This window comes from Hippopotamus amphibius, chromosome 1 (assembly GCF_030028045.1).
Source record: "Hippopotamus amphibius kiboko isolate mHipAmp2 chromosome 1, mHipAmp2.hap2, whole genome shotgun sequence".
Classification (NCBI taxonomy): Eukaryota; Metazoa; Chordata; class Mammalia; order Artiodactyla; family Hippopotamidae; genus Hippopotamus; species Hippopotamus amphibius.
The window spans coordinates 213448133-213592311 of record NC_080186.1 but is presented as its reverse complement, the minus strand read 5'-3'; the positions used below and the strand labels follow the sequence as shown (position 1 = coordinate 213592311).

At 42.8% G+C, this 144179-nt stretch overlaps 2 protein-coding genes across 4 annotated transcripts; one reads left to right on the top strand and one right to left on the bottom strand.

Moving 5' to 3' along the window:
- Nucleotides 1-42860: 42860 nt before the first annotated feature.
- On the bottom strand, nucleotides 42861-57112 carry MTX3 (metaxin 3). 3 transcript variants are annotated; one of them, XR_009054467.1, is made up of 10 exons: nucleotides 57018-57112; nucleotides 56442-56511; nucleotides 56022-56098; nucleotides 55004-55096; nucleotides 54307-54489; nucleotides 54086-54162; nucleotides 53409-53566; nucleotides 52930-53026; nucleotides 52052-52140; nucleotides 49219-49254 (listed from the first exon to the last, which is right to left on the bottom strand). XR_009054467.1 is itself a non-coding variant. In XM_057740391.1 (9 exons), exons 1-9 carry the CDS (start codon nucleotides 57096-57098, stop codon nucleotides 49144-49146), a joined length of 939 nt encoding a protein of 312 aa, XP_057596374.1. In that variant the 5' UTR covers nucleotides 57099-57112; the 3' UTR covers nucleotides 42861-49143. The 3 variants fall into 3 exon arrangements, 2 of the variants coding, with proteins under 2 accessions (XP_057596374.1, XP_057596375.1); XM_057740391.1 differs by lacking the exon at nucleotides 52930-53026 and having other exon boundaries at nucleotides 42861-49254; XM_057740392.1 differs by lacking the exons at nucleotides 52052-52140; nucleotides 52930-53026 and having other exon boundaries at nucleotides 42861-49254.
- Nucleotides 57113-97855: 40743 nt separating this feature from the next.
- Nucleotides 97856-141690, top strand: THBS4 (thrombospondin 4). Its single transcript, XM_057740384.1, has 22 exons — nucleotides 97856-98126; nucleotides 103763-103966; nucleotides 115678-115925; nucleotides 118132-118240; nucleotides 118636-118718; nucleotides 119066-119117; nucleotides 119338-119540; nucleotides 120943-121080; nucleotides 123317-123385; nucleotides 125439-125591; nucleotides 129103-129207; nucleotides 129838-129945; nucleotides 130248-130407; nucleotides 131716-131834; nucleotides 132715-132767; nucleotides 135293-135486; nucleotides 136424-136602; nucleotides 137271-137319; nucleotides 137420-137616; nucleotides 138209-138381; nucleotides 140794-140933; nucleotides 141472-141690. Exons 1-22 carry the CDS (start codon nucleotides 98039-98041, stop codon nucleotides 141531-141533), a joined length of 2886 nt encoding a protein of 961 aa, XP_057596367.1. The 5' UTR covers nucleotides 97856-98038; the 3' UTR covers nucleotides 141534-141690.
- Nucleotides 141691-144179: the final 2489 nt, after the last annotated feature.

The following is a 144179-nucleotide window of genomic DNA, read 5'->3' as shown; positions in this document are numbered from 1 at the left end:
CATGTGAGTCTGAAGCACACGAGAGGGCCTAAACTAAGGCTATAGCTGTGGGACCACATAAATGGCTTTCAGAATTGTGAGAAGCAGTGACATCACCAAAGAGTGACGGCAGGGAAGAGACAGGACCACGTCCTGGGACATATCAACTTTGAAAGTGCAAGCTGCCCATGTAGGAGCGGGGTGGCTACAGGTGCCCTGGGGTTAGCACCGAGCGCTCGTTCTCTCGGATGCTGACAGCTGACCACCTCCCCCCCACCCCACCCCCCATCCCAGGAATGACCATCAGAGGAAGGGGGCTACCACGCCCAAGCCTAGGCCCTTATCTCCGGGACAGGCTGGGTTCAACGACTGGTCAGTTCCAGCGTTCAAAGCCCATTCCTTTGCTTCAATTCAGAGCAAGCTTCCCAGCTGCAGAGCGCCTGGGAGTATCAGCTGAGGCCACTGTTGCCTGCTCAGCTTCCCCTCAGCCTGACCCCATTGCCTGAACGTCCTTGAGGTGCTGCTTCTAAGAGCACCCCTGTGTGCAGACCTCCATCTCAGTCAACGTCCCGGGGAATCCATCCTAAAACAATGGCTCTGGACACAGGGCTTCCTTCTGCAGCTCCCACATTTGTTCTGTGGTGATAATTGTAACTTCCCGGCAGGGTGGTTGTAGGAAGAAGAGACATTGTGTGAGAAGTGCCTAGAATGATGACCGTTATAGTGCTGAGGAAAGCTGTCCGTGGTCTCCCTGGACTCCCCAGGCTACATTCACATGCTTCTTTTGTGTGCTCTGACAGCACCCTCCCCTTCTCATATCATAATTATACATGGTACTCTTCTATATTATAATTGCGTATTTAATTTTCTCCCACCCCTCTTTCCTGTAAGGTCTGTGTCTGTCTTGTTCATGACTGCATCTCCAGGGACTAGCACACTGTAGGCACTAGATAAATATTTATTGAATTGAATTGACACCTGTCTGAACTTACGGACTAAGGCCTGGCACAGTTTGGCTCCGCTCTGGGAATTATAGACCCAAGTGACCTTTATGAGGAATTTGGTTTGGTTCTATGCAGCCCTGAGAAGGCTATCCACCTACCAATCCATTCATGCATCTATCCATTAACTCAAAAATTATTTATAGAGCACCTGAAGAAATGAGTGGAAGCCAGTTGTGGGAAAGGAAGGAATATCTCAGACCAAGAAAGATCCTAAAAAGGGGGAAAGAATTTGATGTGTAGGGGAAAGGGGAGAAAACCAGTGTGAAGGGAGAAAAGCGAGGTGGGTAGGGGGCGCGGGCAGTTCCTACAGAGCAGTGCCCTGTTTGAGAGAATCATTTATATAATTTTTTAATAAATTTAATTAATTGATTAATTAATTTATTTATTGGCTGCGTTGGGTCTTTGTTGCTGCACGTGGGCTTTCTCTAGCTGTGGTGAGTGGGGGCTACTCTTCATTGTGGTGCCCGGGCTTCTCATTGCAGTGGCTTCTCTTGTTGCGGAGCACGGGCTCTAGGTGCACGGGCTTTAGTACTTGTGGCTTTTGGGCTCTAGAGCGCAGGCTCAGTAGTTGTGGCGCACGGGCTTAGTTGCTCCGTGGCATGTGGGATCTTCCAGGACCAGGAAACAAACCTGTGTCCCCTGCCACTGCACCACCAGGGAAGCTCCAGAGAGAATCGTTTTTATAATTAATTGTTTTAATTTTTTTATTTTCAAATTTATTTATTTTAACTTTAATTGAAGTATGGTTGATTTACAATATTGTATTTAATTTCTGCTGTACAGCAAAAAGACTCAGTTATACACATACACACATTCTTTTTTATATTTTTTTCCATTATGGTTTATTCCAGGATATTGAATATAGGACTCTGTGCTATACATTAAATCCTTGTTGCTTATCTATTTTATATATAGGAGTTTGCATCTGTTAATCCCAAACTCCTAATTTATCCCTTCCTCTTCACTTTCCCTTTACGTAACCATAAGTTTGTTTTCTATGTCTGTGCGTCTTTTTCTGTTTTATATATTGATTCGTGTTATTTTTTAGATTCCACATGTAAGTGATATCATATGGTATTTGTCTTTCTCTGTCTGATTTCACTTGGTATAAAAATCTCTGGGTCCATTCATGTCACTGTAGATGGCGTTATTTTATTCTTTTTTATGGCTTAGTAATATTCCATTGTATACATGTACCACATCTTCTTTATCCATTTATCTGTCGATAGACATTTAGGTTGTTTCCATGTCTTGGCTATTGTGAATAGTGCTGCTATGAGCATAGGGGTGCATGAATCTTTTTGAATTGTAGTGTTGTCCAGAAATATGCCCAAGAGTGGGAGAGAGAATCATTCTTGGTACCAAGAGAATGGACTGTAGGGAAGCAAGTTCATTAGGAGGAACTGGGTAGAGGTTGTTGCAAGAAATGGAAACAGGGGAGAAAGAGAAAAGTAAATCTCTTCCGATACCCTCTGAAGGGAGCCGTGATGGGACTGCCTGAAGTGGGAGGCAAGGGGAAAGAAAGTGTCAAGCGTGGCTCTTAAATTTGGGCTTGATCCACCGAGTGAATGGTGATGCCAATTACAGAAACGAGGAGGACTGAGGGAAGAGAGTGGGATTTTAGGAGAGAACCAAGAGTCCCCTTTAACAGAGTCTGAGTTCAGAATCTCAGAAGGCTGTCTCAGGAGGCTGCCTCCGGATGGCCAGCTGTGGTCATCTCCCTCCCTGGGCCTGCCCCCAACAAGAGTGGAGCCCAGCCTCTATGGGGATTCCCCTAGGTTCCTGGGGCCCCTGAAGAGCCTGTGGAAGAAATGGCCAGCAAGGCTGGGGCTGAGTAATCATGCAGAGAACAAAGTATAAAGCAGCATGTGTCTGCAGCAAAGATCAACACTCAGTGTTCTTGGAAACAGAAGTGCACAGCCTTGAACGTGTGTGGCTATGACCAGAAGGAGAGGTGTTCCCCAATCGGGACACAGCCCGCTGCGAGCTCCTGGCGTGCTGCCCTCGGTTCCATGAAGAAGGGTCCCCTCGTCCCACAAGCCACTGGAATGGAAACCAGATCTGAAGGGAGCGTGGGCCTGCCAGCTGGGCGCCGTTCAGACATCTGGGGGCAATCAGGGGCCTCCTGGTGTGTTTGGTCCTGCTCATGGCTGGCTTCACGCTAAGGAAAGCAAATTTCTCCTTCGACCACTGACCTGTCAAGTCCGCCAAGTGTGCTTTGGGACTCGCTGGGCTTCTGAGAGTCTATGATGGATGAGGAGGGAGGCCTGGAGCCTTGTCCTCCAGCCCAGGCCCCAGTAGGATGTGACAGCACTGAGCCAGAAGGACACCTTTTTTTTTTTTTTTAGGCGAGTGTCAGGAGCAACCCAAGTCCTAATGCCCTTCGGCTGTGAGCACCACAGAAATCCTGTTGCCTTGCTGGGTCACAGAGCTCCTGTTCCTCAGCCCCGGGGCCCTCTCTTTTTTTGCCACTGTGATTTGGCCATTTCTCAGTGCAGCCCAGCCATGCACTGTCTGTCCATCAGGAATGAATGAAATCCTTACTTCCACTGTTGTGTGCCAGTGAGATTATTTTAAAACACTGCCCATCAACACCATTTCTCCTCTGTGATAGGACTGTTCTCATCAGCCATGAGAGAATGAATGGACAAACAGGCAGACCTTACATAAAAATACAACTCTGACCCACAACCTGCAGCAACCTGCCTGGGAAACCAACCCCCTTATCTACAACAGACAGCCCAGGAAACCAGCCTGCTGTAAGTCAGACTTATGGCGAGCCAGATTGCTATCTCTGGTGAGAGTAACTTCTCTCACAATCAGCCCCAAATGGTCACCAGGACTTGAATAATAACGTCCAGCCTCCCTATTTTCTTTTTATTTGGTTGCATCAGGTCTTATTTGTGGCATGGATGATCTTTGCTGAGGCACACGGGATCTTTCCTTCTCCAGTTTTGGCATGCAGTTTCCAGAGCATGTGGACTCTGTAGTTTGTGGCACGTGGGCTCTCTAGTTGAGGCATGCAGGCTCAGTAGTTGTGGTGCGGGGGGCGCGGTTAGTTGCCCCGCAGCATGTGGGATCTTAGTTCCCCGACCAGGGATTTAACCCGCATCCCCTGCATTGCAAGGCAGATTCTTTACCATTGGACCACTGGGGAGTCTCCCAACTTCCTTAATTTTTGTTGCTGCTTTCAACTTAAAACCAATCAGAAAAAATCAAATATGCCCCCTTAACCATCACATAGGATGGTGGCTTCTAGTTACCCTGCCTCTAGCTTCCCCAGCCCACCAGCCCCCAATCAGCGCATATCTGAAGTCTTCCCTTTTTTCCACTTTAAAGCTTTCCCAGTCCTCTGCCTGCCTTTGAGTCTCTGCCAAATGCAAAAACAGTGACTGACTCCCCTGCTATAGAGCAAGCTCTGAATAAATACCCTTTGCTTTTCCATTTGGTCAGTCTTTCCACAGCCATTTATTGACTTTTCCTTTATGAATTTCCAAAAATAATTTATAGGGCATTCAGGCAACCATGCTGAGCCCCAGTGTAATAGTTAGGGTATGAATTAACCTGCTATAACAAAGAGACCCCCCAAAACACTGCGGCCCAAATGTAAATTTCTCTCCCATATACCTGCTTTCAATAGGGGTGGTCAGGGATGGGCAGGCAACTCTGTTCCTTGAGGCCACATAGGGACCCAGATATCCTCTTTTTTTTGTTCTTGCTGCTCTGTTGTCCCCTGAGGTATACAGGGAACAAGCTAGCTCAGCTCTGCTCTGTCTGTGTCCCGACCACAGGAAGGAGGAAAATCTTCCCTTTCAAGGATATGACCTGAAAGTTGTATACAACAACTGGCCAGAGCTTAGCCATGTGGCCACACCTAGCTGTGAAGGAGGCTGGGAAATGGAAGTCTCTGTAGGCATCTAGCACCTGTAGAATGGGAGGAAGTGGGTATCAGAGGACAGCTGACAACCTCACCCACAATGTGCTGGGTATTAAGAGATACAGAATGGAGAGACATACCATGTTCTTGGATTGGAAGTTCAACATTGTGAAAATGACTGTACTACCCAAAGCAATTTACAGATTCAACGCAATCCCTATCAAATTACCAATGGCATTTTTCACAGAACTAGAACAAGAAATCTTACATATGGAAACGCAAAAAACCCTGAATATCCAAAGCAATCTTGAGAAGGAAAGATGCAGTTGGTGGAATTAGGCTTCCTGACTTCAAACTATACTACAAGGCCACAGTGATCAAGACAGTATGGTACTGGCACAGAAATAGAGAGGAAAATCAATGGAACAGAATAGAGAACTCAGAGGTCAACCCAAGCACATATGGTCACCTTATCTTTGACCAAGGAGGCAAGAATATACAATGGAAAAAAGACAGCCTCTTCAATAAGTGGTGCTGGGAAAATTGGACAGCTACATGTAAAAGAATGAAATTAGAACACTTCCTAACACCATACACAAAAATAAACTCAAAATGGATTCAAGACCTAAATGTAAGGCCAGACACTATAAAACTCCTAGAGGAAAACATAGGCAGAACACTCTATGACATACATCAAAGCAAGATATTTTTTGACCTACCTCCTAGAATAATGGAAATAAGAATAAACAAATGGGACCTAATGAAACTGAAAAGCTTTTGCACAGCGAAAGAAACCACAAACAAGACAAGAAGGCCACCATCAGAATGGGAAAAAATATTTGCCAATGAAGCGATGGACAAAGGATTAATCTCCAAAATAAAAACAAGCAGCTCATGCAGCTTCATACCAAAAAAGCAAATAACGCAATCCACAAATGGGCAGAAGACCTAAATAGACATTTCTCCACAGAAGACATACAGATGGCCAACAGACACATGAAAAGATGCTCAACATCACTAATCATTAGAGAAATGCAAGTCAAAGCCACAATGAGGTAGCACCTCACACCGATCAGAATGGCCATCATCAAAAAATCTAGAAACAACAAATGTTGGAGAGGGTGTGGAGAAAAGGGAACTCTCCTGCACTGTTGGTGGGAATGTAAGTTGGTACAGCCACTATGGAAAACAGCTTGGAGATTCCTTAAAAAACTAAAAACAGAACTACCATATGATCCAGTAATCCCACTCCTGGGCATATACCCAGAGAAAACCATAATCCAAAAAGAAACATATACCGTAATATTTATTGCAGCACTATTTACAATAGCCAGGACATGGAAGTAACCTAAATGCCCATCAACAGATGAATGGATAAAGAAGATGTGGCATATATATACAATGGAATATTACTCCGCCATAAAAAGGAATGAAATGGAGCTATAGGTAATGAGGTGGATAGACCTAGAGTCTGTCACACAGAGTGAAGTAAGCCAGAAAGAGAAAAACAAATACTGTATGCTAACTCATATACACAGAATCCAAAAAAAAAAAAAAAAAAAAGTGGTACTGATGAACCCAGTGACAGGGCAAGAATAAGGATGCAGATGCAGAGAATGGACTGGAGGACACGGGGTATGGGAGGTGGGGGGCGAAGGGGAAGCTGGGACAAAGTGAGAGAGTAGCATAGACACATATATACACTACCAACTGTAAAACAGATAGCTAGTGGGAAGTTGCTGTATAACAAAGGGAGATCAACTCGATGATGGGTGATGCCTTAGAGGGCGAGGACAGGGAGTGTGGGAGGGAGTTGCGGGAGGGAGGGAATATGGGGATATGTGTATAAATACAGCTGATTGACTTTGGTGTACCTCATAAGCTGGTAGGAGAGTGTAAAGCAATTACATTCCAATAAAGAGCTTAAAAAAAATACAGAATATATGCATCTTTTGTCCTCAAAGTTTAAGCGATAATGTATAGGGTGAAGACTAGATCTAGCCAGGCAGTTAAGACCTACCATACTCTGGCTGTTACCTCTTTTGCCAAAAAAAATCCCTGTTCCCCTTCCTTCCCACGTGCTCCTGCCAAATGGAGCTATGCCACACTCTGCCGTAAGAACCACTTCCAAATTCAAATAAATTCCTTTAAACATTTATTGCACCAAATTGTTTAAAGTCTTTCGAAATCACGCCCCTGGGTGCTGGTGAAGGTGTGGGAGAGGGTGGCCCAGCCCCTCACTGTTGCCAGAGTGTCTTCCCCACCATGGCACTTACTCCACTGTGTGGTCCTCCACTTTGTCTCCTCTGTGGCCCAAGTGTGAATTCAGCCAGAGAGCAAGTCTCTCTTCTCCATCATCATATTCCCAGCACCCAGCCAGGCTGAGGCACACAGAGTCTGTGTTGGACCAGCAGACTGGGTCACAGCCCTTATTTCTTCGGGCTCATCATTGGAGGAAGCCCTTCCCCATACAAGACTACACTTACCTGGCCCAGCTGTTCTCAGGGTTGCCCCCTGAGAATCCAGATGAGCACACCGGAGGAACAACAGAGAGAGTTTGAAGTTCATATCGTTACTGTGATGGTTAATTTTATGTGGCAACTTAACTGGGCTAAAAAAGGTCTAGATAGCTGATAAAGCATTATTTCTGGGTGTGTCTGTAAGGATGCTTCTGGAGAAGATTAGCATGTAAATTAGTAGACTGAGCAAAAAAGGTCACCTTTACCAGTGCACATGGGTGTTATCCAATTCACGGAGGGTCTGAATCAAACAAAAAGGCAGACGAAGGGCAAATTTTCTTTCTCTGGTTGAGCTGGGACATCCATCTTCTCTTGCCCTTGGACATTGGTGCTCCTGGTTCTCAGGCTTCAGACTCAGACTGAACTACACCACTGGCTTTCCTTGTTCTATAGCTTGCAGTCCATTCCTGGAATAAATCTCATCTGTATCTATGTATCTATAGCCATAGCTATCGATAGCTGATCTCCTATTGGTTTTGTTTCTCCTATTGGTTTTGTTTCTCTGACGCATCCAATCATAATCAGCTTGACCTCCATAAATATCACCATCTCAGAGAAGCTGCTGAGCTGCCCATTCGTGGGATGGTTCTCCCCCGGGCAAGAGGGTAGTCCTCAGGCCCCTGTGGTCCAGCCACTGGTGTGTGACTTTGATCTGCTAGTCTCTCCCCCCGGAATGGTATGTTCTGTAGCTTCTTTTGACCTGGTACAGTCAAGGCCTCTCCCCGCAGACCCTGGCCATGAATGAGCAGCCATTCTAGGGATTCAGCAGGCTCTGTGTTCCCTCCCCGACCACAGAGCCCCAGGCCAGCCCACCTCAGGCCTGTGGGTGTCCTGAGCAGTTTGAAATCTCTTCCAAACAGTGAAAGTTTCATTCAACAACTATTTAGAGAAGAGGCTGAATTATCAGCTTTATGTGGTGGAAGGATTAGTATGGAGGCTGCCTGGTGTCAGTGTTCTGCTCTGCCTCTGTTGGTTTAGGCAGTTCAGCTCTGACCCCAGCTTGCATCCTCTGCTCAGGCAAACAGAAGCCCTGCATAACTATGACCTGAACACGTCCCATAGCAGGCTCAATGCCGCCTCCCCTTTATCCTTAAGCAGCTTATCAAATGATCCTCTCCAGTTCTCTTCCTGAAAACAGCTCTAGTAAATACAATTTTTCCATCCTGTTCCATTCTCAGGAATGTGTTAGCGTTCCTTATAAATTACGGCCTTGACCCCCAACCCAGATCTCATCTCAGGCAGCTTAGCAGTCACGACTGCTGACCCTGCCTGGTGGTGCAGCCCCCTCCCACCAGCCCCAGCCCCAGCCGCAGGCCTCTGTCTCACCCATTCCCAGCCCTGAGGCCTGGACTTGCCCTTGTCTGTCTCACATCAGGCGCTACCTTGAGATACGGTTGGGAAGCTGCGTATCAACAAGTCACCTGCATTTCATGCCTCTCCTGGCCTCTAAAAAAGCAAATGAGGATTTTAAAATAAGAGAAACTAGGTCTGAGTAGGAGTAGGAAGGCTGCCAATGAAGATCTCTTAATTCAAGGTTGCTAGTAAAAAGACTTAACCTCTTTCTATTTTTAAACAACGTGAATCTTTAATGTTAATTCTGATCTTAAAAAAAAAAAGAAAGAAAAGGAAAAAGAGAAAGAAAGAAAAGAGATGCTTTCCTATTATGACTTCAATCCCAAGCCTTGTGTTAAGTCAAGCCCTCAAAGGTGCTGGGATGGGATTCTGATTCGCATCGGACTCCAAACTGCTCCCCGGCTGCCAAGCCTGGGTGCCCTCATCGCTTTCCACAGGCACCGCCGCTGCAGGCGTCCTCCTGCTCCACCTTCCCTTCCAGCAGCCTCCCCCCAGCTTCATCCACCTATTCTCAGTAATTTGGGGTGAAAGTTACTTAGCGGTTTCTTTCCATTTAAATGATTACATTGTGCACTTCTCAACACCTGCAAGTCTCTGAGAACGTCCCCATCTATTCCAATTATCTCACCGTTAGCATTTTCAGCTTCTCCCATCTGCTAATCAGAGCTGTGTGTTGAGGTAATCCCCTCAGAAGCTGAACTGTTTTGTGTGTGCAGTTGCCCTCCGGGGGTGATGGCGTCCCTCCCGGGGTGATGGTTCCCCTCCCGGGGTGATGGCCCCCCTCCCGGGGTGATGGCCCTCCTCCCGGGGTGATGGCCCCCCTCCCGGGGGTGATGGCCCCCCTCCCGGGGTGATGGCTCTCCTCCCGGGGTGATGGCTCTCCTCCCGGGGTGATGGCGCCCCTCCCGGGGTGATGGCTCTCCTCCCGGGGTGATGGCTCTCCTCCCGGGGGTGATGGCATCCCTCCCGGGGTGATGGCCCCCCTCCCGGGGTGATGGCCCCCCTCCCGGGGTGATGGCTCTCCTCCCGGGGTGATGGCTCTCCTCCCGGGGGTGATGGCATCCCTCCCGGGGTGATGGCCCCCCTCCCGGGGTGATGGCCCTCCTCCCGGGGTGATGGCTCTCCTCCCGGGGTGATGGCTCTCCTCCCGGGGTGATGGCCCCCCTCCCGGGGTGATGGCGCCCCTCCCGGGGTGATGGCCCTCCTCCCGGGGTGATGGCTCTCCTCCCGGGGTGATGGCCCCCCTCCCGGGGTGATGGCGCCCCTCCCGGGGTGATGGCCCTCCTCCCGGGGTGATGGCCCCCCTCCCGGGGTGATGGCCCTCCTCCCGGGGTGATGGCGCCCCTCCCGGGGTGATGGCATCCCTCCCGGGGTGATGGCCCCCCTCCCGGGGTGATGGCCCTCCTCCCGGGGTGATGGCCCCCCTCCCGGGGTGATGGCCCTCCTCCCGGGGAGATGGCCCTCCTCCCGGGGTGATGGCCCTCCTCCCGGGGTGATGGCCCCCCTCCCGGGGTGATGGCCCCCCTCCCGGGGAGATGGCCCTCCTCCCGGGGTGATGGCCCCCCTCCCGGGGTGATGGCCCCCCTCCCGGGGAGATGGCCCTCCTCCCGGGGTGATGGCCCTCCTCCCGGGGTGATGGCCCTCCTCCCGGGGTGATGGCCCTCCTCCCGGGGAGATGGCCCTCCTCCCGGGGTGATGGCCCTCCTCCCGGGGAGATGGCCCTCCTCCCGGGGTGATGGCCCTCCTCCCGGGGTGATGGCCCTCCTCCCGGGGTGATGGCGCCCCTCCCGGGGTGATGGCGCCCCTCCCGGGGTGATGGCCCCCCTCCCGGGGTGATGGTGCCCCTCCCCGGACACAACAACAGCATGAAGACCGTGAATAGAAGGTGCCTGCTTTGCAACCACAGGAAATAATTTTGGCTTATCCTACTCTCCAAGCAGGTTATGCATTCTTTAAGATCTGAATTTTAAAAGCAAAGATGGAGATGGTAGAGGATTTTTTTAAATGACTTAATGTATTTAGTGTAAGTACTACTCTGTGAATCACTGTGCAGGTAGGAGCAGGAAGAAGGGGGGAGATGGATAGGAGAAAACTGGGAAGTAGGTGGGAGAAAAAGAGGACGGTGTGGGCCGTTTTACTCTGTTTCAGGCAAGCACCTGGGATGGAGCCTCTCCAACCACCCTGATTCTTCAGCACAGTGAGTGGAGTTTACAGCATTTCCTTCTTACCCAGGGCCCTCAGCACCTCACCCACCACCACACAGAGTTCAGAATTCCTTTGGGGTGGGGAGTCCTCTGTCTTCTGGGTCTTCCAGAAACCCATGAAATAATATGCCCTTCAATACTAGTCCTGCAGTCATGGACACACAGCAAAGAGGTAAAATGAGAAAAACAAGAATAATTATAAACATGTATGTAATTATATATACAATCATGGTCATATATATTATTTTATATATATATGTATGAAATGGGGTAACTCATTTTGGGGGAAAGGCCATTCTTTTATACTGAGATTATGCTTTTATCATTTATTTGGGGTCAAAAAGTCCTGTTCTACAAAAGATATGACAGAAGATGGTAGATTTGGGGTTTTACTTTTGGTTAATCTGCCATTTGGCAAAATTAAAAGTTGACTAATCTCTGTAGGCCTCCCCACAGCCTTCAAGCTCAGTCCCTTGAGGTCAAGGTCAGGGCCAGACTAGTGTGGGATAAAGTCTAGAGCATCTTCCTCTCTTTGTTTTTCTCACTTGAGAAACCTTGAGGTTTGAGCCTCTTCTTTGAGGTCCTCTCTAACTCCTCCAGGGCTCCTCCCAAGCTGGAGACAGCATTGCAAAGTCAGGGAGATCCTTTCTGGGCAAGGGAAGTTTCCATGCTCTAGACCTCCCCCTTCAGGACTGATATGATATCTAGTCTGGGTTAGGAATCCCTCCCCTGGAGACCTGACAGTGTGCATATTGGGAGAGCTGCTCTTCTGACCCCTTGCTCTGTACCCCTCACGTCCCCCTTTTTCTCCATAGCTGTCCCTCCTAGGAAGCTGTCCTGTTCACCCTGTACACAATCACACCTGGCAGGATTGGCCTGGCCTCCAGCGGGTCACTGTGGGGTGGCGAACAGGACCGTTCTCAGGGATCATGCCTTCAAGAGATCCCTTTATCAACCCAAAATTCATACAGCAATTCCCACCACATGATTGTAAACTCACTCATCAGAAGGCCTGTGAGCTTCATCTTTCTTTTGTGAGAGGGTCGCCATTCGGCATTCTTTGAAACGGGAGTTGATGAAAAGATTAATTGTGCTCTAGCGACGTGGGTAGACCTGAACCACAAAGCCACAGCCGAACGCTTCTGCCACACACACAGTATCAGAGAAAAGAGGGGATTTAGCAATTCTTTCTTAAGCAATGACGATGAGGACAGGTATATAGGCGGATTGCTTTGGGGGTCACGTAAAATATTCTAAAACTGAACCAGATAATTGCCCAAGGAAGGTACCACAGTGGCCTATGCAGATACACCTTTTGTGGGATGAATTAGTCATCAATGGCCCCAATAACACGGCACAAAAAACCAACCATGAAACCTCGGTGAGCATATAATAGGAATCATTTGTTTAGCTCAGAGTCTGTAGATAGGTGATTTAGGCTGGGCTCAGACGGACTCCTGTGGTCTCAGCTGAGCTTACCCACGTATCTGGGGCTGAGCTGGATGTTGGCTGGTCCAGAATGGCTTTGACTGAGGTCACTCAGCTCTGCTGTCCTTAATCCTCCTCCCCTAGGCTAGTTTAGTCATGTTCTTATAGTGACTGCAGAGAAGCAAGAGGATGGAAAGGCACAAACGCTTTTTCAAGCCTCAGTTGACCTTGCATTTCATTTGCCAAAATTCCATTAGCTAACGCGAACCATATGAGCCGAACCACAAAACCCGGCCCAGAATCAGTGTGTGTGTGTTTGGGGGGCAGGGAGGGGGGAGAGGGGGACAGTTCTGCAAAGTTACCTGGTGAAGGATCTGGGCACAGGGAGGGGTGAAGGATTGGGACTATTAAAGCAGTCAGTCTGCCGCACGATACTTTTTAGGTTTCTTCTAAGAGGAAATCTGAATTTGGAGAAAGCAGAGAAGGGAAGGCAGATGTGTCTTAAAACCAGCACCTCTTCTTCCTTTCCTTTCCCGACCACACACCTGCACCTCCCCACCCCCTACAGGCACACCTGTGAACCTTGCAGAAGGTGATGGGTGTGCTTGCAGATAATTATTAATAAATAACAACAAACTCCTCTTTGGAATTCCTCAAGCTATGGAGAGGGGATGCAGCCTAGTGTTGCTGTTTGTATGAAACGAAAGTATCCTTTCCATACCCACACACCTAAGTTTGTGAAGTGTTTACAGCCAAATAAATCTGATTCACGCAGCACATCTGCTACCAGTCACCCGTAGCTGTGTTATTGTAGCAAAACAGTTTTCCTCTCCCGCGTCCCCGCCCCCACCCTCAGTAGAAGCCTTGAGGCTTGGTGACAGCATTTGTAAATGGAGATGTTGCTGCAGTGGTGGAGGGGACAGGGTCTAATGGGGACCGTGTGACTTACCTGTGGGTGATCTCTGGTTCTGTCACTTGCTGGCTCAGGGTCTTGGGACTCCTTGGTTTTAAGTAAGTAAAGCCAAGCTCAAGCAGTATTAAGATATTTTTATTTTCCGTGTATTTTTTTCCCCCTCTATCTCCTGGACTCCATGTGTGCTTGATTGTCTAATAATAAGATTTATTTTTCTGGAGGGGAGCATTAAAGATAACTAAGACCTTACAAAGACAAGTGTCTACTACCATAAATAATTCCAAACCGCAGCCAAAGGTCTACATCTTTCCAACAAGTTGATTTTTTATAATTCCCTAGTAAGAAAAGAACTGGTGCCAGTCATTGGATTTGGTGTCAGAACACCCAAGGGATGTGCACGGGGGCAGTGATGGGCTCAGACAGTCTCCTCAGGTGTTCCCTGCACACACGTGCCAAGATTAGCAAGGCGGAGCGGGCACAAGGAAGTTGAGAAAAGAAAGACAAAATATGCAATGCAAGTCCACAAATACCTTTGAGCCAACAGAAGGTAAAACATAGAGAAAGGATGTATAAATTTGGCTCTATTAAAAACACAACAAAGTTTTTTTTAAAAAAGGCAAAGTCTGAGGGAAAATTTTTGCAATGCATATAGATGACAAGGGATTATTGTCTAGAACACATAAACGGCCCACACAAATTCCTTCTCCCCAAGAGATTTTCCTCCCCCCAAAAAAGAAAAATAAAAAAATAGGAACAAGCAATTTATATGAAAAAGTACAAGTAAACTTAAGAAAATATGCTTAATCTCACTGATAATTAGGGAAATTTTTGAACAATCATATATTATACCCATCAGATTGGCAATAATTAAAGTATCTGATACTAATCAGATTTGGCAAGGGTGTGGGGAAGCAGGTATACTCACACAATCCCAGGGGAAACATAATTAGGACAACACTCTGGAGAGCAATCTAATAGTAACTATTAAAATTTAAAGTAGAAATTCATATACCATGTGACTCAGCAATTTCACTTCTCAGTAACTCTCCTCAAGAAACACTCAGCCTTATGCATGAGGAGGCATTCCCAGGGCGTTCAATGCTCGTAATAATGAAAAGCTGGAAACAATCTAAATATCTAACAATGAGGAATTACTAAATATACTTTAGAATACTATGTAGCACTTTAAGAGCTATTGAATAATATGTCTTCAAGACACATTATTGAGCAAAAAATGAAAATTGCAGTGCCGGAAAATATGGTACTATATATGGAAATAGAAAACAAAAACGCGATTATATCGTATCTATGAGTGCATTTAATAAGTAAGTACATTACAGAAAAACCTGGAAGGAAACACACCAATTGATAATAGTAATTTAACCCTGGGGATGGAGGGAGAAAACCAGGGGTAATTTTACTTTTACAAGGAGAATTAATTCACATTTGCACAAGTACTTCAAAATCAATCATACAAGTATTATATAATGACATCAATTGTAAAAACTGTGAAGGGATCAATACAAGAATATGAGAACGTTTCAGCCCAAGGGCATTGCTGAGCTTCATGAGAGGGAAGGGTATCACTGGGGACTTGTCAGGTGTGCTCTGTGGAGGCACAAGTCTTAAGATGGGGGGATGGGTGGGGTCGCTGAGAATAAGTGCATAGATGAGCAATCCCAGCAGGGCAAGAAGGAACAGGATGGGGACTGGGCTGTTCTCCTGTGGAGGGCACACAGGAGCCCTGCTTCACTGAATCTTTCTTACAGTGGCTGTATCATTTTTCTGATTATAAAACAATCCATGCTGATTGCCCTCAAGTCCAATTAACACAGAAAAATATAAAAAATACGTATCACCCACTGCTCCACCTCCCAGAGATGACCATCATAAATGTTTGGGTGTACACACTTCCTTTGACTACCCCTTAGTACCCGAGCACAGACCGTGCCCATCAGCTGACGCCCTGCACAGCCCTAGGAACTCACCCAGGCTCACCCAGGTTGGGGTGCAGGCAAAGCGCGTCTTCATCCACATCCCTGATTAGGCCCCACTGATGAGGAGCTAACCGAAAATTCACAGGGCTGGTGATGAAAGTGAAATGGGTTCAAGTATCCACGGGAGATGGGTAAATGTTATTTCTTTTTAAAGTAGAAGAAATACCTATTCCTCAAATCCATATTTTACCCCCTGTTAAAATGTCCAGCTCGTATTGCCAGTCAGCAAAAGACCACCAGAAAAGTCCCCTGTCTGCATTATTTCCCAGGAGGAGAAGAGCCCATGGCTCCTTATTCTCAAAGTCATCCCCAAGGTCCTGGACCAGTAGAACAAGGACAGCTGAGTTTGAAATGCTTGGATGGGAAGGTGCTTTTCTTCGTTCTCATTGATAACTCCTACGGCTTTTTTTGGCCAGATGCTTGTCAACAAGAGATAAATGTGTGCAGTAGCTTAGGAGGAGGATGGGGGGGTCGCTGGGATGTTCAGGATTGTGGCAGGCACCGGAACTGCCCAACTAGCCTACACTTAGGGCAGGCTCCTCCCCTCCTCCTCGGAAGGACAGAGGACCACCCAGATGGTTGCAGATCCAAGTCAGTGTGCTCAGATAGAGCCACATTTCTGAGGATTGGGGAAGTGGATAAGGAGTTGGCTGTAATTAACACCAGCTGGTCATTATGGATTTTTTTAGGTTCTAAATCAACACAAGTGGACAACAGTGTTTTTTGCAAGCAGCCCCACATTCATGCCACTTTCCATTAAGCACAACCTCAATGACTGAGGCCTGATGACATGTGAAGGATTGTGCCAGATTCTGGGATGCCAAGATCAATAAGATGCCGTCCTTGACCTCAAGGAGATTACAATGTAGTGGGCCAGACAGATGTGAAACAGACTGAATCTAATACAGATGGAATGACGTGAGTGAACGATAACTACACACACACATCAGCAGAAAAAAGAAAGAAAAAAGGCTTCCAGTGAGCCTACCACTTTGCAAAACGCTCTCCCAGGCAGAATCCCTGGAGGAGTACCACTCGCAGCACGGGGCTCTTGCTCTCAGCCACCTGAGCTCTTACACGTGCGAGGTGTGGTCACTGCTGCCACAGCATTAACCTAGCCTTCTGCCTTCCTTCCACGTGTCTCCTCTGAATCAAGTTTCAGGCCCCACCTATTTTATTCTCTCTTCATCCTGACTGATCGTAGGCACCCAAAGACCATTCTTCGGCGTTGGGTCAAGTTGTAGTATCTGGAGACCAAGGTAGGTTGCTTGTTGGATAAGGATGATCAGTTGAGGGCAGAGAAGATCTGCCTCTTCCCTGATGAAAAGAATTTGCAAATGGAACCTTTCAGCTTCACACTTAGCTCCTCTGGCAAGTAGCGGGTAGCCCAGGGTAGACACACTGGAACTCTTCAGTCCTTGCCCCCCTCCTTCCTAGCCGCTCTCGGAGTCATCACCCCCTATGTGCCCTCGTCCCCACACTTCCCAGCTCATGCCTTCACTTGAGGTTGTCCTTAGGTTTGAGTTGTGCTGGACCATTTATAGCCTTCAGAGGCTCCCTCAGAAACAGAGTTTGTGGGACTCAGGCTATGATGCTGCCCTGCCTCCTGACCTTGGAACGGTAGCCCTGGATCAAGGGACAGGTAATGAAAAAAATGACCCTCTCCATGTCCCTAGCCACGCCTGGCACCAGAACCTGCGTTTCAGTCCTGGGCTTGAGGTTTCTTTGGAAACCTACAAAGGCTTTTCCCTTCCCTCAGAATAATTCCTGATTTCATGGCTGTCCTCACAAGAACTCAGCTTCCATTTGCCAATATGTCATAGGTTCCAAGTTTAGTTATTTTTTTAAACGTCTTCTTCCTCCAGAATTTAAAAACATTTTCTGGGGGTTCCTCCCCAGAGTCCTCTGAAAATATTAGCTCCTTGGCCACTTTACCCCATTAAGCCTAGTCTGCGCTGCCTGATGCATGACTCCAAGGAAACATTTTGGAATTACCTCTAAGCCCCTGATTTCAGAAGGATACAGCAAGCAGTTTCACAATGTCCCCAGGGAAGCTGCAGCCCTTGATCAAAGAAAGATGCCCTCAGGAAGGGAAGAGTTCCCAGAACCGCCCAAGCTGTGGCCGGTCCTCCTGAGGCCCCTCCACCCACCCGTACTTACCCTTCACACCCCCTCCACCCCCAGAGAGAGGAAAGGGTCTACGGCCCCACAACTCTCGGGTTCCATCCATGACCCCTGCCCCACCACCTGCTACGGGTTATTGAATTTTAGAACTCCAAGGAAATCCTGAACTTGAAAGGCACTTTTGGCCAGTTAGTATCCATTTTACTTTCTTGGGGTTAGGACAACCATATTTTCTTTAGGGAACTACCTTTCCCCTTCAGCGTGCAATTTAGAAGAAATATCAGTCAATATGCGCTTATTTACCTTCGCCAAGGGGGGTGGGCTTGTGATCCGGGAAGGCCAGTTCGACGTGAATCTTAATAGATGTCTGAGCTTGAGCATTTGAGATGCATCTACTACCCACTACCAGCGCCTGACAGACCAGGGATTCAATCCTGCCAGCAGGACCTGGAAGCTGTCCTGGTTCGTGTCCTTTTCCAAAGCTGATTCTCCAGTCTGCCCTTCAATTCTGGGAGCTAGTATATATCCTTATAACAGATTTCTTTTATGCTTAAGTTTGCTAATGTCAATTTTTGTTGCCTGCAACCAAATCATCTTGACGAAGGATTTATCTGATCCAGCCTGTTCCCCCCAACCACCCTGCCCCCCGCCTTTCACTTCAGGAGGAAACTGAGGGCCAGAGTGGGTCTTGTCAGGAGGAAACAGAGCGAGACAGAGAGCTCAGGTCCCCTCAGGCCCCCCCTGGGCTCTTCCCGCTCCACCCGGCTGTCTGTGCATCTTTGGTGATCGAGGCTGGAGCTCTGCCCCCTGAGACTGGGTGATGGTGACCCCCACGGCTTTGGAAGCTTGTCTCCTCTCCATCTCAAGTGCCCAGAGCTAAGAGTGTCCTTCCGTGTCTCTGATACAGTCCATCATCTTTCTGACGCTCTTTGGGCCTGAGTAACTGAGCACCTCCTAAGCAAATGGCTCTGTACCAGACTCTGAGGGGAGATGGGAGGGCTACGGTGCAGAGGAAATGCAATCCCAGCACCCAGCAACATCGGACCAACTCTTGGCCCTCCACCTCTGCCCAAGAGTGTGTGTTGTGAAAGTCCAGCTGCCATGCTGTTCAGGGGGCAATAGCTTCAGGGTGATTGTGACACCCCCACTTGCCTCGCCTCCACGGGGTCCTCACTTGGTCCCTGCCTCTCCATCCCCACAGCCACTCTCTGAACACAGGCTCGCATCATTTCTTTTTTTCTTTTTTTTTTTTAATTTAATTTTATTTTTTTATTTTTTTTTATTTTTTATTTATTTATTTTTTTTTATTTTTTTGGGGGTACACCAGGTTCAATCATCTGTTTTTATACACATATCCCCATATTCCCTCCCTTCCTTGACTCCCCCCCCCTCGAGTCCCCCCCACCCTCCCTGCCCCAGTCCTCTAAGGCATCTTCCATCCTCGAGTTGGACTCCCTTTGTTACACAACAACTTCCCACTGACTCGCATCATTTCTTGCCTGGACATGTTTCAACAGCCTTCTACCAGGCGTCCCTGCCTCCTGATCTTACTCCTTCCTCCCATTTGGGGAGATAATTATGAGGACAGTTCTTGTCACACTGCCCTTTCTAACCTTCCAAACTTTCCAGCCTTCAGTAGCTCCCCATGCCTTGGAAGGAAGTCCGAGCTAGAAAGGCAGCCAGAGCCTTCCCAGCCCCTTACATCTGGACTTAATTTCTACCCGATGACGTCATGCACACAGTTGGGCCATAGCTGTGCTTCACCCTCCCCTTGGCACGTTGTGACCTTTCTGCTGGGCTGTGCTGCGCTCAGTCCCCTGAGGATTCCCTGTGTTGAATCCCTTCCCCATTTCTCTGCCTTTAGAGGTGCTTTTGTGTCCCAGGAACTGAGTTCCCACTTCTTGCTTGAAGACTTCTCCTATCCCTTCCTCCTCCCCCCAGACCGGTGGTCCGTGCCCTGCTGCTCCCACAGCCATGTTCTTAGGCTGGTATTGCACTGCTTCCATTCTGCTCTGCAGGAGCATCAGCCTTGGTGTAAACGCTCCCTCATTGGTTGTAAGTGCCTTCAGGGCAGGAATTGTCTCATTATAGCGCTGGACACCCCCACCCACAGTGCCTTGCACAATAAGAAGGTGCTGAATTCCTCCACTCAACAAAGAGTTGTGGAATATAGACTAGTAAGCAAACCAGCCAAGATTGGGTGCCAGTTCTTTTTTTTTTTTTTTTTAAATAGCTTTAAGTTTTTTTTTTTAAGATTTATTTTATTTATTTTATTTTGGGCTGCGTTGGGTCTTTGTTGTTGTGCACGGGTTTTTTCTAGTTGTGGCAACTCTTCATTGCAGTGCGTGGGTTTCTCATTGTGGTGGCTTCTTTTGTTGTGGAGTGCCGGCTCTAGGCACACGGGCTTCAGTAGTTGTGGTGCATGGGCTCAATAGGTGTGGCATGCGGGCTTAGTTGCTCCCTGGCATGTGGGATCTTCCTGGCCCAGGGATCAAACCCATGTCCCCTGCATTTGCAGGCAGATTCTTAACCACCTTGCCACCAGGGAAGCCCTGGGTGCCAGTCCTGACCATTCTCTTCTCCCTCAAAACAGATTTTTCTCATTTTCTACCAAGAAGCTCAGTCCTCCATCCACCTCTATCTATCAACTTCCTTCCACCCTGTAGATTTATACATGTCCTCTCCCAGCTTAATCAAATCGTAACATTTTGTTGTGCTGGTTTCCTATGCTATAAAGAGAAAAATCATTATATACACATTATAGCCACTAGGATGTCTTCTTGACCCCTTCTCTTCTGTCCCCCAACCCCATCCCGGGGGGTAACTACTTTCCTGAATTTTGTATTTATACCTATTTTATATGAATTCATCCTATATATGTTCAGTCCATTGAACTGGAGCCTCGAAGAGGTTGATGATTCAGCAAATAAATAAAATGTGGGTGTTTATAACTGTGCTGTAGCAAGAAATTCCCATGTGACAGTACACTGACTCCCAGACTAAAAGGGCACAACAGGCAGTGAGCCCATGGTTAAGGGGTCTCTCGCCCAGGGGTTTCTTCACTGCATGAGGGCTGCTGAGACCCAGAGCTTTGGGCCTGGGGAAGAGTCCCCTCTCCCCTCCACACAGCCTTGGTGGTAAAACAACACGGGGTGGGGTCATCTCAGCCTAGCTCTCCACCCGCCAGCCTAGATCAGCCTTTGTAGACTGATCGAGCTCAAGGTGTATCCTTCACCCACAAGAGCAGGGTACGTTTGCGTGTTTTCAAATTTTATGTAAATAGTGTTGCTATTGTTGTGTGTATCATTCTGCAAATTGCCTTTGTTGTTGTTGTTGTTCAACTTGATGTTTTGAAGGTTTATAACCAGTTTAAAATCTCAAAAAAGTATTCCACTGGATGCATATAGCAAAATTGGTATCTTTTTTTTTTTCCCTGGTGAAGAATTACCGAGTTTAAGAATTCTGACCAGCAGGCCACAGCAAACATACTTGTCCATGACTCTCTGTTAAAGTGTGTGTTTCTCACTTTGCTCACTTCAGGCTTTATGACAATTTGATGAATGCGTGAACTGGTATCTCCCTGTGGTTACAATTTTTACTGTTTTATTACTAGAAGGAGGTGAACCATGGAAGCAGGGCTTGGCAAACTTTTTCTGTAAAGGGCCAGAGAATAAATATTTTAGACCAGTCATCCTCTGTCACGTACTTGACCCTGCCCTAGAAGTACAGCAACCAGCCACAGACTGCTTTCATTCATAAGTTAACGGGCATCTTTTTTTTTTTAATTTATTTTATTGAAATATAGCTGATTTACAATGTTGTGTTAATTTTTACTGTTCAGCAAAGTGATTCAGTTATACATATATAGATACATTCTTTTTCATCATGGTTTATCACAGAATATTGAATATACTTCCCTATGCTATACAGTAGGACCTTGTTTATTCTATATATAATAGTTTGTATCTGCTAATCCTAAACTCCCAATCTATCCCTCCCCCACATCCCCTACCCCTTGGTAACCACAAGTCTGTTTTCTACGTCTGTGAGTCTGTTTCGTAGATAAGTTCATTTGTGTCGTATTTTAGATTCCATATATAAGCGATAGAATATGGTATTTGTCTTTCTCTGTCTGGCTCACTTCACTTAGTATGGAAATCTTGAGGCCCATCTATGGTGCTGCAAATGGCATGATTTTGTTCTTTTTATGGCTGAGTACTATTCCATTGTATATACACCACATCTTCTTTATCCATTCATCTGTCAGTGGACATTTAGGTTGTTTCCATGTCTTGGCTATTGTGAACAGTGCTGCTATGAACATAGGGGTGCATGTATCTTTTTGAATTATAGTGTTTGGATATATGCCCAGGAGTGGGATTGCTGGGTCATATGGCAACTCTATTTTCAGTTTTTTGAGGAACCTCCATACTGTTCTCCTTAGTGGCTGCAGCAATTTACATTCCCACGAACAGTGTAAGAGGGTTCTTAATGGATATCTTTTGACTCAACGTTATTTAAAAAATGGGCAGGCGGTCAGCAGGCTATAGTTTTCTGATCCTTGTTTAAGAGACTCTCTGAAAAACACAAACCAGTCAAAACATAGGCAAGATCTGGGCAGGCAATAGGTAGAAGATAATGTGCTATTAGCCAATAAATATACAAACAGATCCATCTCTCAAGTCACCAGAGAGTTTGTGGTCAAATTCCCTCCTTGACACAGCTCAGGAGGCCTTCAGGTACTACTCCTAAGAGGGCAGGAGGCAGCCGTGCAAATGAGACCAGTGATGAGAGCATCTTGGGGGCAGCTCTCCCCGCCCAGAATGAGGGGCAATCCCTGTCTGTTCTTTATTTACATTGAGACTATCCAGGACCCTCCTTGGAGCCCTCAGATACATGTAAAAAGTGTATTTCCCACCATTCAGCAAGTAAGGGAGGCCAGGCCAAATCTGATGAAATTACTGATAAGATACAGAGAAAATTTCTGGACCATCCTTCCTCAAGGTTAAATTCTTTCTTCGTGAAAGGACAATTGGACGATGGGATCACAGAGCAGAGGCAAAGAGATTTCCAGAGGCCTTTCTGCTTGGTCAGCTATAATAAGCTTCCTCTGAACATTGCTGATCACAAACATTTTAAATGACTCAAGCTTAAAGAGAGTTTACTATTAGAAAAGCATCCCACTACCCTGAAGTGTGATCAGCAGGGAAACTAATAGCTGCAGAGTTTGCAAAACATTCCATCGTCCCTGCATTCAGTTGGCAACCTGGGAAAACACTGAGAGCAGATGGTTCGCAATTAGGGTTTAACAAGCAGACCTGGGAGGAATGGAACTTCTGCCTGCGACCAGCGAAAGGAAGACTGTGCACGCCCCCTGGGCAGCTGGGAGACCCTGATCATGTTGGCGTAAAGTCAGGGAAGGACCCCAAGGAACAGAAGGATAAAATGCAGGCCTCTCTCCCAGTTAAGACAGTGCTAGTCCTGCTCTGACCCATCCAAGGATGCTTTGAAGGCATCCTTATCTCGGATGCCTAACAGCTCTTAGCTGGGTGACGTGGCAGATGCTGTGGGCCACACCCAACTCGGGCACACGGGATTTAAACATAGGTCACCTCTAACCCCCCAAGGAACCTCAAACCATATTCCATTTCAGAAGTCACTGCTGTGGGATGCTCCCTTCACCTTCACCCCATCCCCTTGCTGCAAACCAAGTGAGAGAGCAAACCACCTACAAACCATAAATCTGCTGACACCACAGCAGAGGCCTTGGGGAGGTTTGTGATGGGCCCAGGACTCCAGTTTTCTGTGTCAGGCCATAATTAGCTACTTTAGTCAACATGTCCTCAATACAGAACATCTTCTATATGACATGAACTCAGTTCTTTGAGAAAGGGCGATGGAAGGATACGTTTTAGCCCTGACAATTATTTCTCATCACCCGTCTTTCTCGGGAACTGTTTTCTTAAAGCCTGTATGACCCAAGACAACCTCAGCTCCCATCAGAACATAGGAATAAAGGGTGGCAAAGTAGTAATACTAACTGGGGTTACACAGGCTCTTGTCCATTCCTGACCTGCTCCACATGGATGTCCCACCAACAGAGCTGCCTTTCCCCAGAGGCTCACTCATACCCCCAAACAAGACCTCTCCCACTGCTGGTACCAGTGCTGTGTCTGCTGAAAATCAATCCCACTTCCGCTGTGGGGGCACCCCGTCACACACATCCTCCTGGGACCACTGGGCATCAGGCTGAATCTGCCAGGGGGTACACACTCCTGCACATCCAATCCAGACCCTGCCTGGGACCCACCGGTGCTTGTTCCTCTCAGGAGCTGATGATTAGCCCGTCCCCTTACCGTGTGTCTCACTGTGCTACTTGCACTAAAGTATCTCCACTGGTATCCCCACGTCTCACTGAGCTTTTAATAAAATAAACTTTTTGGAAAAGTTTATTGAAGTGTAGTTGATTTACAATGTTGTGTTCATTTCTACTGTATAGCAAAGTCATTCAGTTATACATATGTATATATTCTTTTTCATATTCTTTTCCATTACGGATTATTACGGGATATTGAATATAGTTCCCTGTGCTATACAGTACGACTTTGTTGTTTATCCATCCTATATACTATAGTTTGTGTCTGGTAATCCAAAACTCCCAATCTTTCCCTCCGCCACCCTCCTTTGGCAACCACGAGTCTGTTCTGTATGTCTTTGGGTCTGTTTCTGTTTCATATGTATGTTCACTTGCATTGTATTTTAGATTCCACATATAAGTGATATCATATGTATTTGTCTTCTCTTTCTGACTTCGCTGAGTATGAAAATCTAGGTCCACCCTTGTTGTGGCAAATAGAATCATTTCATTCTTTTTTATGGTTGAGTATTATTCCACTGTATGTATGTACCACATCTTCTTTATCCATTTATCTGTTAATAGACATTAAGGTTTTTTCCATGTCTTGGCTATTTTAAATAGTGCTGCTGTGAACATAAGGGTTCATGTATCTTTTTGAATTATAGTTTTGCTCAGGAGTGGAACTGCTGGGTCACATGGCAACTCTATTTTTAGTTTTTTGAGGAACCTCCATACTGTTCTTCATAGTGGCCGCAACAATTTACATTCCCATCAATAGTGTAAGAGGGTTTCCTTTCCTGCACACTCTCTCCAGCATTTATTATTTATAGACTTTTTGATGATAGCCATTCTGACTGGTGTGAGGTGGTGATTTGCATTTCTCTAATAATTAGCGATGATGAGCAGCTTTTCATGTGCCCATTGGCCATCTGTATGTCTTCTTTGGAGAAACGTCTATTCGGGTCTTCTGCCCATTTTTTATTGTGTTGTTTGTTATTTTGTTATTGAGTTGTATGAGCTGTTTGTATATTTTGGAAATTTAGCCCTTGTCAGTCACATCATTTGCAAATATAAAATCAACTCTTATAGCTTCTCTGTGGAGCCATTTTCTTGGTAAAGTCTCAAATACGGCTGACACCATAGGGTCAAGACATCACGCAGCAATAAGGACACAACTGAAAATTTCTGTAAAGGGTAGTGATAAGATCGGATCTGAGTTTAGAAAAGTAGTTCTACTCCTAGGATGGACAGTACATGGTGGAGACAAGAGACTACAGCCAGGAGGCCTGATAAGGAAATTAAGATGATAGACGAGGCCAGTGGTTTTCAATTCACATACACTGAATGAATGAATGAATGACAGAGGCAGGGGGTGAGGCTGTGGGGAGCCAGCCCTCACCCTACTCCAAGCAAAGCAGCTCTCTATTGTGTAGAAAGTGGGCTTTCCATCGAGACTTTGTTTGAGGAAAGTAATCTGTGATTTTAAAAAGGAAGTCTGAAAACCAGGCTTTGGGCAGGAGGTGATGAGAGCCTGAATTAAGGCAGCATCCATAAGAGAAGAGAGAAGAGAAGCCAAGGGCAGTTTAGGAGTGAATTCCAAGAGCACAGAAAGGAGAACAACAGGATGTGAATATGGTTTTTGTTTTTATTTTGTTTTGCTTTTCTTTCAAGGACAGAATAACACCAACAAAACAGTGCTTCACAAGGTCTACCAAATCTGTCTCAAAAACATTTGGGAATAAGTTTTTAATTAATCTTTTAATGCAAATTGATATTTTAACATTAATTTAAAGATCCCATTCCTAGGTACATTAAATGTGTCCCTGTAAATGTGCGGTGTGATGTGCTTTGTCATCTCCTCACACACTCCTTATTAGGTAGTAGCTCCTGAAGGATTAGCCTCTACCTGAAATATCATACATTTCTTAGTAGTCTCAATTAATGACGTTTAAGAGAGGTACCCTTGGCCCACCCAGAATTTGTCTTCTAAGCCATTAGATAAAGTTAATCTCAATCAGATGCTCCTTTGGGACATTTAACTTGTGAGAGAGCCATGCGGTCCCACGCCCCAGTGGTAAAGGATGAGGGACTCCCCCCTCCCCAGCTCCATCAGCTCACTTCACCTTGGCTCACCCCTCCCAGAGCCCTGAGGGACGGACACTGCAGCAAAAACCTTCCCCAACTCACCTGAGAAATGGGGAGGTGCTGAGCAGTGGTTCTCAGAATTGGAGTTCTCCAAATTTTGGAATGCAGTTCTGGGGACCATCAATGTAGGATTGCCCATGTTATTTTTCCAAGAAAGAATATTAAGAAAACAAGTTCCACTGACTACAGTCATTTCCAAAAAGACACCTCAACACCCCAAACTGAGAAGAGTCATCTCAAGAATAAAGGGTGTTAGGAAGCTGCTAGAGGAAAACATAGGCAGAACACTCTATGACATACATCAAAGCAAGATCCTTTTGGACCCACCTCCTAGAATAATGGAAATAAGATCAAGAGTAAACAAATGGGACCTCATGAAACGTAAAAGCTTTTGCACAGCAAAAGAAACCATAAACAAGACAAGACGACAACCCTCAGAATGGGAGAAAATACTTGCCAACGAATCAATGGACAAAGGATTAATCTCGAAAATATACAAGCAGCTCATGCAGCTTAATACCAAAAAAGCAAATAACCCAATCCACAAATGGGCAGAAGACCTAAATAGACATTTCTCCAAAGAAGACATACAGATGGCCAACAAACACATGAAAAGATGCTCAACATCACTAATCATTAGAGAAATACAAGTCAAAGCCACAATGAGGTATCACCTCACACTGGTCAGAATGGCCGTTGTCAAAAGATCTAGAAACAATAAATGTTGGAGAGGGTGTGGAGGAAAGGGAACTCTCCTGCACTATTGGTGGGAATGTAAGTTGGTACAGCCACTATGGAAAACAGTTTGGAGATTCCTTAAAAAACTACAAACAATTACCATATGATCCAGTAATCCCACTACTGGGCATATACCCAGAGAAAACCATAATCAAAAAGAAACATGTACCATAATGTTCATTGCAGCACTATTTACAATAGCCAGGAGATGGAAGCAACCTAAATGCCCATCAACAGATGAGTGGATAAAGATGTGGCACATATATACAATGGAATATTACGCCGCCATAAAAAGGAATGAAATGGAGCTATAGGTAATGAGGTGGATAGACCTAGAGTCTGTCATACAGAGTGAAGTAAGCCAGAAAGAGAAAAACAAATATTGTATGCCAACTCATATATACAGAATCTGAAAAAAAAAAAAAATGGTAGAGATGAACCCAGTGACAGGGCAAGAATAAGGATGCAGATGCAGAGAATGGACTGGAGGACATGGGTTGGGGGGGTGGTGGGGGGCAAAGGGGAAGCTGGGACGAAGTGAGAGAGTAGCATAGACATATATACACTACCAACTGTAAAATAGATAGCTAGTGGGAAGTTGCTGTGTAACAAAGGGAGATCAACTTGATGATGGGTGATGCCTTAGAGGGCCAGGACAGGGTGGGTGGGAGGGAGTTGTGGGAGGAGGGGATATGGGGATATGTGTATAAATACAGCTGATTCACTTTGGTGTACCTCATAAGCTGGTACAAGAATGTAAAGCGATTATATTCCAATAAAGAGCTTAAATAAATAAATAAATAAATAAATAAAGGGTGGTTATTTAAACTGAATACACTTTGTGAAAAACTTTCTGCACTGGAACTTCAATATTGTGTTTTACCTTAGACGACTGAGACCTTTGCTGGTGACTAGCACCTCCCAAGGGTCGGGTTTGAGGGCCAGCGGTGTAAGAGCATGTTCCCAGAGTCTGGGGGAAGAGTTCCTGCCTCTTCCTTTGTCCCCAAGACCCTAGAATCCCAAGCAACTGCAAGGGAAGCCACTCCCACTGGACGAAAATGGGAGCTGTGTTGCTGCCTTCCAAGCTGGGGCCTGGAATTTGTTTTGCTGTTCACGAAACAGACATAAATGGTGGCGTGTTATAGCTGGAATATTAGGAATAGTCAGGTACTACAAGTAAAGTTATATGTTAAATAAGCTTCTTTAGAATGACCTGGGAAGTTAACCACTTATACCATTGTTTCTATCTGGAGGTATGTAGTGGTGTCCAAACAAATGACTTGGAAATGAACTAGGAGCACAGTCTAATCAGAAGATGGAGGCAGCCATGTTCTTGTTGCCTTCCTGGTCCCTTTGGATTCAACATGCAGTGTTATTCTTGTTCCTGATCCCCAGTTGCAAGTAGGAATTGCTGTTTAAGTGGCACCTTTTCATTAATGAGCTTGGAGTACTTTCTGAACATGTGTGCTCTTGCCACCTCTAGGACAGCTGTCTGGATGGTGGAAAGGGCCCCAGCTGGGAGCTAGAAGCCCTGGGTTCTAGTTCTGAAGCTGCCTCACATTAGCTGCAAGCCTCAGGGCACGAGTGAGTGACTGGGCTACATAACTTTGAAGTCCTTCCATTGCCAGCTTTCTCTGATTTATGATATTATGGCAAGTAGGTCCCAGAGGGTGACAGCATCTTTCCATAGCTCCCTTTTCTGGTCAAAATGCAGCGAGAGTAGTCCAAATGCTTTATTAGGATGTCTTTGTTTTTATGACTTTTCCACCAAAGGCATTGCTTTCTTTAGTTGGCTTAGGTTTTGGGGACATAGACTTGGGTATTACGACAACAAATGCTCTTGACAACAGGCAACGGAGGCTGTGGGAGCCAGAAGGTTTGGAAGTTCTCTAACTTATAGCTGCTGCTGGGATTTTGATTTAATGAACCTGCTTCCCCTTAATAAATTACTGAGGCTTCTCTTTCCCCTGAATCTCTTCTTGTGTCTTTGTACCAAACCAGGCCAAAGAATGTGCTCTAGAAATTGGTCACTGCCCTGTTTTGAAGGTGAAAGATTGCTGGGTGTCACCCTGGAAAAGGGACCTCTCCTATTAGATGTTTCTATAGTTCCAAGCCCACTGTGAGCTGTGCCTTTGACTTGGCAAAGAAAGTCATCGCTTGGAAAGCTATTTCTAGCCCAGCACAGCTGTTCACAACTTAGGTTCAGCAAATGCCATCATTTTTGCAGACTCAGGCCCCATGCCCCCAGAGAATTATGGCAACCCAAGTGTATGACTTTAGTGAGTAAACAGAGTGAGTCTAGGGTCCCACAGACATCACCCACTGGGCATTTGGTTATTCTGGTCTCTTAGGCGGCCTAATGCAGGCTCTTAAATGCCAAAACCCAGAGAGAGTCTAAAACCCTGCAGGTTCCTGCTGCGGTTTTTTACTAGTGAGATCAAGGGGTCAGATGATGACAGTGATGTAATAACAACAACAGTAGCAACTCTCATTTATTTGGTCCTAATTATACAGCAGGTAACACACGAGGTGCACTTTATTTTACGCCCATTCACAGATGAGGGAAAAGAGATCCTGCAATTTGCCAAAGAACTTGAGAGCTAAGAAATGACAGGCCCGGAATTTAAACCCAGGTCCCCCCAGGGGAAAAGTTCACCTTATTCCACCATGGTACATGGATTCAAATACCGATGCAGAGACATGGAGGTGGACGTCTGTAACTCCTGGCTCCGTCCAGCTTACAGATCCTTGTTAAGGTTAACAGCTTGTCCTTAATTCTGCTAAACCAGCAGCCACCTCCCCAGCCTGTGCCCACCGGCATCATGACAGAACTTCCTCCGTGGCTCTGAGAGTGTCTTGTGTCTCTGGGAGTATGCAAGTCACGGCACAGGACCTTGTGGACCCAGAACTCTTGCACTTGTCTTGTTCCTCTTTGCCGGCCTCCTCATCAGCCGCATGGTGTGCCGTCTCTAACTTTCCACAACCTGCTAAAGCTCCCGTTGGTGCAAAACCACCTGGGACCTTTCAGAGACCTTAGGCCATCCTCCCTCCTTCTCCAGCTGCTTCCAGGGCCGTTGCTGTCTCTGTTCACCCCCGGGGCCTCTCTCTGGTTGGAGGCGAAAAGACTCTGCTTTCTGCATCCTGCTCTTTTGTGTTTCACTTGGCATGTGTATGGCAGGGGTAGGAAGAGGCAGACAAGGAGCAGCCTTACCTGGACCCACTCTGGCGTTACAGCTATTTCTGTTTCTCCATACAGTCCTCCCATTCAGGGCATGGACGCATCCAGGACTGGATCAGAATGGTTTACAGAGCAGGTGCTATGCTCAGTGGACTGGGCTAGACTTCCTTCCTCTGCTGAAGGAAAGTGTTTCTCCCAGGCTTGTCCTTCCCTGCCAGTTGTTGTGCATATCTGTGTGTGAACCCACAGGTTCCTGGGCCCATGGACACCGGGAAATGTGGCTAGAGGGGTGCAGTGGTATCTTGTGACAAACACTGGGTATTCAAGTGTCAGGAGAGGAAGTCAGGAGAGGTGTGCGTTTAGGCGGGATAAGATGCTGAGATACCTGTCTTCCATGATTGTATCCCTGTTTTTCCTCTTTCCCTTCCTTCCCATTCAAGCAGATAACAGCTGACTCTGTACTCCTGACTCACAGGAGGTTGGTGGCAGGGCACGAGGCAGGCTTTGCTTCCAAGCTTTGGGAACAAAAGCCTAAGCCCTCAGCAGGAGACGATTCAGCTGAAAAAGAAAAGGGGTGGGGGAAGAGATTGTACTGAAGAAACAGGGAAAGAAAGAAGCAATTTCCCCAGACCAGAAAGATACTCCGTTCAACCAGGAGGAAGTGAAGATGGAGGTGATGGAGAGAAGGATTTGTAAGCCCTGCTTCCTAGGAGAGTGCTGTCAGCTGGGTACAGAGGCAGGGATGCTTGGGGGCAGAGTGAAAGGCAGGGAGGGAGTCACACACAGCCAGCAGCACAGACAGGGGCTGGGCCTGAGGGGCCCATGCAGGCCGGTCAAGGGCAAGGCTGTCTCAGAGATAAACTGTGTAGACGAGGACCAGGTGGATCCCACCCTAGAGGCCTTGGCGCCACATAAGCTCCAAAAACACTGACATAAATAGTTGTAGGGAGGGGACCGCAGGAAGGACTGAGGTTGTGCCTTTTCTGTTTCTTTTTTTCCCTTTTTGTTTTTCTGATAGCCAGGAGAAATAAGAGCTTAGTATTAGAAATTGTCGTTATAGAAAATGAAGAAAGTTATTCTTAAACTTTGAGTTGGCAAACTGGGATTGGAGCCCTCTCACCCGTGTTTGCACCTCTTGTATTAACCCAGGAGAGAAAAGGCTGTGCTCATGGTCTGGCCTGGCATTTGGCAAGACACAGACCTTTTGTGCTGGACTGGAGGATAGGTAGCCTTGACCATGACTGTCTTCATATTATGCTTTCTTTTCCATTTCACTAAGCATCCAGTGAAACAGTTTTAAATGGAAAGCACTCAGTAAACAGCACTGAGCTTTTCCAGGACCTGAAACTTCAGAGGGATGTCACAAAATCATCTTCAGAGAAGTTGAGTGCCTGTGAGGCCAAGAAAACAAGAGTCCTTAAAGAAAAGTTCTTATAAAACGCTGGAGAGTGCTGTATTTCCTGCCTTATAACTGTGATAAATGGTATGGCTTTATTTTTAAACAACACCTAATCTTTAAAATGACTCTGCTGAGAAGCCTAGTGTTTTTTCCGCAGAATACGTCCACTGTGTATATTAAATTGACTAAACATTCAGAAGAAGGAACACAAATCAGACCCAGGAGAGTCTATTGCTCAGTGTAAGGAGGAGGGAGGGAGATGTCACCGATACTGAAAACACACTACAATTCTGATTAAAATACCAGATCCAATCCCATGCAAGCCTCTTAGGAACACTCGCACTGTTGAAAATAAAATGGAAAAAAGCGATTACCGACTGGCATCAGCCTCTAATTGTTTAATGAACATTACATGGCCTGGATCCTATTACTAATGTTTCTCTCCTTCAACAAATGCCCACTGAGGAAGGAAAGTTCTTTTTTGGTGGCAGACTGGCCTTCAGAAGTTGGCCGCTCTGAGAGATGACAAACAGGCAACATCTTTTCCTTCTTGCTCCCAAGTCGAGTGCTGGCAGTTTTTGACGGGTCATAAACACACATGAAATGCTAAACTTAGTGGGTTGTTAGATGCTTTGCTTAAAGTTGAAAAACATTTTTAAAATAAATTTTCCTTATGTCTCCTTTTTTCCACATTCTCAACTCTGACATTCAAGTGTACTTCATGAACCATCATGTAATATTAACATTTGAACACCAAACTCAGCAAACCCTCATGAATCCAGACTCCATACTTAGAGAATTTGCAGGGAGTTAGGGTGAGGGGACTGTCGGGAAGCTTCTTAGCATTCTTAGGGACAGATGACTACTGCCATCGATTGCTAAGAATGGTGTTTGCATAATTAAAGGTTCATGTATGTTAGGTATCACCAAGCAATTAGTTACCGAGAAACTGTCCTTGTTTTGGTCTTTTTGTTAGAACACTGACATTTGTTAGATCCTTCTGGAGAGGATCTCATCCACTGGTTTCCCCAACATCACTCTTCCTTGGGTTTCCGACTGGCTTTCAGGACACGTCTTCTCAAACTCGTGCAGGCTTTTCTTCCTCATTCACCTTCTTTAATGCTGGAGTTACGGCAGATTCCACCCATGGACCTCTTTTCTTCTTCTCCACAAACTCACTGGGTAAAGTCAACCCCAAAGGCTTTACTTAATTCTTTGGAGATAATGCTCCCATTTATGTCTCCAGCCCTGATCTTTTCCTGAGGTCCCTCACATGTCTCCTGTCTCGGAGGATGACCTCACAGTCCACTGTGCGCCAAAGCTGCAAGCCTGGACGTCGTCCTTAATTCCTCTCTCCATTACCCATCACCATCCTAAACACACTTTAACCATCCACTCTGTCTCTTCCCACTGTCACCATGTCATGTCTGGATTTCGATAACAATCTCCTAACTGGCACATCTCCTTCCAAAACGTTCCCTCTGACTGAGACCACAGGAATCTTTCTAGAGTACAAATCTGAATGTGTCACTCCTCTGCTAAAATCCCGTGTTCAGGACTCTCACAGCCCTCAGGATAAAGTCCAGACTTTGTACAGGCTGACAAGGGCCTTCATGATAGAGACCACACTCCCCTCTCAGTAAAATCTCGCCTATCATTGCACATCAGACTGAATGCACTGTGTTGGCCTTTTCTGTTCCCTCTGCTTAGAACACCCTTTCCCCTCATGCCTACTCTCTCCTGGGTCTATTAAGCTTTCTTTTGGCTAAGACATCACTTCTGCTGGGACGCTTTCTCTGCCTTCACAAGACTGTTTAAGGCACCTCTCCTAGGCGCTCCTGTGTACTCCTTGGTAATTCCCATGTCACGGCACGTAACATGCTGAATTGCAATAGCAGGTTTTCTCCTCTGAACTGTAAATGCCTTCAAGGAGAGATGTATCTTGTTCATTACATCCCCAATGATCCCTTCATTCTAGATGCTCAATAATTATTTGAAGGCTGAATGAATGCAGCTGCCTTAAAGATCTGTTTCTCAGTTTCCTGACTCTAAAGACTGAGCAGGGAGAATCTAATTAGCTCAGCTTGGATCAGTTTCTATCCTTGGTCCAATGAGCTGAGTTAGGGATGTGAGGGTAGGAATAGAATAACTTAGAAAAGAATGTTGGGGTGAAAGCAATGGGTGGCATGCTTACTAGAATTACACAAAGTCCTTCATTGAAACAATAAAACGTTTTATTTTCAAAATCATACATTGTACATGTTTCAGTAATTTATACAGCCTCTTCCCATTAGTCCATTATAAAGAAGGGAAAGTGTACTTTCATTATAACACATACAATAAAAATTAGTCACTTCTTACTCAGTATTAGTCACTTCTTACTCAGTATTAGTCACCCATTCGTCCATTCATTCACAAATACTACTAAGTGCCTACTATGGGCTAAGGTTTGTGCTAGGCACTGGGCAGATAGTGGGGGAAAAAATCCTTGTTCTCATGGAGCTTTAAAAAATAAAGACACACATGGCTAATTGTCAATTATGAAATTTACCATGAAAGAAATGAATAGGGTGATATGAGAAAGAATAATTGGGAAGATGTGATTCATTTATGGGAGTCAAGGAAGGCTTCTCGGGGAAAAAAAAATTACATTCAAGCTAAGACCTGGTTTCTTTGGGAAGAATGACGGGGGACGCTGAGCTGAGGGTGGTGGGAAGGACAAGAGTAGAACTGGAGACCTCCAGGGAAATATCATGACAGTCTCGGCAAAAGGCGAGGGTGATGGCAACTGTGGTGGAAAGAAGTAGGCGGATTCAGGGCATTTTTGGAGGTAAAACTGCTTGCACTTCTGATGAGTTGGATGAGAGCTTATCAGGGGTGAATCAGAAAGAGAAACCAAGAATAACAGTTGATGTAGAGGTTAATTTAAGCACATGGACTCTGAAGCCACATCATCTGAGTTTAAATCCCAGTTCTACCGTTAGTAAGCTGTGTGTCCTTGGGCAAATTACTTAACCTCTCTTTGCCTTAGTTGCCTCATCTATGAAGTGGGTAATAATAATAGTAGTTACTTTACAGATTTGTTAAAAGACAAATTTATTATATATAAAATATTTTAGACATTACCTGGGATGTTAGTATGTTTTCTTACGAACTAAGAAAAAGGTAAATATTCAGGTCTCTGACTTTGGCAATGGAGTAGAGCAGGTGATGTTTACTGACATGGGGAAAACTAGCAGAGGAAGAGGTTTTGGCAGACTGAAGATCAGAGTTCAGCTTTAGATTCAAGTTTGAGATTGCTGCAGACCTTTCAGATCTCCTTTGGATAGGAGTCTGATCTCACAAGAGATGCTTGAGACGTCAGTCTGTGAGACGTCAAATTATAGGCAGTATTTGAAGACCGAGGATGGAAAAGACAAACAAGGGAAAGTGTGTAAAGTGGGTGTGTGAAGTGAGTAAAACGTAAAAACAGGGCCAAGGACTAAGCCACAAGAGTCCTCACAGCCGAGTAAAGAAGAAGCCAAACGATTTAGGTGCAGTACTATTACCCATGTGCACGAGCCAAGCAGAAAAGGAAACATCTAGTATAATGTGAATACAAGGAGCACGGAAACAAAGGACCTCTGTTGGGCTGCACCCCGCAGGCCTGCAAGCCCTGTAGTTGCCCAACCTTGAGACAGAAGAAAGAGCCTACAGACAGCAAGAGAGATATCAATGGTTTATTGGACAGGGGATCTCACACGTCTGAAACAAAAGGGTCCCGGAGCAACACCCCACCCCAGCAGGCAGGACATGGCAGGCAGGACATGGCAGGCATGCTACTTGAGGGAGAAGGAGGCTACCATGTGTGGGGGAATTGACGTCAGATTGGCTCATCAGTTACCAGGGAAACGGGCGGCTGGGTCACATCCCTCACAGCCCCTGAGGTTAACCACCATCATGAGGGCAGGTGTTTCCCTTTAATAAACTAGCAGGTGGAGTGGTTCTGGCCTAAGGATTAGAACAGCCCCTAGCTGGGGCACAGGGCGAGCATGTCCACGTGAGCGGGGTGTAGGTGAAGCAGGGACTGGTCAAGATTATAAGAGCAAGAGAACAAGCTCCCTTCCATTTCTATTTTAATGGAGCCAAAAAATGAAATTTTCTGTTTAGTCTTGTTAAATAGATTTTGTGGCTTCTCTGTTACTCATTGGAGCGTCTTCAATCCAAAGACTTAAAAAGAAAGTATGGAGTGATTTGGAGATTTAGATGGTTTGGTGGCTGGATCTTCAGTGGTGAGGACAGAAGATGGGGCACAGTTGAACTTGAACCAGAGGATGAAATGTCTTACAGGCTGTGTTACAGGAGCTTAGACTTGATAACCACATGGTGCCATTAAAAGGTATTAAGCAAGGGTGAAACATGATCTTTACGTGTTTTAGAAAGATCCCTCTTGAATAATGCGGAGAATGGTTTGGAAAGGAGCAAAACCAGAAGGTGGGAGGCTGACGGTGTACCTGCAGCAGTGACTCAGGATAGAAGAGGCTATGGCAGGAGCACTGTTTAGATTCACGTGATGACCACAGCGAGGAAGCGATGGGACTTGGTGATTGACTAGATAGATGGGGAAAGAGATAAGATGACATCAAAGTTTCTCGTTTGTTTTCAGACTAGTTGGTGCCTTTAAACATTACATTTTCCCTAAACCATACATATGCTTCACACAGTGTTCTTTCTATAGTGATAACCCTTTAATTTTCGAATATGTTCTCATCCTGTCCCCTGATGAATGCACACAGTCATTAAGTAGCTCAAATGGAAAATAAAGATGCAGATTTACTTCATTTGGGCTCACTTCTCTGGGCCCCAGGCCTAGATAGAGGAAACAGGTTCTATTACCTAAACCACAGACGCTGAAATCCTCTAGACAAAGAAGAGAACACTCCAGTGATTGACTTGGTCTCTGCATCCTCTGGCTTAACTAAATATGAATGTATTAATATGCTAGATCTTATTCACAAAAGAATTTAGTTCATCATTTCAAGAAAAAGCCCATGTTTCAAATAGCAATATTTTTGTAGTAAATAAGAAGTCTCTCGACAAACTCTATTAAACCCCATTTTAATCTCTGTTAAATGGGAAAGGTTTCCTAATGACCTAGCTCAACACTGCTGGCTGCATGCTGACTTGATTTGCAGCTATACATAAATATACATAAATAAATAGGTAGCTATGTCCTTGGTGGGAGCTCAAGGACCCAGGGGAAGGCATTTTTACCTCTAGATATCTTTCCTAGCTCTGTCATGCTGTTTACAATTATTCCAGTCATCATTTGTCTCTTCTCACTCTTCCCAGTTCCTCTCCTCCTAGTCTCACATGAACCTATTCCTATCCACCACTCCATGGAAACTGCTCATCAAGGTCATTTTGCTAAATCCAATGGTCAGGTCTCAGTCCCCATCTTACATAACCTGTCAGCTCTAGTCACTGCACTTAATCACTCCCTCTTCCTTCTTCATTTGGCTTCAAGGACATCACCTTCTTTCGATTTTCCTCCAGCATCATTGGTCTCAGGCCTCCTTGCTCCTTCTCTTTATGGTGTCTTCATGTTCAGAGTGTCCATGGTCTCAGTTCTTAGTCCTCTTCTATATAACTTAAATCCTTGATGATCTCATTCAGTCTCATGGTTTTAAATAACATCTTTATCTTCATGACTCTTCAGTTGTATCTCCTGAACTCCAAACTTATATCTACCCAAGGGCTTACTCAACATCTCCACTTGGATGTGTAAACGATATCAAAAACTCAACATGTCAAAAATGAAACTCCCAACCTCCCTTCAAAAGCTGTTCTACTCAGAGCCTTTCCTATCTCAGTTTATGGCAACTTGATCCACCCAGTGCTCATGCCCCAAATCTTTAAGTCACTTTTCTCTTTTTCTCACAACCCACATCTAATCAGTTAAGAAATCTTGTGGATGGTACCCGCAAAATACATCCAAAATCCAACCTCTTCTTACCACTTCCACTGCTACCATCCTAGTTCATCTGAGCCACCGCCATCTCTTGGCTAGATTACTATAATATGTTCCCAGTTGGTCTTCCGACTCACACCCTTGTCAGTCCTCAGCACCACAGCTCAAGTAGTCCGTTTAAAAAGTAATCAGTGGCATCACTTCTCTACTCAAAACCTTGAAATGGCTCAGGGTAACAGCCAAAGGCTTACAAATGCCCCCAGGCTCTTACCTGGTCTGCTCCCACCCCTTCGTGCATCCATCTCACCTCTGTCACCCTCCACCTTGCTCACTCTGCTCCAGAGATGCTGGCCTCCTTGCTGAGTCTCAGACGTGCCAGACAAACCTTCCCTTAGCACCACTGCTCCACCTAGGATACCTTTCATCAGATATCTGGAAGGCCACCCACACTTCCCTCAGGGCTTTGCTCATGTGCACAGTGAAGCCTATCTTGCCCTATTTTACACTGTCACTTGCCCCCTATCCCAGCACCCCCAGCCCCTTTATCCTGCTTTACTTTCTTTTTCCACAGCGCTTACCACTTTCTACTACATCATATACTCTGCTTATTCACTAGGTTCCTTATTAATTGTCCCTGTGCTAGAATGTAGTACCACAACAGCTGAAATCTGTGTTTTGTTCGCTGATATATCCTTAGTACTAAGAACAGTGCCTGGAACATAGGAGACACTCAGTAGGTACCTGTTGAATAAATGAATGAATTTTGGGGGCCTTCTGTTACAAGGCAAATATGACTGGGGATAGGGGACACGTTCAGCTTCAAGCTTCCAATCTGAGCCAGTAACATACCTTACAAGCTAGAACTGGAACTACAAGTGATACATCTTTGACATCTCTCCTTTCCGGCTTACTCCTTCAACATATTCTTTGCACCAATATTCTGGTTTTCTCAGGATGAGGAATGTATACATGTATACAGGAATGTAAACATCACCTGCTTGGGGTTTGTCCTCCCTAGAATAATTTGGTCCTCTTCCTCCTCATCTCCATGAGGTCCTTGCTGTGACCCAATTCCTCAAGCCCTTGTTACTGAGAAAATGAGAAGTGGTGGCTTCTCCAAAAAAGAGTTGGAGATTCCTAAAGTGGGTTAATATCGCCAATAAATTTGGTTTAGTTTATTGACATCTAGAGAAAATACAAATGATCACTAGACATTTTTAGCAAGAGAGAAGGATGGGGATAGTTGGAAACGTAGGCAAAGGGGAGCTCTATGTTTCTAAAGGTTGACATGAGGGCACTGGAAGGGGGCGGGGCATGAGTGGAAGGAACAGACTGCCTCGTGGAGCAGCCACAGTGAGACTCACATCTTATTTTTGCTTAAGCTGGATCCTGTACTCACCAAAGGTTTTGTAGGGCCCCTCATGCTGCTGGCAACTAGGATAGCCTGGAGGGAGCTGCTCCAAGAATTCTTGACAACACCCACTGAGTGAGAAATGCCCAGGTAGGAGTACAGCGAGTGATCTTTCCTATTAGAGCTTTTCTGAAGATTCCAGGCCACTTGCACAATGCTCTCTATACTGATAACACTCTAACAATCATTAGGATCAACTAGAAGAGAGGCTGAGCCTTTGTTTCATTAAGTACTGAGTTAATCCTCAAAAACTCTATTTTTCACATAGCACTAAATTGCTTAACCTTAGTCAAAAAGAAATCAACATGGAAAGTAGCATGCTAATCATAGTACTGGGCACATATGAGCATTTGACACCATTAGTTCCTGCTTCCTACTTCTCTTGTTTTCCTCTAGTCCCTCCCCACCCCACCCCCCAACCTCCTTTAAGATGACTATTTTCCATGTTTGTCTCTTTCGTGGCCTATCTGCATTTCTTCTTACTTGGCCCCAGATGTCAGATTGGCTTGCATTACTACAGGCTGAATCATTTGATTTCCTGTCCATGTTCCTAACCTTTCCAGCTCCTTTTGTATCATTTCTCAGTCATTCCTGCTGTTTACAATACCTCTCAATTTAAAGCCATCTGCAAATCTCATTAACGAACCACTGACTCTCTCCCCCACGATCCCAGGGCCTGTTGGATAAAATAAGACCTGACAGCAATTCTCTTCCTTCCTTCTGAGGCACACAGCTCTGATTATATTGTTATTGCATGTTTACTCCTAGTCTAGGCAAATCTAATGTATGAAAATCAGAACTAATCATTTTTTAAAAACTATTATTCAGGTTTCAAAATGTTAAATTATTCCTTCATCTAGTCACCTTTCTTGGTGTACTTAAAATATGCACCCGTTAGCATACAAAAAAATAACTCAACTTTTCATGGCTACTTAAAGCCTTGAATATAGGTATTTAATGTCCTTTAACCACTGTATAAGAAATTGTTTCTTGTAGAGCTTTGAGAATAAAATCTAAATTCTTCCATTTTAATAGTAAGCTTCTGAGGAACCCACCAGTTTTCTCACTGCTGATTCATTGGATCTTGGCTTCAACTTTTCTCACTCCTTTTCCTGATATACTCAAAATGGCTTCGAATTCCAGCTATTCCTCCTTCCTCAAAAACTTTTTGAGCTCTTTCTCTGTTCCAAGCACCGTACTAAGTGCTGAGATAAATAAAGAATGGAGTCTCCATCTTCCGGGAGCTCTTAATCCAAGAAATAACACGAAGCAAAAGAATACTGTTGGACACCTGCCGTATTCTGGATCTGCAATGTGTTATTCCATTTAGACCATTTAGACACCATCTCACAGCAGAGAAGATGGGGTTTCAGAGAAGCTAAGTAATTTTCCTTTCATGCAGAATATGAATAGACAACTTATAGAAGAAATACATATGGACTGTAGACATATGGGGAAAATATTCACCCTTACTAGTTATCAAAGAAATACATATTAAATAAATAAATATACTATTTTTTACCTATCAGATTGATGATGAGATAAAGACTCAAAGTTGCTGGGGTTACAGTAAAACAGGCTTTCCTAGATGGGGCATCGGAGAATATAAAGTGGTGCATCTTCCTGAGAAACAACTTAATAGCATATAACAAGAACCATTACAAGAGGAATTTACCCTAATGCCTATCACAAGGGAATGAAATAAACAATGTAACATCATGCTTTGAAGTTGCACTTGGCCTTTAAAAATCACGTAGAATATGTAGTGACCTACCAGATTTTCTGAACATTAAGTGAAAAAGCAAATTACAGAATAGTATGTACTATAGGACTACAATACATACAGAATTGTGTGTGTGTGTGTGTATAGAAAATAAAAGACTGAAAGACGAGGTACGATAGGTTAACAGAAATTATTCATAAGAGGTAGAATGGAGCTCTTTCTATTGGTAGCTTCTAAATTTTAATAATTAAAAAAAACACATAAAAATGTTATACATTCAGATTCAGTTGTTCCACTGCATTGCAATGAATAGTAATGCAGACTAAGAATCAAGTGACTTGCTTAAAATCACCAGTTTGGTGAGCTCTGTGAAGACAGGTTTTCTAACTCTAAAATCCATTGTCTTTCTACATCCCATTCCTATTCCTCCCCACAGCCCCAGTTACATCATATTTACAGCTCCTTTCCTCTTTGGTGATTTTTCCTCTTAATTTCTACATCCACCATATCCCTTTCCACCTTTTTCTAAACCATTTTAGCAGTAGTCACTCTGTGAATTGCATATTATGTGTAACACAAAACGTAAACCATGTTCATTAAATGAAAAAGGCAATTCTCCCCTCATGGAGAGAACTGGGACAACACATATCAGAATAGGCACAATCTGACAGCTTTCAAATAAGTCAGTTTGCTTCTTGCATTTAAAATAAAACTGAAATCTGTTTGGTCTTAACTGTGATATTTGGAAAGTGTCATGCTTCCTTCTACACCAGAAGATTTCTTAACTTTTTCAAAATATGAATTCTTGAGAAGACACCTGCCCCAAACTCGGATCTGAAAAACCAATCCCTAATTTTATTTATGAATGCCAAGATTTCCCTATTTTCACTCACTTATTCAAAAAGCAGGATAAATATAATAGTCTCTCTCTTACTTGGAAAAGTACAACTTTTGGAGCCTGGAGTTGGCTGTTATAAATTAGCAACGTCTTTGATGATGCACAGCTGTCTTCATTTCTTAATCACAGATGTCGAAAGCATTCCAGGAGGCTGACTAATGTACCTGGAGAAATGTGCCATGTTTCCTCATCCTTTCTCCTGAACTTCTTGTCAGATCAAGAAGGGATGAGCATCTCCTTCCCTTTACAACTAGGAACTTAATTACAAGATGATCTTGAGTAAGACAAATTCTTAGATTCTCCACCACCATTTCCTTCTTGTTCTCATATACACTTGTCTCAAACATATGGACAGTAGTCAGTGATCTTAGCGGTTTCCCCTTTATCTCAATCTTTCTCCTACTGAGATTCACTTAGGACAAGATTCCAATACTGCAAAACTGAAAAGTTTTCCTACAAATAGCTGCTACTAGTGGCAAAAGAAAAACAGAGCACTGCTTATGTTGCAGCCTACTGTCCACCAAAGGACATCATACTAAACAGTCATTCAGGAGTTTTTGAGCACCTTAAACCGTCCCAGACCAAAGTCAAGCCTCTGAGCTGAGCAACTGAGAACCAAAAATCCTGAAGGTCTTTGTTGAAAGGTTCTTGGCTTTGGGACTCCAAATATCAGTAGTTGTCTTTCCCCAAAAGAATTCTGTTATCCCACCAATACCAACTCTTCTTCCCTGCTCTCTTGCAGAAAGCAGGTGATCATTGTTAACCACATCAATCTACCCGAGGGCATTTCATCTGAAACCCAGAGTTCACATGCAATTAAGATCTGTGTTCCTTGGGGACAGAAGTATCAACAAAGATGCAGCTGGCTTCTCATGTGAAAGAAATACATACCTGAACAGCTCTACTTGGAAGGCTGATGCATTTTACTACACATAAATTACACCTCAATTTAAAAAATTAAAACCTACTAGCAAACACTCATCCCCTCAGGGAACCTGTCCTTACTAGACTAACAGCTCTCACAGGGTTCTCCGCACCACACAACCTACCGCATTAAAAAAAAAAAAAAAAAAAAAAAAGGCAGCAAAAAAATATGAATATCTTCCCCTCTAACTAAAATTGCATTATTTTTCTCAGTGTAGGCCTTCCATCCAATTACATGGAACATCACTGGACTTTCTAGGTGAGCAAAAGAGAAAATTTTAAAGAAACTTCTAGAGCCAAAGGGGTGAACTAACTGTAGCCCTGAAAAGTTGTGTGAGCTATCTGAGGTCACACACATACCATGGCCTAGGGAGCAGCCTCTAGCCTCCTTTAGCTGGAAAGGGCGCAAGTGATCTCAATGCATCCTAGAAAGAATGGACATTTTTTTTTTTTTTTTTTTTTTTGGCACACGGGCTTAGTTGCTCCGCGGCATGTGGGATCTTCTTGGAGCTGGGATTGAACCCGTGACCTCTGCATTGGCAGGCAGATTCTTAACCACTGCGCCACCTAGGAAGCCCAAGAATGGACATTTTAAAAAGAAAGACCCTCTGTCTAGCTTGGTCCCAGCACAGAATTATTTTCAACCACCCTCTTCCCAATGATATATTCACCTCAAGGAATAAATAACATTACACCAGGAATTAATAAACATTCAAGCAACTTGAGATTTTATTGTGAAAATAGCTATTTTGACATTATATCCAGTTTCTCATTTATCAGAATAAATTCTTTACAACACTGATCAGTATCACCACTTCTGGGTATTTATACATGGTCTCTGAGTAAAATACATTCACACTGGGCATGGCTAGAATATTGAAATTATGACCAACAATGCTTATTTTAAGATTGTTTAGTTTATAACAAAACTATAATATTTGTACACTAGAACAGATGTTGCAGATGTTTACCATTCAAAGATAAGCTTGGTGGGACAAAACCAATATGAGTATACATGAATTTCTTACTTGTCTTCTTTGCTATCAGTCTTCCAGAAAGCTAAAGTTACACAACAAACACCTCAAATTTCCACATCGGGATGAACAGAAAAATGGAAAGACATTATTTTCTAGTTTACAAAATAAAACATCAAGTCAGAAGAAGAATAAAGCTCATCTTTATGCAATTAACATAAAAGCTTGAGTACACCCGACCTTCTCCAAGAAATAAAGACGCCAGTGCTGCGAGAGAGGCAGCCAACAGGCCAAAGAATAAATGGCCAGCACAGCCTTCTCTACAGTGCATGACTCGCTCAAGACTGATGCAAACTCTGGCAAGTCAATTTTTCTAGACTTCCAAGGATCTGGGATATGTAAACTCAATGATTAAAAGGCATTTCTCTGAATCTCCATGAGGAAATCTAAAGAATCAGAGCAAAGATCCAACTGCTCTGCACGTGGCTAGATGTTCACCATTACATCACAACTCAAGGCCAGAAGTAAGCTTTCTATCAAATACACACCCAAGGCATGCCGTTCCAAATATGCAACCACAGACACTACAGAACACAAACAAAGAGCATCCTTATGCCTGATGAGTGAACTGGTTTTATACTTTGAAATGAAATCAGACATACTTAGTCCTCTGAAATTAGAAGGTCTAGTGAGGCTTAAATTTGGGGGCATACAGAAATTGCTGAGAATAAAAACTGTAAACCCCCACCCTAGAAAATGAATACACAAACATACAATCCTTATTTAGACCATGTCTTCAGTAATAGAACTTGAAAATATTAAACTTTCTTTGCTTTTCTCACTGAAGCAACTGCACACTTTCTATGACACTATGTGTGTACGCACATAATAAATAGCTTGTATGTGACTTTAATGTTATAAATACTCACTACCTTTTTGGTACTTTTAAAGCACAGCGCAGCCAAAAACAGTTTGGAAATTTGTTCTGGAACTCCACGTTGGTTCCTTCTGTCTCACAGATGCCTAAGAAGTGGTTAGTCCTCTGAAACCACGAGTTCACACCCTGTACAGCTGTTCCAAGCCAACTGAGATTTTAAGGAAAGCAGCTGGATTGACCAAGGGTCTCACATGTGCCTAAATAACCAACCACAGCCACTCCTCAGTCAACTCCATGGTCCAAGGGAGTCCTAACCTGTCTCTTCCCATTTTATCACCACTCACTAGAGGGAGAGCCAACAACTGGAAACCTTTGCAATGAGTACAAACAAGCAGAAACACTCTTAGGGCAGCATTTCCCTAAGTGTATTTCTCAGAACACAAATCCCACATGACACCTACTTTAAAAATAAAAAATCCACATAAAAATAAATTAGGGAAAGTGTATAAAATACAGGCCCTTCTTGGAGTCTGAAACCACCAATGGCATATCTAAGGTTCAGAGACGCCTACAGTAACTTACCCAGCATTTCCCAAACCTAATTGGCCAAAGAACCCTCTATTCATATAATAACAATATATTCTACCAAAATATATCTTGAACTGCTTTTCCAAAGAACTAAAATATAGTTTAAAAATATCGTACAATAAATTTCAAATTAATAATAATGAGGATGTAAAAAGACTTATTTTCCTGAATTTTTTTTAAAGGAACTACTTTGCTCTGAATATTCTTTTATCATAACATTCCACTCTCTGTTTACAAACATCCAACTCAAAGGTACTCTTTCTTATATCATTGTTCAAGAATGTTAATTCTAATCAGTAATCATTGGCCTCCTCATCTGGAACAAATAATTTTTTTTGTATGCTCTTTCATTCCATGAATACCTCTCCACCGCAATCACAATAATTTTAAGTCTAGGGCAGGTAACCTGGGCTTCTAGCAAACATTATATCCCAACAAGAGTTTTGGGCTAAATAATTTTACAAACCCTTAAAAAAAAAAAAAAAACGCGAATCACTCCATCTTTATATCTCTATGAAAATCAACATTTTGAAGATCTAATGAAACTTCAATTAAACCTCTGAGACTAGGATTACTGACCTTTGATTCCTGTCACTAACAACAAATTTCTTAATAATCTAATAATTTCTTAGGAAATATGAAAACACTGAAAAGTATCTGTAAATTCCACAGAGCTGAACAAGAAAAAAGGCAAAAGATAATTCTAAATACATGAACAAAAGACCATCATTACAACCCAAATATACTATGTGGCTCTGCTCAGGACTTCAATTATATAAACAACTAAACCAAAACAAAGTCAATCACCAAATCCTTGTGAACTTAAAACGAAAAGCACACAGACACACTACACTTTGCTCATCAAAGCATGGTCCTAGTGTAGTTAGAGAGAGAACACTTGCAAAACAAAGGAGGATTACCACATGGGACACCGAGGAGCTTTTTTCAAAATACCTTATCCTCATAAGTAAACCCAGGTACCACAGGAAGAAAAGATATAATTACAAACATAAAATCATAGAATTTTTAATATCCTAGGGAAAAGGGTTCTTGGTTTTAGGTTGTTGGTTGGTTTTCCTTTGCTGATAAGGCAAAACAGATCTTTAGATAATCATTTGTTATAAACCTGAGTTGTTTTTTCCTTTAAACTCAAGAATGAAATAAATTATATATTTATATTATGCATTTACTCATCTGGAACTGAATACTGAATACTATGTTTGAAGCATTAAATTTTAAATCACAGTTTATCTTGATGATAAATGTACTCTATTGAATTTATTTTTAAAACCCTTTTATTTTGAAATAATTATAGACTCATAAAAAGAAATCGCAAAAACAGTACAGAGAGATCCTATGTAATCATCCCTCAGCTTCTTGTCTTTACATTTAAGCATTTATATTTTTGTTTCAGAGGGATACAGTTTTTGACAGTTCATGAAAAAATAAAGTTTATAAAAAAATCTAATAACCTGGTAAATATCTAATCCTGGAAGAGGCTCTAAGAAAACATACTACTGACTTCAAATACCACTTTTATTACATGATACTATCTTTAAAAATTGGTTTTCTGAGATACTATCACTGTTACCAATTTCTGCCTCTTTCAATATCTAGTTTTTTTCCATTTTTGCATACTTCTAAAAATTATAACTTAGCTCTGATTGAAATAAGCTTCCCCATTCCTTGAAGTTAATACATCTAGCCACATTAAATGAATAGAAATTACAAGTGGAAAACAAAATGCTTTGGATTTAATGTAAAATCTCTAATCCTCTAGCACTCAACAAATAAAACAATAAAACACATCTAGGTTGAAATTTGATTTGTTTGTCGGTGCCAATATCTTAGGGGGAAAAAACACTGGGTAGAAATGACTATTCTTTAAGGTCTTTTACAGTTTCTTTGGTGTTATGAGAATGGTCAGTCTTATGGATAACTGATGACAGTTTCTTGATGAAAGATCTTTATCTTATGGGAATAATCTGACCAATTTCCTCATCCTATACTACCAAGAAACACAAACACAAACAGCTCCTTTTATCATATCATCCTCCACCATTACTTCCAAAACAAAGTGGCTCACAGTATTTTAAGACTGTGCACCCTTTATCTCAGCAAACTCAAACTTTATCTAAAGCGTATTCCGACAGGTTGATCACAAGCTCTCTGCCGAGTCTGCAAAGTGGTTCCTTTCCAAGAGCTTCCTATATGTGTGGCTGATCCCTGGAGTGGTTTGTGCTCAGTGATAGCTTCCTAGCATCTCATTAGCTTATACCAAAAAAGTTCAACTAAGTAACCCAAAATATAAATTCTCACTTATCTAAATCATATTTTTGCATCTTAGGAAAGATAGTCTGGAAGCATCATGGTCTATATAGCATACAGCTAAAGGCAGTTCAAAGCAGGAATGACCAAAAGGAAATAAATCATATTTACAGCCGTCTTTTCTACTAAAAAAGGATAAATACTTATTATTCTAGAATGATATCCTTTGACTACACTTTCAACACATCAAACATTACAGTATGCTTATTGGCTGCATCTTTGTGTCAGAAGAACACGATATCCCACATTCTTATAAAATGTAAACACATTCTTATTCACGGACATTAGTAGCTTTATTGATAAAAACTCTACATAATCCTGTATTATCCTTTGACTTTGCCTATGGAGAAATCTGGAGTTAAATTTACCATTCAATTTTAGAATCTGTTAGGGTTAGTACAGTTCTTTCTCCTACAAATTTTTTATTTTTCCAAAAACTAATTCTAATTGTCCTGTTTTTACACGTTTGACAATTGTCACTTAAACTGCTTTTTGAAGATTTTTATAGAAATCATAATTGAAAGTGACTAACCCTGACGAAAGCATAAAGAGATGTCTGATTAATGGGCTAACCACTCTTCTCCAATATACATCAATCCTAGAGGACAATAAAGTCCTACGGCCATGATTTCCAACATAGAATATTCATACAGATTTCTGATTGCTGGAATCTAACAGAAGACTAACGCATAACACACACACACACACACTCATTCTCTCTCTTTTTCTCTCTCTCCCCCACCTATTGCAGAAGTGATCTGAAGCTCATTGGTTACTTTCTCTCAATGCATCCAAACAGATGAACAAAACTTTGAAGACTACCTTCTCATTAAAACTTTCAAGAAAAAATATTTACAATGACTTAAAGACTCCTGTAAAAATAGCTACCTAAATACAGAACAAATTGAGAGGATGCAGGTCAAACACAGCTGAGCTCCACTCAGCTTAAATTAGACGAGTCTCTTGACTCCAAAGCTGTTTTCCTAACATGGGGGTTTCTGCAGGATGTGATAAGATTTGCTGAGCACCATAGTAATCTTTTAAGACACTAATCAAAAACATGGTCCTATATTTAAAAAACCCCAGAAGTGGTTTTAGGATGGCAGAAGCACCTCAGCCACTAAAATAAGCAAGATTCTAAGTAAAATTACACGCACAGCAAATCTTTTAACAGTTCAGCAACCAATAAACAGAAAATGTTCTTCAAAATCTGCTATTTCTGATTAGTCCATTGAATCCTTCAATTGCAGTTAAACACTATGGAAAATAATCAGTTGTCATAAAGCTTTTGACTACATGATATGTTTCTTAGGAAAGAACACTGGTCTGAGCCAATGAAACATGGTGAACTTGGACCAGGTACACAGTAGGTACTTCTAGTTCTCTGGCGGTGGGCTCCTCCTGAGTAGTGTCTGACAACTGAGCAAGTGTCAGTTAAGACTTTACAGCCTGGCTTAATAACGATACTAACACATTCAGCTCTCCTGAAATCAACCCAAGAAAGATGACTAGAGTTAAAGATGTACTATGAATACACAGGTCTAAAGCTCCAATAATTAAAACAGCCCTCGCTAACCTATATTGAACACATCAGCAAATACTGTTATATTGAAGTGCATATACTCAGACAAATATCATATGTAACCACCTTTAATATTTATATATATGGTACTAATTCCCCCAAACATTAGACTTATGAGAGCATAATTAAAAAACACATTCCTCGTTGCTTTTTAAAGTTAAATACAGGCTTTTCTATTGAAGTAAATAGAATGTTAGAATAATATATTTTTCCTAATGTCTAAAATAGGCATCAGATTTCTAAACAGAAGAAAAAAGGCCTCAGCCAAAAAGCCACATATTAGATATTCAGACTGGTCTAAGGATACTAAATTAATAAATTAACTTGAATAAATTAAGAGTGCACATTCAGAATAGAAGTGTAGCTTTGGGCCAGCAACATGTGAACCAAAGGCAAAAATCTGCCAAGGTTAAGGCAGGTTTCTTATTTACAGTACAATGTGTTTTCTTTTCTCCCCAGGTTCATTTAGCATTCATGTTGATGTTATTTAAAGTGCATTGCGAAGCTAAAACACAAGCTTCCTAACTAAAAAAAATTGCTGTCATAGAAAGTCTCTTTTGTTTTAGAGTCTTCCTTATACCTATTTATGGTATTTTCTTTTTGCCTTCACAAACTTTGTGTAAGAGATTACTGTAACAATTATATGACTTTGGACACAAAGCATGATGACTGTCAGGGTGATAGCCGTTGTAAGGAATTGCTTTCTTCTTCTGCTGGAGTCAACTTAAGTGTTGGCAGTTTCCGAGGAGGAAGCTGAGGGCTTTGGCGAAGATTGTCATCCATCTGTGGAAAGTACAAAAGGTACATCTGACAAATGGCTATGGCACCACTTATATAGACTGTGGCCTCCCCATCCAAACTTACAGCCTAGAACAGTACAGAACCTTATGTTTCTAGGACTGCTAGAGAAACCTTTTTCTTGCAAATAATCTCTCAAGAATTCTAAACATCATACCTAAATACTGGCTGACTCAGTATATGTATAAAAGCAATATGGCTCCTCCCTGATGACTTCACAAAATTACAGTAATTTCACAAAATGAACAGTCTACTGAACTCAACCACAGCACAACTTGGTTTCAGAGATCTTCCAATATTAAGTGTAAAAGCAATATTTCTGTTACACTGCTCGCCACAGTTTACATAGCATGTTCTCATTTGATCTTCCCAATGAAATTGTATAGGAAAAAAAAGGCAGAAACAATCATTCCCTATTTTACAGGTTAGCAAAATGAAGCTCAGAAAGGTTACCAGATTTGCATTAGCTTGCAAAGGTAGCATCAGAGCTGAAATGTGAACCCAGGTCTTCTTATTCTAACACTATTTTTCTTTCAACTATACCTCATTGCCTCAATAAAAATAACCTGTACTCCACTCAAAAAGATCACCTCGTTTAGGCTGTGAGTATTTAGACCAAGGGAAACTAGGAAAAGAGACAGAAGGATAAACTCTTTAGACCTAATTCAGAGGCACTGCAAACACTGGATCAGTTCTAAGTCTGCTCCAGAGAAACACATTAATATGGAGCATATTTAGAAAATGTCCAAGAGTTTCAGACTTACCCTAAGGAGTACATTAGCATCCCTGGAAACACTAGGAGAGGGGTTACTTAGAACTGAGTCAGACCTTAGAAAACTACCTTTAACCAGGGTACCCCAAAACCAGAGTGCAAGGTCCTGGTGTTAAGCTGCTTCATAAAAGACTTGCAAGCAGCTGCCATCAACAACCCCAAACCAATAGAATATAGCATCTTATCACCTATTTGATAGGCAGGCGTTTTTAGAGTTTTCAATACATGCAGCACAAAACTCTCCCTTATCTTCCCAAGATGCTTTTACAAAGCACAGAGGATATTTCAGCAGAGGTACATAGGGTTTATAATAAAAGGAAAAGAATGAAAGATTAACTTTTAATTTTCCAATGGAAAAAGTACTCCCAGTGACCTACTTCAATCTATTGTGTTAAGATGTCTTTTTTTTTTCCTTGCAAGAACCAAGTTCCTCAAACATAACTTTCTTTTTTTAAGCTCTAGATTTTCTGTCTAAATGGTGAACCGTCGTAGCCAATAGAATTTGTTGTTATGTCTTGTAGCAAACAGTGAACTGTACTGAAGAGCAGATGGGAAGTGGGGTGAGGAGAGGTGCTGATAGAGGGTGAGGAAGCTCTCATATACTGATAATGCCAAGATGGAACTGTAAAAAGTGGTGGCAGGGGCTCTTGGTTTCACTTTTTACATGTGTAGGTATTTCATGGTTCCCTTCACATGTCTGTAATGAATTTGCCACAGATAGAAATGGAAACTATACTGGATAGCTTTCATCTAGCAAAAAAGTATCTAACACAATCTGAGTAATCTTTCCATTATCCACATTTAACTCAGTGTATTTCCTCCCATGAGGTTTACTGGGTTAGGCTAACAATTAAGACAAATTGGCTTTCATTCAGTTTACCCAAACTTTAATAAGAGATACATACAATACCATAAAAAGAAATAAAATGGTCATTCCAGAGAGTGGCAGTTATAAACCTGGTTATTACTACCAGTAGTAATGGATACATAATTTCATTCACAAGTTAGATAGCTGACTAACTGCAAAACCCATGCTGGAATCCAATTTCTAGGGTTCAGATTCCCTCTCTACCTCTTGCCAGCTGAATGACCTTGGGCAGGTGATGTTATAAGCTACTCTTGAAGCTTCCGTATCTCATCTGTCAAATGCGAATGACAGAGCACCTGCACACACAGAGCTGCTGTGAGGATTAAATGAGATAACAGTGCCTGTTACTCAATCCCCCAAAACCTCTAGCCAGTGTTATTAGGCCACAATGACCCATTAGTTTGTGAAAGAATGAAGCATTAGCCATGTGTATAAGAAAAAAGCAAGTTTATCAAACACCTGAGGAAAAAATGCATAACTCTTGTATTTTTCCAATTAGAATCACCCTTGAAATTTCCATTCAAGGGTGGGCTCCCTCCCCTACCCAATTCCTCAATATCTCTCTCAACAAATGCATACTCCCTAAGTGGCAAAATACCCACACTGGCAAAAAAAAAAAAAAAAAAAAAAACTGTAGACAACATTTAGAACAGAAGATAGGAAGGAGACAAAATAAACCCATTTATGTGGAAGAAAGAAAAAGACACCATAGTGCTATTAGCAAGAAAGGATAAGCACAGGTGCTTACAATCTCAAGAAACGTTAACCCTCAGAGAAAGAAGCAGACAAGCAAGAAGTGTTTTTTTGTCTCTCCCTCCCTCCCTCTCCGCCCCCCCACCCCCTCAATTTGAAGCCAGGTTTTTGGGTCTCCTAACTTGAAAAGTACTACCAGTTGTGTGGTAAAAGTAAACCCAATAGCATTACCAGATCTTTCCCCAAAGCACTCAGGCCATTACTGGCTTCAAAACACTGTATTTTGTACAGCTTTAGTAAATGTATATTTAAACAGCTTTATGAAAAAATAAACTTAAAAAAAAAACCCAAAAAACTAAAAGGGTAAAGTTAATGCATAACCCAAATTACAATCTTAACTGCAGAAAGGAAAATACTAAACTACTACAAAATAACGAAGTAAACTTGACCTTTTCAATCAAGTTGGATTCCTTATTTACAAGTTGTGTGAGTTTCTGCAGATTTGCATCTACCGTTTCTTGTCCAGAAGGAGAGATGCCTAAGAAGCCAGAAGAGAAATCAGAGGAAATTTTGAAAGCCTTACAAGCTGTTTCGACTCAAAGCATATTGAGTCTATCCACCCTCCTAAGTGCCCCGTCGTCCGCCCCACCCCGCGAAAAAGGCAAAGTGAAAAACCATTCTGGGTTCGAAGGCAAACTTAAGACTCCAAAACCAAACCCTAAGCCAAAGGACTAAATTTGTCCTTAAGGAGACCCTGTTAGCCGAGCACTATGCAGACAGCCAAGGTAATTAGTAAGAGCACAGCAATCCTCATTTCCTTCTCAAATCTGATGTGTACCTTTTCCCCACCCATTTCAAATAGGTCTTTAGCTACAGCTACTTGAACAGCTTTCTAAGACCCAAACAGCTACCCACCACGCATCCAAAGTACTTGGAGGAACTTAAAAAATACAGATTCCTGGGATCCATCCTTAACGGATTCTAATTCAGTGAATCTCACATAGCACCCAAGACTTTGTATTTGTTCTGTAATCAGGTTTGCTAACCACTGCTCCCAAGTAACAAGGTTGAAAATTATGCAGTTTCATGACCCCCAAACTACTAACCCCTCCCTTGTTATATACAAGTGTATTATGTACAAAACACATATCCCACTATAAAAAATAAACTGTCCCTAAGCCAACGATCCTTATGACTTCTATTTCTTAAAAGGACAATTTTTGCCAACTCTCCCCATACAAATTTAGTGTCCCAATCACTTAAGCACAAGGCTCCACACTCCCAAAGACTCAGAGCCTAAGTCACAGGTGCCCTCTATTTACTATACCTCCAGTCTGATGCAATCAGTTTTCAAGTAGTGGAATCATGGGATTGTACCTCACCAAAATCAATCTGCTGCTCATTTCTGTTCACGCAGGAAAGTGCTAGAAGCAACATTTAAAGTAATTGCCCATTTGCATTAGGATAAATGCTGTCTTTCAGCAGGGACATAATAAATACCTGTGGTTAACTTTTAGAAGAAAATGACCCACTTCAAAGGGGCAATATTTATAGGACAAGAAGCAAGAACTGTATAAAATCCAGAACAGACAAAAGGCAAATATATATTTCTCTATTTAATGAAGAACTAACACATGTGAAAAAAAAAATAGTTGGAAAAATGCAACTTTTTGAAGTTCTATAAACCAGCATTTAAAGACAATATACAAACTTCTTTAATAAGTAATGAATTTGGCTTATATATCCTTCAGAGAATATACAAATATTCTATGCAAACAAAGATTAGCTGACGAGGAACCAGCTTACCTCCAAGACTAAGCCTAAAGTAACTGTTTAGGATGTCATCACAAAAGCGACACAGGTTGGAGAGCTGTTTCAAATGTTCTTGTAAGTGAACTTTAGGAAAGCGTACTTTATAAAGAGGTGCGAGGAAACCAAACACATAGGCATCCAAAGTAGAAGGCCTAAAAATAAATTAAGGATTTTTAAAAAGCACGTAAGAAAATACTAATTTGGGATTACGTTAAAAAAAAAAAAACACTTTTTCTCAAAAACATTTGTCAATTCTGAAGTATACAATACAGTCTTTTAAAAGGTCTACTACCCATTCTGGCTTATAAAAGCAATGTAACTAGGGTTTTATTCATTAGTAGTTTTTTAAAAATACTCTACCCTATTCATTTAGAAGAAAATTAAGTTGTAAATTAAAGATTCCTTTTTACTCACAAGTATAACACAGAGACTGGAGACAGGGTGGGAATAGTCTTAGAAGTTTCAAATTCACATATGCAGCAATATTAAGTCAATGTTAGATTACCCCAACAGAAAAAGTTTCCTATAGTAAAAACCCATTAAATATCTTAAGTGAAAAACTCATTGGGGGGTGGGGTGGGAGGACCAGGCAAGGGTACTTGCTTTAAATAACTGCTCGTTGAATGTATGTAAACAAAACATCAAAATGGTTTTTAAGGGAATGCACTCACGTATCTCCAAAGAAAAACTGAGATGATCCCAATCTGTTTGACAGAAGATTTAGGCACTCCTTGGCATCTCTGTATATCTAATAAGGATGAAATTACATCTCAAAGGTAGAAAAGATGCTCAAGAACTCCTTTTCAGGCTGGCATCTATAGGTAAGTTCATCCCTGCTCTTTCTCTTGTCCCTCCTCTTGTTACCTTTCTCTGAAGGTAATCCCGACCATACCTGAGCTTCTACTTCTCGGAGATGGTAGAGGGGAGGCTGTCCCCTGGTCAGGAGAATCCTATTCAGTGCTCCCTTAGACATTCTTCCAGGCAGGATCAAACTCAAGGGAAAAGGCATTCGTGAAGCAAACCATGGCTTTGTCACAGTAAAGTAATTGTCACTCTCAACCCAGAATGTGTGAAGCTGCAAAAAGAGGGAAAAAACACTACAAGGATATTCTTCTATTAAAAGAAAGATTACTCAACTGATGTGAAAGTTTTTCTTAAATATCTCTGAATGAAGACGACCTCAAAAGATTTTCTAGTTAGGATGACTCAAGGATAAATCAAGATTTTTAAACATGTAAGTTGTTGATTGCTCTATCCCAAGCACCCAGAATAAGGCCTGGAACATAGTAGGTGCTTGATGAATATTTGTTGAATGAATGAATTACAGTTGGCCCAATTCTATACATGCACAAACTCTAATCTTTCACAGAGAATTTTTATTTTCAAGATGATAGTATCTTTCACTTTGTTGTTTCATATACTAGTTGAATGACTAACAGAATCAACCCAGTTTTGCAGTTATGTGAAAAAATCAAGACTGATATATAAATGAAATTTCCTCTCAAGCCTTTTCCATTATTTTTCTTCTAAACAGACTAAATACATTTTCATTAGGTCACTAAAATACTGTAATATTCACCAATGCTCACCACTGCAGGAAGAAGCTTTTCTTCGAGGAGAGCAATGTAAGCTAGTGTATCTGCCCCTTGTTTTGCTGAGAGTTCATAATCGGCATTATATTTCTATTAAAAAAGATAAAACCAAAAACCTCATAAGTCAAGAACATCCCAAAATAGTGAAGCTAAATAAATTAGGACTCCTATTCTTCCTCAAAAATGGCGAACATATTAAAAGGGGAAAAGAAAAATACAAATTCAGTGACAAATGCTGCTTAATGCAAATAAAGTTTTTAGCACAGCATCGTGCACACAGTAAGCTCAATAAATATTAGTTTCAGGTGTTTTTTTATTATTAACTATTATTTCAAGGATTGTTAGTGACCTAGTTTAGTTTAGTGTATGGCATATAGTACAAACTTAATAGAAGCTATTATTATTTTTGTTAACAATAAGGAAAAAGTTCTAATTAGTTGCACTTTCCCCATGAAAAGAAAAAAGAAAAACATCCATTTAGAAAAGTTCTAAATTTTGTTGACAAAGGACTTCTTTTCTTTAAATTATTGGCAAAACCAATAACTTTTGCATTTATATAAATTGTTACAGTTTAAACATTTTAAATATATAAATCTTGGCATGTTCAGATATTCTGGATACATTATTTCATGAAACATTTAACTGCAACTATTAGTTTAAAAAATAAAGAGTTGCTAGTTGACCTCACACGAAGCACAAAATGTGTAGCGATTATGGAACTAAATTTACAATCATATCAATAAGTATAATAGTGAAAATGGCTAAATTGAATGTACTTATACCTAAACTTCAATAAAAACCAAGCAAAGTGCATGAAAACATAAACTGACTAAAACTCACTATATGGCTTTCGAATCACAGTACAACTCATGATTTAGAACAGTGACTCTCAAATCTATTTTTATATCAAACCCTATGTATCTCCAAGAAAGAATTCTAAAAAATATTTTTAATATATTTTCTTTTAAAGTAATTTGCAGAGATCAAGACTACTTCTTCAAAAGGAACCACCCACCTGTTTTCTTAAAAAGTTTAGTATTTTTGCCGGCTGAGTAACAATATTGTCTTCAGTTGTCAAAATTGGTACATCTCCTATAATCAAAAAACAGTTTACATACAAGGAAGAATTTAGATTTCCTCTGAAGAGATTCCAATACCCTAAAAACTATACAATCACATTTGGAGAAGGAAAAAATAAGTCATCTTAGGTTTTTGCAACTTCACACACACACATAGTTTTGGAGAGCATTTTCATTTCTCATAATTTCCACTGATTTGGCTTGTCCTTTGAAATATTACTCAGAATGATCAAAACATAAGCAACACACAGCCAAGGTCATGGGAAGAACTAAAACCCCAAGGTACTCCATGGCTACATGCCTTCCAGCTTTAAATGAGAAGGGCAGAAAGGAGTGTTTAAAAGTTTACACTGTACCTCTTGAACCTCTCCAGGTGTTATCTATGACATTGACTTTCAGGGGTGCACCAGAAAATTTGGCGTAAGCCTGAAAGAGAGTTTGCAATAAAACATTTTAGACTGAGTACGTAATGCAAATCTGCAGAGCAGCTTTACTTCAAAGCCGGGTCCCCATAAGACAGAAACGCCTGACTCGGGGGCTGCGTTCCTCCCCCGACTTCTGGCCGGGCTTGCGCACTACCAGGATTTCGGGGGCTTTTTTCCCCTAAAACGTTCGGGGGATGCAGAGCGGGGAGCGCGCGCTTAAGGTTTTGGGCTTTCATTCCACCGCCCAGACAGCTTTGCAAGGCTGAGAAAACTCGGAGCCAAGCGGAGAAGCCATGACTTCCCCTCCAGGCTTCGGCGGGGTCACAGGCTAGGCTGTAACTCTTGGGACGGGAGGGAGCCCAGGGCGGTGCAGCGAGCAGCGCCCCGGCCGGCTTGGGCCCGAGTGCTACTGGAACCACCTCCAGCCGCCGAGATCCGGCCCAGCCAGCCTCGCGCCTCTGGCCCCGCCCCTTCTTTCCCGCGCCCTGGCCCGCGAGGCGGCCTCACCATCACCACCAGGGACTCGCTGTGCACCGACGGGAGCCCCCAGCCGCCTCCCCAGCAACTGAGCTCCAAGGGGGCCGCCATGTTGCCGGGGCCGACCTTTGCTACCCCGGAAGTACTTTTGCCGCCGACTTTCCGGCACGCGGAAACGCGGGGGCGGGGCGAGGGGGAGGGAAGGGTACTTTGGGTGAGAGAGATGTGGAAGGGACCGCTGAAGGGGTTAACAGCACGCTTAGAATCAGCTTGGCTTGGGGGTTAAGAGTCCTGGGCGATAAGTCAGACAACCAGCCAGGAATTCCTCAAATGCTTATTGGATGCCTAATGTGGTCCGAACCCTTTGACCATTACTACCCTGGGCCTAAACTAACCCTTTTGTAACCCAGGCATGATAGTTTATTCACAAGATTTTTGTGTTTAAAATTATGACATGGGGGTAAAGAACTGGGCATATAGAAGATAGTCTGTAATTGTTTGACCCCCTTTCCCCATATATTTGGCTTCTGCTTTTTGCTGCTCTCAATCTCAGTCCCCTTCGTATTTACTTGTTACACTCTTCCTAAAAGTAAGTTTCCTGAAGTTTGTCAAGTGATTTCTGCCGTTCTTCAGTCCGGAATATCTTTCTTCCCTGGCACTGCTCCCTCAAAAAAGAGCTTCACTGTCACCTCCCTGGGACAGTTTTCCAAAATTAGGAACTTCTGGATTCCTGCAGTGTCTTGTACTGTACTTGAGTTGTAGCTTCCATCTGATACAAACCTTTTGCCTTTCAGAGTACTGGGAGTTCTTTGTACAGTTCTATGTACTGGCTTCAGAGATATAAGACCTCAACAGTCACACAGGGCTTTGTACTTAGAAGAGCCCACACTTGCCTTTTTGTCCTCGTGTTGTTGCAGGAAGGGACACCCTTTCCAGGGCCCCAGAGTGGGCTCTTGTCTAACATTCTGAAATGATTTGTCCAAGGAGACACACGTGCTGACAAAGGAATAGACTTTATTGGGAAGGGGCACCTGGACATAGAGTAGGAGGGTAAGGGAACCCAGAGGGACTCCTGCATGTGACTCGCAGTGTCGGGTTTATGGTGATGGGATCAGTTTCCGGGTTGTCTCTGGCTAATCTTTCTGACTCAGGGTGCTTTCTGGTGTGTGCAACTGCTCAGCCAAGGTAGATTCCATGGAGAAGAATTCTGGGAGGTTGGTAGGATATATGGCCTGGTGTCTCTTCTCTCCTTTTGACCTTTCCTGTATTCTTCCAGTTGCTGGTTGCTTGCTAGTTCCATGTTCCTTACCAGGATCTCCTGTAGTAAAATAACTCATGCAAATTGTTACTGTCTGTGCCTGGCCAGGACAGGCAGTTTCAGTCAGTGTTTCTTCTAACAGTGTCATTGTCTTGAAATTCTTAATAAGTTTTGAACAAAGGGCCCTGAATTTTTAATTTCAGTTAGGCCCTGCAAATCATGTCACCAGTCATGTCAGTGGGCCTAGAGGGCATGAACTACATGTTTCTTGAACATCAAACTGACAATTCCTCAGAAAAACTGAGGAAAAAGAGGAAAGGTAGGCCTTGGGAATGCCATGATTGTAACATGCTCTCTGAGTCTTGAGATTAGGACTTGGGTGCCAGGTTTCTTTCTAGAAGTCACAGTAGACTTTCTGGGATGCCCTCCCAGTGATTCCTCTGAGTTCTTCCTTTCCTGTGCCCCTGAGATGGTTGGGTCCTTTTAGACAACTGAAAACTCAAAAGAAATCTCTGCAAATTTTCATAAAATTACAACTCAACAAGTAATTGCTAAGCACTCCCTTACTGTTTACAGAGCCATCTAAATTACAGTATGAATCTGCTAAAGTCCTTTTTCATGTTTCAAAGGCAAGAGTTCTCAGAAATGGGCAGGGAAGTTATGTCAAAGGTGAGATTCTATTAATAATACTTTAAACTGGGAAATGTGTAACATATGTACCATTAAAATTAAATATAAAAATATTTATTGAGCAGCTACTATGTCCAAAACACTGTAAGTCTTTAGGAGAATACAGAGATAAATAAGATATGAATTCTATCCTCAGGAGTTTATAGCCTATAAAGAAGACAGGATTAGGTGTAAGTCAGATTATCATGGGTAAGGTTGAAGATAAAAATAAAATACTATGGAAGCAGAGAGTAGAAATGGTGTATCCTCTGTGGGATCAGTGGAGGCTGTCTGTTCAGTCTTCAGTATAAAGCAGGCAATTCAACTTTCAGATTCAAGTAACTGGACCTCCCTGTTTAGAAGATTAAAATCCCAAGCCATAAAGCTCAGAGCCCACATACTACAATTAGAATTAAGCATTTTAAATAATTGCATACAGAGAATGTAGATTACTTGAGTCTTGTTTATAGGAAGGAGAGGGGTGAAAGTGGATGTACATTCTTTGTGGACACACAATATAATTACTCAGTTCAGCCTTCTCCCTAATTGCTGCTGTTACATACGACAGTTTCATTTGCATTAAAGAGAAATTAAATCTCTTAGCATTGAGTTGAGACAGAGAACAGCATGCTATTGCTTCTGATGGGAGAATCCTTACACACAGATTTGTGCCTATTTAATAGCAACCTTTTATTGCTGCAATTCCTCTTGAGAGTCTATTTTCTAGATTGAATTTTAAAACCTTAGCACAGCTGATTGCACAACCAGGCTGAATATTGTTCCAGAGAACCACACAGAAAGCTGAAACCTTCAGGAATTATGCCTGGTATGGGTAGTTGGCCCTTGTGCCTTTTTCTGGATGCTAAAGCATATTATTCAAAGTTCGTCAAAATTATAATTTCAGATTCCTACCAGGAAGCATGCTATCTGCAAAACATTTGTGTATGTGTGGGATGACCTGAATTACCACTTTCTAATGAGTATTCCAGACGGTGTTTTCCCTGAAAGAGAAATCTGACTTTTCAAAATATAGACATTGAAAATGGCTTCATCTAGTGATGGTCATCTGGACTCCGGGGATCTGATCTTGGCATCCATTCCTATTCCTTATGTGTTTCTTAAGTTAGGAGCCCTGGTAAATGTTCTATTAGGATCTTTTGTCTGGGTGATTAAGAATCTGTGATATGGTGCTCTCAGCAAAGATGAAATGTTTGTGACAAGTGATTAAGCATTATGAACTAGAGAGCCTTGAATGTTGCTTTCAACTCTAAACTTCTGTAATTCCGTTCCATGTTCAGATATGGAATCCTTGGGGAGGAAAATAACAAACACTGAATAGAAGTCAGGAGAGCCGTTTTCCCGACTTTGTTTCTAAATAGCCATATGACCTTGAGCCAATCATTTTACCTTTATTCCTCAACTCATTCCCTTATAATGTGAAGATTGTTTTAGCTCTGAGATACTATCATTTTATGTGTGATAAGCATTTAATAATAGTTGACATTCATGGAACAATTTCTACATGCCAAAACAATTGTTTTAAGTATCCAGCATAACTAATTTGATCTTTGTAATGACTCCATAAGGTAAGTACTGCTATGTTCCCCTATTTTCAGGGGGGGGCAGGAATTAAGGCACAAAGATGTTAATTAACCTTCCCAAGGTCACCTAGCTAATAGGTGATAGAGGTAGAGGCAGGATTTGAATTCACTCAGTCTGGGCTCATACTCTTAACCACTATGTTGTTGTGACTGTAGCTTTTCTTTTTTTCTTTTAAAAAAAATGTTTATTGAAATGTAGTTGATTTACAATGTTGTGTTAGTTTCAGGTGTACAGCAAAGTGATTCAGATTATATATATATATATATAATATATATATATATATATAACTTTTCTACATTCTTTTCCATTATATGTTATTACAAGATATTGAGTATAGTTCTCTGTGCTATACAGTAGGTTCTTGTTGGTTATCTATTTTATATTTAGTAGTGTGTATATTTTCGTCTCAAACTCCTAATTTACTCCTCCTCCCTTTCTCCTTTGGTAACCATAAGTTTGTTTTCTACGTTTGTGAGTCTGTTTCTGTTTTGTAAAGTTCATTTGTATAATTTTTTTTAGATTCCACATATAAGCAATATCATATGATATTTGTCTTTCTCTAGCTTACTTCATTTAGTATGATAATCTCTAGGTCCATTCATGTTGTTGCAAATGGCATTATTTCATTCTTTTTATGGCTAATATTCCATATACCATTCCATTCCATATACCACATCTTCTTTATCCATTCATTTGTCAATGGACACTTAGGTTGCTTCCATGTCTTGGCTATTGTAAATAGTGCTGCTATAAACACTGGGGGTACATGTATCTTTTCGAATTATGTTTTTCTCCAGATTTATGCCCAGGAGTGGGATTGCAGGATCATACGGTAGCTCTATTTGGGGGGCATTTTTGTTTGTTTGTTTGTTTTTTGTTAATGTTTAATTTTTTATTGGAGTATAATTGCTTTGCAATGTTGTGTTAATTTCTGCTGTACAGTGAAGTGAATCAGCTATATGTATACATACATCCCCTCCCTCTTGGACCTCCCCCCCCATCCCACCCATCTAGATTATCATAGAGCACCAAGCTGAAAGAACCTCCGTACTGTTCTCCACAGTGGCAGTACCAATTGACATTCCCACCAACAGTGTAGGATGGTTCCTTTTTCTCCACACCCTCTCCAGCATTTATTGTTTGTAAACTTTTTGATGGCCATTCTGCCTGTAGCCTTCTAAGGAGTCCTATAAAAATCCTAGTTTCACTCAGAGTAGAATTATCAGTGCCATGATATTACTATCATTACTTGCTTAATAGTATTTGTTTATGTTTTTAAAAAATATTTATTTATTTATTTGGTTGCACCAGGCAGACTCCTTAGTTGTGGCTCCAGGGTTCTTTAGTTGCAGCAGGTGGGTTCCTTAGTTGTGGCATGTTTACTTTTAGATGTGGCATGCATGTGGGATTTAGTTCCCTGACCAGTGAACAAACCTGGGCCCCCTGCATTGGGAGCATGGAGTCTTATCCACTGCACCACCAGGGAAGTTCCAATAGTATTTGTTTAGAATTAAGCCATTAAACAATTTCATGAAGCAACTTCTATATGGCCAGTACCCTGCTGGGGAGTCAGGGACTAAAAGCTTGTGTTCATGCTTTCAAAGGGATAGTTGATAAAACAAGGCCTACACATTTGAGGTAACTAGAGATGATTAGGAGGTACCATTTTGTCAAGAAGACCACAAGTATAGTGTGGCTTTAGACAAAGTCATTAATTAATTCAATGCTTGGCAGAGGCCTGGTAGAAGAAGTAGGGCTTTAGCTGACCTTGAAGGATGGGTACATTGAATTTAAATTGACACAGAGGAAGGCACTCCATATGGACTATGCTATATGAGTCAAGGCTTAGAGATGAAAATGACAGTGGCAAAGAATCTGAAGACAAGTAAATGGATGCTAGATTTGATAATAAGCTAGAGACTGATCAAGAAGAGTGTTGATTGACTAACTTGAGAACCATCATTGGTGATATTGGAAGGCATGGGAATATGTAGTTTTGAGGAAAGAAAAAAGAAGAGTAAAAGTCAATACAATATTAATGGATTTACATAGTCATGGACAGGAGGTGGAATGCTACTGTTTCAAAGACATGATAGGAGGAAGGGTTTTATGAACTCATGCATTGTATTATATGAATTTAAATGTTGTGAAAAATGAAGAGAGGAAATGCTGCAGGATACTATTAGAAGAAAGTCACTTGGCACCCTTGCAGTGAGCATTTATCTTTGAATAGGTTGTTAGAAATCAAATTGCAAGTGATTACTAAAGAGAATGGTATTAGGAATAGGGACAGGTATAATATCACCAGGAATATGCCAGATAAAGGAAGGAAAGGGTAGAACAGGAGCAGAAGACTCAAGATAAATTTCTTCAAGGAGATGACAGGGTGGATCTAGATACACATATGGTAAGCAAAAGCCCGAAGAAGACAGAGAAGAGTGACAGGGTCCTAGGAATTACCCTAAGAGTTAAGAGGCTGAGATCAGGAGCTTGAACAGCGGAGCTGGCATTGAAAATGAGAGACATGCTTTCTTTCTGACACTGAAGGAAGTTTCAAGGAGAGTATGAGATACTGAGTGAGCTCAAATCCATTACCTTCAAATTTCCCAGTTACATTAGAAAACAAATCAAAAGAGCCTGAAGGAAAGAGATTGGGGTCTCTAAAGAGAGAGAGAAAGCAATTTAGAGGCTGTAGCAGGGAGTTAGCAAAAGGTGAACGGAAGCATTGCTGACAGTGGCAAAGGTCAAGTTTAAATTAGTATGAAGGAGACAAATCAAGAGAGAGCCATGGGCAGGCTATTAATTAGATGTCCTTTCAAAGAGATATTCTTTAAATATTTATTCAACTTTTTATGGAAATGAAGTTAGCTAGAGAATGTAATAAGGTCAATTTACATTTTAGCAATTCCATCTGTTAGAAGTCCTATGTGGAGACCTGGGTTTTAGTACCCTTTAAAGCTTGGCCCAAGGATGATAGAAAAGGGGAGGGGTCCTAGGAATTGCCCTATGCACTGAAAGAAGATGCAATCTAAAGCTTCAGCAGTGGGGCTCAGCTATCTTGAAGCCAGCTAAGTTAGCACAGTTGTATGACTTCCTCTAGTGGTACTTTATTGCCTAGAAAGTGTAAATGGGGAATCAGGTTCATTTATTTATTTGGTATCAAGGCTATTAGACAGTACTATAAATTGAAAGAGATTCATTTTGCTCCTCCAGCATAGTGAACCTGTTGTCTCTATTTTGTACAGGCATACCTTGGAGATATTGTGGGTTCAGTTGTAGACCACCATAATAAAGCAAGACATAGGAATATTTTGGTTTCCCAGTGCATATAAAATTTATGTTTACACTATACTGTAGTCTGTTTCGTGTACAATAGCATTGTCTTAAAAAAAAGTCCAGTGTACATCCCTTAATTAAAAATACTTTATAGCTAAAAAATGCTAACCAGCATCTGAGCCTTCAGGGAGTCATAATCTTTTTATAATAGTAACATTAAAGATCACTGATTACAGATAGCTATATCAAATATAATAATGAAAAAGTTTGAAATATTTTGAGAATTACCAGAATGTGACACAGAGACAAAAAGTAAGCAAATGCTGTTGGAAAAATAGTGCCAGTAGGCTTGCTCAATATAGGGTTGCCACAAACCTTCAATTTGAAAAAAAAAAATCTATGAAGTGCAAAAACAAGTTATGCATGTATTAAAAAGAATTAAGTGAAACAAAAATAACATCATTTGACATAGGGATCAATTATGTAGAAACAGAAGAATTGTACTTTAAAAGTAGGGATAGTAAAGGATCCCAAGAGGAAATAAGGTTTCTATACTTCACTCAAAGTGACAAAACATCATATGCCAGTAGACTGTGATAAGTTGTATATGTATATTGTAATACCTAGAGCAACCAATAAGAAAATAATACAGAGTGATATACTCAAAAACATTAAGTAAATCAAAATAGGATTCTAAGAAATGCTCAAGTAACCCACAAGAAGAAGGAGAAGAAAGGGAAGAAGGAGAAGGAAGGAAGGAAGAAAGGAAGAGAGAAAAAGAAAGAAAGAAAGAAAGGAAGGAAGGAAGGAAGAAAGAAAGAGGAATGATTAGCAGGGAACAAATAGAAAATAAATAATAAAATGACAGATTTAAACTCTACAAAATCAATTACCCTAAATGTAAATGGTCTAAATATACCAACTAAAAGATGGAGATTGGCAGAGTGAATGAAAAAACACAACCCATAATAAGGATCTACTGTATAGCATGGGGAACTCTTCTTAATACTCTGTAGTGGCCTATATGAGAAAAGAATCTAAAAGGAGTGGGTATATGTATAACTGATTCACTTTGCTGTACAGCAGGAAGTAACACAATATTGTAAATCAACTATATTCCAATAAAAATTAAAAACAAAACAAAACACCACAACTGGGCTTCCCTGGTGGCACAGTCGTTAAGAATCCACCTGCCAATGCAGGGGACACAAGTTCAGGCCCTGGTCTAGGAAGATCCCTCATGCTGCAGAACAACTAAGCCCATGCACAACTACTGAGCCCATGTGCCACAACTACTGAAGCCTGTGTTCCTAGAGCCCATACTCCGCAACAAGAGAAGCCACCACACTCAGAAGCCCATGCACTGCATGGAAGAGTAGCCCCCACTTGCCACACCTAGGGAAAGCCGGCGCACAGCAACCAAGACCTAATACAGCCAAAAATAAAATAAATAAATAAATTTATAAAAAACAAAAAATAAATAAATTTATAAAAAACAAAAAAAATAAATAAATTTATAAAAAACAAAAAAGCCCCCAGCACAACCCAGATAAATACTGTCTACAAGGAACTTCAAACATAATGACATAAGTAGGTTGGACACAAAAGGTTGGAGAAAGCTACACCAAATATTGATCAGACAAAAAAGTAAGAATTGATATGTTAATATCAATAAAGTAGGCTTCAGAGCAAAGAAAACTACTAGGGACAAGAGGGATATTATATAACAATAAATGGGCCAATCCACCAAGAAGCCATACCAATCCTAAATGTGTACACCACATGAAACAAAAACTGATAGGTATGAAAGAATAAATAGACAAATCCATAATTATAATTATGGTTACCCCTCCCTTTTCAGCAATTGATAGAACTGCTGTGCAGAAAATAAGCAAACATCTAGATGAATTAAACACAGGATTTAATTCACATTTATAGAATGCTCCAATCAACAACAGAACACACATTCTTTCCAAGAGCTCATGGAACATTCATCAAGGTAGACTATATCCTGAGTCATAAAGCAAACCTCAAGAAAAAATTTTTGATGAAATCATACACAATGTATTTTTTAACCATCCTAGAATCAAGCTGGAAATAAGACACAGGAAGACAACAGTAAAATCTCCAAACTCTTGGTAATTAAACAACACACTCCTAGATAATCAATGAGTCAAAGAGGAAGTCTCAATTGAAAAAAATACATACAAATGAATAATAAAAATACAAAATATCCTCTTAGGTGAATGAAAAGATAAGCCACAGGCTGGGAAAAAAATATTTGCAAAACACCTATCTGTTAAAGGACCTGTATCCAAAATATACAAAGAACTTCTTGAAACTCAACGAGAAAGCAAATAACTGAATTTAAAAATGGGGAAAAGATGTGAACAGACAACTCATCAAAGAGGATATACAGATGGAAATAAGCATATAAAATGGTGCTCAACATCGTTTGTCATTAGAGAATTGCAAATTAAAGCAACAATGAGATATCACTATACACCTGTTAGAATGGCTAAAAAAAAAGAAAAAAGAAAAAAAACCTGACAATCCCAACTGCTTTGCAAGGATGTGGAGCAACAGGAACGCTTATACATTGCTGGTGGGAATGCAAAACTTTGCAAGACAGTTTGGCAGTTTCTCCCAACGCTAAACACTATCTTACCATATATTGTGGGTTGAATTGTTTCCTCCTCCCCCAAAATCATGTTGAAGTCTTAACCCCTAGTACCTGTGATGTGACCTTATGGATCACAAATCCAATAACTGATGTCCTTATAAGAAGGAGACAGAGAGACACAGAGAAAAAGAGACACAGACACACAGAGAGGGAAGATGGCCATGTGAAGACAGGCAGAAATTGGAGTGATGTATCTACAGGCCAAGGAATACTGAGGATTTCTGGCAGCCACCAGAAGCTAGGAAGAGGCACAAAAGTGTTCTTTCCTAGAGTCTTCAGAGGGAATGTGGCCCTGCTGACACTCAATTTTCACTTCATTTTTAAACTCCAAAACTGTGAGAGAATAAATGTATGTTGTTTTTGGCCACCCAGCTTGTGGTAATTTGTTATAGCAGCCCTAGGAAACTAATACACCATACAATCTAGCAATTGTGCCCTTAACTCAGCTGATTTGAAAACCTACATCTACACAAAATTCTGTGCAGAAATGTTCATAGCAGCTTTATTTATAATCACCCCAAATCAGAAGCAACCAAGATGTCCTTTAATTGGTGAGTAGATAAACTGTGCATATCCATGCAATGGGATATCATTCAGCTATAAAAATAAATGACCTATCAAGCCCCACCAAAGACACGGATGAACCTAAAATGCATATTGCTAAATGAAAAGAGTGAATCTGAAAAATGATATGATTCCAATTACATGACATTCTGGAATAGGCAAAACTATAGATATAGTAAAAAGATTGATGGTTGCCAGGGGTTTGAAAGGAGGGAGAGACGTTTGAATAGATAAAGCACTGGGGATTATTTAAGGAGATGAAACGACTCTGTATGACACTGTAATGGTGGGTACATGACATGATCCATTAGTCTAAAGCCATAGAATTTTGCAGCACAAAAAGTGATCTTTAATATACGCAAATTTAAAGAATTATTTAGGAGGTCAGCAGATCCCAGCATGGGATGTAGCCTGTGACAAAAGAATCGTTCTTACAAGTGCATGAAACAACCACACTGAAGAGGGTAGAGGGTGGTCCTAATCTAAGCAACTTTGGAAATAAGTATAATCTGTATGACTAAAGGCAAAAGGAACTGTACATAGTGCTGTACTGTAGTTGATAAAGCTTTAGTCCATGGGTACAGGTTAGCAATTCTGGTACTGCTATATACACTGTGGAGTAGAACAATTAAGTACATGGGTGGCAGATGATAGGAGTCCTCTCTGTTGGAGGTGGGAGGTTACAGATTAGATGAAAATCTAAGGAAATTTGAATAAAGTGTAGACTTTAATTATAATTTAATATATAATATATATAATTTATATATATTATATATATAAATTCATTTATGTTTACTCCATTGAATTAACTCAAGTTACTAGGTAAAAAAACAAATTTGTATGCCTCATTTTCTTATGGTGGTAATTAAAAAGTTACAAAGCACATTTTCTGAAATGTTTAAAAATTAGTATGTACAATAATTTTAGTTAATTCCAGAACTTAAGTAGTTCCATGATATTGTTAAGTTTTGGGGAGCTGCATTAATTTTTCCAGATTAACAAGCTATCATTCATAGTAAAGAACAACTAAACTCTGCCTTGTGAAATCCTGCCACCTGGATCAGTAGGAGTTCATTACTGAGGGATTCTTTGCTTTATGCATAAATTGTTTTAAACAGAAAACTCCCTAGCATTTAAAAATAGTCCATATCTATAAATTATATATATATACACAATCACATCAGTTGTGTAAAATGACATATATCTGGTCTGATACCCCACTTTATGAAATCTCTTGAAATGTCAACCATTACTCATATCAATGTTTTAAATGTTATCTTAGCAGACTAAGTGTATATTTTACTTAGTGTATATTTTAAGTAATGGATATGAATTAGGAAGAGAGTGCAATGAGTTTGAGATGGTGTCACAGGGCCGTCTTACACTTGTGTATCATTCACAGCTCTTGAAATCTTGCTTCCCATATTCATCAAGGTTGCTGAGGCAATAGCAAGAAAATCAAGCCAAAAGGTATATTGAGTAGATATATGGGAGAATGGAATATGTGTTGACTACTTGACAAAGTGTCTTTGTATATAAATACTAGTTAATATTATTAATTTTGTATAACAGTCCCTCTTCACACTATACGGTTGCTCACACATAAAGGTGCATCCTGGTTTTCTACTTCGAATGCAGAAGCTAAGTCTTATATCTCCCCCAGCATCCAGCAAGCACATAATAGATGCTTATGATTGATGGCAGCTCCCTTAAAGTGGAGAGAGGGACACAAAACATGTTCAACTATTAAAGAAGCAGGATTTTTATTGCTCCTTCAGTTTCCAATGTCTTAGTCTCATCCTTTTCTTCTCATCACAATGTCCACCTCTCCTTATAGTGATTTCCGCTGATGTCTGTATTTTATCTTTCCATCGCAGTTCCATTTCCAATCTCCCCTGTTCTGGAAACTTCCTCCTTTTGCTGACCCCTGCTTCTACAAGGCATATCCATTCTTTGGCTTCCAAATACTTCATGCCTTCTGTTACTGCCACCACAGCCTTCCACTCTGTGCCTCTGATTCCCATCTTTAGGATGGGACGATAAGACTATTGTGGGAATAAACACAACTTATGTGCCTTTTCCCCTCTTTGTTGGAGTAGGTAATTAAGTGACCTTGAACTCTCATCCAAGGCTAACGGAATACTGAAAACCTATAGGATAAAGAGAGTGAGCAAAGCAAATCCAGAAGTTCTCTTAGGTGTATTTTCCAGTGTGTCACAGTGACTCAGTACCAATACCCAGGGGTGGTACACCGAGAACCTGTGTGTGTGTGCATGTGCAGTGGTGGGTGGAAGAAGCCTTACAAGGCAGGAATTGTTGAAAAAACTCCCTCCAGCAAAAGAAATATCCCGAATGGTCTCCATTTTGAAGAAAAAATTCTCTTCTCTTTGATCTTTTTAGGTGTAGATGTATTCATTACATATGTGGACCTGGTTGAAAACCAATCTACTTTTACATTTATTCTTTTTCAAGATAATTTCTACTTGCAGATATGGCCAACAGTTTATAAAAATTAAGAGAAATCAGTTGACTGCTAATTAAACTGTTCATCTGGTCCATAAGTGTCTTTCTGCTCTTTGGATTTCATAAGACAAATGGTATCTTAAAATTAGCAAATATACTTACAATTCTGTTGAACATATTTTTCTATGGAAAATGTTATGAGTACAAAAACAACATCTAGAGGTGACTGTCAATATATATTTTCTTTGCAGATATGACGTATTTGTTTCTGTGTTTTAGAAGTACATTAGAAGAAGCCTGGGTAACAGAATTAGCAGCAGCATTTTAAAATTCCTCCTCACAGTAATTCTAGGGATGGTATTATACTCACTTCACAGATATATCCCTCCCAATCCAGCAAACGTTTATTGAGTTTACTAAGTGCTTGACACGAGTGATACCAAGATAAATAAGATGTGGTGCTTGTTTCTGAGTGGCTTATATTGGAGGAGATAAACATATAACATCGATTCTGTGTGCTTCGTGCTGATGGGGATAAGTTCAGGGTATCATGAAATTATATGGGAGCGATAATTCACCCATCTGCAGAAGGCTTGGAGATGAAGCAGCATCAGGCAAGCACCCCTCATGACCAGGGAGGAGTTCCTAGCAGAGATAACAACTCCAGTAAAGACAAGGAGTATGCTGTGGTCTGAGAACGTGTAATTCAACATTTTAGGAGGATAAAGTAAGCGATAGATAATAATGAGAAGTAAGACTACAGGCATAGTCAGAGGCCTATGTAGTCGTGCTAAAGAATTTGGACTTGGAAACATCAAGGGTAAATATCTTGTCCCAAAAAGTGATTACATGAGGATTTTTACCCAGTTCTGTTTGTCTCCAAAGCCTGAGCTTTTTACACTAAACCATATTTACTCCATAGACATTCTTGAAATAAACTATTTACCAAAGATGTAAATAAATCATATTGTAAGAATGAGAAAAAAACAATTTAGAAAATAGTTAAATAGCCTTATTTGGGAAAAGCCAGTCTTATACAATCCTACTTCCAATATTCTTTGTACTTCGAGTCTACTGATTAGATATCTTTTACTCTCATACTCTATACCATACACTCTATTTTTGTTAACTGTCATCTATATTAAAAAAGCAAACTGACCACCCTCTAATCCTGGGCTTACACTTGGTGGATGCGCCACAGCAAGCACTCTGTGCTTTGGGCATCCAGTCACTGCCGTCAGTAGCTGCCTGACATAGATGTGGATCTGAGACCAGATCTTTACATCAAGGACACCTCTACCAAAGCACATCTGCTGGGCCTGATGGGAGCAGAGGTCTCTCTCATCCTGGCATCGAGGACTGACAACCCCTCAATGGATGTCAGGAAGGCCCAGTTTCTAAGAATGACTCTGCTGCCCCTAAACCATTAGCATTTTCCAAAGAGGAACAGGGGCCCAAGGACTGTGCCCTCTGCCATGTTTAGCAGTCATCCTGCCTCCAAAGGGCTGGAGGCACCCCTCTCAGTGACCTCGTGCTCCATCCTAACATGAATGGTCTTCATTTTTTTTCACCAGATCATTTAAATAGAAAAGGTGCCAAGAAAGTCAACTATATTTGTTTGGTGCAGAGCAGAGAGAGAACATTTTATGTTCAAAAATAAATTGTCCAAGCAATAAATGTCATTGGGGTGAATCCTGTAACAAGACAGGAGAGAAACATTGGACAGTTGGGGAAACTCCAGGAGGAAAAAAAAAGGAACGACTGAGAACTAAACAAAAGAGTATTAAAATTACAGAGATTCAGAAAAAGACTTCTGAGCACAATTGCATTGGTGGTGCTGGGGAACTTTAACTAGTGCATGCCCCTGTAGCAGGAGGTAGCTGGAGAAAAAATTATTTCAAAGTATGTTCACTTGAAAAACTTTGTTTCATCTTTCTCTTTTAAAATTTAAGTAAAAGCCTTGATTCTTTTTGTAAAATTAATTTTGTTGAAGTACAGGTGATTTACAATGTTGTATTAATTTCTGCTGTACAGCAAAGTGATTCAGATATAGATATAGATATAGGTATAGATATAGATAGATAAATAGATAGATATGAACACACATTCTTTTTCCTATTCTTTTCCACTATGGTTCATCACAGGATATTGAATATAATTCCCTGTGCTATACAGTAGGACCTTGTTGTTTATCCATTCTATATATAATAATGTTGAATGCCCTGATTCTTATCATAAGAACAAAGAATATAATTTTTTTTCAGTGAGAAAAAAAATTTTTAAGTTCCATATTATAATCTGTTACAGGTGAATGAGTAGCAAGTTAAGCATTGTGTTTAACTTCTGGGATGGAGAATGGAGGGTGGATATATCAGGAGGGATATAGAATGGGCTTCAATAATTTGCAATAACAAATTTAGCTGAGTAGTAGGAATGAATATTTGTTATATTATTCCTTATACTTTTACATATGCCTGAAGCATTTCATAGATTTTTAAAAAGCAAATTTGAGATTCAGGAAATATTTAGGGAAAGGAGAAAGGGATCAAGAAAGGGATCAGAGGGGAAGGGGATTAGACAAAGAGGAGGAATAAATAGGGAGAGATAGAAAGAGAGGAGAAGAAGGCATGGTTTTGAACCTAGAGAGCTTTCTTTCTTTTTTTTAATATATATATATTTATTTATTTACTTACTTACTTACTTACTTACTTACTTACTTACCTGCGCCACATCTTAGTTGCGGCACTCTGGATCTTCGTTGCCGTGTGCAGGATCTTTTAGTTGCAGCATGCGGGCTCTTTCTAAAGGGTTAGGTTAGTGGTCACACCATGCTGTTTGCTAGTGATTTGCCCTGATTGAGTAAGCTCTCTAACCCCTTCTCACCACACATGAGTCTCAAGCAACCGCCCATGGCATTCTGATCTCTACAAACCAGACATAAAAGCAGTTCTTCCAAAGGAAAAGGGGGAAAAGGAGGGAAAAAAAAAATAAACCAGCAAATGCAATTCCCTCAGAAGAAAAGAAAAAATAATGAACATTATATGTATGAATGAATCTATAGCAACTCAAAACTGCTCCCCTTTGGGGACAGAAGCAGATGCCATAGCCAAGTTCAAAATGAAATCCCATATCCCTCCAGACACTTTCTTGCCATTACTGTATAATTTACATGCAAGTTGTCTGCAGAGTTAATCTTCCTCTATAGCATCTGGTATTTATCATCAGAAACAGATTGGTGAAGGATTCTGGAGAAGCTCTTCATATATTGCGGGTTTTAAACATTCCTCTACAAGTCGGTTTCTTTAAAAGTTAAAAGTGCAGCTGAGCACATGGAAATATGTGATAGGAAGTGGGGAGATAGGTCATTTATACTTGGGGCTCTCCCGATGTGACATAAGTGAATCAGGGCCAGAGAGGTGAAGATAAAGGGAACTAAAGTTTAGAGCTAAAAGGACTTTGTAAACCTCCTGAAGTTCAGCTTCCTGGTAGATTCTGCCCGTGGCAGGTCGCTTTCACAAGGAATCCTAGTCGCAACAGTTTAGCTGAAACTGGAGGCTAGGTTTTCTGAAGTGTCATTCAGGGTAAACGCAGGGTTTATTTTTTTTCCCCAAATGGAGAAAATAGAAAAAATTTAGATTATCCATTTTAGAGTGATGACTAAGATGTGTAAATGATATTGTTCATTCTGTAAGTGGGATCGGCACTGCGTTCGATTGGCCTGGGGAAGTCAGCACTCTGTGCCTTCTGGGCAGGTGCTTGCAAATGCTGGTGACGCAACATCTCTTGGTGTTCGTTCCTGAGATGCAGATCTGAGGTCGTGCCAGACATATCCTGCAGTCTGGACCTTTGAGGACATTGGGTTGGACCCTTCTTGCTTTTTCTTTTTTGCTGTGTCAGGGTCTTAGCACACAGGATCTTTCATTGTAGCACGTGGGCTTCTCTTTAGTCGTGGCATGAGGGTTTCTCTCTCTCTGGTTGAGGTGCGTGAGCTCAGTAGTTGTGGTGTGCGGGCTTAGTTGCCCTGCAGCATGTGGGATCTCATTTCTCAGACCAGGGATCAAACCTGTGTCCCCTGCATTGGAAGGCGGATTCTTTACCAGTGGACCACCAGGGAAGTCCCTCCTTCATGCTGCTTACCTGCTAGAGTCTTCCCTTTTCTGTGGCTTGTGGATTTGATTTAGAAATTCAGAAAAATCTAGAAATGGACAAATAGATGAAAGATTAGAGAAGTGTTTACCTGTTGGGGCAAAGTGGCAACTTACAGCATTCTGCAACTGTGGTAAATGAAAAAAATAAAATAAAAACCAATTTTAAACATTAAAATAATAATAGGAGCTCAGAAATGACAGTAATTAGAACAAGATCATGTGGAAAAGTTGCACTCGATATATTTTGGAACAAGGTGGTTTTTCCTTGTTCTTTTTCTTAGCTCCTTTTGGGAATACTTTAGTGCTTCAGTGCTACTACACAGAAAAGAGTGTAAATGTCTTCATTTTACTGTAATATTCCCCAGCTCTTCCTATATTGGCAAAAGATAATAGATTATGGATTTCTTAAAGTTTAGCAGCTTGTAACTCCATGTGTAATATGAATAAGTATAAAGTTATTTAATTGGTAAATTTGCAGTTATCTAAATTAACTATTATTTAAAATTTAATTTAGCAGACATGACAATTGTGTGATAACATTGTCATCTCTCATATGTTTTAATGTACCTAAGTCACAAAGCATCTTAAACTTTGTAAAGAGAGAGCCTGGTGTAGAGGGATGAGCACTAGATGAGAGGCCCAGAGGGAGCCAGTGGCAGAACCTCAGCCAGAATGCAAGTCTTCTGACCCCAGCCCTGGGCTCATACACATATCACATATTTTTAGGAAAGACAAATGGTATTATTTTGGATCTTGTCACTTTTCTTCTGGCAGTGTCGGTGGTGTATTAGATTTTGTCTGAGATTATCAATATTAATTATTTATATTCTTCTCAAATTATAACCACTCAATTTTACTTTGAGAGTGAAGAAAGCAATAGATGGTCCTGCAAGAAAGGAAACTGAGAGACCCTGATTTGTGTATTTGGGGTAAGGTCTTAGCACAAACTGGGCCCAGGTTCAGAATAAATGGGAACCATTCCTAGCAGAGCATAAGAACGTTAGAAAGTTTATTATCACATCACAGCAATTTAACAAAAATCAGATTGATAGAATTTTCAGAGAAGAAACTAAAGATACTCTCAAGCTGTGTTCGTAGTAATATGGTCTTTCTGAAAGATAATTAGTTTGTTTATGTACCACATTAACATAAAAAATTTTTTTTAAATAGTGAGCATCTTCTGACTAAAATCAGTGGTTTAAATTAAAATATAAAAGTGGTTCTATCAGTGAAAACTGCAGCAAATGTCTCCATCTAAGATAAGGTTGCCAGATAAAATACAAGATGCCCAGTTAAATTTGAATTTCACATGAATAATGGATAATTTTTTCATATAAGTAAAAACTTCAAATTGAACTCAGCTTCCTGTATTTTTATTTGCTAAATCTGGTAACTATAATCTAAGGAGCAAATTTTGTTTCCAAATACGCTCCCGAATAAAATCCAAAGTATATGATAGACAATAAATTTGGAAAATAAATACAATTTCAAATCTTATTTAGGTAGGGCTTCTCTGCACCAGCACTGCTGACATTTTGGGCTGGATAGTTCTTTGTTGTGGGGACTGTCTTGTGCATTGTAGGATGTTTAGCATCCCTGGCCTCTACTCACTAGATTCAAGTAGCATTCCCCAGCTGTGACAACAAGAAATGTTTCTAGACATTTTGCCAAATATCTCCAGAGTGGGGTGAGGGGGCAAAATTGTCCCTGGTTGAGGATCACTGTTCTGAGGAAAAAAGCTTATTTATAAGTAAGTGTGGTACATGTATCTTGGGAGAAAACTAGCCTGTCCTGATCTTGAAGAAAGAAGAGGAAAACTATATTTTATGTAGTTTTCATTTTAAAGCATCTTGGGAGAGACACGAATGGAGGACTGGGGGGACATAGTTGAGGAGCTGAGCGGGTAGACGTAGGATTGTTTTACAGCCTGAGGCTCTATATTAGAAAAGCTTCTGTTTCCTCTTTGAGAGAAAAAGACAGTAGAAAGTACTCAAGAGAAGGCTCAGGTTCCCAACATACCCTTAATCCAGGCTCTGAGAGAACAGTTAGTACAGAGTCTGCTGATTTCTGGAAAAGGAGCGTTTTATTTGGATAGCAATAACTGAAATTCCAACCTAGACCACCTAGCTGAATAATTGTGTGTGTGTCCAAAAAAAACAAATTGCCAGGAGATGTGGTGCGAACCAGAGTGGGGAAACTGTTGTTTACTATTTGATTTTTCAGAAAACAATTAGACAGGGAATTTTGCTACCAGGTTGTCGCTTCTCTTTTCCCCAAGAAAACATATGAATTTAGTTTGCTGCCTAAACCAAGAAAGTAATGTGGTTACACATATTATGGAGAAGTTTTTAAAGAACTGACCTTTTCTTTGTGGCTCTAATTACTGTTCTTTAGTCGTATAGAGTCACTAATCATTCCTTCCTGTAAGGAATTTTCAACGTAATCCTGTTTTCCACTCAAGTTCTACAGGACTGCCAGATTGGAGTGAAAAAAAAATCAAATCTACTTCCAGTAAAGAGAGACTCGTAAGAACAGTGGTTCAAAAAAATGCCAGAGAGAATACATCAACTTCTTATTCTGCTTTCATTAATTTGAAATCTACAAATCTGCATTTTGTGAGGATAATGCAAAAAAAATTCTAATAATTGACTCATTCTAACTAAATTTAGACAAATAGTCCCACTAAGGTTACTTTTTCTTAAACATATATCAAGGCAATTCTACTCTAAGAGTGAAGCAACTCAGTTCCAGACTTTTTTTCTTAGACAAACAATATACACAATGCCTAAAAATGCAGCAAAGACCCATTGCCCTTAAGATAAAGTTTGGAGTCCTTACTGTCATCTGCAAGGTCTTAAATTACCTGACTAGAGCTGACCACACTTTCTCCAACTCCTAGCATAAAGGTTAAGCTGCTCTAACATACAGACCCAACAATAGAGTGGCTCAAAGAAGACCAAAGCTGATTATTCTCTCACATAACAGATTAGAAGGATGCAGGTGGTCAGTGGTCCAGCGCTCCTGGAGAGCTTGAGCCATGACATCATCCATGGGCCTATGTATTTTCTATCTTGTTGCTCCTCCACCCTGTAAGGCATTTCCTCATTCATACGGTCAAAGCTCACTCACCACTGCCCTCCTGTGTTCCAACTGGTAGAAAAGTAGGCAGAGAGGAAGGCAAATAACGTTCTTTTAAAGATGTGTTGTAGGGTGGGTTTCCTAGGAAATCCGAGACGGGGATTAGCATGTAAGAGATTCCTTAGGGAGTGCTCTTGGGATCAACCTCTGTGGGGGAAGGAAGGAGGCGGAACTGTGCAGAGAGAGAAGTCAGGCTGCAGGACGATCACAACCAGGCCTCAGCTGACCCTATAGGTAACTGTGAAGCAGAGACAGCCCTTCAGAGTTGGAATGGGGAGTTGGGCCTTTATATCCCTTGACCGGTTATTGGCTGTGAGCTGCTCCAGGAGGAGGGCATGACCTTGGATGAGTTGGCTCTTTTCAGCTGAGGCAATTCCCAAAGAGGGCTGTCAGCCAACAATCCCCCCACCCCATGACTAGAGGGCAGCACAGCACCCATGATAGGATATGACCTGGAAGTTGCACAAACCCCTTCTGCTTACGTCTCCTTATCTAGAATGTCTAGAATGGCCACCATAGCTGCAAAAGAGGCTGGGAAATACAGTCTCCAGCTAAGAGGACATACACCTATCCTTGACTAAAAGGAAGAAGGGGTGAATGGATACTGGGGAATAATCACAGGAGGAAAGGAAAACCATTGCTTGAGTTTGTTCAGCTTGTTGACTCTTTTAGACCAAAAACTATCACATTGAGGAAGATACCCACAAAGAACAGAGGCAGAAAGAGAGGTAAAAGTAGGGCAAGAACAACTGAGAGGTGGTCATACCCAGTGATGTTCCCTGCGGAATGATGACAACACCCAACTCAGCTAGATTTTGGGATGAGCCAGAGCTGGCCCCCCAGAGCTCTGCAGGAAAAGGTTCCCAGGGCACACTTCCAAGCTGCTCCCCCAAACCCCAAGCCACAAGGAGAACTGAATAAAAAGCCTCTCCCTAAAGGGCCCTACTTTGAGCTCTGTGCCCACCTCTGGGATCAGATGCTTTTCTAAGACCTGTTACATATCAGAACAAGTCACTTAATGCAGAGGATAAAAATACTGAAACATGGTTCTGTCTACCAAAAAAAAAAAACAAACCAGAAAACAAACAAAAAAACAGTAATTATATTGACCTAAATCAGACCCAAATCAGACAGCACTAATGTATCACTTTCTGTTAGTGATAATGGGACTTTCTGCAAAAATAACAGTCTGTGGAGAGGAAGGAGGCTAAGAAAAGCTTATGTGCCTGGTCCCCCTCTATCTGATCAAAGCAGCCAGACGCATTCCTGCCACTGACTGGACCAGGGGTTGGAACCTGACATAAAAGCCATATATAGGCTGAACATAAGGAGATCAGCAGCTTCTGGAAAAGGCTAGTAATAAAGTTCTTACAGAGAGCGACGCTGTATTAGATAGTGTGGGGTTAACCCGCCAACCGATCCTCTTGTGCAGTTGGCACAAGGCAGAGAGAGAAGCCAGTGCTCTAACAGTGAAATGAGAGAGACTGAAGCAGAGGGAGGATGAGGAACCGTAAATTTTCTGCTTTCTAGAATGTACGATGGGCTCCTAGATGTATTCCTCTCTCCTCTCCGCCTGCCCTCATCCCCATTCTTTCCCACACATGCAGTGCTGCAATACAGGGGACTTCTTAGCTGCGAAAAGGCAGGGCCATGGTGATCCTCAAAACAGGGCAAGTTTCTGCCCTCCCTCACAGAAAAAGTGTTTAATTTCTTAACTCTAGGGGTGTCTTGCCAGGATCCTGCATATTATTATTTTAAGAACAAAGTGGTATCTCCATGAAGGGCCCTACTTTGAGCCCTGTGTCCACCTCTGGGATTTAGCCACAGCCAGGCACATGTGGCAGGTGGTGGTGGTGGGCTGCCCAAAGTGTACTTGTACCAGGCAGGACAGGATAAAGGTTGAGAAAGCAGGTTCCAGAATTCCACAGATATGGGTTTAAATCTTAGGTCTGCCACATATTAGTTGTGTGGCCTTGGAAAAGTCATATATCTTCTGTAAGCCTCCATCTCCTCATCTGTAAAATAGAGACATAATAGTAATATCAGATTCATGAGGCTTTTGTAAAAATTAAGTGAGGTAAAATTAGCTCTTGGCGCAGGGCATAGCACATAGTGGGCACCCAAAAAATCAGCTGTGATAGTCGTTACCCCATAAAAAAGCCTCCTCGGAGGAAAATTCCCTGAGATACGAAGAAAGTCAATTTGACCCAGAAACAAAATCTCAGAAGAGAGATTCTGACTATAACTTGGTACCCAGCTCTTAGCTCTGTCTCCTGGTCCCGCTTCCCAGTAATTCATCATCAAATCCCATACAGAGGTAGGATTATAGTAAATTATGTAAAGAGTTTTCACTGAAAACTGGTTAAAGCTTTGGTGTACGAGGCAGGGGTGTTTTGGCATCACCACAACTTCCTATAATACTTATGTTCCTCCTAACCAGGAAAGAGGTAATCTCTCAAACTTCACTTCAAAATGCTGCACAGCTTTGGAATCTCACAGGATCCAAAGCACCAGAGGTGGTACCCAGCAGATGTGACCATGGTTTCCAGCAAGACATGAATGTGGTCCCTGCTAGATGTGATAATGGTACCCAGCAGACATGACCGTGGTCCCCAGCTGATGTGAAAATAGAATCTAGTAGACAAGAATGTGGTTCCCAATAGGTATAACAATCATCTCTAGCTGAGATGACAATGGTCCCTAGCAAATGCGGTGGTAACTCCAGAAGCAGAATGGTGCTCTGTAGATGCAACAGGACCTTTGGAAGCAGCAACAGTCTTAAGATGATTGATATCAAGAGAGGTGCTGGAGCCCAAGGGTATGATATTGTCTAAGGTTGGGGGAAGAGAGCAAGAAAATGCCTGATACCATGGAGTAGCTGCTAGTATTTATTTATGAGCATGTGTGGGTTGTAGCCCAAGGTACAGAAATTTGGGGGTATGAGGAAAGTGGAGAAGACACTGATTTGAGCCAGACTAAGGAAAATAGGCAGGGAGCTATGGAGTACACTTCTATTATCTGGCATCCCCATAAGAGTCAAACAAAGGGTTTTACTTATAGCACCGTATTCCAACATGATGTGGAGAGAACACTGTACCAGGAGCCTGGAGCACTGGCTGTTCATCCTGGTCTGCCACTGACTGTCTCTGGGGAAATAAGTTGACTTCCTTGAACCCCAGCTTATCCGCATACAGAAAGGAGAGAAGAGGGTTATACTTGATAACTGAGGCCCTTTCTGTCATCACTCCCAGATTCAGATAAAGCCAAGGTCTCCCTAACACTCCTTTCTCGTTGAAATGTAACTCCCAAGAACTTGGAATTACCATTCCTGTAAGTAATCTTGTAATGGAAAATTTACATCCTTTAAAATAATTAACATTCAGTACTCAATCTTAGAACATTTTCCAAACTTAGATGAGAAAAAATGAAGCAAGGAAAAAGGTGTTACCCTATCATACTTTTTTTTTTTTTGGCATTAAAAAAAAAAGACTTGGGATAAGGAAAGTTTTAGTTTCTTTAGTACTGAGTTGGCAGCAGCAAAAGCTAAGTAAGATTTGACTATCTCAGGGATAGACTTCCCCTAGGTGACCCAGGTACCTAGGGGAAGGTGCAGACAAGGTGAATGATGCCTTTCTGGTGCTTACATGGCCTGGTCACAAGTGAGAGAGACCTTCTATAAAGGTCAAGTCCCTGAGGACATAGGAGGGTATGTTCTAAAGGGCTGATGCCTGCCTCATCTTGAGTGGATAGGTGGGAGGAGTCAGCCAGGACCTCTGAGTTGTACGGGAAAGGTGAAACCATTTTTTTTGTTTGTTTGTTTAAGCTCTTCATTGGAATATAATTGCTTTACACTGTTGTGCCAATTTCTGCTGTATAACAGTGAATCAGCTGTATTTATACACATATCCCCATATCCCCTCCCTTCCATGACTCTTTCCCACCCTCCCTATGTCACCTCTCTAAGTCATCACCAGTCATCAAGTTGATATCCCTGTGTTATGCAGCAGCTTCCCACTAGCTATTTTACATTTGGTGGTATATATATGTCAATGCTATGCTCTCACTTTGTCCCAGTTTCCCCTTTGCCCCACACCCCGTATCCTCAAGTCCATTCTCTGCATCTGCATCTTTATTCTTGCCTTGTCACTGGGTTCACCAGTACCATTTTTTTAGACTCCATCTATGTGAGTTAGCATATGATATTTGTTTTTCTCTTTCTGGCTTACTTCACTCTGTATGACAGTCTCTAGGTTCATCCACCTCACCACAAGTAACTCAATTTCATTCCTTTTTATGGCTGGGTAATATTCCATTGTATATGTGTGCCACATCTTTATCCATTCATCTGTTGATGGGCATCTAGGTTGCTTCCATGTCCTGGCTATTGTATATAGTGCTGCAATATATTGTGGTACATGTATCTTTTTGGATTATGGTTTTCTTAGGATACATGCCCAGTGGTGGAATTGCTGGTCATATGGTAGTTCTATTTTTAGTTTTTTAAGGAACCTCCAAATTGTTTTCTATAGTGGCTGTATCAATTTACATTCCCACCAACAGTGCAGGAGGGTTCCCTTTTCTCCACACCCTCTCCAACACTTATTGTTTCTAGATTTTTTGATGATGGCTATGCTGACCAGTGTGAGGTGATACCTCATTGTGGTTTTGACTTGCATTTCTCTAATGATTAGTGATGTTGAGCATCTTTTCATGTGTTTGTTAGCCATCTGCATGTCTTCTTTGGAGAAATGTCATTCTAGGTCTTCCACCCATTTTTGGATTGGGTTGTTTGCTTTTTTGATATTGAGCTGCATGAGCTGCTTGTATATTTTGGAGATTAATCCTTTGTCCATTGCTTCATTGCCAAATATGTTATCCCATTCTAAGGGTTGTCTTCTTGTCTTGCTTATGGTTTCTTTCGCTGTGCAAAAGCTTTAAGTTTCATTAGGTCCCATTGGTTTATTTTTTATTTTATTTCCATTATTCTAGGAGGTGGGTCAAAAAGGATCTTGCTTTGATTTATTTCATAGAGTGTTCTGCCTTATGTTTTCCTCCAAGAGTTTTATAGTGTCTGGCCTTACGTTTAGCTCTTTAATCCATTTTGAATTTATTTTTGTGTATGGTGTTAGGAAGTGTTCTAATTTCATTCTTTTACATATTGCTGTCCAATTTTCCCAGCACTACTTATTGAAGAGGCTGTCTTTTCTCCATTGTAATATTCTTGCCTCCTTTGTCAATGATAAGTTGTCCATATGTGCATGAGTTTATCTCTGGGCTCTCTATCCTGTTCCATTGATCTATATTTCTGTTTTTGTGCCAGTACCATACTGTCTGGATCACTGTAGCCTTGTAGTACAGTTTGAAGACAGGGAGCCTGATTCCTCCTGCTCAGTCTTTCCTTCTCAAGATTGCCTTGGCTATTCAGGGTCTTTTGCATTTCCATACAAATCATAAAATTTCTTTGAACCCATGTTTTGAAGCTCATCTCTTTGCCTTCTGGCACATTCCTTCTTGTGATAAGGAGCGTCTGGTAATCACGTGTCTCATTGGAACAACATCATCCTCATCTACTAATGCGAAACCATGGCTGATTGTCAACATTCAAAAAGTCCCTGGGGAGGCCACGTGTCACAGGGAAGACTGGCAGACTGGCTTCCAAGGGGAATGTTCCTCTCCGTGGTGAAAGCACCAGAGACCTGGGTTGGGGATTCAGTCCTGGAGATGCAGAAGCTCTTGTCTTATCAGCGTGGGAGGAAGGCTGAGGGATAATAAGTGGACTGCCGTTATTTTCATTCAAAGGCAAAGTGTCTTTTACCGGGTTGACATTAGCCTCAGCCTGGCAAGTACATTCTTAGACAAACTGCAAGGAAGCCAATTTAACAGAAATTTGCTTGGCAAGCAACAAGGGTGAGGTGTAATGCAGTCAGCCTATAATGACCTGATGCATCCATTTCCACCATGTGGCCTGTCTGCCACTTGGACCAGAAGGGCTGTGTCTGGGGCCAGGACAACTCACGTGTCCACTGCCAACTTCTGCCTCACTAACTCTTCCCATACCACCCATTTCCAAACTTCAATGTCAGACCAATTCCCTTTCTGACTGCCCCAGTCTTTCCTTAAATGTGTTAAAATTTTTCATCAGGACAGGTTAAAGTCAAATCTCTGTACTCTACACGATGTGGCTACATACTGGGTTCACCCACTACATCTACTCAGCTGGCAAAAGGCTATCTCTTTTCATAGCCTAATTCTTGGGGTCACCCCACGGTTGGCCTCCTCCCATATATACACCTACACTGTAGTCTTAAAATGTCATTTTGTTTTATGTCATTTCATTTCTATTTTCTGTGTTCTTTTGAATGTCTCCACTGATTTTCTTGAGTGGGATTGCTCTGAGAAAGAATGTTATTTTTAGCATAAATTGAATCAAGTGAGATGAACTCTTAAACAACAAATTCAACTGCCATAATCAGCTTCATTATATCCAAGGAGGGCAGTTCCTTTCTCCATTACTGTTTCTACTTGAGAGACAAAACTGTGTTCATAAATGATGAAATATATATACATATATTTTCATTTTAAAATACTACTAGCTCTAAAAGTTGGTCAGTAATAAGTTCTCATTTCATTTTTTTCATAATAGATTTTTCTTGCCTTGTTAGTGTTTCGCACCACTAGCAGCTATTAAAAACCCCAAGCATAGGCAAACTGCTTGGAATTCCAACCTAGGATGAATCAATTCAAAAAGGGTAGACTAATTCATACCACCCTTCCTGTGCTGCCACTAACAGAGAAGACTAAAGAGCAAATAAAATAGTTACCACTTTCCAGATTTCAATCTTTTATTTGCTTTAATCATTTTATTTTTACTTTTTGATCCATTCAAGTATATATTTATTTATTCCTATCTAATTTGTCCTTCAGAGCATTTAAGACAAGAACACAAGATGAAAATCAGGATCAGAAGAAATAAAAATAAATGTTAGATAATCGAAGTGGGAGGGAAGAGTTAAAAGATCTGTAGGCTAGTAGCTCCTACGTAATTATTAAAGTAGAGGTCAATGTTTGGGCTGGGCTTCCAGGTGGCAAAAAAGCAAAAATGAAAACACAATAGATATAAAATTACCTATTAGCCATAAAGAAATATCCTAAAATAAACAAAGCTTTTTCCTGGCACTTGGATCTGAAAGAAATTTCTTACTTATATAAGAAAAACTCAGTGATATGGATGGCACAATCCCACAATGTAGTTTGGCAACATGCAAAACAGAAGAATTTTGTGTGTTGGTGGGGGATGATTTTTTTCCTTGTTAATTTCTTCCTTCTACTAGTTCCTGAGCAATATGTCTTCTATTCTCCCAGAGGTTAGCATAAATATTTTAATATTTAATAAAATCTAAACTTAATCATTTTACCTGCTCCTGAAAAATATGAGTTTATTATATATAAGACTGTATCTAATTGCTTCCCTCCCAACTTTATAGTTTGTAGCACTTTAGTTCTATCTTGCTTCTTAATTCTACAAATTAAGCATCACTGTTATTGTTCTATATGACCAACGTGTAAGTCTATTTATTTATAAAACCTTTGCTAATCATTTCTTCTTGTATTTCAGACTTCCAGTTTGAGTTCATTTTTCTCTGAGTCTGAAGTATATCCCTTAGAAATTCATTTTGTGAGGATCTATACTCAGTTTTATTTGTCTTTAAATGTCCTTATTTTACCCTTGTTCTTTTCATTAATTAAGTTTGGGATTGATAGTTTTTTTTTTTACCTCAATATGTTATAAATAATATTCTCTGCCTTCTGGCCGCGTTAATTCTTATTTATCCCATTTGGGATTTGTTGGGATTCTGTGGTTTGGTGTCTTTCAACACTTCTGAAAAATTCTCAGCCATTCTCTCTTTAAATATTGTCTTTTTTCCATTCTTTCTAATATCTCCCTCTGGAACTCCAATTAGACATATGGACTTCATACTCTATTCTTCTTTACTTTTAACTTCTCATACTTCTTTTTAATCTTGTTCCTCTGTGCTATATTTTGTATAAGTTCTTTAGATATATCTTCCACTTCACTAATTATCTCTTAATTTTGTCCAGTCTATCATATAATTCATACATTGTTTTTAATTTCAATTCTATTTTCTTTTTCTAGAAGTTCTATTTCAAATATACTTAAAAAATTTTTTTTGTTTCTTGTCCTTATTTTTAGGCTTCTCTTTTATTTCTTGAAGTATATTAAATATCCTTTTGTATAGCTTGAAAGTCTGTGAATGTGTGATTCTGTGTAGGTTGTTTCTGTTGGCTCTCACCTATGGTGCCTTATTTCCTTAAATGTTTTGTAATTTTTTTTTTTATTCTTTGGAACATTATCTGTAAGAATTCTTTGAAAACTGGGTTAAATTTTTTGTCCTCCAGAGAGGACTTTTTTGGACTTTAGTTGCCTGGAGACACTACCAGATCTCTATCTGGTATTTTTTCACACCATATAGTAGCATGAATTTGGGACTACAGAACGACAAGAAGCAACATCAACTATGAAGCATTCTTGACAAAAATATTTAACCTGAATCTAATCATGAGAAACAATTGGTCAAATTCAGAATATAGGACATTCTACATGACTGTTGGCTGGAATTCTTCCAAAAAAGTCATTGCCATACTCACACATAAAAGGCAGGATATTCTTCTCAACTAAAAGAAACTTAAGAAACAGAACAATCAAATGCAATGCACTTTGAGCAGCTTCTGTTTCTCTTAAGTCATAAAATATATTTGGAAGACAATTAAGAACATTAGAATACAGACCATATAGTAAATGACATTATGGAATTATCATTAGTTTTCTGAGATGAAATAATATCATGATTCTATAGGAAGATGTCCTTATTCTAGGAAATGCCTGTTGAAGTATTTAAGGGTAAAGTGTCCAGTGATTGTAAGTTAATTTCAATTGGTTCAAGCAAAAAACCCAGATATTTATCTACAAACACACACACATGTGTAGGTATAGATATTGGCATATGTATAGAGAAATTGGTGAGTCTAGAACTGTTCATTGCACTTTTCTCTTGCCTTCTCTGTAGGTTTTTAAACATTAAATTTTTTAACTTTGTGGGAAAAGGCAAAAACAAACAAACAAAAAAACCACATGAGGGATAGCTGTATGTACAAATTCTCAGGGGGAAGATTTTCTCCCCTACACCAGAGCCAAGATCAAGACAGGCAAGATGCTAGTTCTCCCCTCTGAACAGAGGGTTTATTTCTAATTCACTCTTACAGTGAGGGTGTGACTCCTTCAGGTCTTAGCTTTACATGGGGGAGAGCGTCCTCCTATTAGTCTCTTCATCCTAGGAGGGCCTTTGGCTATTTTTTTATCCTTTCAACCTGTGAGGCTGATAAAACAGAAGTTTAATATCCCAAGGTTTATTAGATACTCTCAGTGTAAAGGCTGACTTCAGTGCTCAGCTACCTTTTAGGATTTAGGCTCTAACGTTATATTTGGCCTCTATGAATTTCTTGCTTTCTTATAGTTCAGTAATTCATCTAATTTTTAAAATATTTTCTACTCCAAAATGTTAGTTGTTTTTACTAGGAGGATCATTCAGTGCACCTTGTTCTATTATACTACCAGAAACAGAAGTCTTCATGCAACAACATTTTAAATATAAATTCAATCACAATTATTTTTCTTCCAATTTTTGTAGAGATTTAAATAGCAGTTATAACCACAAGCAAGTTTCAAAAAAAATATTCCTTATATCATTATTAAAAAGCCTCTGGCCTTAATACATAAATCTAGTATATTTACCTTTCAGCTACCCAGGTGAAAATATAGTCATCTCAACACACAAAACAGTGCTCTCTCAAGCCAATCTTTTCTCCTAATTTATGAAGCTCATTTATTCAAATCATATACATAAAGAGAAGCCAGCATGAAAGAACACCTTCTCAGTGTTATAAATTTCTTTCATAACAACAGTGGAAACAGCCCTGTTGACAAGTCTGATACATCCCTTTTTTCATGCTTTATTTATTTGTTTATATAACTACAAAGCCCACATCTTTCCCATTTTCTTTTTACTGTACTGGACTTGGGATTCTCTGCACCAAACTACTCTATGAGGATGTCACACTGCTTTCAATACAAGGCTCCATCTAAGAACAGGGCAAATCTTTCCCCAAGATAGCTGGGTAGGTTACCATCAATTTGCTCAGTTGGATGAATACCAGCCTTACTTGAACAAGGCTATTTACTAAAGAAAAATAGAGAAATAAAGGGAAAGTAAACAAACATCTATTCTGTAACAAGCAAATCTCAGAATCATAACATTTCATGATGTCCCACAGACCCTGATTATAGCAGAATAATTATTCCCCAGAGTCAATTACAGTTGTGGATGGAGGACATTTTTATCCTGGGACTTTCCTTAGCCCTTACCAGCCCCCAAAACTCTATTTTTCTGATCTGTATGTTGGCCAACATATCTAGCTGTACCTGCAAACACATAGAGTTACCCAAGAGTGAGATTATAGTGTTTCTATATATAATAGCACAGCCTCCCCTTGATTTTTAGCTCAGTTTTTGCCCTAGGTAACCAAGGCAGCAAAGGCATTAATTCTGCTTGTAGTCAGAGTAATTAAAATTTCCTTTAAGTCCTACTGTCCTTCCCTTCTTTTTTTTTTTTTTTTTTACAAGAAGGTTAGGTGTTCTATCTCTAAGAGAATATGCTCTCCTTGTTTAAAGATTATCTAGGCAACCTATTGCTTCCCCATTTCCTCTCATTTAGCCTCTGGAGAACAATAGATTAACAAATTCAATTTAAAATGGAAATACCTGAACTTTATCCCCCCAAAATGAAAGTAATAATGAAACCACTTTGTGCCAGGCACTAGGTTAAATGTTTATTTTATTCTCTCATCCAAAAAGTGCTATTGGCATCTCCACTCGCCTTACAATGGGTACCATTAGCATATCCATCTTACAAATGACACTTCAGTCTAAGGAAGAGAGCCATTAAATGTCTTCCTAAGGACACACAGTGTGGAGTCAGGATCAAAGCCCGTCTGGCTGCAGAGCCTACTGCCTTCCTAACCAGGACAATACCCCTGCTTATTTTCACCAGCCCCTCTCAGAAATGTGTCAAATCCACACATCCTGGGAGTCGGCTTCAGGTCGCTGAAGCCAGAACCTCAACCTGGGAATAAACAACCACCATTAATTGAAAGTCACAATATGTCAAACATCATCCTGGAGCTGGTTCTCATACAACTCACAAGGTAGGTGTCATGCCCATTTCCCAGTGAGGAAACAGAGACACTATCCTCACCTGCAACAGAAGTTTAAGGGACTTCCCCAAGGCCATACACCAGGAAGTGATAAGCGGGAATTCAAACCCAGGTGTGACTCCACGAGCCACCTCTCCAGATCAGACACGGCATTTCTTCACAGGGCAGGGCTGGGTCACGGTACTGTGCTGGTGACCACATCCATTATGGCAATGGTCTTTAAAAAGTGGGAAGAAAGAAAAAGCAAATACTGGAAAACTGTGTTTTTGGTTTCACATAATATATTAGAAGGAGGTAAGTTAAATTAAGAGCAAGAAATTCATTGTTACGGCCTCCCTTCACTTAGCCTGCCCAGGAAGCAGTGTTTCTGCATTGATCAGACATTCATTCTCCCGAAGGCAGTGCGGCGGAGGAGAAGAGCGCTGGGCCCAGGGTCCGAAACCTGAGCTTGAGTCCAAGCTCTGGCATTCCCTTGGGTAGGGCGTTCAACCTCCCTGAACTTTAGTTTTCTAAAGTCTGTACAGTGGGAATTATAACCATCTTATCTATCTCACTTCAGTGTCGTGAAGATTGAATGAGATCAAATATAAGACCAGGCTCTGTATCTGAACGAGATAAAGTTGATTACTATTATTATGTGGGTTACTAAGACTTCCACAGAAAAGAGAAAAAGATGGTGTGTGTGTGTGTACTTATGTATATACATCATATATAGGCATGCATGAATATGCACAGAAGTATATATGTATAAGCAAGTTGTGTTGTGCAAATGAAGATGAAAAAATTAGTCATCATATCACAGGAAAAGCCCTGTTCAAGTGTGCTGGGGCAAGCCTGCAGGCCTTGATTTTAGCTGCTTAACTATCGGATACGCAGATAGGTGGAAAGATTGCTGCTGTGACCAAGATAAGAGGAACAGTAATCCTCAGAGGACTAGCACCAAAGTCCGTACTCCCACTGGTGACTTCAGGGAGCTGCACTGGAACAGCATGTTCCAGCCAGAGGGCCCTGGGAAAGGAGCCCTTACATTCCAGGGAGAGAGAGCGAAAGAGAGAGGGAGTGTGTGTGTGCGTGCGCACGTGTGTGTGTGTGTGTGTGTGTGTGTGTGTGTGTGTGTGTGTGTGTGTGTGTGTGTGTGTGTGTGTGTGTGTGCATGCACGCGTGCACAAGAAAGAAAAATGAAGGTATCAAATGGGGCATGGGACTCTGATGGGTCCTTTAAATGGAACCAGCACTCAACACCCCTGGACACAATGAGCTTGTTCATGAGGGACTCTTGGCTGCCTCCTCCCCTTTCCTTCCTCCTTCTCTCTCCTTCTTCCCCAATTCCTCTGCTACCTTTGCTCACGTCTGCTCTTTCTGCTGAAACTTTTCCTTTATTGGATTTGTCCTGTCTATTTTCCTTTCCCACTGGTCAGTTTTTAAACGTGGCAGTCAAAATCATCAACATTGCTGGCAATTACATCCATAGTCAGAATTATTTTTGTGAAAGGACATGCCAGAACACCAGAAGGAAATCTCTTTCTGAGAATTATGCAAGTCGGAATCCCATTTTTAACTGTCATGTATGATGAAACACATGCTATTTACCAATGAAATTTAACGCTCAAGTGGCAATATAAAATGTGTTTGCAGTTCACATTTCCCTAGATCCATAAAAGGAAGCATATTTTCATTAGACAGATTTTTCAAGTCAATGATGAACTCCCTCCTGTTTCTCCTGAGAAAAGCTGGGCCATTTTAATACCACTGGCAGAATATTGTACCTGGAGAGAAGGACAGGAATGGTAGATTTAATATTTATTATTTTGTGGTACTAGGAAGTAAGATATGACACTCATGCCCTGTGCCCCTCAACTCCTAGGTCTTAGTAGAAGGTAGGAGAGTAAGTAACAGAATTAGCAACAGGAGTCCATTCATATGAAGGCAAGTCAAAAATTATCCACACTCTGACTGTAGAATTTATTTTAATTAACTTTTAGAAAAGATAAATACATCATTTTTTGACATAGTCTCCTTGCTTTTCAATACATTTTGTCCATATTCCAACAAGCTTTTGTATTTCCTCATTAAAAAATGTTTTAGGGGACTTCCTAGGTAGTGCAGTGGTTAAGAATCTGCCTGCCAATGCAGGGGACACGGGTTCGATCCCTGCTCCAGGAAGATTCCACACGCCACAACTATTGAGCCTGTAATCTAGAGCCCATGAGCCACAACTATTGAGCCCATGTGCTGCAACTACTGATGCCTGAGTGCCTAGAGCCCATGCTCCACAACAAGAGAAGCCACCACAATGAGGAGCCTGCACACCACAATGAAGAGTAGCCCCCACTCACCGCAACTAGAGAAAGCTTGTGTGCAGCAATGAAGACACAATGCAGCCAATTAATTAATTCATTAATTAATTGAAAAAACTGTTTTAGGCTGAGCTGAGAGCCATGAATGCACCACTGTCTTCACTTCTTCATCAGCAGTGAATCCTTGTCCTCGTAGGGCTACTTTCAGAGGACGAAACAGGTGAAAGTCCAATGAAGCAAGATCAGGACTATAAGGAGGATCCTTTAACACCTCAAAAAGAAGTTTTTGCAGAGTGTCGACAGTGTGGGCAGAAGTGTGCGGACGTGCGCATCCTCAGACCAAAAAAAATGAGTCACTGCACGCTGCTCTTCTTTTGTGCAGTCACAAGTGGGGCATCCATTTTTACCTGCACTGCAGTTACAAATGAACTGATGTAACACGTTGCCACCTGCACAGCAGTGACTGGGGAGACAGTAGCCTTGAATGGAAAGCGCTGATAAAACAGCGCAGCCAACAGAGGTTTTAATATAACTGGAGTGCGGATAATTTCTGACTCACCCTCATTTTTGCTTCCTCTTCCGCCCCATCCTTTCTTCTGCTTATTAAGTCTAACCTAATGGATGGGATTTCAGAAAACGTATGGCCTAGAAAACAGTCAGTAACTTTTCCTATGAAGGGCCAGAGGGTAAAGACTTTAGGGCTTTGCAAACCACTTGGACTTAGTTACAACTCCCCAGCTTTGTGGTTGTGCCACAAAAGTAGCCATAGACAAGTGGACATGGCTATATTCCAACACAATTTTATTTACAGACCTTGAAATTTGAAATTTACATAATTTTTATGTCATAAATAACACTCTTCTTTATACTTTTTTTCCACAATCAGGTAAAAATGTCAAAACTCCCCTTAGCTTGTTGACCCTACAAAAACAGGTAGTAAGCCAGAGCTGGCCTGTGGGTCACAGTTTGCCAATCCCTGGTCTAGAACTTTTTATATATCAAGAGTATTCTTCACATTAAACCCATTGAAAATGAAGTGATTTCGTCTCTATTTGCCCATCCTCTTCCCTAAGTCCATTATTTTTTCCCACCCCCTCCCTCCTATTCTGATTTACCAGTTCATCACTTCTCTTCTAGCTTCAACTATGAGCTACAAACCTCAAAAGAGAATAAGGACCATTTGCCAAAGACCCACTTGTAAGCACCCAGCCCTACAGGGGGCACTCACAGCCTGGGAGACACAGAGCCTGTGGTGATCAGCTTGGCAAGGTCAGTAATCCACTCTCCTCTCCCAAGTCCTTCCTGGTCAAGCCCATTTCCACAATGGAGGCTGAAAATACCGGTCGTCCCTTTCCCACCCTTCCTGGTAGACAAGACACGGGTATGTCTGTGACCCACTCCTGGACAATAAGACTTGAGGAGAAAGAATTCTGCTCAGGTGCTTCTGGGAAAGGTTTTCGTTACTGAAAAATGAGCAGGGGGTGGAGATTGAGAGAGATACAAGAGCAGAAGGCTCATCCTTCCCTTGCTTCCTACTCTTGGGTGAGGTCATGTAAAGACAGGATGTTAGGAGCTGCAACACCCACAAGGGAAGTTCAAGAGCTGATCCAGAGGCATAACATTGCTAATTCACAGAACCACCCCTGCAGCTCTCTACTTCTGGACTTTATAGGAGGTAATGAACCCCTGGGATGGGAATTCTGTTACTGTCTTAACACAGACAGCCTTCAGTCTTGTGAAGTTTCTGTTATTAGAGGGGTGATATGATACAGAAAATGAAAAACTGTTATAAGAAAACATAAAATATCAAATTTAATAGGCCACTTCATGACACACTTTTAATGCCTCCCGATTAAGAAAAATCACATATCAACAACTCCCTCCCTGGCAGCTCTATTCCATCTACGTCAAAATATGTTCCAATCTCTCCCAATATCACTGCCTTATCTCCACTTCCACGTCACAGGCAAGCTTCTTGAAAGTTATCTTACTTTTATCATTACCCTTATTCTCCACTTCCTGTTCTGTCATCCTCACGCCTCAAATGGCAGTGCTCTGTTTTTCTTTCACCCACACTACTCCATCAGATGCTTCCAACAGTCACCAATGACTTCCAAGTTGATAAGCCCAAGCACAGTTTTCAGTTCTTATCTTGCTTGACCTCTCCAAGGTATTGAGGCTATTTACCATGCCTCCCTGATACCACACTTTCCCAGTTTCTGTTTACTTCTCTCCATCTTTATTGCTGCCTTATCTTCTCTTGGCTCTGAACATTAGTGTTCCTCGGTATTCTTTCCTCGTGGTGCACATGCTTCTTAGGTAATTTCCTCTACACCTACAGCTTTAGTTCCTACCTGTAAATCTATGATGCCCACACCTATCAACCTCTCTCCTGAGTTACAGACCCATGTAACTAAGCGCCTAATGGACAGCTGCACTTGAATGTCTTCAAGGTGCCTTAACCTCAACATGGCCAAGCCAAATCATCATCTACCCCTCATATCTCAGTAAATGGCACTACAATCTGACATGTGGCCCAGGTCAGAACCGCAGACCTCATCTTGACATCTCCCCCCACGGTCTTGCACATGACGTGCATTCCCTGTAAAGGTTTGCAGTGTTCTTGCCTCCTCATCCTTCGTGACCCCAGTGAAAAGCCAGCTCTTCTAGGAAGCCTTTTCTAATTTTCTTTAACTATAAGTTGCTTTCTCCTCAGCATTTCCTTATTTCTTAGGGCACATATCTGTTATAGCCTTTATCATATTAGTTATATCATCTGTATTTCTGAGCAGTCTATGAGCTGGAGAACAAGAACTGTGTTTCATTCATCTTTGTATGGCCAGTTGTCTAACACAGTGCTGGGCATATTCTAGAAGACTGTCAAGAAATATTTGTTGAGTGAACAGGCACATGATAATTATTTGTTGGATAGCTGATTACATTAATTAGAAGAAACTCTAATTAAGATTTCATGATTGATAGGCAAATATTCTTTCTAACTCAACACTTTTGTCAATGACTGGATAGCAACACCAACATAATTTTATAATTTAGAGTTGGAAAATATTTATATATATGGTTCAGCTTCTTTATGAACTTGTTAGGGCTCATTTGTAATTAGCAGTACCAAGTTTCCTGTTGACAGTTAACTACTAAAATCCTTCGTGTGTCAGTTACTTTCTTAAGGTTAAACATGCCCCCAGGAATTCAAGTAATACTATTTACTTGCTTACAACCCTTTTCCTTTCCCCAAAGATGAATTTCAATCCAATTCAAATCAAATCATTCCTAATTCTACATTCCTCACATTCAAGTGACAAGAATTTTAGCATATTTTGCAAGTTTGCTTTATGTCCTATTGTTTCATTGCAGTTTGCATCATATTTTCTTAGCAAATATATTTAGACATCTGGCACTAAGTATGGGATTTCCCTGGCACAGTAATCACTGTAATCACTAGACTTTGCAGGAACCACCATTTCGATGGTTTAATGTGTTGTTTAATGAAGCAGTGCATTTACTTTAAGAAATGCTAGTTGTCAAAACTCTCTCTGGACTTCAAGTTGGGTAGACATAGTTATTGGTAATAAATGTCCTCACAATTGCATTTCTGGCTATTTTTCTAAGGAATTTTTACACAGTATTAGTAAAGTATATTAAAGAAGCTTAATGAGAAGTTTTTAATAGCCTACTTGGACCTTTAGTGAGATTGAAAATGAGTGATTTTACACTTTTCTTTTCTTGCTTCACTAATCTTCAGTGCCTAATTGCTTAGGCAAAGTATCTTTTTTTGAGTTCTGCAAAAAAGTTTTTTACTTTTAATTGTACACTAATCAAAAGCCCCCTGCTTCATTTACTAGGCCCTTTTTCGTGTTAACTAGTTTCTAGAGAAGCTATTTTACTGTCACTTAATCAAGAACCTTCCTCTGTTATTAACATTAAACTAAATAGTAGCTCAAAGTCTACATTTTCCAGGGCTGTGGCAGAAATGTCATCACACATTAGAGTAAACCATACTCCCTTCAAACCATCTTTAAATGTTAATTATCTCCATTTGTATTTTCTTTAAGAATTCAAGTGGAGAACTTGATATAACTAATGATAATTTTATTCAAATATCAATTAACAAATATGTATAAAGCTTCCACTTAGCTGTGCCAAATAGCAGTGTGTAATACGAGTAACTCCGTCCCCTTCTGAAGAACAGGAGGAGCAGAAGCAGTTTGGGTATCCCCACGCCCAGCTGCAAAAGAGTTTGACAAGGTTTATTAGGGAGGCTTTCTGGTGAGAGGAGAATGGGCTCCCAAGCTGGTCTGCAGATGGCTTGAGAGAGCAGAGGAAGGAGGCTGGCTTTGGAGTTTTCCTGATGGTTAGGGGGTGGGGCTGGGGAGAGAGTTCTCATGCATGATCTAGGGCTTGCACAACACCAAAGGGAGGGGCACCCAGGCTTTCTTACCAACTCGCTCAGATGTGGGACCGAAAGGAAGAGGAGGACTGAAGCTTGAAATCTGTCAGCAAACACCAAAAATGGGGCATACTCTGTTACAATACTTAGAAATGGAACAAAACCTAGTATATCTGTTGCTACAATAAGATCGTAATGTTACAATAATATTATATAATAAACAACCCCCAAATATTAATGGCATACAAAAATAAACATTTGTTCAAAATAAGTAAATAAATAAATAAAAATAAACATTTGTTGCTCTCATGGCTGGAGTCAACAAGGCAGCTCGGCTGATCTTGCCTGAACCTATTCATCTTTGTGTGTCAGTTGTGAGCAGATCAGCTGGCTCTGCCTTAGGGTGACTGTGGTGACTCAGCTCTGCTCCATGTCTCATTCTGCAACAGGCTAGCATAGCCACACTACCATGGCAAAGGCAGAGGTGGAAGTGTAAGCAAGTCCAATCACACAAGTATGTTTAAACTTCTGCTTGTAGGAGTTTTACTAAATTCTTATGGGCCAAGAAAGCTCCATGGCCAAGCCTAGAGTTACAGCAGGAAACCAAAAGATACATAGAGAGAAAAGTGAAGCACTGGGGCCATTTTTGTCATCTACAGCACAAATGGATTACTAACATATCACAACCTCTTATCCTACTAAGAGAAGGAAAGTCAATTCAATGGGCTACTCACTATCAAGTACCAGCACTGTACTTGGAGTTAGGACCTCAAAAATAAACAAGAGGGACTTCCCTGGTGGCACAGTGGTTAAGAATCTGCCTGCCAATGCAGGGACACAGGTTCAATCCCTGGTCCGGGAAGATCCCACATGCCAACTTAGCCCGTGCACCACAACTACTGAGCCTGTGCTCCAGAACCCGCAAGCCACAAGTACTCAGCCCATGTGCCACAATCACTGAAGCCCATGTGCCTGAAGCCCATGTTCCACAACAAGAGAAGCCACTGCAATGAGCAGCCCGTGCACCACAATGAAGAATAGCCCACTCACCACAACTAGAGAAAGCCCACACGTAGCAACAAAGACCCAATGCAGCTGAAAGAAAGAAAAGAAAGAAAGAAAGAAAGAAAGAAAGAAAGAAAGAAAGAAAGAAAGAAAGAAAGAAAGATAGTACTTAAGAGCTCAGTCGGATATTGGGGAAAATTTAAATAATTTAGTACATTATTAAAATAAATTAAAATTTAGTGTGATAAGTGTAACATATATTAACGAGGTGGCACAGAAAGGCACTAACTCTTTCACATCCTTTACCATATTTCACAGCCAATTTAAGGAATTGTATTGTAATCAAATTTCCTCCTGATTCTGAGGACACGAAGAAAAAGCTGACTGAGATTCCCCAAAGAATGGCCTTATAAAAATGCAATCTCTTTAAAAACAAAACTAAATTGTTAGTTCTATTAGGCTAGCAAAAAGTCATTTGATTCTTTTGTTGCTCAGTTACACTTAGTAGTCATCCAGTTTCGACCAAAATTCATTGAGTGCCTACCTGTGCAAGCTATTTTGCTGGGAATTTGCTAGGATTTGAGGATGCCTGGCAAAGATGACTAAACAAAGTTGACTAAAAAAAAAAAATGGCATCTGCCTTCAAATAACTTCCGGCTTGGTCCTACTTACTCTGAAGTCCATTGTATAAAACATATACAAGCAAATCTGTCGTGCTTAAAGCTGAAGTTGGGAGCCTGGAGCTCCCTCCAACCCAGGCCACTCCTAAGGACACCATTTGGAGACCTGAAGATTCTCTAGTCTAATCCATCTCACTAGTGTACAGTCACATTGCTGGAAACTTGTGCCCTTTGTCTCTTCAGTGCTCTCTTATATGTAGACATATGGTGACCTGCTGCATACAGAGACTTTAGTGTAATGTGGCATTAAGTGAAGCATGGATTAGCACTATGTTACACCTCAAATAGAAAGGAGCTCTGAATAAAGCTCACAAATTTCCAGGTCATTAGCTGTAAATGGAGTCAATGGGTAAGGGGTTATTCTAGCACAGATTGGGAATAAGATGATGAGTGAATCTTGCAGTTTATGGCAGACAGCTTCTTAAATTTTGAAATGGAATTCTTTGAGACTTAAAGATAGGGGTATAAATACTTTTCTGGATTTTCTCCATTAGTCACAATTGTTTAAGAGGGAAAAGTTTGCCATTGTTCTGAAATATTTTTTCCTCTAGTTAATCCACATTATTTTTAGGGGGGGTTTGCCTAGAAGGAAGACTAATTCCTTACGTTCCTTCCCTCTCTTTTAGGTCCTACTCTCATAGCTTTAAACTGTCACTTGGAATCTTTTGGGAGGGTGGAACAGAAGTGGGCAGACAGTGTTTGGAAACCAGACTGAAAATAAACTCTCCATAAAACACTACCATCCTATAAATGGTCCTGTCTGGATGGATTCCTTGAGATGTGTTTTATTTCCATTAAAAACTCAAAAACTTTGAAACAGTCACTGTTCACGTCTCAAAACTTGATGGGGAAAATATTCATCATTTGAAATATTCAAGAAAAGCTTCAAGAAATAAAAGAAACCTATTGTTCTCTGGACCACCTTAGGAGGCAGAAGTTCCCGGAGAGCCTTCAGGGTTGGTTGGGAAGGGAACCCAAGATGGGCGTTAAAAGCCTATCCAAACGATGTTCTTCTGTTTAGAAAAGAAGAGGAGGTGGGGATGGATGGTACCCAAAGCTAGTGGGTCAGTGTCACTTTCTTCCTCCTTTGCCCCGCTCTTCTTCTCTGTCCTGCGTATCCTCACTTTCTCACCCCCGACTGCCCATCCTCGCACTTCCCATCCTCTTAACCCCCTCGTCCGTCCGGGGCCGGCGACGACGCCCACCCACCCAGGACCGGGTCGGCCCGGCCCGGGGCTCCTTCGCGTCCCCAGTCCGCACGCTCACGCCTCTCTCTCCGCCGCCCCCACACTTCCCGGCCAAAGGGGATCCCAGCCAAGGAGGCCGCCCCGGCCTCGGCCCTCCCCCGCCCCGGCCGGCCAGACCATAAAGCGGCCCGGCCCAGCCGCCAGCGCACCCAGCTCCGCGGCGCCAGGACGCGAGCGCCGCCCCCGACGGCAGCCCGGCCGCCGCGCTCGCCTCACCTGCGCTGCCCGCGGGAAGCCCGACCCAGGGGCCGCGCGCCGCCCGCGCTCGCAGGCAGGGCCCCCGCTGCCGTGAGTCCCGGGCGCCCGCGGGGAGCAGGAAGAGCCAACATGCTGGCCCCGAGCGCAGCCGCCTTGCTCCTGCTGCACCTGGCCCTGCAGCCGTGGCTGGGGGCCGGCGCCCAGGCCACCCCCCAGGGTAAGTGGGCGCGAGCCGGGGCTGAGCCACGGGCCCGGGCCCCTCGGTCACGGAGCCCGCCGTCCCCGCGCTCCGCTTGGGCGAACGGAGGGTCCGGCTCCGCGCGCTGCTCGACGCTTGGCTCCTGGGGCCTCGCTTGGCACCGCGCTGTCCATCTGGGGCCCGAGTCAAAGCGTATTGTGATTGGAAGCGGTGATTAGAGGTTAGAATTTTCGGAGATTCGGTTAGCCAGCGATGAGACCAATTCCCTATAAAATAGTTTGGGGATGCAAAATTTATTTTCAGTCTAGACAAAGACGTGGGATTTCCGAGCCTACGGCGCGGCCCTAGACCTCGAACACCTCCTGTTTGAAGTAGGGTGAAATCCGGATTCTGTCCCCCGTGGCGCCCTCTGGCCGGCCCTGCACTCCGCCCTTGTGTCCTTAATCCTTCGACGGGGGCGGGAGCGATGTTCCTCCCAGACAGCCTGAGGCCGACATCCCCAAGAAAGGTGCGCCCTGCCACTCGCCTTTTTCTGCTTCCACTTTGCTGGGGCCCCAAAGCCTCCTTTGGGAGTTGGCTTGATCTCTTGATTCTTGAGGTAAATTGAACAGGAAGGCTGAGAAATGGGTCTTTCTCTACAAAGAGGTTAGAAATTTGATAAATAATTTGAAAAGCCACCTGGATAATCAGTCTTCAGACTTCTTTGTGAGATAGGGTGAAAAGAACCGTTGGGCAGAAAGCACTGAAGCATAAACAGAATTTTGGAAAAACCAAAAGGAAGAAATTATTTAAGCAAGAAAAGATCTTAGGGCTTTAACTGCTATCCAGTGATGACCTGCATCTGTTTGAAATTGATGCCTGGTGTTAACTTATTACTGACTAAGGAAATAAGGCTGGAAGAGACACTCAACTTGAAGTAAAAATTGCTATTTCTAAGAAGCCAGGTGAAGAATGCCTGTGCTGGTACTCTCCAGTCTCTTCCCCTCACGCTGCAGTAATTACTCCTTTAAACTCTGCATTTCACCAAATAACTCATTTTGATTCCAGACCAGACAACCAGAACTGTGTTTTCAGGGGGCACTGAATTGCTTTTAGTTTGGGTTATAATATTTAATATGCTGTACTTTATGCTGTATTTTATAATATTTATTCATTGAGACCTTGCTGCTAGGAAGGTAAGAAAGGAAACCTTTTTAAAAATTAAAGTGTAATTGGCATATAATGTTATATTGGTTTCATTGCAAAATGATCACCACAAGTCTGGTTAACATCCGTCACCACACATGGCTACAATTTTTTCCTTGTGATGAGAACTTTTAAGATCTACTCTCTTAGCAACTTTCAAATAGGCAATATAGTACTGTTAACTCTAGTCACCATGCTGTACATTACATCCCCATGGCCTATTTATTTTATAACTGGCAGTTTGTACCTTTTGACCTCCCTCACCAGCTTCACCCCCAGAACTACCACCCCACTTCCGGCAACCATCAGTCTGTTCTCTGTGTCTATGAGCTTGTCCTTTTTTGTTTGGTTGGTTTTGTTTTTTTAAGATTCCACACGTAAGTGAGATCATACAGTATTTGTCTTTCTCTGTCTGACTTAATTACACTTAGCAAATGCCCTCAACGTCTATCCAGACTGTCATAAATGGCAAGATGTCATTCCTTTTTATGACTAAATAATATTCTAATGTCTGTGTGTGTGTGTATCACATTTACGTTATTCATTTATCCATGGATGGACACAGGTTGTTTTCATATCTTGGCTATTGTAAATAGTGCTGTGATGAATAACTCCATATATCTTTTGGAGTTAATGGTTTTGTTTTCGGGGATAAATACCCAGGAGTGGAATTGCTGGATCATATATGGTAGTTCTATTTTTAATTTTTTGAGGAATCTTCATACTGTTTCCCATAGTAGCTGCCCCAACTTAGATTCCCACCAGTGGTGTACAAGTGTTCCTTGTACAAGTGTTCCACATCCTCACCAACACTTGCTGTTTCCAGTCTTTTTGATGAGAGCCATTCTAACTGGTGGTTTTGATTTGCATTTCCCTCATGAGTAGCGATGTTGGGCATCTTTTCATGTATATGTTGGCCATCTGTCTATCTTCTTTGGAAAAACGTTTATTCAGATTTTCTGCCGAAATTTAAATATGGTTAGTTGTGATTTTTTTGTGTTTTTTTTGTTTTTGCCATTGAGTTGTATGAGTTCTTTAATAAAATTTTGGATGTTAACCCCTTTTCAGAGATGTGATTTGCAGATATCTTCTCCCATTCCATAGGCTGCCTTTTCATTCCGTTGGTTTCCTTTGCTGTGCAGAAGCTTTTTAGTTTGATGTAGTCCCACTTGTTTACTTTTGCTTTTGTTGCCTTTGCTTTTGGTGTCAGAAAGGAAGCTTTTTAACACAATTCAAGAGTTTTCTTATTGGAGACATTATTTAACAGGTTTGAATTCACGGCTATAATACTTTGTGTTATATAAATTCTTGACAGTTGAACACACAACTTCATGGTGTGTCACAGGTGTGGATTTTGCTTCTCCTTAGAGCTGCCTGTTTTATGGAGAATTGAAATCAGGCTATACCTAAATTATCTGGTTAATTTAATTGCTGTAGATGATCTGATTAAGTCATTTTCTGATAGATTCTTTTATTTGGTTGATTAGTCTTGCAATTATCAGCTCTGCTGAATAATGTGCTTATCTCCTTTTTCCTCTGAGCTGCCTTGCTAGTCTTATTAGTAAGTATTCAATTTTCATACCATGGTGATTGGGCTCATTGTTAGTAGTAATTTCACCTGTAACACTAGAAGGTTGTGCTTAGATCCTGGCGTTATTACTAAAGTGTAATAACATTAACAGAAACTTGTGTCTCATTTCCTTTTCAAAACACCCTCCGAACTCACTACTAACTAATCCCAACTCTGCCTCTTGAGAGAGAAGCCAGTGGATTAGACGAACCATACCGATTGAAATGCGGTAAGTTTAGTTTGAGCTGAATTATGAAGTAAAGCATGGTCAAAGCAAGAATCAGGAATACCAGGAGTTTAGTTTTGCATTCAGTTCCCATACCTTTAAACACACATCTCTTTCTTGAAGATGTCTTGTCCTGAATGGAACCTTTAATATATTGCCTTATTTCCCTTTGTTCTCTCACTGGTGGAAATGTAAAGTTTCCGGTTCTCTGGAAACTTAAAAATTCTATGCCCCTTTTGTAGTACAGTGGGCAGCAGTCCTCGTGTTGGGGAATATGGGATGCTAGAAAGAACATAATATTCTGCTTTACAACACTGCTAGTATTAAGATCATTATTGTGTAAGCTTCTTGATACACATGAAGGAAACATTACAGATCCAATCTGAAGACAGATCATCTTTTTTTTTAAATAAATTTATTTATTTATTTTATTGGCTGTGTTGGGTCTTCATTGCTGCACACGGGCTTCTCTAGTTGCGGCGAGTGGGGGCTACTCTTCATTGTGGTGCGCGGGCTTCTCATTGCGATGGCCTCTTGATGCAGAGCATGGGCTCTAGGTGCAAGGGCTTCAGTAGTTGTGGCACATGGGCTCAGTAGTTGTGGCTCACAGGCTCTAGAGCGCAGGCTCAATAGTTGTGGCGCGTGGGCTTAGTTGCTCCGTGTCATGTGGTATCTTCCTGGGGCAGGGATCGAACCCATTTCCCCTGCATTGGCAGGCGGATGCTTACCTACTGTGCCACCTGGGAAGTCCCAGATCATCTTTTAAAAAGAGTAGCCATTCATAAATATCTAGGCTTTTGCTTGTTTTATAACATTTTTTCTTACAAAAGCAATACCTGTTCCTTGTTTAAAAGAAATACAAAATTGGGTAAACAAAAGAAAAGGAAATTTAAAAAGTATATTCAACCCAAGGAAAGCTACTATTCATGTTAGCATTTTGTCATATTGTTTTTCAAATCTTTTTCTATGCAAATACATATTTCAAACGGGATCATGTTATATATGTCGTTTTATAATCTTTCTCCACTTAATATATCATGAGTTTTTTTCCATATCTGAGTATTTAACTGCATTACACTTTTTAACATAGAATTTCTCTTTTTGGGCACCAAAATTTATTTATCCAGGGCTCTAACACAGGATACTTAGTTGTTTCCACTGTTTGATACTATAAATAATTTGTTGAACCTTTGCAGGGCCACAGGATGGCTTGAGATGGCTGAAATCCCTGTAATCTCTGTCAAGCCTTTCTGTCTCTGCTAAGGAGAGACAAAGTGCTGTGCCCGCAAAGATTCAAGTTTCCCACCTCTTCCAATTAGATTTTCATATAACCCTTCCTAAATAGAAATTCTAGAATTAGCGCTGGTGGTGAACCTCCTTTTACCTAAATAAATTACTTTGTCATCCATTGTTTTCTTAAGATAAATTCCTTCAGTAGAATGGCTACATCAAAGATGTGTGTCTTAGGGCCTTTGATATTGTTATTTAAACTGGCTTCAAAGTGTTTATACTAGTGTAAATCTTACCCACCAGTATATGAGTACCCATTTCCCTGAATCCTCATCAACAGGTGGGTATTATTGTGTTTATTGTTTTTCCAGTGTGATGGTGAAAATAATACCTTGTTCCTTCATCATTAGTTAAACATAGGAACACATATATATACTTATCTGCCATTGTAACTCTTTTTCTGTAAATTGCTTTTTCATGTTATTTACCTGTTTCTCTATTAGGATGCTTATTTTATTGATTTGTAAGGGCTTTTTATAAATTATGGATACTGTGACCTTTTTTAGTAATCAGGTTATTGTATCCAGGAGACAGCTCTGGAGCCTGAAGTTCCTGCAGGCTATGGAACTGTTCAAACGATATTTGCATAAACCAAGAAAAATACTAAGTAACTTCTAGTGAGTATTGCCCAAGTTTGGCCTTTGCCTTTAAATTAACTGGATATACTCTCTCATAGCTTTAATAAAGTTTGAGAGAAAGTGCTGCTGCCTTGATCAAAAGATTCTAGATTTTATAGACCAACTCTATCAGTCAGGTTACAATCAAGAAACAGAAACCATGTTGTGTTGTTTTGTTTTGTTTCCACATCGGGGTTTCTTAACAGAAATACTGGGGAACTGTAAATGCCCAAAGGGAACACTTAGGGCTCACAAAGGTAGCAAATTGTTTTGTTGACACTGTATCTCCCACCATATCCCTGCTTTCTGCTGCATTCCCTGTGGCACTTATCACTGACCAGGAAAAGACAATTGGCTCTGGTCCAAGAGGCACATAAGGGACCCCCAAGGTGGAAATTCACTACTAGGGAACATAAGAAAAACAATGACTTGGATGCTCTTGCCTGCGTCCCTCCCCTACCTTATATTTTAAGCCTTTAGTGCTCTTCCTAGTGGGCATTTTCAGAGCCACAAAATGCAATTTTGGGTTTGCAAATTCCATCTTCTCTTGCGGGCTATAACCTGGTGAAGAGTGTTGTGCTATATTTCTCTGGTTAAAATGTGCAGCCACTGTAAGAGTGATGAGGAAGAACTGGTGAGTCTGACAATGTGGAAAAATGATAATATCGGTTTACTTCATAGCTTACTGTCAAATTGTCCCCCCTCAAAAAAAGTGCCTCAGAGGTAAACCTTTCACTGATGGTCCCTTTCTCCCCACCCTCCCCAGTCTTTGACCTTCTCCCATCCGCCAGCCAGAGGCTGAACCCAAATGTGCTGCAGCCAATCCTGACAGACCCCACCTTGAACGAGCTCTACGTGATCTCCACCTTCAAGCTGCAGACGAAAAGTTCAGCCACCATCTTCGGCCTTTACTCGTCAGCTGACTACAGCAAGTATTTTGAATTTACTGTGATGGGGCGCTTGAACAAAGGTAAGCAAATTTGTAGAAATCATTTTCTTAAAGATCGTCTCTATTCCAGGATTTGGGGTCTGCTTTCCTTCAGATGGTTCCATCCGCCATGGATTTCCGTTTTCAATACAAAATTCCTCTGCTTGTACATTGACCTGTATAGGGAGGATGAGTTGAAACTGGGAGAGAGAAGGAAGAATTGCTTGTGGTAAAAATGCCCCTTGCCGTTGTCCAGCCTCTTGTTATTCTGGATCCAGTTCTGGAAGGACCCAGAATATGGCCACTCTGTAAGTCAGCGTGAACTGCTCTAACAAATACCATAGACTGGGTGGCTTAAGCAACAGACGTTTATTTCCCACAGTAGTGGAGGCTGGTAAGTCCAAGGTCAAGGTGCCAGCAGATTTGGTTCCTGGTGAGAACCTGGGTCCTGGCTTGTGGACAGCCACCTTCTCCCTGTGTCCTCACATGGCCTTTCCTCCGTGTGTGCTGGTGGGGGCAGAGAGAGAGCACGAGGTCTGCTTTCTTTTCTTGTAAGGACACTAATGCCATCATGGGGGTCCCACCCTCATGACCGAATCTAAGCCTAATTACCTCCCAAAGGCCCACTTCCTAATACTACCACTTTGAGGGTTGGAGCTTCAACATATGAATTTGAGGGGACCACAAACATTCAGCCTGTAGTAGCCACACACACCATTCTTGTGCTCCCTTAGAAGCATATGGCTTAGCTGACCTAACGCCTAGCTCTGCAGGCACCTCCTGGACTTGAAGGATGCCGTTGTATGTCAGTGGAACAGTGGTAGAACTCAATGAACTGCTCTTTCTTCTACTGTTTTATGCCAGTGAACACAGGTCTGTCACTTGTTTGTTGCCTCTGCTGTCAAATGTTTCACTGTCAAAATGAGTTTCTACATGAACTTAGTAGAAATGACTTCCAAAGAAAAGGGTCACTATTTTTTCATCTCCTTCTCTTCCACCCATGCCCTGGGGACAACACCTGTTCCTGCTTATTGAGGAATGTGACATACGTGTCCGTGGTGCCTCATGCTTTTAATAAAAAAGGAGGACTGGTCCTTCCGGCGAGATTTTTTATTTCAGTTTGCTTTACAAAGTAGTCACTTCTAGTGCTTCAGACTCTCTCAGATTCTAATTGTGATGGAACACTTAAAGCTGCAGGTGTCAGGAGCTGAAATTCCTAATTCTTAGCATTCATAGGACTATAGAGTTAAAAGCAAGAAGGCATGGGCTTTTAACCCATTCTTTTTTTTTTTTTTTTTTTTGGCGGCCCGGGAGCCGGCCGTGGCATCCGGGTGAGGAGGTGCCCGCGTTTCGGCGCACCCACCGCCCGTCCGTCCGCCCACCCGGCCCGGCCCGGCCCTAAACCATTCTTTTATGTCAGGTTGCAGTATCCTCCCCCCTTCCTCACAAGTTCGCTTTCTCTGTCTGTTCCTCACAGCCTCTCAGGGGCTGAGGTGCGGTTTCAGATAAGGAAGGGAGTTGGGGACATGGTTCGTGATTTAGCAGATGGTTCAATCATTCCTGCTCCCTTTGCCTCACCTTCAGCCCTGATGGGAGGTAATGTCACCCATCTCTCTGCCTGGATTCCGACCCCATTTTGCCTCAGATCTGTTGAAGGAACTAGCTCATCTTCTAAGAATGCAGCTACTCAGTTTACCATCTGTAAAAACCACTCTTCTCCATGTAAAGAGCAATAGCTTCTCACTAAACTATTTTAGATGCACTGGAAGGTTTTTCTTTTAGCTCACTCAGCTTAGTGGCTAAAAGGCCCTCTGTAGAGTGGAAAAACTCTGCTTCTAGCTTTTCACTCTCACTGAATCTCACCCTCTATTTCTAAATTGGCCATTGCAGAAAAACAAGCAACTTCCCCCAAGCTGATTCTTTCTGTTCACTCTGTAGAGGCCAGGGTAATGCTAGATACATGGGCAGGTAGATGGATAGGTAAGGGGGTTGTTAGTGTGTTTCCTTTGAAGCATCACCAGTCATGTGATTCAGCTGTTAATACCAGCTGATCTCCGTGTTAAAGGAGAAAGAGAGGAAAGGATTGTGAACACCTGTCCACATGCCAAGCTATCAGAAAAGAAAAATAGCTCTTAGAAAAAGTATCTCTTAAAGGGAGTCCTAGAAGAAACCAGAGATGACAGTTCTCAGAAAACAAAGAGGAATTTATACCAGTATTAGAGTTGGGAAAGGTGAAGAATTTGACACACAGAAGATTCCCTGGAGCAATAGGAAAAAGTAGAGAGATTTGCCATCCCTGGTGAACCTGAACGTTCTAGGAACTTCCATTGTGACTGGAACAAGAAAGAGAAAGCACTGGGTCCACCAAGTCCAAAGAAAGACGTGGCGTGTGGTTGTGACTCGCCACGGAGGTTTCAGTGGTGGCGTTGGGCTGCACCCCGCAGGCCTGCAAGTCTTGTTGCCCAGCCTCGAGACCAAAGAAAGAGCCCGGGACAGCGACAGAAACATCAGCAGTTTATTGGACAGGGATCTTACACGTCTGCCGCAAAAGGTCCTGGAGTGACATCCCACTGTAAATGGCAGACAGCAGGCAGGACATGGCAGCGATTTTCGCTACTCAGGACAGAAGGAGGCTGCCATGCATGGGGGAGTTGACGTCAGGTTGGCTCATCAGTTACCAGGGAAACGGGCGGCCGGGTCACATCCCTCACAGCCCCTCAGGTTAACCACCATCATGAGGGCAGGTGTTTCCCTTTAATAAACTAGCAGGTGGAGCGGTTCTGGCCTAAGGATTAGAACAGCCCCTAGCTGGGGCACAGGGCGAGCATGTCCACGTGAGCGGGGTGTAGGTGAAGCAGGGACTGGTCGGGCAGGGGATGCCAAAGAGCAAGAGCCCATCTTCAGTGACCTGACTCTTCAGGGGGCTGTGTACACCTGTCATGATTCGTGGAGGATGAGGGGAAATCATCTTCCTGGAAGGTGAGCCCCAGTCATTATTCAACTGGCGAGGCTCAGCTGATCTTGTCTTCTGTTGCTTTGCATGGAAAACAGTGGAACAGAAGAAATCAAGATGTATCTCTCATGACGTAAAACACCAGAGTAGGAAACAGGACACGTCTTTCCCTCTGTGAAAGGTTATGGTTTGGGAGAGAGTGGCTGCACAGATAGTACTGAAGAGCCAAATTTGGTGGTCTGGGCCCTCGATGAGCTCCTACGGGAAACTAACGTGTATTCCATGAAGACCACAAAGAATGAGTTCTCCGTTGAGCTCACTGTTTCTGCTCTCATACTCTCCGAGCCATCCTACCATGGCTGCCTCATTACTGTTCACAAAGCATAACTTGGATCTAGTTATTCCTGCCCCCAGAGACCCTTAGTGGCTTTCTGTCCCACACTGAGTAAGGTGCAAACGTCCCTGCTGGGCATTCAGGACTTTCCACTTCTGACTCCCAACCAGCCTTTCCAGTTTATCCATCCTTCCAGCTGTCCGTGCAGCCTGTGCTTCAGCTGGGTGGACTAACTGCCGTTCCCTGGACCCACCCATGCTCTCTCTCCTTCTCTGTCCTTTTCCTCTTGCCCTCTGCTCCCCCAGTGCATGCCCGCACCATCTCCAGATACTGAAATCCTACACATGCAAGACACATCTCCAACTCCTTGACACCTTTCCTTATATGACTTTGAACCTCCACAGAAGACACTACTCTTCATTTGTCTTGTATTTGAATTACTTACTGGTCTTTTCCTCAGTAGGTCATAAGCTGCCTTAAGGCAGGGACTGAGCATCCCTGAACTCACCTTTGTGTCTACTGCAGCATGTAGCACAGTGCCCTGTACATAGAAGTGGCTCGTGAAGAGACTGAATAGAATGAATGAGGGCTAAGAGTAGCTCTGTTTAAAAAAAAAAAAGACATATACTGTTGTGGAAATTCTAGACGTATACAGTGTCTGTCACATAGTGGGTCTGGCTCAGAATCACTCTTGAATGAATGAATGTTGAAAACCATTTGGATGAGGATGTAAAAGAAATACAGGTAGTATTTGTGATAGAAATGATCTATGAGATTATTAGCAATACAGGTAGTGTGATCGTGATAGGAATAAGCATTCTGTATAAACCACCTCAGTGGGTGGAAGATATGGTTGATGATTTTCTTGAATCTGGCGAGGGGCAACTTTCCAGTTCGTATCCTGAGTTTGAGTCACAGTTAAAAGTCTTAAAAACTGTGTCACTATGAATACATCTCTGAATCGCTCTTAGCCTCGGTTAACTATCTTTAAAGTGGGGATGATAATAGCTACCTCCCAGGTTAATTGCAAGAACTGACTTATGTAAGGTATAATAACTTCTTTTAGCTCAACAAAAATTTCAGGTTCCTAGATTAGATTAGATCAATAGATTAGATCGATAGATTGGATAGATAATGAGAGACAGAGACACTTCTCTACTATTTAGCCAACTGTCTTCCAAACATGATGAGTTGGTGAAATCTTGGCTTGCCTTAATGAAAGCTTCACCTTTCAGAAGAACCAGGAGAGGACTGCTTCTTTAGTCTTAATTTGATAGCCACAGAAAAACAACTTGGTGCTGTGAAAACTCCAAGAATTAGCGGTAATGACTAGAGAGTCAGTCAAGCTCCTCAGCCTATGATAGGAGAAGTCACATAGTTCAGGGCAGTTGTACTAAAGTGTGCAGGCTAACGAGAGATATAGCTTGAAAGAGACTGAAGAGTTTAAAAGTTGGAATTCTGGAATCCCCTGGTGGTCCAGTGGTTAGGACTCTGAGCTTTCACTGCTAAGGGCCCAGGTTCAGTCCCTGGTCAGGGAACTAAGATCTCTCAAGCTGCATGGCGTGGCCAAAAAAAAAGTAGAATTCTGAACCAAACAATGAAATAATGAAGGGGAAAAAATGAGGTGCCTCAAACACTTGTAATATTTATTTATGGAGCCGTTACAATGAACCAGGGCTGTGCTAAAGGCTCAACACTCATTTTCCCTTTTAACTTTAACAGTATTCTTATGAGGTACCCTTGAATGAGCTCAGTTTTAAAGTGATCACATGCAGAAAGTGGAAAGAATTTTCATGAACTTTAGGACAAACCTCCAAAGGGTTGTATTATTATTCATACACTTTGGGATTGCCTGGAAGAGAAAGCTGGGATTATTTGAAGGCAAATAGGTTTATTAGAAATAAATCCTGCCAGACTTTTTAATGAATTTTATAAGTCACTCATTATACCTTTCTGAATAATATAAAAAAAGAATGAGCTAGATAAATAGTACTGTTAGGAGTTGGTAAATTGCCTTACAGCAAAGTATTAGTGGTTTTTGACAAGGCTGTGTCCTGGGCATTAAACTTTTCAACCTATCAGTGACTTAGGTGGAAACATAGCATTTTATCATGTTTGCAATGGGCGCGAAGCTGGAAAAAACAGTTGAACATGTGGGATGCCATCATCAAGATTTACAAGGTCCTACCAGGCTGACACAGCAGGCCACAATGAAATGAAATTTAACAGTAATAGATGTAAATCCATCTTCCTGGAATGAAAAATAAATTGTAGACCCCCAGGATGTGGGAGACACATCCTAAGCGTTCTAGTCAACAACATTAAGAACCAAGCAGCGCTGAGTGCAGGGCCTGGCACTTTGTAGTTGCTCAAAAATGTTTGCTGAATGAATGAATAAACAGATACAGTGATGCAACTTTTTAAAAAGCTTTTTAAATGTTAAGCTTCATTAATATGGACATGTGGCCAAATTAAGGGCGCTGATAGTCCTCTTGTGCTCTTAGCTGTGCAGCCACATCTAGAATACTGTGTCTAGTTGTGGGCACATTTCACAGGGATACTGTCAAGTCAGAGCTTACCTCGAGGAGAGTCACCAAACCAGCACCCCTCTGGATCCCTTTTTTTTTTTTTTTACCACATCACAAGTCAAAAATAAATAAATAAATAAAGGAACTGGAGAAATCAAGGAGCCAGACAGAAGACATGAGAGAGATGAAAGTTGCTTTAAAATATTTGTAGGATATACTTGTAATTTCTATTGAGGATAAGATTAAATCTGTCTGTAGTTATGAAGAGTAAAATTAGGACACGGTGGTGGAAGTCAGAGGAAACAGATATTGGCTCTGAATTAGGAAAATCTTGGGGAGCAATCCAAAAGTGAAATGGGTTTTTCTGCAAAGTAATGAGTTCTTTGCTACTGGAAATGTGCTGGTAGAGGCTGCACTTTTATTGAAGGGATTTGTGAAGTGAGATATTAAGCTAGATGACTTATAATGCTAATATTCTCTGGCTCTACTAAGGCTAGAGAGTGTTCCACGGCATTTAAGAGGTTGCTTTGCAGCTCTCTCCTAGGAGGCAAGCTTGGGATTCTGTGTACACTTACAGCTCTGTTACCGACCAGATAGCTGTGTACAGTGATGCCTCGTAACTTATCAAAATGTAAAGCCCTGTGCGGATGTTCAGTATAACTGCTGTGCTCCCTTTCACTGGATGGTTTCTTTGCTCTGTGTGTGTGTGTGTATGTGTGTATTCTGTAAGCTTTACATGGGTTTAAACTTCTATAAAAAAAAACATTCAAAACACACGTACTGCATTTATCACATCTGGGAGTCACCCAGAGTACTTTCAGGAAAAGCAATTTGGTGATTTACCTTTTATATGTATTTCCAAAGCACTAAAGTTACAAAGCCCTAGTGTATAGGGCATAAAGATAAATGAGTCAAGGCAAACAAGAATATCCATCATAAGGGACATTAATGACAAGAAGGCTTTTTTTAATGTACAATTATTTAAGAAGAAGAGGAAAGGTTGACAGCAATGGCTTTCATCATATATTTAAAAGTGCCAAAGAGCAAAGCCATTTGCCAAGCAAAGCAGAAAGCCCGGACTACCTTGCCGAGTTTGCTGCCTGCAGGCCGGGTCACTCTGAACTCTTTTGCCCAAGCAGACAAAATATTATCATTCCCAGTTCTTTAAAGCTGGTACCCTGCTTCATAGCTTTGACATTCAACATATCATAATATTTTTGACTACCAAGTCCATCCACTTTTCAAAAATCACCTTTGAAATTTTCCCAAGATAGCAATATTTCAAATCTTCATTGCTTGGGTTTGCTTCTTCAATTCCTGCCAGTCACTGAGATGGCATTTAATCAGCCTAGGCTACGTGGTTCCTGTGTCAGGCTGGTACCCAGGCATGGAAATGTAGCCATAAAATGAGGTTCCAAATTCCCAAGTACCCAAAGATGCTAAATTTAGAAGGAAAGGATTTGTGTAAATAAACAAATAGAAGCTCCTCACGTTTTTAAAAAGATTGTGGATTAAAAAAAATCAGAGTAGACACATGAATACTCTATTTTATCTATTTTTTTCATTCAACAGAGAGTTGTATTTGGTATTCTCAGATGCTGTGGTATATGGGAAAATTAGTAAGAAATAGACTGCTTGTCCCAAGCGTTTATGCTCTAGGAGAGAAGATAAGAAATTTAAAAATATATATATACTAGTACCTACATTTGTATAGCAGCTTATAGTTTTGCATTTTCTTATTTGACCACCACTGAAAACAAAATGAAATAGGAAGGACAGCTTTTATTAACTCCTTTTAATAGTTTAAGAAATGGACCCTTCAGGCTCAGGGTCACATAGGGATTAAGTATCTGAGCCATGACTGGAATCCTAGTCCTGGAAAAGTACACCTAGCAAAGCACTGAGAAAGTGCTTAAGGGAGTATGAAGGAGGCAGTACCTTCCAACCACGGGGAAGATGGAAGACTAGAGGGAGTCGGGTGCACTTGAGCTGGATCTTGGCTTCAGATTTGTAGCAATGATGGAGCAGGAAGGTGAGGAATGGAGAAGAGAACATTCCGCACAGAGAGAAAAGGATGAGGGAGGCTGGAGAAAGCTAGAGAGGGTGAAACAGGTTGTCACAACAGGTCGTTCAGCTTGGCTGATGATCAGCAGAATGGAAGGTGGCGGGAAGGCTGGGCCAGTCCTGGGATAAGTTACACATTAATGAGGAGCCCCTAGGGAGCTGGTGAATGATTCCACTGGCTCACTGATGTGTTGCACTGAGAAGGCAATCATTTGGTCAAAACAGTCCTGGAAGAATCTCAAGCTGTCAGTCCAGAAAAACTGTGCAGAAAGAGACCCTGAGCAGGAAGGTGAGTCAGACACCTGACAGAGGAACCCAGAGATGGAACAGGGTAGAAGCAGAAACGCCATCTGAAAACCTGCAGCCCTCAGTTCTAATCAGATGAGTTCTTGGTACTCGCCCTGAGAGAGAACCAGGCTGAAATCACCAAGCAGACTTGTTTCAGTGAGAAGTGAGCAAGAGAACAGAATGTGCCTCAGCTGAAAAAGCAGAGCTGTATGCAGTGACTGTTTTTGTGAGCGCCGCGCTCCCTGGGGTGCTGAGGGGCAGAGGCGGGGTGGAGCTAGGAGAAGACCCCTCCTTCCGGCTTCCGGGACTGACTTTTCACTCCTTCTGGAGGCGGAGGTGATGTCCTACTGGCTCGCTCGTATTTTCCCCTCTGTTTTACTTCCCTCTGCTCTGTGTGTGTATTGGGCAAGGTAAGCACTGGGAAAGGAGGAACAAAGAGAGGAAGGGAACCATGTCTGCTCTCTCCGCTCCAATGGTGCTGCTTCTGGAGAAGGTCAAGGAATCTCCCAGGCTGCAGGCTCCTGGGTTGTTGAGGCAGTTTCTAGACTCACTATGACTGATGGGAAAATGTTGAGTTTTCTGAGCAGTTGCCTGTCGACCCTCTGGGGTGTTCTTACTGCTCTGAAGACAAAATAAGTATAGAAGCACTGAAGTAAGGAATTTGCAATAAAAAAGAAAAATGAAAAAACGGAAGCCGTAAGTGAAATGAGAATTACTGGATCAAATATGAAGAATGGTGACTGTCAAAGCACTTGATAATTTTTCTGCTGAAAGACCTTGTGAAGATGGAAGTTTCCATGATTCTTCTTTTCCTTTTTTCCCTCTCGCTCCTGTCACAAGATCCAGGAGTGTGAGGAATCTGTCATTTCAACGTTGCACGGCAACACACAGCAAGGCAGAAGTATAGAATGACCTTAAATGACAGCATGAACACAATAGCAGGTTTGGCTGCCTGCAAAGATGTTAAATTGCCACTCTCTAAACTTTTAAATTTGTATGTGAAAAGCTTTCAATAGTCATTTAATTATTCATTGAAAGTTCATGTTCACAACATTAACGTGCACCTGTTATGTATAACGTACTCCACTAGGTACTATTTATAAAAGTAAGTTAACAATTCAGTTATGAAAATAAACCATGGCCCATGCAGCCTGGAAGGCCTGCTAAAAGCAGGCGAGAGGCCCATGAAAATATGTTTCCTTTGAATTCCACAGAAATCTCAGGGGAAAAAAACCAAGGGTATTTGTTTTAAGCTACTCTGTGTATCCTCTTAAACTGTTACTATGAGGAACAGAGGTTGTGGCCGTAATGAAAATGAGATCCTGAGTGTACGTATCTATGATCTGGTTGAAGTTTGGTGGTCCAAGCGGTGTTTTCATTGGCCTGTGAGAACGCCAGGGATTTGCAAAACTATTCAAAAAAGTAAAGAAATAGACATTTAAAAATATTAGTGCATATGTTTGGGCTCATTTTCTCCCTCTTTTCTGTACCTTATGCCTCCAATTTCCAACCATGCTGTTACTGTTGTAAATTCTCAACAGTATTAATGGGATAAAAACTCTGTTTTATCCCATATTTAAAATACCTCAAGAATTTCTACTCACATTTATGTTCTTTCTCCTCATACCACATTTACTTAAGTCTTACCAGTACCTTGCTTCAGGAAAGATAGTATTGTACTACAGTCACAGAAAGGCCTTCTAGCCAGCCTGTGCTGCCAGGTCTTACCAATTCTTCTCTCTCGGTAAGCAAGTAGTGGTGACCACATGGGCATGAGAGAAGATCTCCTGACTCCTCGTGGCATCTCTCTATGCCACAGATCCTGATGCCAGCTGGCCCCCTCCAGCCATGGTCAAATGGAAAAGCAAATCTAGTCACATTTTAGAAGGGTGGGGAAATCAGCCTACAACATCTAATGTATTTGGAGGAAGTCTTCAAAAACATCCTTAAAATTTCATAGTAGTGATTATGTTTTTGGCAATACTGCAACATAAACAGGTATTCTTGGTGCTGTCCCATGGAGTGGCCAGCCAAGTTGGCGTTTACACTTCACAGAAGAGGTACCTAAGAAAAAGTGGCCCCAGTTACTTGTTATGGAATCATGCAGATTGACTGTAGCACACTCTGGGTTTAAGTGTGGAATTAATTTTTTTTTTTTACTTTTCTGTATTACATAAGTAATGCACATTTCATATTTTTTGTAGAAAAATCAGACAACAAACATGAAGAAAAGAAAAAAAAAAACCACATCATCCAAGTGCCCAGCAATGACTGTATTAATATTTTCTTCTAATTTTCTATATATGTGTATATACACATATGTACGTACATAGTTTTTTTCAGATTGAAGCTATACTGACTCATAACCTTTTTCTCACTCAACATGATACTGGGAGTGTCTTTTTGTGTAAGGTAGTGGGTCTCCCACAAAGTCTTTACAAAGGCCTATCCAGGCCTAGCATTCTTTGAGTCATGGAATAAACCACACTCAGTTTCAAATTCTAGTCCCATCACTTACTACGAGGGTGAGTCAAAAATTATCCGCACTCCGGTTATATTAAAACTTCTGTTGGCTGCACTGTCTTATCAGCACTTTCTGTTCAAGGCTACTGTCTCCCCAGTCACTGCTGTGCAGGTCTGAACGTGTTACATCAGTTCATTTGTAACTGTGGTGCAAGCAAAAATGGATGCCCCACTTGTGATTTGCACGGAAGAAGAGCAGCATGCAGTGATTAGCTTTTTGTGGTCTGAGGGTGTACCTGGTGCCTTATCGAAGACTGTGCGCAGTACGGAGAAAGTGTTTTGTCACAAAGAAGTGTGTATGAATGGATAGAGTGTAAGGAAGGTTGCACAGGTGTTAGCCATCAAGAAGGAGCCGCATTCACTTCTGATGAAGAAGTGAAGACAGCAGTGCATTCGTGACTCACAGCTCAGCCTAAAACATTTTTTAATGAGGGAATACGAAAGCTAGTTGACAGATGGACAGAGTGTATTGGAAAGCAAGGAGATTATGTCAAAAAATGATGTAATTGTCTTTCCTAAAAATTAATTAAAATAAATTCTGCAGCCAGAGTGCGGGTAGTTTTTGACTCACCCGCGTGTGTCCTTGAGCAGATTCCTTCACCTATGAGCTTCACTTTCCTCACCTGTGGTCATTCCAGTTTCATAGGGTTGCAATGAGTACAAATTAAGTGTTTAAAGCAACTAAGGGCACACCCAGCCGCAGAGCGGAGCTCAGTAAATGTTTGTGGATTGATGGATTCATGCCCTTGGGAGCTTACTTGGATGTTAGTTGACTTTTGATGGGTTCTTCTTGCTCACTGTCCTTATCAGTATCCGAAATTATATTATTTTCAAATTTGCTACTTATTGTCTCTCTTCATGAGCACAAAATGTCCTCAGCAACAGAGTGGGTGACCAGTGCCTAGAACAAGGCCTGGTGCACGAGATATTGAACGCTTATGGCTCTGACTTGCTCGCATCTTTCCAATGGCCCAGCCTTGTCATTGTCACCTGGAGCCTGTTCAGCACAGAATCACCCCCTCTCCCCTTATCTCAGCATTTGCTGATCTGTGCTTGGTTCCAGCCATCCTCCGTTACCTGAAGAATGATGGGAAGATTCATTTGGTGGTTTTCAACAACGTGCAGCTGGCTGACGGCAGGCGGCACAGGGTCCTCCTGAGACTGACCAATCTGCACCGGGGGCCTGGCTCTGTAGAGCTCTACCTGGACTGCACGCAAGTGGATTCCATTCACAATCTCCCCAGAGCCTTTTCTGGCCTCACCCAGAGTCCTGAGGGTGTTGAACTGAGGACTTTCCAGAGAAAGGCACAGGTAAGAACCCACAAACCATTCTCCGAAGTAGAAGATGGGTTTCTGAAGCTCAGGGAATGCAGAAGAGTGGGCTGAAGTCAAGCGGGTCTAATTCTGGCTGCATGTATTAGAATCACCTGTGGAACTTAAAAACCAACTGCTAGAGGGACCACCCTCCAGACGAATCAGAGTCTATAGGGGTGGTGCCTTGGCATCAGTATTTTTTAAAATACTGATTCTAATATGAAGTCAAAATTGAGAGCTGCTATTTTAGATAAGTGGAGACTTTGGGGATATAATGGTAAAGTAGAAGAGGAATTGTAAAAAATTTTTAAACTATCTTAGGGCAATAGGATGATCTATTTTTAACTTTTCTATAACGTTATTGTTTTTTAAATGAAAGTAAAAAAAGAATGATTGGAAATTGCCAAGCACCAGGAACAACATTTTTCACAGGTCATGCTAGAGCATCCGTAACAAACAGACCCTTATCGCCAACTTAGTTCCATGAGGCCTTACAAATTACATCACTTCTGTCTTTTGTTTCATGCCTTGCTGATGATATTGCTTTTTTCATTATATCACTGCACCTACTGTAGAAATTGCCACATATGTTTCTTTTAGACTTTTGTGCTAGTAAATACTTTGTTTCCTATAAATAACTAGTATTCTTTGTCTTTTCCAGTTATTACTATAACTGGTCATAGTTCCAGAATTTCATCTGATATGGAAGTTAATGCCAAAATCAATAACTATGTTCATCTACTGTGGCCCATATTATTGTTTTATATATCACAATCACTATTTTCCACTTCTATTTCATTATTTTATTATATGTGCTTTAGCTAAATTTATATGTGCTTTTACCAAGTTATTCTGAGCCCTTTGTATAAAGAAGCTTATACAATTTCCATTATACAAGAATGCTGAGAAGTTTTAGGTAATAACATAAAAACTATGAATCAGATACTAGAATTTGTGCTTGAAACACAGGAAGCATTTTGAAGCAGAAATTTCAAGAGAACTATAAAATCCAAGTTTGGAGAGAGGGCGAAAAGAGATGTGTGTGTGTGTGTGTGTATATATATATATATATATATATATATATATATATGTATGTATGTATGTATATTTAGTGTAGATTTATCTAGAGAGAAAAAAACTGATGGAGAGATATGCTGAACTTTATTTCTGAATCCCCAAAGTAGCCCAGATAGTCAGAATGACAGTCAGAAATTGTGTCACTGACCATTTCAACAATTAGAATCCATCACCAAATAAGTCAGTTTCTAAAAGCCAAGCAACAGATGGAATTTGGGGGATTTTTTTCCTCAAAAGTTCTACCTCCTTAGACTATCAGCAAGGACCACCGTGCTCTGTCTTCATAATCACACCTTCTCATTCAGTCCGTCAGTCAATAGGCACATTCTAGGCATTAGGGGGATACCATAGTAGGCAAAGCAGGCAGGGCCCTGCCTCCGTAGAGCTTATGGTCTTATTCCAGCACAATACCTGTTATGTGGCACGAGGTGCTACATCTTAACTCAGCTAAATTAAAGCAGAGTTCCTCTGAAAATCCTTAGCACGCTCATTTCTAAAATAAGAATGAAGACTTTATGTTGGCAGTTAAATAAACATTTTCTATCATATGTGTATAACATGATGGGTACAAGTAAAAGCTACACAATTTAAGGGCTGAGGAAATTGACTGCATGACTGACAGTGAATGATTGATATCAACCAGTAATGTGAAAATATACATCGTAGAATATACAGTTTATTCATTCTCTAGTCCAAGGAAACCAGAGACTTTGCTAAAACCTGGAGCCAAGACACCCTAAAAACAATAGTGTTTAAAATTGGGATCAATGTCTTATTCATTACAGTCTAAACTCAATAAACAGACAATTTTTAAGAGCCTCCTGCCACAAAAGAACTTGTTTACCATGAAGGAAAACAGCCTTTTCTCTTCTCCAAGTCACCTTAATGAACTCTCAGACCATGTTGGATGCCAGCATTCTCCAGAGCTACTGGCTGCTTCCATATTTGCTGTAGTCAAAAGGATAGGGCCGGCAGGCTTCAGGAAAAAATGCAAACCCACAAAATTATGTAAGGTGGCCGAGTCCAAGTATCCAGGCCTACTCTGTTATGAAAATTGTGCGAGTCTGCAAGCTCATTGGCTTTGAATGGCATCCGCAATGTGTGGTATGAACCCGATCTCTTCCAGGACTCCTTGGAAGAGCTGAAGCTGGTGGTGAGAGGGTCACTGTTCCAGGCGGCCAGCCTGCAAGACTGCTTCCTGCAGCAGAGCGAGCCATTGGCTACCACAAGCACAGGTGTGGGCTCTCGGGCAGTTTGCACACCTCCATCAACACACAGACAAACGCCCAGGCCCCCGGATGGACTGGGTCCCATCAGGGAAAGGTGGGCTGTCAGCAGAGCAGTCCTACAGGATGTACCTACAGAAATCAGGCTCTTGTGCCAAAGTCCAGGGCAAGAAGTGTTTTCATTGCGCTTTTATTGTATAACTCATAGGAATTTGGACTAACTAGCCCAGTGGCATCATTATCATCATTATTTTTTAGGTGAATTAGATGAATTTTACCCCAAGTTACATTCCTATACATTAGGTTTTTTGTCATTAGGATCTCTAAGAAATCATTTGTTTTTGAGTCACTGTAGAAATGACTGTCCCTGGCTGAATGCTCCTTGCCTTCTGCTGTTCCTACAGGAGATTTTAATCGGCAGTTCTTGGGGCAGATGTCACAGCTAAACCAGCTACTGGGAGAGGTGAAAGATCTTCTGAGACAGCAGGTAACAAGCAGGGCATGCCATCAGAAAAGCCCCAGTCTAATCAGAGAAGCTCTGTGCTGGAGCTAATGGAGCTGCAGGCCTGCAGAGGCAGGGAGGGGGCCTGGAGCCAGACCCTGGTGGCCCCGTGCAGCCTGCTGCCCTGGGGCTGTGCTAGAAGGGCTCTGAAAATGGGGGGCCAGCCTGTGATAAACTCACCAGGGCTCCAGGCAGAGCAGGAGCTCCCAAGGGCTCTGTTAACATTCCTTTAAAGTACTGTTTAATATTTGCCACTCGTGGATACTTTCATTCCTGGATTATACATCAGGTACTCATTTTCCATCTTTTTTTTCCCCTTCCCATTTTTAAAGGTCAAGGAAACATCATTTTTGCGAAACACCATAGCTGAATGCCAGGCTTGCGGTAAGGGCTCTTCTAGTAACTGGCGGGTTCTGAGTTGGACCAGCGAATGCCGACTGATGAAGGGCCCGGGTGGGTGAGGCTCCGCTGGCTGTGGTTTCTGGAGGTTTGGCACAGAGACGGAGGGAAGGGAAAAGAAGTTCATTGGGAAACTAAACTTCATCCTGTATCAGCTCTCTTTTCTTGGTGGTTTATAAGCCTGCGGATGATGGCTTTTCTCCAGGTCCTCTCAGCTTTCAGTCTCCAACCCCCAACACCCTGGTGCCCGCCGTGCCCCCAGCATCCCTGACACCCCCAGTGCGCCGGTGTGATTCCAACCCGTGTTTCCGCGGCGTCCGATGTACCAACACCCGAGATGGCTTTCACTGTGGGCCCTGCCCTGAGGGCTACACAGGAAATGGGATCACCTGTTCTGACATTGACGAGGTAAAAGTTTAACTCGATACGATGGGGCTCCCTCAGTGTCTTGTACACCCGATAGCTTGTGGAGAGAGAAGCCATGTTGATGACTAAGGGATGACTTGGGTTGTCCTCCAGGCTACATAAACACTCCTCCCTCAGGAATCCTTGGAGACCCGTGATAGTGGGAAGGAGGAGGCATGACACGTGGTTGTGGCCGTGATCATTCTGTCCCCTCCCTGTGTTTCCCATTCTCCTGGTTCATGTTGCTACAATGCTGAGATTTCGGCCTTCGACTCCAACATTGATTCTTTCTCTTAAGCAGTCTTTGTGACAGTTGTGATTTTTCCCCACATTTGCAAATGTGGGGGGGAAAGAGCTGGGTAAGGGTATATTTCAGGGGTTGCAACTGATTTCTTCAGGCTTCCTAAAACAGAGGACAGACAGGAATCTCACACCAATAAGACCTCTTGAGGAGGCCCCAAAAGTGCCGAGAGATGGAGCCAGAAAGACACATACAGCAAATGCAGGCTGTTTGGCCGGCTGGCAAAGCCTCTGAAGGACCATGGGTAGCCAGTCACTGGTCTAGTCCCGAAGTAGTGTTCACAGCAGGTAGCAAGGCTGCCCCCAGAATGTGCCTTTGCCGTCCCGTCAGGCCAGAAGAAAGCTGGAAGAAGCTTTTAAATACACGGATCCTACACGCTTATGGTAGCTAATTACCTCCCCAGGTAGTAAGCAATTAAGATGGTCTCTAGTCATCCCTCCATTGGAAGAACATCTGCACATGTGTCACAGAACTGCATCTGGTTTTCATCTGTGAGCTGGAATTTTCCTCTTATTGAAAGGGCAGGAAGTGGTCATGTTTTTTACATTAGTCGAAGTGGTTAAAAACAAAACAAAACAAAATCAGAATGAATCTCCTAGACAGTGAGAGCCTTGGAACAGCCGTGGACTTGACAGGGCACAAAGGCAGGCACAGACCCTGATGAATCACATCTTACTCAAGAAACAACAACTGCCTTGGCTTTGTCTTCTCAAGGTCTTTCTGTTTGAGTAGTTGGTTTAATAATGCCTTTGAACTCAACTAACGGCCAGCTGACTAGTGGTCCAGGAGAACCGTCCTCTCACAGAAATTTTAAAATTCCAAGTTAGAATATCAGGGAATTTGCACTGGGAGGTAGATTGGTTAACATTAAGGATCCTTTTCACTCAGCTGTGCATTATTCTAGGCTATAGTAAATCCCATTACGAGCAACCTCCAGACAGTGTGGGTCAGGGATTCTGTGAGTAACTATGAAATTGGAAGCTATTTCAACCACAAAAAAAAATGGATAGTTAAATGAATCCACAAGTTTATGCAAACAGATGAATGGAAGTTTGAGAGTGTTTTCTCCATGTGGCTAAAGACTGAATTTTTCTTTCTCTCGAGTGCAAATACCATCCCTGCTACCCAGGCGTGCGCTGTGTGAACTTGGCTCCCGGCTTCAGATGTGAAGCCTGCCCGGTGGGCTTCACAGGGCCCACGGTGCAGGGTGTTGGGATCAATTTTGCGAAGACAAACAAGCAGGTGGGCTGAAGTTGTGGTCTTTTAATCTTTCATTACCAATAGAAAACCTTTGGTTGGTTCCCACCTCTTACCATAGAACCCTTTACCTCCCCAAGCAGCCAAGGGCACGTGGCATGTCCTCATGCACCGCAGGCACAGTAGGAAGTTTTGCAGCTCACTACTGAGTATGTGCGTCCAGCAAGGCTGGTGAGGAGGAAGCTGGTCAGCTGGGATAAGGGAGTAGCACGAGAAAAGCAGTGAGTGGGGCACTAGTGGGTCTGCAGCACGATTCAGCCTTGTTTTGTTGGTAGCCATTTGAACATCTTGTCCCACAGAATAACTGAAGAACTGGAGAAACAAATAGAAGCTTTGAAAAATTAGGTCACTTTCATAGAGTCATTGTTGCCGATCAGAAGCTGTTTTAGAGATGAGAGGATTTCAAGAGTAGAAATAATCCCCCGAGGAAACCCCCCTTTCTTCTTATATAAGCTATAAATTGCCATAAAGCAGTTGAGCACTTTGTGACAGTCTCCATTTATTTCCAAATGTTCTACTGTATTCTGGTCATTATTTAACTGACTGACTGTGAAATTCCTTTTGATGTTTTCAGCCCTTAAAAATGCTTGGGCTATAAATATGTTTTACTACCTTAGGGAAATTATTAGCTTTGAAGAAGGGCAGAGGTTCGTTGTTTCCTAGCTGCCTATCAAAGGATTCTAGAGGGCATCATTTTTTAGACTAGGAAAAGGAGCTGAGCTAGACACACAGGTATGACAAGAAGCCATTAGAGTAATGACTTAAAGTTTTTCTTCCTCTTCTCTAAAGACAGAATCATCAAGACTAAGCCAAGGAAGTAGACAAGAAGAAATAGAAGGTGCTTTATGTAAGCTAGGAAGGAGCCCTTCCAGCGGATTTCCAGCAATATGGTAGAATGAACTCAAGTTGAAGACAGCCAACTTGCTAAAATTTGACAAGAAATTTTAATGCGTGACCAATATGAAAAAAATAAAAGGAAATGTGCAGGTTCTAGAAACAAAGAGGGAACTCAGAGTCAGAGCTGTGGGTGGAAACTGATGCCACAGCAGCTCATGGGAGATGGGAGATAGGTGTAGGTCCTCCAAATGGGAAACTGGGGTTCAAGCACTATCTGGCTGTAGCAGATGTAGTCTTGAACTTTTAGAAAGACCTAAGACCCCTGAAGAAAGCCACAAGCCTCAGAGAGCTACCCTACTCATTACAAGGAGATGAGAAAACTTTCCTGGCCCCCCGAAGTCAACAGGAAGCTTGATGTCAACTTTGGGACATGGTTGACAGAAGTGAAAGTTTCCCACAACAAACCAAAGCGCCAAGCTTGTATGACATACAGTCGTGAGCTCCGAATCTGTGTTACACGTAGAAGGCAGAAACAGAAACCCCCAAACTGACATAAAACCAGCCCTAGAGCAGTAAAATCCCCAGGGCTCTGGCTAATATCACTTTGTGAAGAGACTCCAAAACTCAGGGCCAGGGGGACACCCTCGAGCAAAAGCAGGGCCACTAAGAATATGCTCATAAACAAAAATGCAGTTTATGTGAAGAAGCTACCATGAGGAAAAATGACAAATACAAAATGAGTTCAAAAGGATAAGGAGAAAAAGGAAAAAATAGATACCGTAGTTAAGGGATAGGGCAAGTGAAAAAAAATATAAACAGGCAGGTTTGAAAAACAGCCAAGTAAAATTTATTCAGCGAAAAATATAATCATTGACATTAAACATTAAGATGGGCGAGACAGCTAGCAGGGAATTTATGGACTGGAAGGTGTAGCTAAGGAGTTCATCCAGAATACAGCACGGAGAGAGAAAGATACGCAAAAGAGGCATGAGAGAAGCAAGAAGAGATTGAGAAAGTCCAGTATTTGTTTAATTGTAGTTACAAAGAAAGACTAGAAAGAACAGGAGCAGAGGGAAGCTAAGGATTCTTTAGAATTGAAGAAAGATAGGAATCTTCAGGTAGAAGAAGTGCGTTGAGTCCCAAACAGGGTAAAGAAGAAGCTTCCTGAGTAAAAAGGTCGTGGGACAGGTTAATCATCTAAATTGTCTTTTTTGAACAACTTTAAATACCAGGGAGTCAGCTATCACTTGGAATTAGGTTGAGTGTAATCTGGTACAAACACAGGGAGGTTGCTAAAATGACGCAGTGATCAGCTGTCAAAACAAAGCAAAATGTATTTGCCTTTCTACTTAAACAGAGTGTCTCTTTAAACTTTTCTGCCTAGGTCTGCACTGATATAGATGAGTGTCAAACTGGAGTGTGTGTTCTCAATTCTATCTGTGTTAACACTTTGGTAAGTATTTTTCATGGCTCTTGTTATCGAAGACCAGTTATTAAAACAAGTGTGCATCTATAAATCATAACCCCAAACACATGGAGAACATATGGGCATAGTGTATTTGATTTGCAAGTGAGGACAAAGGTTTGCGCTGAAAAACAGTTTTTAATGTAAGGGTAATTTATAAGTAATTTTTATATAAGAATAATTTTGTATGGGACTTCCCTGGCGGTCCATCAGGACTGCGCACTTTCATTGCCGAGGGCTCGAGTTCAATGCCTAGTTGGGGAACTAAGATCCGCAAGACGTGTGGCATGACCAAAAAGTATAATAATAATAATAATAATAATTGTATAAATGCCAAACTTGTTCTTTATCTTCTCTCTGAGTTGCAAGTGTTGGGCTTTTGGATGAATGTTTATTGAATAAAATATGATCCTTGTATTTTTTAAATAGGAAGAGCTTCTTAGGTCAGTATTCCAGAATATGCATTTTACTGGTGACAACACAATTCCCAAACGGTATTCATTATTTTCATAGAACTTCTCAAAAGTCATTTGTATTAAATTAAAATGTTTAGCACTTACGGAGTCTAAATTTTAACTATTCAGATATGGGTTTTATTTCTGAAAATTCCTGTCGACTCTTTCCAAAATGCTAAGTGTCGCACAGCAGACTGTCAATGAAAGAACTATTGGCTCCAGGTATGGCTGCTTCTCACTTACTATATGTTCCCGGGAAAGGCTTTTAATTTCTAGGTTCCTAGTTTCCTTATATGTCAAAGCATTTTATAAATATCAAGTCACTTATTTTCATTCTCACAGCAAATCTGTCAATAGGCACTTTTCTTATCCTCGTTTTACAGTTGAAGAAACTGAGGCACAGGGAAGTTCAGTAATGAGGCAAAGGCCACACATCTCATAAGACGTCCAGTCTGGCTGCAGAGCCCTGTTCTTATCCACAGCGCTGCCTAGGCATATACTGGGACTTACTGCTTCTTAGCTTTTTACCAGGACAAAGCTAGTCTGCAGAAACAGATTTGGGAGACACTGACATGAAAGTAATAACTAAAGCCACCCAGGGAGAAGAAAAGTAGACAGTGGAACTGTCTACAAAGTAGAACTCTAGAGAACCTCAAAAATGAAGAAGTAGGCAAAGGAAAAAGAGCAGAGAAGCAGCGAAAAGGAGAGAACTGACCAGAGGGAGTCATCCAATGAGGCTGACAGATTGAGAAAGATCACTGGAGAGAATTCCCTGGTGGTCCAGTGGTTAGGACTCTGCAGGGCCAGGGTTCAGTTCCCAGTTGGGGAGCTAAGATCCCATAAGCCCTGCGGTGCAGAAAAAAAAAAAAGTCATTGGAGAGCATCTTTTGGACGTAGCGATTCAGGGGTTGTGAGTAACTAAAATCACTGAATTGTATACTTTACGTGGGTGTCTTTCATTATTATATACATTCTATCTCAGTAAAGCTGTCTTTAAAAAAAAAAAAAAAAAGTCAGGCTTGCCCTGGAAGTGCCATCGCAGGGGAGCTGACAGCTCATTTGCCAGCTCTCTTCCACAGCAGCCCACCTCATCAAGAATTCTCAGTGCAAGGCCACCGACATTTCTCTATTCCTTTGTCACTTGATTGTTTAAAAAAAAAAACCAAATGAACATTAAAAAAACTTTGTTTCTAACTTGCTTTGTAACCAAACCATGTCCTTTGTCCCCAGGGTAAATTCTCTCACGCCACCTCCCAGGACTTCACTGGAGTTTTCAGCCCTTTCCTCCTTGCCCTCCACTGTGGAGCTGGCAAGTCAACCTGGCTCACAGCCAGCCTTCCTCTGCCTTCCGTTCTATCCCTTCATGTCTCTGTGGCCTGCCGTGGCCTCCAGTCTGGCCGTGTCTCCCCCAGTATTCCACAGTGTTATCTATTGCACAGTGTCATAAGACGTACACACAGGCAGAGGCAGGTGTGGGGCCCGCTTCACCCTGGCATCATCGAGTACACACAGAAATAGACACGGTCACAGTACCTTTGCTCCCAGGTCTGGGCCCCTGGCTCACCGTCTTGCTCTGCTCCTTGCAGGGATCTTATCGCTGTGGGCCTTGTAAACCAGGGTACATCGGTGACCAGACAAGGGGATGCAAAATGGAAAGAAGCTGCAGAAATCCTCACCTGAACCCTTGCAGTGTGAACGCGCAGTGCATCGAAGAGAGGCAGGGGGACGTGACGTGCGTGGTGAGTCCTTCGCTGCTTACTTTATCGTTTTCTCTCTTCCATTTGAAAACCACCCCTCGCTGGTGTCTACTTGCCTCCGGGTACACGTACTCAAAAATGAAAACTCTTCCATCAAAACAAAGCATGTAGTAGTAACAGAGGCGGCTGAGTTTGTGGGGAGCAATCTGAAGTGCACCTAACCATCAGCCACCTTTTCTCTCCCTCTTGGCCGTGGGTCAGCACCATCCCCTTGAGCATCTCGGTGGTGGAGCCCCAGCTCCCAGGCACCCTCTGTGGAAGGCCCAAGCCTCCTTCCCTCCCTCCCAACTACTGCCCCAGCTCCTTGTTTACATGAGCACACTGCTGCCATTCCTTACTGTCCTCGCCCTGAGGACGTCCAGTTTCAAAACCTGGCCTAATGCGCCAGGAGGTGAGCTGCAGTGGAGGGGTGGTGGGCTGCTGCTGTAAACCCTGGGAGAAAAACCTCCCATCTTCTGCAGCACCCGCTGTTCTCTCTGTCCGCCTTGGCCAGCTTCAGGAGTAGCTCGGTGAGTGCTCACTCTCCATCGCGTGACGTTCCCGACCCGGGAGCCGGCCTGGGGAGGAGGAGGAGGCTGGGAAGAGGGCAGGGCAGCTGCAGCCTCGCAAGGGCCTCTGGCCAGGCAGGTGTGTGTAGTGGCCCCTTGGTGAGGAATGGGGCCCGTTCCTGCCATCCATCCCCACCCTGGAGTCCTGGGGGATGCCGGACACTGCTAGATCAGCCGTCTTCAGCGGCTCACCTCCTCCTTCCTCCCCAGGGAGCCAGGCCTTTTAGCGTCTGGGGTTCATGAGTTCAGGGTGATCACCCTGAGCAGTGGGTTGGAGTCTGGGAGACTTTTTCCCTCTTCTTTATACCTCACACTCAGACTTCTTTACCTTCACGTTCTCAGAATTTTCTACACTTTCATGTTTCATACTTCTTTACCTTCATGTTTCAAAATTTTCTATCTCTTTCAAATAGGAAAGATGAGGAGAATCAAAACTAAGTTAAAGAAAGAAATGACATCAGCTCTCTCCAGCAACACAGATAATCTGTAACAAGGTCCTGATGAAGAAACGAACTGGGTCGAAGGGGGAGAAAAATCAATTTCTCTAATTCCCATCGCTGGGGCATGTTTATTCCCATTGAGAATCAAGCGTAGATCCATGTTTAAATCCTCATTTTCTGTGAACAAATTACCAACTCCCCTGGGATGGTGGGTGACGGGGCTCTTAGTGTGTTTTTGAATTTGTAATAAAGCACAACGACAGATGGTAAAGGACTGTGGTGCGACTACTAGAATAATTTAATCTGCCAGAAAATGGCTCATTAAAAACCTATTTGTTCCTAGAGGAAATTTTTTTTTTCATTAAAATGAGTCAAGGACCATACCCCATGGCTGAGCTTTCCAGGCCTCCTGAAGGCCCTGCTGAAGCAACTGAACAGAAGCAGGGTAGTCACGGGAGGGGTGTCTTTGGAATCCTGCCTTCTACATCTCTGGGTGCACGTGATTGAGAACAGACAGACTGCAGCTTAGGAAGTCACTGGTCTTAACTCACCTTACTCTGATTCACGAGGGCAGGAAATGTAACGTTTACTCATGTGAAGTTTCTTTCCCCTTGGCCCTGACTCTGCTCCCAAGACTCTCTTCCCTCCCCACCACGCCCCACCTTGCTGGTCCCCTGTCATTTTCCAGGCCCTCTCGTGCCCTGTTCCTTCTGCTGTTCTACCTGCCCCTCCTCGGGCGCCCATCCTGCTCCTGCACTGAGCTCCCAGATGCCGCCTCACACCCAGGACACCCTTAGGGAAGGATTTCCTTGCTCTTGCGTTTATCATTCACCCTTTAGCCAGGCCAGCTAGGGTACGGAATATCAGGGCGAGAACTCAAAGTGCACATTAACCAGACATCTATGGTGGAAGACACTGAACTGGGACCGTCTTGAGTTCAAGTCCCAGCCCTGAGACCTTGGGCAAGAGGCCTAGCCACTCTGAGCCGAGCTGACTCTTTGGTAAGATGGGTTGGTGATGACTTTGCAGCATCACCGTAAGGACTGGAGAAGATGGCTGGAGAGTCTGGTATAGAATAACTGTTATTTTAATGCCTGTCCTGCGGACAATGAAGGCTTGCTCTCAGCAGCTGGTGGTGGCAGGGAACTTGGGTAGACTTTTCCAGAACAGTAGAGAACACGCAGACCCAGCACTGCACCTGTGGGAACCGTCTTCTGTTAAAAGATATGAACAGAGGTAAAGCACCTTGGAAGGTTCCTCCTGTGGTGGAAATTGATCTAGAAGACCATTGGATGCAGAGATACGACTGTGGCTTCAGAATGATAAGCAGAATACCAAGGCAGCCACCCCACCCACGTGTGCATTCATCTCCACTGGGAGAAGAAAGTGGAGGCCATTTGGACAATAACTCAAAATTCCAGATACCCTTTGAACCTGGAATTTTGCACTAAGAAGCCACTCCATGTGCAGAATGACAGATGTACTCAAATTATTTGTGGCAGCATTGTTTGTAATTGAAAAAGATTTTAACCCCTTGACACCCACCAGTAGGGGACTGGTTGAATGAACCGCGGCATGTGCATTCCACTTAATGTGTGGTGCGGCTGTGCCCTTTAAAAAGAATGACACAAATCTACATGTGGTGATCTGGAAAGAGCTCTAAAATCTAATGCTAATGTCTTAAAAATCAAGGTGCATGCAGATACAGAGAATGGACTGGAGAACTCGAGGTATGGGAGGGGGCGGGGGGTGAAGGGGAAACTGAGACGAAGCGAGAGAGTAGCACAGACATATATATACCACCAACTGTAAAATAGTCAGTGGGAAGTTGTTGTATAACAAAGGGAGCCCAACTCGAGGATGCCTTAGAGGACTGGGGCGGGGAGGGTGGGGGGGACTCGAGGCGGGGGGAGTCAAGGAAGGGAGGGAATACGGGGATATGTGTATAAAAACAGATGATTGGGGCTTCCTAGGTGGCGTAGTGGTTAAGAATCCGTCTGCCAATGTAGAGGTCACGGGTTCGATCCCAGCTCCAGGAAGATCCCACATGCCGCGGAGCAACTAAGCCCGTGTGCCCAAAAAAAAAAAAAAAAAAAAAAAAAAAAAAACAGATGATTGAACTTGGTGTACCCCCCCAAAAAAAAAAAAAAATCAAGGTGCAGAGCAGTGTATCTATGTGTGCTACCAATTGTGCTAAAGGACGTATGTGTGTTTGCTGGCCTCTGCCGCGCTTGTCTCTGAACGTATTCATGAGAGCGGACGGCCCTGGTGCCTGAGCCAAGGAGCGGGAGCAGGCAGGAGTTTTCACTCTCCCTTTGTACCCTTGGAATTTGAACCATTAGAGTATTCAACACACAGGGTAATAGTTTTTAAATCCTACCAACAAAGCTTTCTGGCTCTGGGCCCACCCTCTGGGGATGTACACACAGGAGCAGAGGTCCTTGTCAGCCCCCCGCCTCCCACCAGGCTCAGCTCCTGGGCTTCTGACAGGCTTTCCCTTCACAGTGTGGGGTCGGCTGGGCTGGTGACGGCTACATCTGTGGAAAGGACGTGGACATTGACAGTTACCCTGACGAAGAACTGCCGTGCTCTGCTAGGAACTGCAAAAAGGTAAGGAGGATGAGCAGGGGGGAGAAAACCACACACACACACACACACACACACACACACACACACACACACACACACACACAGTCTCACTATGTGGCTTTCCAAAGCCACATCTTATATGGGGGAGAGGTTCTGTGGGTTCCATTTAAAATTGTATTTTTAAAGTTGCTGCATCTCAAATGGAGCAAAATGACCATCAACACTAAAGCCAGGCTGGTCAGTCAGTGTTGAGGTCAGAAATAGTTTTTGACTTAAGACAGATGGAGATGGGGTGGGGAAAATGGGGAGAAGTTGGTAAAAGAGTACGAACTTTCCGTTACGAGGCGAATAAGATCTGAGGGCCTAATGTATGACATGGTGACTATAGTTGATAACACTGTATTGTATAATTGAATATTTGCTGAGAAAGAACTCAGATGTTCTCAGCAAAACAGGGGAAGGGATAAATATGTGATGTGATGGATATGTTAATTAACTCAATGGGGGATCCTTTCACAATATATACTAATATCAAATCATCACATTATACACTTTAAATGTCTTTTCAATTTTATGGGTCAGTTATACCTCAGTAAAGCTGGAAAAAGGACAAATGTAGACGTCTTGCTGACATGTGTTTCTCCGACTTAGGACAACTGCAAGTATGTGCCAAACTCCGGCCAAGAGGATGCAGACAGAGATGGCATTGGCGATGCTTGTGACGAGGATGCTGACGGAGATGGGATCCTGAATGAGCAGGTATGTACCTGCTTTGCTGGGAGGGCCTATGAATTGCCACGTACCAGGGATGGTGGAAGAAAGCCCGAGAAGTCAACTGTTTATATTAATCATCCTGATTGTCTGTTTCCATGCCTGCATTCCCATAGCACAGCAACTTTTTATTCTAAGATTCTCAATGTTTAAAATATAAAACTGACAAACTCGGGCCTCCTGAATTCTGACACCTCACGCCAGTGGGGGGTGAAGGTTGGCTGGCGTCCACTGCAGGACCAGGCACATGGTGGGGATTCACAGTAAGTGTCGGTCTTCTGATCCTTTAGGATAACTGTGTCCTGACCCACAACGTGGACCAGAGGAACAGTGACAAAGATATGTTTGGGGATGCCTGTGATAACTGCCGGAATGTCCTAAATAACGACCAGAAAGACACTGACGGGGATGGAAAAGGAGATGCCTGCGATGATGACATGGATGGAGATGGTGGGTTTGTCTTGCTTTGTCTTCTACTTGGGACTCATCCATCCTTTTCCCCTTGTTTTCATTTAGGAGCAGGAATAGAATGGCTCTGAGAGTCTTCCCCCTCCGGGTGGTTCCACATGGCCTGTGCCTGGGGGAACCAAGGTCCCACTTGTTTCTGTGGAAGAAGAACCATGCGGTTTGGGAACTCTGCCTCATTGCCAGAAGCTTTGTAGGAGTCCCTTCAAGCAGAGTCTTGTCAAGGCTGTTGCTTTGCAGGGCATCTGTGTTCCCAGACTGCAGCTCTCCCCCTCCCCACCATCCTTCTCATGCACAAGAGTCCTGGAAGTGGGGGATCGAGGGAGAGGGGCTGAGCAGGGTCCCAGGCAGCAGCCCTGGGTCACGCTTCTCCTGCAGAGAATTGGGCATTTCCTAGGAGACCAGAAAGGGCCCTCAGGCAGGGCGGCTGCCGCGCCCTGCTCCAGGGGCCGCTGAAGGAGCCTCGTGTTTTGGTCTGTGTGAATAGCACCCCTGGAGCACAACTGTGGCGCCTCACTGGCTATAAGGAAGGACGTTTGTTCCTGAATAGCTTTCATAACAGATAGATGACTACCATTGAAGTACAGGCTGGACCCGATAGTTTCTGAAAAACATATCATATCACAGGACCTTGAAGGAAAATCCCTTTAGAAATACACTCACCCACCACTAACCAACACACCCCCCACTCCAGAATGTCCACACCCCTCTAAAACACGACCCCACCTGCTATAAGCCTGACTGATGGTAAACCAGCTCAGCCAAACGAACAAAGAGAGCCTCAAGTTGTAGCATTTGCCAGTTTCCACGATATAAATACCACACCCACCGTCGCTGGTTCCAGGGTACCAAGAGGAGATGACACGATTGATGACACAGGCAGCTGGGGAGAAATGGGTATGACTAGCCTAGCTCCAGCACATCACTGCCCGAGCCCCAGGGTCCCCGTCATAGTTCACACATTCACGAGGTCCTCCCTTTCCAGGGCCAGCCCTCCTAGCCCTCGTAACCCCCTCATCTGGTTGCAGTGATAGCCCTTGATACCTTGGACAAATTCTAACTCAGTGGATAAATGCCTCAGGTCACTGTTCTTTTTCACATTTCCCAGAATCCATCCTTTGACCTTACCTCCAGGTAACTGCTGGAGAAGGTAGTGGCTCTCTGAGGATGGCCCAGGCAGATGTCACTCCCTGCACACTGTGTGCTGGCCTCATCTCTACAGCCCCTGGAAGTCTGTGCTCCAGACCTTTCTGTGATGTTCACCTGACTCAGGGAAGCGTTCCTTTCTTGTAGGAATAAAAAACATCCTGGACAACTGCCCAAAAGCTCCCAATCGTGACCAAGAGGACAGGGATGGTGACGGCGTGGGGGATGCCTGTGACAGCTGTCCTGACATCAGCAATCCTAACCAGGTTAGTAGGATCCAGGGGAATCCAAACTCTAGGCTGAACTCCCGTCTGCAAAGACTTGTGTAAGAGCAGTGTCTGGAAGAACCCAGCAGAACCCACCGTCTGGTTCTTTGCTGTTGCCTTACACCTGACAGCTGAGGAAGTGAAATTGTATGCTTAGGCCTGGAGGTAATGGGAAGAACATTACAGGAGATCTGAGGCCTTCTGGACTAATCTCACAGGCTGTGAAGTCCCTATGAGGTTAGTAATAGGAGTTTAATGATGCCCAAAACAAGCTTTTTCTGCTGAAAGGAAAATGTAACATGGAAATTAACCATTGGGAGGCTCACATCCCTTTGATCCCCAAACCCCTACAACAGCCCCTGTATGGACCTTTCAGATTGAATTCAATCAGCAACGTGCTGTTTCCCTTCTCTCTCCTCCTTCCTGGCTGGATAGTTGGGTGTGATGTGTCACATATTTTTAAAGCCCTAAGAGAGGGGCGTCATTGTTGCCCTCTGACTCACTCCCATTCTGGCTCAGTTCCACAATGCAGAAGCAAAGCAAAATCCATTTGCCTTGTCCCCGTGCCTGCGGCTGGCTCCCTTCCGACCCAAGCCGGAGCGCCACGTCTCCACCTGCCACCGTGCTGCCCCGGCGCCCTTCTCCCATCAGCTCATCTGGTGTGTAGGCAGCCCATCCTTGGAGCTTGATATTTTGGAAGGCTTTTTTGAAAATTCAGCATTGTGCCTACACCAATATGGTGTTGTCCTTTTGCAGTTTGCACTACCCCAATTCCAGAGAAATGATTCCTGAGATCCCAGTGACGATGGGCCAGGTCTGCCTTCTCTGGAACATTCTGTGCAGGCCCAGGGATAAATAACATGTTCTCATCTCTCTGCAGTCCGACGTGGACAACGATCTGGTTGGGGACTCCTGCGACACCAATCAGGACAGGTATGGCATGTTTCCCAGCCGCGTAGGGCCGAGGCAAAATCCAGGGAAGTTTTCTCTTTCAGAGCTTTCTGCTGCGGTCATGCTTTGGGATCTCGCTGGGGTGGATTGAGTTGCTGGAGGAACCATAGCCCTGCCTGTGGTCAGGGTCCCTGACCTCCATGAATGGGGGCGTTGATGGTCTCAGGAGGGGCCACTAGGCAGTAAAGCAACTGAGAGTCTATCACAGGAGACGCAGTGTGGCATCATGCGTTAGAGATGGGCTCTGGAGTGACACAGCTAGATAAAAGTCCCAGCTCCGCCACGCACACATTAGCTAAGCTTAGGCAAGTTTCCTCATCGCTCTGTGCCTGCATTGTCTCCACCTGTAAAATGGGAATGAAAATGGGATGTAGCTCTTAGGACTCTTGTGAAGGTTGAGTTAATTTTGTGGAAAGTACATATTACAGTTTCTGTTACGTAGCTACTAGCTCCTTTGCTATTATATTCTTTCAGCTCAGGGAAGCTTCACCATCATCCCAAAATAGAGAGCTGTCGGTTTCCTGAGTGATCACTGTTATTTCATTGTCCTTGGAACTTTTTCATTCAGTTTTCTTTATTTGGGTGGAATTGTTCTATACACATAAATGTTGTCAACCCTCCTAGCCCCACGTGGATGGAGTCTTAGGTTAAGACATAGGCTGGATCAGGTGTTTTAAGAACATCAAAAACGTATGCATGAGCAGCTCTGCCCAAGAGGCACCCTCTGTCCAAGACCCTAAACCCTTTCATCTCTATAGGGAATCATAGGGGCAGCAGGACAGGGATGAGAGAGGGAAGAGAGTCGAAAGGGCAAAGCAGGAAGAAATGTAGCTTCCCTTATCAAGCTTTTCTCAGAGGCTGCCCTATAGCCAGCAGCTCTCAGCCCAACCTTGCTCAAGGACAGCTCCTATCAAGTCCATCTCTGTCCTTGTGCTCCATGTCCTTGCTGCAGAGTACGTGCCAGCTAAGGGAACTAAAGCATACTTCTCAGTCTCTGACTCTCAATTTATTCATCTGCAAAGTAGAGAAAATTAAAGGCATCTCGCAAGTGATGGTGAAAATGAAAGATAGTGTAGGTAAACCTCCCAGTGCAGAACTGGCCCTCAGGTGACCTGCAGGAAATGATAACTGGGGTATTACTGTTATCACAGCATGGGGAGAGGTGAGTCGGTGACAGTCTGACATAATATGTCTCCGCTTTTGAGTGGAAGGTGGGACTGGTACCCTGACAGCTTCCCTCAGTTATGTACATCAAGAATCTTCCCTGTGGCAGGTCATCCTGCACTCTGATTGCCATCTAAGTGATTTCTAAAATATCCTGTCCCACCAGGCTCTAGATTTTTTGCCTAAAATAAATGACTCATTCCGCTACATTTTAATTCCCACAAACTTGAGGACAGAAACTGCTTGGTTTTGCATAAAAATGTTCAGGGCTGTATGGAATGGCTGCTAATGGAAATAGCTCAGTCTTATGATTTGGAAAGCAGCCCTGCCACGTGCCCAGGAGTTCCACGGTGGGAGCCCTGACGTCTTCTGCCTGTCAGGGTTGACCTCACTTTCTCTGGGGCCCATCTGGGATGTGCTGGCCTGCAGGGCATGAACTGGCCCCTGGATTCCCTTCCCCGTCCATCGTGGACCATGTGCGGGCAGTTGCTGGGCCAGGATGGGCCATGGGTGGAGCTGGTGAAAAGAGTATCTGCTCCAAACCATAGTAGCCGTGTGACCCTCCGTCAACTCAGGGAAGCCTGGGGACAGGGCAGACTCATCCTCGGGTGGCCTTTAGGCCTGGAAAGAAGAAACATCACGTGGGCAGAGAAGGAAGGTTCTGAGAAGTGCGTTAGATAGGGCCGAGCCCCGCCTACACGCTCAGTTCTCAGGAAGGGCGGCCCTGCTGTCCCTGCCCTCCTCCCTGTGCATTCACTCCTGATGCTTCTCGGGTCTACTGGCCAGGCGTGGTGAAGAGTGGTAGAAAAAGAAACACCATGGGGCTTCCCAAGTGCCAGGCACTTAGAAGTGCTTTTTCATATATTAAAATGTAACGTGCAGAATTCTCATCACGTAATCATTTAATCTTCCTAACAACCCTGGGAGGTGGGCTGTTGTTCCCATGGTACAGATGAGGGTGCTGAGCCACAGAGGGGTGAGTGTCGCGTCCGGGGCCACACGCTGGTGCGCGGCTGAGCCAGGACTCGCAGCGAGCCGCGTGGCCCCCCTGCCCCTCACTTTGCTCCCCTGCCAGATCCTCTGTAGGGGATCACAGTCGTGCCCAGGGACTGAAAGGTGCATCTGGTCACAGAAATCACAGACATCGACCCTCATTTTGAATGGAAAATGATTTCCTGGTTTCAACAGGTTGAGAAAGTGGGAAATGGTCTCCGAGGACCCGTCGGTTTGATAAAAGACCAAGCCCGGTTAGGACCCCAAACCTAGACTCTCCCTCCTGAGAACTGGACTCTCCGTGTCCTCTGCTGGACTGTGACGCAACCCCCTCTCCTTTTTCCCCACAGTGATGGAGACGGGCACCAGGACAGCACAGACAACTGCCCCACTGTCATTAACAGCGCCCAGCTGGACACGGATAAGGATGGGGTTGGTGACGAGTGTGACGATGACGACGACAACGATGGCATCCCGGACCTGGTGCCGCCTGGGCCGGACAACTGCCGGCTGGTCCCCAACCCTGCCCAGGAGGACAGCAACAGTACGTGGGCTCAGCCCCGCGGCCCCATCAGCCGGGCACAGGGCGGCCCACCTCTGCCAGGGCCCAGGCTTCTCTGAGCAGCCACGGCGCGTGTGGACCGTAGACACCTAGTAGACCCCAGTCCCCAGCCGCCAGAGAAGGGCGGCTTCCGTGCGGCCCTAGGATGAGACCGCACGGGCGGGGCCGGGAAGCAGCCCCGTGCTCCCCTTCAGGGCTTGCAGAGCTGCTGCGCCGTCCTGCGCGCACCTTTCGCCAGAGTCACTGCAGGAGCAGGGTGGAGAGGGGGGCACAGCAGCGCCATGCAGGGGGGGTCTGCAGACTGCTGCCTGCAGGGGCCAAGCTGTTAAGGAGAGGCGTGCACGGAGCTGGAGGTGAGACAGCAGAGTGGCGAGCACGGTGGTGAGAGGCGAGGGCTTGCCCGTCCCCCGTATGCGAATTCAAGCATCCTACCGCCCCGTCAGCTGGACAGAAGAGCCACTGTGGGCTAGATTCAGCCTCAGGATCACCGTAAATTCTTCTTAGAGACTGGTGACCATAATTGCCCTGCTTTTCACGCGTCATAGTCCAGAAAGTACTGCAGACACTTGCTTAGGTAAGGTCAGGCCCAAGATCCACCGGTTGGTGAAACCCCTGTCCTAGAGGGCACCCAGGGTTTCTTGTCAGGTCAGCTTCAGACAGTTGCCCCCCCACCCCCTGTCCCTAGGAAGTCCTTTTGATCGGCTGCAGTGGGCTTCACCAACCCACCATGCGGTCTCCAGGGCCCAGCTCAGACACGGCTGATTCCACAGCTCCCCGCTCCACGCGGGGTGAAAACCTCGCCCTGGAGCTGAGCTTGGGCTCTCTTGGCTCCTTGCCCAGTCCCCTCCCTGTCAGGCAGCGGGCGGCGTGGGGGTAGCAGGCATTATTGAACTCCCCTCCTCCTCTTGCACCCCCGCAGGCGACGGCGTGGGAGACATCTGCGAGACTGACTTTGACCAGGACCAGGTCATCGACCGGATCGACGTGTGCCCGGAGAACGCAGAGGTCACCCTGACCGACTTCAGGGCCTATCAGACAGTGGTTTTAGACCCTGAAGGGGACGCCCAGATCGATCCCAATTGGGTGGTCCTGAACCAAGTGAGTGTTACACGGCTGGCAGCAGCTCAGCTTTGCCTCTCAACACAGGTCCTTCTGAGAGCAGTGGGTAAATTTAGACGGTGCCGACCGTGAGCCAGGCGCTAGTCCGTGGCGTGTTTATTCCTCACAACAGCCCTGTGACAAAAGCACGTGCATCAACCTCGTTTTACAGATAATGAGCTCAAGTCTTATCAAGCCTGAGTGATTACTCACGGTGGCGCCCCAGGGGAGCACCTGAGGTTGCTGGATTTGAGACCGAGGCAGTCTGACCCCACAGCCATGCTCCTCATCTCTGCAGTGGATGCTCCTGTGTGCCTTTCTCCTTGTGGAACTAAAGGAGACAGGCACGGAGAAGCTTAGATTTTCCAGTGTCACCTAGCAGGTCACATTCATTAGAAGCATATGTTCTCTCCTGGGTGTATTGGATCAGCTTAAGTGACAGCTGTAGCAAAACTATTTCTACTAAGCTTTGAGGGTTTTGTTTTGTTTGCAAGTGTATGCTTGCTTTGAGCACATAACAAGGTAGAGCACTTCCTCAGATACTGAAATCTTTACGTGGAGGTCAGGCATCACTGACCACTCACCAGTGATGCCTGAGGTGTCCTGGGCTTCCTTGAGCTCATTGCATCCTCTGAGGTTAATGATAACTCCTTCAACTCTCTCTGCAGGGCATGGAGATCGTGCAGACCATGAACAGTGACCCCGGCCTGGCAGTGGGTATGTCCAGGGCCTCATCACCACTTGTGCAGAATTCACTCCTTCCTTGTCCTACTCTTGTGCCTTGTCCGTTTTTCTCATCTTATTTTGATCTTTACAGGGTACACGGCTTTTAATGGAGTTGACTTCGAAGGGACCTTCCACGTCAACACCCAGACAGACGATGACTATGCCGGCTTTATCTTTGGTTACCAAGACAGCTCCAGCTTCTACGTGGTCATGTGGAAGCAGACAGAGCAGACGTACTGGCAGGCCACCCCGTTCCGAGCTGTCGCAGAACCTGGCATTCAGCTCAAGGTACTCATCTCCCTTTCTTCTGGGCGCTTCACCCTCCTTTTAAACTCTGTGTTCTCCCATATGGCGTTTATCCATCTAAGGAACTGATGCATTCGTGCTAGCGTTCAAGTCAGGGAACACTGGAGCCCATCCAGGGCCTTGCCTTCACTCCCACGTGCAAGCCACATGCTCCCCTCTGGGTGACTGACAGTGAGAATGTCAGCCTCAAGGGGGCCAAGACGTGGGAGGATTTGGGGGTACATCTTCAGGTACACTTTTTGGGGGCCAGCTTTGTACAGGAGGACTGAGAGGCTACCTCTGTCACTCCTGCTGGGAGGGAAGGCAGACTTCAGGGCCCTCATTGGCCACATGTGGGGAGCGATGGATTTGTAGCAGGAAAAACATGGACTGTTAGTGGAATACTGGCCAGTGCTGACTACTCAAAGGTTGGGGGCACTGCCGTAGAAATGGCATTTAAGTGTTTATGCTTCGTGTCCAGATCCCAGGCGGCCCCACTCTAACCATGACTTCCCACCCTGTCACCACCCCAGGCATGCGGGGTACAGGAAGGGTGGTCTGTGCATTCTAAGATCTCACTCGTGTCGTTGTCCAGGCCGTTAAGTCTAAGACAGGGCCAGGCGAGCATCTCCGCAACTCCCTGTGGCACACTGGGGACACCAGCGATCAGGTCAGGCTGCTGTGGAAGGACTCCAGGAACGTGGGCTGGAAGGACAAGGTGTCCTACCGCTGGTTCCTGCAGCACCGGCCCCAGGTGGGCTACATCAGGTAGGCGCTGCACCCCCTCCTCTCCGTGCACTTGAAGCAAAGCGCGTTCTCCCTCTGTATCATGGAGCGTTCACGTCCCTAAGCAGACAGTTCCCAAGGACCTCAGGCTCCCAGAAAAGAGGTAGGAGGATGACACCTGGCTCAGACTGACCGCCTGGATGGTAGGGCCAAACTGGGGGTAGAAGGACCTTCCGTAGGGGAGGCCTTGGCACCGGAACGGCGATTCCCCTCTGCCACGCGGACCCGTGTGAGGTGAGATGTGCTCTGACTGTCCCACCCGCACGCCTGTGTGGTCCCTCTGAACCCTGCAGCGTCACTCACCCACACACGTCACGCTGCACTGAGTCCCTTAGGGTCTGATAAACGCCACGAGGGCAGCACCCGTGTCTCCTTTTATCTTGGTCTCCCCAGTGCCTGACGTCGTGACGGCGGGTTCCGCCCTCGGCCTCAGCTGACCCTCATGTGAGCCGATGTAAGCTGCCTCATGTCCCTGCAGGACTATTTAAAAAGCAAACACCTGTTCTCAGCAGCGAGAATGCCTCAGGACTACATCTTTGACATTTAGTTGGTGTACTTTCTCATTCCTCAAACTCACAGATCAACACTCATGACAGCTTATGTAGACTCTTAGGAAGGAGGGCTGATTGCATTCTCCTGACCGGGGCAGGAAAGCGCCTAGTGGAAAAAAGGATATATGAGGCCTAATTCATATTTTGTCCTCCTTTGAGATATTACATTAAATGTAATCTGTTTGTCCGACAGTAAGTTTATCATGTTCCAAGCCCTACTAAGCTTAATGGCCCCCTTTTATAACAAACTGTGTTCCAAAATGAAATCATAGAAAATATAATCTACCTGCATATATTACTTTAGAGAATCAATCTGATCCCTAATAGAGAAATAAGAATTTATAACAAAATCATGTAAATGCTTGGACACAACCACACTAAAACACAAAATGGTATAGACACTGGCACTTGTACCTAGACTCACTGCGAAGGGGATGTCCTACTACAGGTTGGTGTGTTGTGGACACAACAGTGGTGTTGCCAGCAGTGATGTGAATTTCTAAAATAGTGAACAGCTACAGAGAAGGACAAATATCGTATATCGCTTATATGTGGAATCTAAAGGGTACAAATGAACTTATTCACAAAACAGAAATAGAGTCACAGACGTAGAAAACAATCTTATGATCACCAGTGGGGAGAGCGGGGAGGGATAAATTGGGAGGTTGGAACTGACATATACACACTACTACATATAAGATAGGTGACTAATAAGGAGCTACTGGACAGCACAGAGAACTCGACTCAATACTCTGTAATGACCTATATAGGGAAGGAATGTAAAAAAGGGTGGAAATATGTATAACTGATTCTCTTGGCTGTACAGCAGAAACTAACAACATTGTAAATCTACTGCAATAAAATAAAACAGTAAACAGCTTAATTTTTAAACAAAGTACAGTTGACCTTTGAATAACTCGGGGTCCCTTCGAGGACCCGCCACGGATAAAGGTCCACAGATGCCTTCCGTGTCTGTGGCTCAGTATCTGCAGATTCAACCCCCCATAGATCATGTAGTAAAGTAGTAGTTGGTGGGGAAATCCACATGTAAGTGGACCCGTGCAGTTCAAACCTGTGTTGTTTGTCAACTGTACGCAACAGTTTCTCAATTTACCCTGGAAAATCAGTTGATATTAGTGCAAAAAATACTCGATGTTCCCAAGTAAGAGAGAGTTAGGGTCTAAGCCTAGATAATTATAAACAGTCTCTTCACCTACCCAAGGGTCTAGAGGAGCACCCAAAAGTATCTGGAGGCAGGACAAGTGTTGATTTTTCTCCTCAGGGCCTTGGAAGCCACCCAGCATCCCTGGCTTCTGTCACTAAACGCCGCAGTGACGGCCCAAAATGCCCCCACAAATTTCTAAAACCCTGCTTAGGGAGTGCTGTCCCCCCCCCCCCCCCCCGAGGAGAATCCCTGCTCTGGGATTCCACCAAATGTTATCCATCAGACCTAGAGAAAAGCAGTGGTTTTTAAGCATGATGTCTGGACAGGATAACTCACTGGACCGTGAAGAAAGCCTCGTGGCCCTGGGTTGTATTGTGATTTCTCTTTAACTCATCAGCAAGTACCCATCGAGCTGGACTCGGTGCCCAACATCATGCTAGGCCTTTGGAGAGACAGGATAGCGGAGGACACGGACAGGCGGTCCCTGACCTCAGGGAGTTTCCCATTCAGTAGGGAAAGGGGTAAGCAGCAGCAGGGGCACACGCCAGGTCTGTGCCGAGCAGAGGATGGAACAGAGCAAAGACGCAGGCGGATCAGAAGTGGGACCCCTAAGTCTTGTGATGGGTGCTCCCCCCGACCTTGGTCTGAGTGTCCCCACTCCGGCTATGTTGGCTGCAGGGTGCGATTTTATGAAGGCTCTGAGTTGGTGGCTGACTCCGGGGTCACCATAGACACCACGATGCGTGGAGGCCGGCTCGGCGTGTTCTGCTTCTCCCAGGAAAACATCATTTGGTCCAACCTCAAATATCGCTGCAATGGTAACGTACATTCTTGTTACTGCATGATATTACGACTAGAAAAAAATCAAATAATGCCACCTTAGTGTATAGCACACTTCCCACCCAGAAGCGGAAAGCTCGTGCCACATGTTCCTGAAACCTGATAGTCCCTGTGTAATCCAAGTAAAAGGCAGATCTCATTTTTCCTATTTGATAGATGAGGAAATTGAGCCCCCGAGAATTAAACTGCTTGGCTTAGGACATGGGTTTCAGTGAGAGATTCAGGCAGGCAGCCTTCATTTTCATACAGCTCAAACATAATCATAAACTCAAAATCCACTCTGCCTGCTAATTTTCCTTAGGCCTGTGAATGAGGTTCCTGGGCATTAAGCCAACAACTTGCAAAGCAGCCTGAGGTAGAAAATAGCTGCGGGGGGCGGGGGGGGGGGGGGGTGGCCCTTTGGGCGCCTGCTGGGCAGGCCGACAGCGACCCCTACAGGATACCTTCCAGTGTGAGCTGAGCAGGATGCAGGCTGGAGGGAGCCTTCCTAACCCCTGTGCACGTTCTCCTTTGCAGACACCATCCCAGAGGACTTCCAAGAATTTCAGACCCAGAATTTCGATCGCCTGGATAACTAAACCAAAGAAGCAATCCATAGCTGCTTTTCCAAACACTAAAGCCATATATTTTTAAACTTCCTACAACTTTGTAAACACTGTGGCTTTCTTTTGCCCACCCAAATATACCAAACTTTTTATATTAATGTGGCAATAAAGAAGAGGTAATTTCTAAAAACCGTCTTACCCAGACATGGCTTCCACATGGCTCAGGCTGTGATGGTGTGTGTGTGTTCTCTGCAGTGTCCACATTCAACTTGCCGGGGATGTTTTCTCCTTAGGCGTGAGGTTGAGCGTGTGCATCAGTCCAAAGGCTCAGGCCAAAGGTCTCCTCTTCCATTTCTCCAGCTAGCGTCACACCGAAGCCTACCCGTTCCATGCAGCCTCCTCATCCTGGGTAAGGAGCCTCAGGAACACTGCTCAGGGACACCTTTCCTATGAAGACTTCTCCTGACCGATCCTGGGGCAGATCTGTCCAGTTATTTCTGATACCCTCTCCACCCCGCACACACCTTCCACCCAGACTTCTGTGCCAGCACTTTCAGCAGTTACTGTGCTTATTTATAGGTTTGGCGCCCCCTAGTGAAACGTCAGCTAATTGAGAATAAAGGACCGCGTCTTAGTACAATCTGTATAATCTGAGTACCTGGCATGGAGTAGATATCCAGTAAATTTTTTGCTGTCTGGCTGCATGAATGCCTCTTATGTAACAAGGACAATAGTGTATATGGCTCATATAAATCCTCCTACAACTCAAAAAGCTGCCCACAACATGACTCTGTCTATGGTGGTAGCAGCAGCCTCGCTGTGCGTACAGGACAGAAACTCGCCTGATCTTTGCACTAGGCTTCCTCCCATTCCATTTGTAAAGCAAAGATCCAGGCAAATTTTTATAAATTCCCTTAGATTTTTGTTTCAAGGACTATTGCTGGGCAGTAATATATCCTCCTATTCCAGAATTCCTGGAAATATCTTAAATCATAAAGGAAAAACACTATCACCAGCATTTTATTATGATTTCAATAGTCAGTACAGTGGTATATGTATGACCAATATGAGCGGTGGAGGATTTGGGGCCACCTCTCACATGTAAAGCCTACAGTTATGGGTTGCTTTAAAAGTCAGGACTTAGATCTTCAATCAAGGTCTTCAATGAGTGGACGGAACAGGCCTGTCTACCAATTACTCCCTCTGCTGACACAATCTAGCCTTGCAAGCAGATCCTGCTACAGTAGCTGTCTTCTCAGGAACTCTGGGCCATGTTGCTGTCATGGTACTTGTGGTTCCACATCTACAAATCTCTCCCAATTCCAAAAAGCCCAGGAAGGAGAAGTAAATTCGTATGGTTGGAGATTGTCATCTCTCAATTTCCACTCCCCCGCCCCTTCCCTGCTTTTTGTATCCCACTGAAAGTTTATTTCCTGAGCCCTTTAAGCCTCCAGGAGCTCTCTGGTCCTCCACCCACTCTATGGTACAGTTACATTATACCTTTATAGGTATAAAAGGTATTTTATACTATAAAATTTTAGTGCCCTTTCTCTGGAGTCCTTGGCACTTTTACTAACACTTTATGGTGAAGGCTACAGGTCCTCTCCTTGGGGGATTTGATTCTAATCACTGAGGTGCATGCCAAATTCTGTACCTGAAATACAATGGTCTGTAAGAGGAAAGTCTGTTGACCAGATCTGGATGTGAATCTGAGCTAAAGGCTTATAGTACCTTGATCTGACTTGCAGTGAGACTGGTTTACGTATTAAAGCTATCCTGTGCTCCCATATATTCCCCTACGCTGCCTCCCTGAGGCTGGTGGAAAGAGAAGGCAGCCTCCCTGCTATTAGCTGGGCAGCTGCTCCCCAAAAGCAGTATGTCCACAGGAAAATTTCTTTCGACAATCGATACTTTTGTGTCTATGACCATGATAGTACCACGGGCTCACGAGAGATTTCAAACATAACTCCATACCTTAGCTTATTATATCGTATATAATAATTGTTGTCTTCCCACCAATCAGAGGGCAAATAATACAGGTAGGCCCAGTGGTGTGGTTAATAAACCAGTGCATGCCAGCTCATGAGAGCCAACCATTACATTCCTAGGAACTTTGTGAGTCGGTTGTTAAACGGCTGAAAATTTGAAATTAGCCATGGTGGGAGTATTTACACACAAAAATTAGCAAACACTACAAAGTAAATCTCCAGACTGCTGATTGCCCAACATTTACCAGCACGAACCTGGGTTCTCTTACCTTATTCCTAGACATCCCTCATGAATATCTTGGAAGCTGGTGTAGAAAGCTTGAAATGTTCAGAAAACTTCTGGTTTAAGAAGTAGAGCAGTACTCCTAAAAGAAAACTTGGGGAAGAAGCTCTTTGACATTGATCTTAGTGATGATTTTTTGGATTTGATACCAAAAGTACAAACGACAAAAGCAAAAGTCAATACATGGAACTACATCAAACTCAAAAGCTTCTGCACAGCAAAAGAAACAATTAACAAAAAGAAAAAAACCTGCAGAATGGGAGAAAATTTCTGCAAACCATATACTGGATAAGGGATTAATATCCAAAATATATATTTAAAAAACCCCATACAACTCAATAACAAAAAAATCCAATTTTTAGATGGGCAGAGAACTGAGACAGTTTTCTAAAGAGGACATCAAAATGG

Bases quoted from the DNA above. Each gene is read 5' to 3' on its own strand.
- MTX3 (XM_057740391.1), bottom strand. From the start codon at position 57,098: ATGGCGGCCCCCTTGGAGCTCAGTTGCTGGGGAGGCGGCTGGGGGCTC. The intron at 55,097-56,021 runs GTGGGTGGTTCC...CTTTTTTAATAG, and splicing joins TAAACTTTTTAAGAAAACAG to AAATATAATGCCGATTATGA. The intron at 54,163-54,306 runs GTATGGTCGGGA...CATCCTTATTAG, and splicing joins TCCGAGAAGTAGAAGCTCAG to ATATACAGAGATGCCAAGGA.
- THBS4 (XM_057740384.1), top strand. From the start codon at position 98,039: ATGCTGGCCCCGAGCGCAGCCGCCTTGCTCCTGCTGCACCTGGCCCTG. The intron at 103,967-115,677 runs GTAAGCAAATTT...GCTTGGTTCCAG, and splicing joins GATGGGGCGCTTGAACAAAG to CCATCCTCCGTTACCTGAAG. The intron at 119,118-119,337 runs GTAAGGGCTCTT...GCTTTTCTCCAG, and splicing joins AGCTGAATGCCAGGCTTGCG to GTCCTCTCAGCTTTCAGTCT.